We start from the raw sequence: 144,179 nt of genomic DNA on the forward strand, positions 1-144,179 counted from the left end.
GTCAGATTCACTTCGGAAATTGTTATTTTGATAGCTGTTATATCCAGAGGTGGGAAGTAGTGGAGAACAAATACTTTGTTACTGTACTTAAGTACATGTTTCTGGTATCAGTACTTTATTCCACTACTTATTTTTCTGACGACTTTGACTTCTTACATGTTGAACTCAAATACCTGTACTTTCTACTTCTTACATGTTGAACACAAATACCTGTACTTTCTACTTCTCTCATGTTGAACTCAAATACCTGTACTTTCTACTTCCTACATGTTGAACTCAAATACCTGTGTACTCTACTTCTCTCATGTTGAACTCAAATACCTGTACTTTCTACTTCTCTCATGTTGAACTCAAATACCTGTACTTTCTACTTCTCTCATGTTGAACTCAAATACCTGTACTTTCTACTTCTCTCATGTTGAACTCAAATACCTGTACTTTCTACTTCTCACATGTTGAACTCAAATACCTGTACTTTCTACTTCTACATGTTGAACTTAATACCTGTACTTTCTACTTCTTACATGTTGAACTCAAATACCTGTACTTTCTACTTCTCTCATGTTGAACTCAAATACCTGTTACTTTCTACTCCTCTCATGTTGAACTCAAATACCTGTACTTTCTACTTCTCACATGTTGAACTCAAATACCTGTACTTTCTACTTCTTACATGTTGAACTCAAATACCTGTACTTTCTACTTCTCACATGTTGAACTCAAATACCTGTACTTCTACTTCTTACATGTTGAACTCAAATACCTGTACTTTCTACTTCTCTCATGTTGAACTCAAATACCTGTACTTTCTACTTCTTACATGTTGAACACAAATACCTGTACTTTCTACTTCTCTCATGTTGAACTCAATACCTGTACTTTCTACTTCTCACATGTTGAACTCAAATACCTGTACTTTCTACTTCTTACATGTTGAACTCAAATACCTGTACTTTCTACTTCTTACATGTTGAACCCAATACCTGTACTTTCTACTTCTCACATGTTGAACTCAAATACCTGTACTTTCTACTTCTTACATGTTGAACCCAAATACCTGTACTTTCTACTTCTCACATGTTGAACTCAAATACCTGTACTTTCTACTTCTCTCATGTTGAACTCAAATACCTGTACTTTCTACTTCTCTCATTCTCCAAACAGCTGGTTCCTTTAGTCTGAATGTGTGTTGGTGCGTGGTCATTATTCTTTAGAGTCACTGCGTGCCTATTGATTGGAACACGATCCGTGTATCCATCACTTCCTGGTCTTCTCTAAAGAAGAGGGACCAATGGAAACGTTGTCATGTTGCCGTTGTTCAGCATGGAAACATTCATTAGCTAACAATGACATTATTGTTCTATTGATATAAAGGGAGGTCAGGTACTCTTTAAAACAGCTGCTAGCTATGGGTACTTTTTACTGAAGTACATTTCAAAGACTTTTACTTTTACTTGAGTAAAGAAGTTTAGTCAGTACTTCTACTTCTACTTTTAAACACGAGTAACTGTACTTCTACTTGAGGAAAGGATGTGTGTACTGCAGCCATCTCTGCATATATATATATATATATATATATATGTACGTTGTTTTATACAGTATATAAATACAGAAATATGTTTCAGTCAGAATTTGTCCTCAGCTCATTCTGTTAAAAAATATATACATAGTGAGAAAATCGTATCGTGAATCGTGAGTCGAGTGTATCGTTACATCCCTACTCTGAAGTAACTCTGTGTTTGACAATTAGACTGTGGATTAATGGAGCAATGTGCTCTCAGAGGAAAGTATAAACATTAACGTTCATTGTGCACATCTTATGAATGGCAGTTCCACACACATACTGACCTGTGAATGTGGTGGGGAACTGCGCCATGGTTCACTCGGTCTTCTTCACGACACAACACCTGAAAAACAACGTTTATCTGATCAATCAAATCGTATATCCAACTGCTTGATCGTGCAACATCATTCAGTCAAATAACATCGTCACGATATCCAGCAGGAAAGCTATCAGTAGGCATTGGGGAAAGGAAGCACCACCAACGGAAAACCAATGGGTAACAACTGTGGAAGAAATCTTTTTGATGGAAAAACTGACTTATAAACCGAGACTCAAAACGAAGACATTGGACTGGAGCAATAGCTAATAGACACAAGTAACTTCAAGAATATAATAACATCAAGACATATTGCCTTGCTTGCCTTTTGTTACATGATTGCATGTTGTTGTGTAACCAGCATGTTGTTGCCATGACGTGACAATAAAGATTTAAATTACAAATAGGGATGCTCCGATCGATACTCACTCTCTCTCGATACTCTGATCAGGAGAGCCGATCGCGTGACGTAAAATACATGACACTTTTCTCTGTGCGCGGCAAAACAAGCTCGCCTGAATGGCTTCACCGGTCCGAAAATGAAAGTAAAATAACGCTATGCAAAGTGTGTGAAGCAGAAATCCTGCAGCTCCGCCCGCTGTGACGGACCGGTGAGCGAAGCAACACACACACTGAGAGTTAGACCGAACACACTTAGCTATTTCATCTACCTCTGGAACGAGCTAAACTAGTTATACATATGTTTATTCTTCACTGTCGGGTCACTCGTTACTGGATCAGTGAGCTGCATGAGATACTGACAGGCTGTCAGGAGAGAGAGAGAGGGGGGGAGGAAAAGAGAGCGCTGCCGCTCATCTCTCCCGTGTTATGATAATTATGTTGGTTGTTGTTTGTGGAAGCGCCAGTGAATGAGCCCCATTGAGTTTTAAACATCACTTTAAATGGAAGTTCCCCATAGGCCCCGCCCACTCGATCGGTATCGGCCGATACTGATTCCGGCGATCGGAGCATCCCTTACAAACAAATACAATAACCACGTCACATTAAGAAAATTTCACAGATGTTTTTTTATCACCAAGTCTTCTTCATGACACAACACCTGAAAAGCAACGTTTATCTGGTCAATCAAATCGTATATCCAACTGCTTGATCGTGCATTAATTAGGGCTTTTTAAATCGTACTTTAATCGCGATTACGGCTTGCAACGATTACGAAATCAACGTAATCGAAATAAAACGATTTTTATTTTTCCCAGTTGAATTATACTTTAAGGTTCAGGGTAATTAACTGTTAAAAACATCCTGTTCACATTTATTTTCTCCAATAAATGGATGTTTTCAAAGTCAATGACTAATCGCATTTAATAATCGCAATTACGATTATTGACCCAAATAATCGAGATTATGATTTTTGCCATAATCGAGCAGCCCTAGCATTAATATAACCACGTCGCATTAGGAACATTTCACGGGTGGTTTTATCACCAAGGTCAGCAATCCAACGAGACGCTAAACGGCATTTTAAGTAAGGGATAATGTGCAGCGACGCGGTCATTATGGGGAGAAGAACACCGACAGGCCGATCAGGAGCCGACGCGGAGGGACCTAGATCGGCATGCAGTTTGCTTTTCGGCCCAACTGTATGAAGTTAAATCGACCGGACTTCTTTCTGAAGATGTGAGCGTCCTTAACAACGGTCAATAAGTCCTTGACAGCGGTCTGTCTGTTCGGTATTAACAACGTGTCACGTGTTCTGAATTGACCAATCAGAATCGAGTATTCAACTAAGCCATGTAATAAACCCAAATAATCACATGGTAAAAAGGTGCTGACGCAGTAAACAAACTCATTTAGAAGGGAAGTGATTTTACAGCTCAAGTCTGGAGTTCATTTCCCACTCGGCTGTCTCTTCACGCTGGAGTTGTGAATTTAAAGTAAGTCATTGTGGTGTCTGTGTTTTAGAGAGAGCGGATTTGATGCTATTACATTCATAAACACACCTCCGCTCCTCAAAGACTGCAACCGCTACTATTTAGAAATATTTGTAATGTTAAGGTTCACACAGAAGACAGATCCACACAGAAGACAGGTTCACACAGAAGACAAGTTCACACAGAAGACAGGTTCACACAGAAGACAGGTCCACACAGAAGACAGATCCACACAGAAGACAGATCCACACAGAAGACAGATTCACACAGAAGACAGATTCACACAGAAGACAGATTCACACAGAAGACAGATCCACACAGAAGACAGATTCACACAGAAGACAGGTCCACACAGAAGACAGGTCCACACAGAAGACAGGTCCACACAGAAGACAGATCCACACAGAAGACAGGTTCACACAGAAGACAGGTCCACACAGAAGACAGGTCCACACAGAAGACAGGTCCACACAGAAGACAGGTCCACACAGAAGACAGGTCCACACAGAAGGCAGATCCACACAGAAGACAGATCCACACAGAAGACGGGTTCACACAGAAGACGGGTCCACACAGAAGGCGGGTCCACACAGAAGACGGGTCCACACAGAAGACAGATTCACACAGAAGACAGATCCACACAGAAGACAGATCCACACAGAAGACAGGTTCACACAGAAGACAGGTTCACACAGAAGACAGATCCACACAGAAGACAGGTTCACACAGAAGACAGGTCCACACAGAAGACAGGTTCACACAGAAGACAGGTTCACACAGAAGACAGATCCACACAGAAGACAGATCCACACAGAAGACAGATTCACACAGAAGACAGATCCACACAGAAGACAGGTTCACACAGAAGACAGGTTCACACAGAAGACAGGTTCACACAGAAGACAGGTTCACACTAGGGATGCTCCGATCGCCAATTTCCGATACCGATCGCCGATTCGATCGAGGGGCGGGGCCTAAATGGAAGATTTAAACATCACTTTAAATCTTCCATTTAAAGTGATGTTTAAACTCAGTTAATGCTTATTCTCTGGAGCTTCCACAAACAATCAACTTAATCATTACATTCAAATGATGTACATTATTCAAGATTACATTCACTTTGGATAATAACACGGGAGAGATGATCTCTCTCTCTCTCTCTCTCTCCCTCCCTCTCTCTCCCTCTCTCTCTCTCTCTCCCTCTCTCTCTCTCTCTCTCTCTCCCCCTCTCTCTCTCTCTCTCCCCCCCCTCTCTCTCTCTCCTGACAGCCTGTCAGTATGTCATGCAGCTCACTGATCCAGTAATGAGGGACCCGACAGTGAAGAATAAATATATATTTATAACTAGTTTAGCTTGTTCCAGAGGAAATTGTATAAAAGTTACAGCAATAGAGCAGCAAACAACAACAACAACAACAACAACAACAACAACCTGGAACAGCTGAGGGATAGGATGTAAAAAAACGTTTTTGTGAACCATCGTACCGGCTAGCAAAAGCTCTGACTCGTTATAGATTGTGATAAAGGAAGCACATGTGCCAGCATTTAGATGGTGGCCTGGTTAGCCCTTGCAGACCCTTTCCATGCACACAAACCTGTAACCACTACAGGAAGGGGAAATCCCCCAAAAGCCAAACAGGGCAACTTTAAAAGCTAACACATGTGATACAGGGATTATTCCTGCATTTTATATTTAATCTCTTTAAAGATTATGAAGTAAAACTGCCCTACTCCTTCACATATATGTGTGTGTGTGTGTGTGTGTGTGTGTGTGTGTGTGTGTGTGTGTGTGTGTGTGTGTGTGTGTGTGTGTGTGTGTGTGTGTGTGTGTGTGTGTGTGTGTGTGTGTAACATACATCTGCCATAGTAGAGGTATGTTAATCACATCCAGACCCGCTGCCCTGCGCTGTGGCCAACACACAACCATAGTACTGACAGACAAGGACTTAGTGAGGATGTGTGTGTGTGTGTGTGTGTGTGTGTGTGTGTGTGTGTGTGTGTGTGTGTGTGTGTGTGTGTGTGTGTGTGTGTGTGTGTGTGTGTGTGTGTGTGTGTGTGTGTGTGTGTGTGTCTGACTTTTGTACCACAAGTGTGATTCAATGAAATAAAGATGAGATTCTAGGAAACGGTTTTCTGTAGGCGGATTGGAATTTAGCACAAACTCAATTCCTCTTTCCAGAAACAGTTACTCCGACATGCCGCGGACATTTCCACTGAGACTGTCCTTGGCCTATTGAGGAGTGCAGTGGTGTGTGTGTGTGTGTGTGTGTGTGTGTGTGTGTGTGTGTGTGTGTGTGTGTGTGTGTGTGTGTGTGTGTGTGTGTCCCACTCATCAGAGTCGGGGGACAAAGTAACCAGCTTAACTAGGTCAGACGAACAAAGCCCACCCTGCATAAACCCTCAGACACACACTTTCACTGCTGCCACTACACAAATATTGAAGCAACTGCAGTAGAGGACGTTGAACCTTCTTTAAAGTATGGATGGAAGCAATCGAACTATGTCGACTTTTATCTGTGTATTAATTGAGGGTCATTGTAATGTCATTATAAGGATGATATTCAACCATGTCTTTCGGTGCTTCCGCCAGACCAGGGCTGAGAGGGCGTCCACCCCGAGTAGGGAGACTTGAGCCGTCCCTTATAGGAGGGCGTCCACCCCGAGTAGGGAGACTTGAGCCGTCCCTTATAGGAGGGCGTCCACCCCGAGTAGGGAGACTTGAGCCGTCCCTTATAGACACTGTCTTTTTACGTTAGCGAGCCGGATCATTTGGCTGGGCTCTCTTAAAGTGCGTCTGTGTCGGCTCCCAAACGTCTCTTCATGTCCCCACAGTTTACCACGGAGCCTCAGTTTCGCTGCTACGAGGCTCCGGCGCTCGCAGCTCACGCGCGTGCTCCACTAAACCCCCCCCCCCGCTCGTCGCGTCCAAATCGTGCACGTTCCGTGTTGTCCTGTAGCAGGCACCTTCGATGTCGGGGAAACGATCTTCAATACTCCGGAAAGAATACTTTGCCCCTCCAACAGCGGGATGTCCTTTTTCCTTTCACGCGATAAAAACTCTCCATCTTCTCTCGAATTATTAATATTTTTGGACGCCCTCGGCTCGCGTTCAGGGCGTCCCGAGCTGAATGACGGCAAGACGCCCCCTGGTGGAAATGCTGATGTCTTTATTAAACCGCAGCAGAGAGGCATTGGTACAAGAATGACTTTAATTTCTCGTGCTGCAAGGCTCTACAGAAATGTCAGCTTGCCAAAACTCTGTCCAGCAAATAAGCTGATGATGAATTAAAGTGACTTTATGTCCAGGGCTGCAAGATTTGGAAAGAATGACTAGTTGGGATGATTTTGACTGATATTCCAAATGCAATATGGTTTTTGATAGATAAGGGATAGTTTTGCATCATAATCTTTCCAAACTTTGTAGGAAGGATCTACTCTACGCCACAAAACGTCATTCAAAATAGTATTTTAACACATAGCCTTTTCAAACGACCGTGCTCCATGCACTTTCAATATTACACTAGTCCATATTGCGATTTTGATATAGTTACAACTATAGGGGGGCGTCTTGCTGTCATTATTCAGCTCGGAACGCCCTGAACTCGAGCCGAGGGCGTCCACAAATAATAATAATAATTCGAGAGAAGATCGAGTTTTTATCGCTTGAAATTACGAAAAGGAAAAAGGACATCCCTCTGTTGGAGGGGCAAAGGAGTCTGGTGGGATTCTTTTCGCCGCCAGCAAAGCGTGTTCCGGTGACGGAAAGTGTACTGCCGGCGAGCCTTGACGGGGGGGGGGGGGGGGGCTAGTGGGGTGCTAGTGGGGTGCTAGTGGAGCACGCGCGTGAACTGCGAGCGCCGGAGCCTCGCAGCGGCGAAACTGAGGCTCTGTGGTAAACTGCGGGAACATGACGAGCCGTTTAGGAGCCGAAATTCCCATCACTAATACGTAAAGAGATCTATAAGGGACGGCTCAATTCAAAATTCAAGTCATGTGACGTCACACACCTCCCCCCCCCCCGCTCTCGGGGTGGACGCCCTCTCAGCCCTGGTCTGGCAGAAACACTGATAGAGCAGCTACTCTTGATTATGTGTGCCAGACTACCCTAATATCTAACACTGAAACTAGGGATGAGAATGATCACACACTTGTAGAAGCAGCCAGAATTGTTTTGTTTCGAAACTCAAAGTATCGCTGCGAACGGAGCCGGTCCTGTGTGCCATTAGAGCTCGATCAATTAATACGAATGTCTAATCATATCAGTGTTTGATCAGATAGAACAGTTGGCACGAATGCTAAAACATCTGCAAGCTTAATTCAACTTCAATAAACAGTCCACCACCCAGACAGTAGAATGTGTGTGTTGTGCATCTTTCCCTTTGTCATGAGGAGGGGCTTTCTGCCCGGTCCTCTGAGGCCATGCGTTATGTTTGTGGGATTAGCGAGTATAATTAGAGCATTGGGATGTAAGCGAAGTGTTGGTCTGTTATCAAGGCCTGTGGCAGATGCCCGTTTAAGCGACACACACACACACACACACACACACACACACACACACACACACACACACACACACACACACACACACACACACACACACACACACACACACACACACACACACACACACACACACACACACACACACACACACACACACACACACACACACACACACACACACACACACACACACACACACACACACTTCTGTTGGCACCCCCTCTTGTTTTTCTGCGGACCCCCCAGTTAAATGCTAGATCCTTATATGATTGTGCATCCAGCATAAACAGAAGGGCAACCATGGCAACCATGCTCGGGGGTCTTCTTCGTTGCTTTTGGTGTATTTTGTGGCGGAAGTACAGCGCCACTTACAGGCCCGGCATGTGTACTACAGCGCCTCCAGCGGGTCGAGCGCTCTCGTGTGAACGGACACGTTTCTCGAGCCGATACCGTGTGGACGGAAGACTTTTTTGATATCGAATTCGGTTAGTTTTCGTCTCCGTGTAGATGTAGCCTTAGATCCATTGTGAGTCTAGTTTGAAAGATTCAGCATCAATACACAACACCTCTTAGTCTGCAAATATACAATAGATACAAATAGTTGCACAATTTAAGCTGAAAGAGGACCGCCTTGTTGTATCCAAAGAGACAGAAAGTTAATATGAAAAGTAATACATTTGAGATGGATCAAAGGTTCATCCTGTAATCTATTCATATCACACTGGGTTAATACTGAAACCAATCACCTTTATCAGCAGAGAAAAGAATAATAATCCCAAAGATGTATTTTAGAGCAGAACACTAGACGGAAATTGAAATGATCTTAAATCCCCGACGCCTGATTTGTCTTAGATGTTTCAATCTCTTCATCCATCGCTTAAAGGGAAGATGATAAATATGTCTGTCTCTGCTATCGGCCACGTGGCTTTACTGCACAGAATCATGACGTCATTTTAAGAGAGTTGAGCATGATGTCTGCAGGGATAAGAAAACAAGGTTACACCAAATGTTAAAATGGGTGCAGAATTGCAGGAAACATCACTAAATAACTATGAGTGGATAGGCAGACTTTTTCGATTTAGAAAGTCAAATGTGAAGGTTTTCACCACCGAATGATAACATTTCCTTGAAGACTGTGCTAAATTCTGAAGGGTATTCCTAATTCTTCTCATGACAGGTCACGTGTTAGACACTTTTATCCAAAGCGACTGTGGGCAATCCCCACAGGAGCCATTTGGGGTGAAGTGTCTCAGGGACACAACGACATGCTGACTGCAGTGGGGTTTGAACCTGTGCCCCCCTGATCTGAGCACCAACGCACTAGTCCACTGCGCCACAGCCTCCCCTCTGTCTCATGTTGTATGACTCACACATCAATGGATTCATTGGGAAATGTATTTACATTAAAGTAAGAACTAATTTAATGAAATTGTGACTGCATTTTGTCTTCATATGTAACAATAATGACATCTATCGGCGTCGATAGATGTCGGGCCGTGGAGGAGCGTCGTGTCGCCCTACTCAGATTGGTATGGACTGCACCGTCGTGTCTTTTCGGCCGTGCAGACACCTTCCGCTGCCGATTCGACATGTTGAATCGGGAGCCAAAGAAATCACTCTGATTGGCTGTTCAGCTTAGCGAATCAGTGCATGAGAAGCGAAACGGAAGTGAGGGACCCAAACAAACGATTAAGAAGGCAAATGTGAGATTTCATTTAACTCCAGCTCTCGACTCAGACTCGGGAAAGCCCCGTGAGCTTCTCGCTGTAGAGGGAACATGGAACGCTATTTGTTGTTTGTTTATATCAGCAGTCTGTTCTTCTTCTCTCGGTTGTTGCCTCTTTTGAATGACGAATACACACTACCGCCACCTGCTGGTAAGGAGAGCTATTGCCGCTCACGCATGCGCAGTTCGTACGTGCTACTTGGCCGTCGGCTGAAGTCTTTGCGGTGTGTTCCAGTGCGACACATGGCCGAGACGCAGAGACGGCGTTCCGTCGGGACGAGTTCTTTGGTGTCAGTTTGGTTTGTAAGAAGCTTTAGGTTCCTCACAATCACACAACACATGCATTAGCTTTTAACACACACCCTCTACTTCAAGAAACACACACCCTCTTCCTCTGAAAACACACTCCCCAGCCTCCCTCTTTCTCACTCACACACTAACGGCCCGTCCACACAGCGGCGTGCGTTGACGCTTCACCATTCACTTTGAATGGGGTGACGTCACTTTTAGCCGAAATGCATTGTGGGAAGCGACGTGGAGCGTAGCTGGCGTGGCTCGCTGCAAAAGTTGAGCAATGTTCAACTTTTGACGCCTCGGCAGAAGCGTCAGCCAATCGAATCATATGCCAGTACAAGCTCTAGCCAATCAAACCGCTGCTTGTGGGTCAGGGGCGGGAGATTCATGTAATTCGTTGTTGGTCGAGTTTCAGACACGTCCGCCGGCAAGCGTCAGCGCACGCCGCTGTGTGGGCGGGCCGTAAAGGAACTCTGACTCAGAACACACCCTCTGACACCGACCATAAAGCCTGCGTCTCTCTCTCCAAACACGTTCTTATCACACCAATGTCAAGTGGCGAGGCATGAGAGGTGACACACACACACACACACACACACACCCAGCTCCTCCCAAATCAATCCATCCTCCCCTCTGCCGTTCCCATTAGTAAAGACTGATACCCTTGGGTGGTTAAGAGCTTAACTTAAGCACAGCACAGGGACTGTTTATGGTCATGATGAAGCGTTTGTTAAAATACTACAAGGAAAACGTCAATATGCTTCATGTGGCTTTTTGATTAACCCTGAAAAGGTCTGCAGAAAAACACATTATCTATTGATGAGAAGTTGTATTTCCACATGTATATATTCCACATCTATGTATCTATAAGTTAGGAGGGGAAGCAAAGTAATTACAATAATTTTTGACTGATATATTCTCACCATTAATCAAGGAACTGTTTCAAATGTATCTGAACGCTTTGCAGAGCGAAGGGCGTGTAAGCACTTCCACATTTTGCTGGACTTGGGTGTGTTTTCTCGCTGCTCATGAAAAGCAGACGTAGCATGATGCAAGTATGACAAATGACAAATAGTGGGCGTTGGAGCATAGCATAGCTGAGTATTTGAATCAACATGGAAGTAATTTAGCACCACGGATTGTTGGAGAGGGGTTATATGAGGTGGACGAGTAGCAAAACATATCTTAGCCACCAAAACAAAATCTTGCTTTGTTTAGAATAGTTTCCCTGCTTTACCCTTGCCATGAGACAGCCCTTTTCAACAGACGACTGAATCTATTATCTCCATTATGACCCTCTTCAAAGACACCATCCTCCATTGAAGAACGCCGTGGTTTTATCTTGCAGAACACCAACGATATATGAGTTTGTTTATGTTACTGTGTGACTTTGGTGAATGTGAAACAACCATTTAAAACAAGATCACACAGGAACAGCAGCCATTCCTGCTCTCAGGGTGCTTGAGTACAATACCTAAGTACTTGTTCCACCTCTGTTGTTTTGACTGGATCCTGATGGACAGCTGTGTGTGTGACTAACATCAGTTGTAATGTTAGCCCATGAAAGCTGGTATCTGTCCCAACACTGTCAGTAACTTTGTTTCATCATCTTTCTCTCAACTGGCGAGGCTATCGAAAAGTAGAAGTGTAGTTTACAGGATATATTTACTTTTAATTTCAAGATACCGTACACCATTTTTTAAAGTATATACAGTACACTATGGTTATATGTTCAGAAGATTGATATATTATTATTCTACTTTATTTGGTATATGTTATGATGTTTCCTCTCAATGTAGTTTTTATTTTACTGTTTTTTAAACTACCTACCTATCTTTCTCCCTCTCCATAACAACCACCTTGCACATCTGTCATTTAAATACTATGTCTCTGCTACTGTAGAATACATCTATATTTATGTTACTGCAGTATTTCAGTCTTTTATAGTACATTTGTATTCATCCTGAATATTTGATATTGTTTATTATGTGTGATATATGTATTTACTGCTGTATATATGTGTATATGTGCTGTTTATTCTTAATTGTACTTGCTACCACTCTTTACACATTGTAATGCCTTAACACACTGCTGCTGTAACAATAGAATTTTTACAATTTGGGATAAATAAAGTATCTATTTATCTATCATCTATCTTAACCTCAGCTCACAGTGCAGAAAGATGCAGTGATTTAACATTAGCATTCTGGCTAACTGTTAGTAGCACCTAGATGTCATCGTCTTCAAATGCCTCTCACCCTGGTGCTGTTAAAATAACCGATATAAAGCACTTCCAAGACAGGTTGATATCCCAGTTAGAGGCTGACATTATAGCACGCTAACCCGGGTTAAAAATGACCAACTAGCCGCGCTAACGTTCACATCACTGCAGCTAGCAAGCTAAAGCTAACCAGTGAGAAGCTAACGTCAGGGACATTCTTCCACACAACACACTTACCTCATAGTTCAGTTTCCATGGTAAAATACGGGATAAAGTAGCTCGTTTTCGCGTTTACGTGACCATATGATTCGGTATCTCCTCCCAAAATGTGTCGGTTTATCCACAAAAACCCTCTCCCGTATGGATCCGAAATCCCGACCGACTGAGGGACAGCTGGAAAATGGGGTAACGCTTCTGACGTATCGCGATAGTTCGTAGTAAGTGCATGGTTTAGGTGTAACATCGCGAGAGTTGTCTGAATGTCAGGGACGCTGTGGAGTAAAAAAGGATTAGTGGCGCTCTCCTGCCGGCTGCTGTTTATTAGGAATAAATCCTGGTTTTAGGTTTAATGTATGGCATAAAATGGAAAATACTCATGTAGAGTGCAAGCAGCTCAAAATGATTCTACTAAGTAGTACTTGAGTGAATCTACTCAGTTGTTTCCACCTGTGTGTGTGTGATACAAGTGGGGGAAGTCGTGTGTCCAATAGTTATCAAAATAAAGAAATATTTTCACATGTACATTTTGTATTTCATCATGTTAAATACCTTTCTGTTGTTAACTGTTGACCTTTGAGGAGTTTGAAGTGATGTACATACAGTACATGTTGTGAAGTGTTGAGTAAAAGTACATGATGTACCTCTGAACTGAAGTGGAGTAGAAGTACAAAGTAGTATAAAATGGAAATACTCAAGTTTCAGTGGGAGACATTGTGGGTCCAGTAGTACAACTTTATCAAAATAAAGAAATGTTTGCACGTGTGAGTTTTGTATTCTACTAATTCCCTTTCTGTTTTTAACTGTTACGTTTGAGGAGTTTGAAGAAATATAGGCCTACATACAGTACATGCTGTGATTGTGTTGTTTGGTGTATTACAGAGAGTGGTTACAACATCACACCATAACAAGAAGGTGTATATGTGTTGTACCAGTACTGTCAGACGTCCAGTCCACCAGTAGGATTTAAAGCTTTTTAGATATTTCTCAAGCAGGTTTCTCTTAAAGAGAAGCCCCCACATGTTGTAAAAGGAAATATCCACCATACAATAAATATGGATGAATTCAACCTGATGTAAGCCTAGTATATGTAATACTCATTTAGTAACTCTGATTCAAAATATCTGTAAGTAGTGTTTTACTGGAGGTTATTTTTATCATTCTTTCAAAGGCTGTTCAAAAGTCAACTTTAGCAAGCTTAAATAGAATACCATGACAAAGCCTTTCATTCAAAGCAGGCGTGGCAAACTCAAGGCCCGGGGGCCAAATCCGGCCCGCGACTTCATTTTCTGTGGCCCCATAAGAGCTTGCAAAGAATATAATATGTTTATTATACGATTACATGCTACTTTACAGAAGCACGTTGCCCATAAACTACATATCCCACAATGCATTTCAAAATATGCTTTTTTTCTCAGAATTAGATTTTTTTTTCAAAATGACTTTATTTTCAAAATGTTACTTTTCCCCCCAAAATGCTTCCACCTGTGTGTGTTTAATACAAGGGGGGGAAGTCGTGTGTCCAATAGTTATCAAAATAAAGAAATATCTTCACATGTAAGTTTTGTATTTCATCATGTTAAATACCTTTCTGTTGTTAACTGTTGACCTTGAGGAGTTTGAAGTGATGTACATACAGTACATGTTGTGATGTGTTGTTGTTTGTTGTGTTACAGTGAGTGGTTACAACATCACACCGTAACAGAAGGGTATAGATGTGTTGTCCAACTACCCTCAGACGTCCATGTTAACAGCAGGAATCAAAGCTTTTTAGATATTTCTCTAGCAGGTTTCTCTTAAAGAGAAGCCCCCACATGTTGTCAAAAGAAAATAACAAATCTATGTGCAAGGAATAACTTCACTACATCATTATGTAATATTAGTTTAGTAGCACTGATGCAAAATATATCTGTACTGTAAATCGTATTTACAAGTCTTTCAAAGGCTGTTAAATAGTTCACTTTAGCAAGATTAAACAGATCACAGAAGAAGACCATGCAAAATACTTTAATTTAAAGGAAAATATCACGGATAGATTAGCATTTAAAAAAAGTTGAATATGTTAACTGAACTTCTTTTTTGGATATGAAGTGCTGAAGTATTATCAGCTACATATACTAAAAGCTGAGGTGGGAGAAGTACTTATATTTTGTACTTTAGTAAAAGTAGAATTACCAAAGTGTAGGAATACTCTGTTACAGTAAAAGTCCTGCGTTAAAAATGTACTTAAAGTACCAAAACTAAAAGTAGTCGTTGTGCAGATTGGTCCATTTCAGAATAATATATATATATGTTTTATAATGATTGATCATGAAAGTGTTCTCAAAGCTGGTGAAGGTGCAGCTAGTCTGAAGTACTTTGTAGACTGCAGGGTAGCTGGTGAAGGTGCAGCTAGTCTGAAGTACTTTGTAGACTGCAGGGTAGCTGGTGAAGGTGCAGCTAGTCTGAAGTACTTTGTAGACTGCAGGGTAGCTGGTGAAGGTGCAGCTAGTCTGAAGTACTTTGTAGACTGCAGGGTAGCTGGTGAAGGTGCAGCTAGTCTGAAGTACTTTGTAGACTGCAGGGTAGCTGGTGGATTTACTCCAGGTGGAACTACAGTCTGATTCAACACTTGATTAGATTTCACATCATTCATCCACATCTGTGAAGTAACTAAAGGTGTTAAATACGTGTAGTGGAGTAAAAGTACATGGTGTACCTCTGAACTGAAGTGGAGTAGAAGTACAAAGTAGTATAAAATGGAAATACTCAAGTTTCAGTGGGAGACATTGTGGGTCCAGTAGTACAACTTTATCAAAATAAAGAAATGTTTGCACGTGTGAGTTTTGTATTCTACTAATTCCCTTTCTGTTTTTAACTGTTACGTTTGAGGAGTTTGAAGAAATATAGGCCTACATACAGTACATGCTGTGATTGTGTTGTTTGTTGTATTACAGAGAGTGGTTACAACATCACACCATAACAAGAAGGTGTATATTTGTTGTACCAGTGCTGTCAGACGTCCAGTCCACCAGTAGGATTTAAAGCTTTTTAGATATTTCTCAAGCAGGTTTCTCTTAAAGAGAAGCCCCCACATGTTGTAAAAGGAAATATCCACCATACAATAAATATGGATGAATTCAACCTGATGTAAGCCTAGTATATGTAATACTCATTTAGTAACTCTGATTCAAAATATCTGTAAGTAGTGTTTTACTGGAGGTTATTTTTATCATTCTTTCAAAGGCTGTTCAAAAGTCAACTTTAGCAAGCTTAAATAGAATACCATGACAAAGCCTTTCATTCAAAGCAGGCGTGGCAAACTCAAGGCCCGGGGGCCAAATCCGGCCCGCGACTTCATTTTCTGTGGCCCCATAAGAGCTTGCAAAGAATATAATATGTTTATTATACGATTACATGCTACTTTACAGAAGCACGTTGCCCATAAACTACATATCCCACAATGCATTTCAAAATATGCTTTTTTTCTCAGAATTAGATTTTTTTTTCAAAATGACTTTATTTTCAAAATGTTACTTTTCCCCCCAAAATGCTTCCACCTGTGTGTGTTTAATACAAGGGGGGGGAAGTCGTGTGTCCAATAGTTATCAAAATAAAGAAATATCTTCACATGTAAGTTTTGTATTTCATCATGTTAAATACCTTTCTGTTGTTAACTGTTGACCTTTGAGGAGTTTGAAGTGATGTACATACAGTACATGTTGTGATGTGTTGTTGTTTGTTGTGTTACAGTGAGTGGTTACAACATCACACCGTAACAGAAGGGTATAGATGTGTTGTCCAACTACCCTCAGACGTCCATGTTAACAGCAGGAATCAAAGCTTTTTAGATATTTCTCTAGCAGGTTTCTCTTAAAGAGAAGCCCCCACATGTTGTCAAAAGAAAATAACAAATCTATGTGCAAGGAATAACTTCACTAGATCATTATGTAATATTAGTTTAGTAGCACTGATGCAAAATATATCTGTACTGTAAATCGTATTTACAAGTCTTTCAAAGGCTGTTAAATAGTTCACTTTAGCAAGATTAAACAGATCACAGAAGAAGACCATGAAAAATACTTTCATTTAAAGGAAAATATCACGGATAGATTAGCATTTAAAAAAAGTTGAATATGTTAACTGAACTTCTTTTTTGGATATGAAGTGCTGAAGTATTATCAGCTACATATACTAAAAGCTGAGGTGGGAGAAGTACTTATATTTTGTATTTGAGTAAAAGTAGAATTACCAAAGTGTAGGAATACTCTGTTACAGTAAAAGTCCTGCATTAAAAATGTACTTAAAGTACCAAAACTAAAAGTAGTCGTTGTGCAGATTGGTCCATTTCAGAATAATATATATGATATGTTTTATAATGATTGATCAAAGTGTTCTCAAAGCTGGTGAAGGTGCAGCTAGTCTGAAGTACTTTGTAGACTGCAGGGTAGCTGGTGAAGGTGCAGCTAGTCTGAAGTACTTTGTAGACTGCAGGGTAGCTGGTGAAGGTGCAGCTAGTCTGAAGTACTTTGTAGACTGCAGGGTAGCTGGTGAAGGTGCAGCTAGTCTGAAGTACTTTGTAGACTGCAGGGTAGCTGGTGAAGGTGCAGCTAGTCTGAAGTACTTTGTAGACTGCAGGGTAGCTGGTGGATTTACTCCAGGTGGAACTACAGTCTGATTTAACACTTGGTTAGATTTCACATCATTCATCCACATCTGTGAAGTAACTAAAGGTGTTAAATACGTGTAGTGGAGGAAAAGTACATGGTGTACCTCTGAACTGAAGTGGAGTAGAAGTACAAAGTAGTATAAAATGGAAATACTCACGTTTCAGTGGGAGACATTGTGGGTCCAGTAGTACAACTTTATCAAAATAAAGAAATATTTGCACGTGTGAGTTTTGTATTCTACTAATTCCCTTTCTGTTTTTAACTGTTACGTTTGAGGAGTTTGAAGAAATATAGGCCTACATACAGTACATGCTGTGATTGTGTTGTTTGGTGTATTACAGAGAGTGGTTACAACATCACACCATAACAAGAAGGTGTATATTTGTTGTACCAGTACTGTCAGACGTCCAGTCCACCAGTAGGATTTAAAGCTTTTTAGATATTTCTCAAGCAGGTTTCTCTTAAAGAGAAGCCCCCACATGTTGTAAAAGGAAATATCCACCATACAATAAATATGGATGAATTCAACCTGATGTAACACTGATTCAAAATATCTGTAAGTAGTGTTTTACTGGAGGTTATTTTTATCATTCTTTCAAAGGCTGTTCAAAAGTCAACTTTAGCAAGCTTAAATAGAATACCATGACAAAGCCTTTCATTCAAAGCAGGCGTGGCAAACTCAAGGCCCGGGGGCCAAATCCGGCCCGCGACTTCATTTTCTGTGGCCCCATAAGAGCTTGCAAAGAATATAATATGTTTATTATACGATTACATGCTACTTTACAGAAGCACGTTGCCCATAAACTACATATCCCACAATGCATTTCAAAATATGCTTTTTTTCTCAGAATTAGATTTTTTTTCAAAATGACTTTATTTTCAAAATGTTACTTTTCCCCCCAAAATGCTTCCACCTGTGTGTGTTTAATACAAGGGGGGGAAGTCGTGTGTCCAATAGTTATCAAAATAAAGAAATATCTTCACATGTAAGTTTTGTATTTCATCATGTTAAATACCTTTCTGTTGTTAACTGTTGACCTTTGAGGAGTTTGAAGTGATGTACATACAGTACATGTTGTGATGTGTTGTTGTTTGTTGTGTTACAGTGAGTGGTTACAACATCACACCGTAACAGAAGGGTATAGATGTGTTGTCCAACTACCCTCAGACGTCCATGTTAACAGCAGGAATCAAAGCTTTTTAGATATTTCTCTAGCAGGTTTCTCTTAAAGAGAAGCCCCCACATGTTGTCAAAAGAAAATAACAAATCTATGTGCAAGGAATAACTTCACTACATCATTATGTAATATTAGTTTAGTAGCACTGATGCAAAATATATCTGTACTGTAAATCGTATTTACAAGTCTTTCAAAGGCTGTTAAATAGTCCACTTTAGCAAGATTAAACAGATCACAGAAGAATACCATGCAAAATACTTTAATTTAAAGGAAAATATCACGGATAGATTAGCATTTAAAAAAAGTTGAATATGTTAACTGAACTTCTTTTTTGGATATGAAGTGCTGAAGTATTATCAGCTACATATACTAAAAGCTGAGGTGGGAGAAGTACTTATATTTTGTACTTTAGTAAAAGTAGAATTACCAAAGTGTAGGAATACTCTGTTACAGTAAAAGTCCTGCGTTAAAAATGTACTTAAAGTACCAAAACTAAAAGTAGTCGTTGTGCAGATTGGTCCATTTCAGAATAATATATATGATATGTTTTATAATGATTGATCATGAAAGTGTTCTCAAAGCTGGTGAAGGTGCAGCTAGTCTGAAGTACTTTGTAGACTGCAGGGTAGCTGGTGAAGGTGCAGCTAGTCTGAAGTACTTTGTAGACTGCAGGGTAGCTGGTGAAGGTGCAGCTAGTCTGAAGTACTTTGTAGACTGCAGGGTAGCTGGTGAAGGTGCAGCTAGTCTGAAGTACTTTGTAGACTGCAGGGTAGCTGGTGGATTTACTCCAGGTGGAACTAAAGTCTGATTCAACACTAGATTAGATTTCACATCATTCATCCACATCTGTGAAGTAACTAAAGGTATTAAATACATGTAGTGGAGGAAAAGTACATGATGTACCTCTGAACTGAAGTGGAGTAGAAGTACAAAGTAGCATAAAATGGAAATACTCAAGTTTCAGTGGGAGACATTGTGGGTCCAGTAGTACAACTTTATCAAAATAAAGAAATATTTGCACGTGTGAGTTTTGTATTCTACTAATTCCCTTTCTGTTTTTAACTGTTACGTTTGAGGAGTTTGAAGAAATATAGGCCGACATACAGTACATGCTGTGATTGTGTTGTTTGTTGTATTACAGTGAGTGGTTACAACATCACACCATAACAAGAAGGTGTATATTTGTTGTACCAGTGCTGTCAGACGTCCAGTCCACCAGTAGGATTTAAAGCTTTTTAGATATTTCTCAAGCAGGTTTCTCTTAAAGAGAAGCCCCCACATGTTGTAAAAGGAAATATCCACCATACAAAAAATATGGATGAATTCAACCTGATGTAAGCCTAGTATATGTAATACTCATTTAGTAACTCTGATTCAAAATATCTGTAAGTAGTGTTTTACTGGAGGTTATTTTTATCATTCTTTCAAAGGCTGTTCAAAAGTCAACTTTAGCAAGCTTAAAGGTGGGGTAGGTACATTTCAGAAACCGGCTCGAGATACACTTTTTGTTATATTCCATGGAATGCTCTTAACATCCCGATAGCAATGAATATCTGAAGTGCTTTAACAAAAAATCCATAAAAAAATGTCATCTGTAGAAGCCGTGGTACTGTAAAAAGTACAACCAATCCGTTTAGCCGCGGATTGGACGGCCTACCTGCCTGTCAGCCTTCCATCGGGGCACACACTTATCTCGTGCCCTCATTGGTCATGTGCGCGTTCGTCTGTGTTGGAGGCGGGGCTCTATAAGGAAGTGGCAGATTTTCTCCGGTTGTGTATTTTCAAATTCTAGCGATCTCGAGCCGGTTTCTCAAACTTACCTACCCCACCTTTAAATAGAATACCATGACAAAGCTTTTCATTCAAAGCAGGCGTGTCAAACTCAAGGCCCGGAGGCCAAATCCACATAAAAACTTCATTTTATGTGGCCCCATAACGCCCCGTCTACACTACAGGCATCGAAAAATGCTTTCAGCTCTTCGCCCATTCATTTGAATGGGGTGACGTAGAAGATTTTTAAACTTCGCCGAACTGCATTGTGGGGAGCATGGCATGGCTTTGCAAGCATCACGAGCATCGAAAGTTGAACAATGTTCAACTTTTGAGGCTCGATGCTTGGCATCAGCCAATCAAATCCCGCGTAAGCAAATATGACAGTACAAGCGCTAGCCAATCAAACCGCGTGTATGCTGGGAGAGACTACGGAGGTCATTTCCTCATATTCCAAAAAATGGAGCGGTAGTGAATCACCCGGTGCTGTATGATCAGTCTCTGTTCATCTACCGGATACAAACCGGAGGAGCCAGGCATGGAGGGAGGTGGCAGAGACAGTGGGTGGAACTGGTAGGTTTTCGCCTGTTTGGGGAGTTTATATCCAGTTTACTTCGTTTTAACATTGCTATTGCTTTGTATGTCGGGGGCGGGCGGAAGATTCCTGATTGGTTGTTTGTCGCCTTGGGCGCGAGAAATCGCCAAGCCTCAGACACGCCCAGCTTCAAGATTTTTTGATGCCTGTAGTGTAGACGGGCCGTAAGAGATTGAAAAGAATATAATATGTTTATTATACGGTTACATGCTACTTTACAGAAGCACGTTGCCCATAAACTACATGTCCCACAATGCATCTCAAATGTGACTTTTTTCTCAGAATTTTACTTTTTTTCTTCAAAATGACTTTATTTTCAAAATGTTACTTTCCCCCCAAAATGTCACTTTTTTCAACATTTCCTCTGTGTAAAGAGACTCTGATACCGATTTGTTGGCTTGTGTAACCACTAGCCAATCAGCAACCAAGGTAACCCGCCGTCCCCCTCCCCGAAACCTTATCACCTGAATCTCCTCCTAGAGCACTAATAGGCGCTTTCACACCGGAGGTACTTTCCTGGAGAGAAAAAAGTTCCAATTTATGATTGGGCGAACTAAGTGCTGGGAACTAAGTATGGCAAAGTACTTGGTGTGAAAGCGGCTCACCAACCAAGGTCCCCCCCCCCCCCTATCACCTGAATCTCCTCCGAGAGCACCATTGTGTTCTTTCTAACCAAATAGAGGGCGTGGGGAGGGGCTCCTTATGTTCATCTAAAGTAACAGACAGAGAATCAGCACTTTGGAAACAGGGCTGAACAGAGGGGATTATGGGTAATGCTGCAATGATTTGTTTGGTGTTTCAGCCAATCAGAGACAGGTTCTGTATATATCTGAGACCTGTGATATATTGATGAAAAACAGTATAATAGGGGACCTGTAACAGCAACAACAAAAGAGTAGGAAACATATCTGCTCTTACAGATTAAGCGTTATGTTTTTTTAGAAACCTTAATAACCCAAATGCATTAAAACCTTCAATATAAATGTTTGAATTCATTATCAATTTGGTTTGGGTTCGAATCGCGAGCATGGCAGCACATTTCAGCCCCCATCAGATGGATTTGTTTCCATTTTGTTTAACTTGTGCTTATGTGCAATATAACATTTGGTTTGTATGTTGTTGTGTACAAGTATGTTTGTAATAAATATTACTTCAAATGTCGTAATCCTTAAAATCCCATAGAGGGCGATGTTGTCATTTTAACACTGCAAGAAACCACCAATGTAAACAACGAAGAAGAAGAGATCAGCTGACTCAAGCCAGTCAGTTAGCAGCAACTGGGAAGTAGCTGTGTTTCAAACGGGAAAAGACATGACAGATACATGAAAAGGGATTATTATCAAGCGGATTTTAATATTTTGTTGCATAAATTAAATTGGGTGAAATATCATGAAGGGTTTGTACTGCAGAGCCGGAGTTGCTGAGCCCAAATTCGTTATCCAGGAAATGGTGAGTGTGTGTGTTAGTGTGTGTGTGTGTGTGTGTGTGTGTGCGTGTGTGTGTGTGTGTGTGTGTTTGGGTCTGTCTGTGCAAGTGCATACTTTACTTAAGCTTGGTATTATAAGCCACATTTCACATTATTACACACTAAATCCTAAACGCAAAGGAAACTGACAGGCATGTGAGAAACTGTGGCTCCACCTGCAGACGCTGCTGGGCATTATTATTATTGACAACAACTTCAAAAACATAGTCGACAATAATTTTCTATATATTTGTTAACTATCTAATTTGCAGTCCACTGTTTAGCAGTCATGGGGCATTGTTTATTACATGGTTTAGGAAGGAAATGCATCAATAATGTTTATCAAATGCATTAGGGCTGCACGATTTGGAAGAAAAATGCGATTATTTTGAGTGATATTGCAGTTACCATATAGCAGGGATTGGTCACATAGTTGCATCACTGTTCTCAACACATTAAACATTATATTAAATTATTATGGTGTTATATAGGATCTGTTCCAAACAAATATTGTATGCCAGGATGTATCTGCAGCTTCACAATACCTCAAATAGTATTTCACATATTGTATATTCAGGCTTTAACAAGTGTGCTTCCTGCAATTTGAATATCGACCCAAACCATATCGCAATTTCAAAATAACATGGATTAAGTGCCCACAAATGCATGCTTACAGTAATGTCCATAATCTGGCAACCTGTCTATATGTACCTTTCTCTATATTAGAAACGATGTGTGTCGGTGTGTGTGTGTGTGTGTGTGTTAAATTAAATTATTGGTTTTAAAAAGGATCAAGGGACTGTGTGCGGCCATATCAATCCGCAGAAAGAAGTCCGGTCAACTGTGGACAACTAACATGAGTTTCCTCCATCAGAAGCATGGAATATACTTTTTTAATATTCATTTTTATATCTGTGGTGGAGAGCACGAAACTATGGATTCATGATGGCTAAACTGTGGCTAAACAGTAAAGAAGAGAAGGAAAGAGGTTAAAAGACAGCTGGACGTCAGAGAAATCACCAGAAGAAGACAGACAGGAAGTAAACACTAACGGGAACACAGGGCCTTTCTTATTTCTCTAATTTCCCCTCCTCCGTCCTCCGGTAGTCACCCGGAAATGGATTTCAGTGTGTGTGTGTGTGTGTGTGTGTCTCTGTCTCTCTGGGTGACGGTTTGTGTTAATCTGTTTCTCTCCAGGTTCTTCCAGATGTGTTGGGCTGCCACCTGGTCAGAGTGCAGGTTAAAGCGTGTGGACTCAGCCCTCTGGACCTCAAGGTACTGAAGTCAAACATGATGTCAAAATGAATGTGACCATGGCTTCACATTCTCAGAAAATAACCAAACGGTAGAACAGAAAGCTGCGAATCAAGACACCATAGAAACTTTATTTTGCTGCTTATATTGAGGAGTCAAAACTTTCAAATAATCCCTGATGGTTTTCCTGCAGCTGCTCAACGACGTGGGGATCCAGAGAGATTTAATTCCTGTCGGCAGAGAGGTGTCCGGCGTCGTCCTGCAAGGTAACACCGACACAGATTCTCTGCTGACGGGGCAGAAATAAACCATGTGACTAATGGCGCGTTTCCACTGCAGGCCTCGCTCGGTTTGGGTAGGCCTTATTAGGCCCGGCTCACTTTATGCTGCGCTTCCATTACAGTTTAGGAACTGGGGTAGTTGCTATAGTAACGCAGTGTAGGCGGAGCCGTGACGTCATCTTCAATGAGCGCTCCAAAAAACAACACAGCCGTTAGCTCTTAGCACTCAGAGCTCACAGCTCTTCATATCTGTTCAGAAACTAGACAGAAGTTAAACAAGTCCAAACCACAGACTGCCTGTGTCATGGTGAATACAGTCGCTGCTTTATTTATGTCTGTCGGCCGTTGTTGTGAGTGAGGACGGTCGGAGCATATATAACGTCAGCTTAGCCGATCTCCATTCAGAAAACACGCATTCTAAAAGGTGTTTCTCTGCCGTCTGTCTGCAGACTTGTCAAAGCGTTAATTCATGGTTTTTACTAACCGGTATCAGTGTGTTGTTACTTCGGCATCATTTAGAAACGTGTATTACAATTAAATCACAAATATGTTCATCTTGTTGTAGCCGCCTTGCCAGCGATTCTCTCTCTAGTTTAGCATACTCAGCCCGACTCAGCCTGGTTGTTCCTGGCTCTAGAACCACGATTTAGTCGGGCCAGAAAAAAGGTGAAAAAGTCGCCCCGGGCCAAAACTAGGCCAAGTGGAAACGCAACCAAAAACCGGCCCCGCACGGCTCGGCGCGCTTAAAGTGAGCTCCCTGCTGCCGTGGAAACGTGTGTTCACTAACCTTTGGTCAATGTTTGTCCTGCAGTGGGAGCCAAGGTGTCTTTCTTCCAGCCGCAGGATGAAGTTGTAGGTAAGACCATTTTAATTTATACATTTTAGCAGCTGCATTCTGACACATGTGAAGAGCATGACTAATGATAACTAATACAATAACAATACTGAGTGATTTTTCATGTTTATTTTCACATTTTGGATTATTTTTAAATCCAGAGATTGGGACCTCAAGCTCTTTTGTCCAAACCAATATGAAATATAATCTGCTGCAGCATTGTGAGAGATGTTCACAAAAAGCCACCTCTTGGCTCGATTACATATTTGTTTGCTTATGTTTGATATTATAATGTAGGTGTATGAATGCTGTCCCAATTGTTCTTTACTTTTATTTAATGTGTCCATTTCTAGCCAGTACAAGCAGACATAAGCAACATAGCATTAAACAGCAGAACATTGTACGGTTCGTTTGCACCAGTTAAATAAATAGGAACACGTGTAAAGAAATCTCACCCCAAGAGTGTTTTGTTTATTTGGGATCTATTATATTTTCTCTCTTCTCAGGTATTCTGCCGCTGGACTCGCCCTGCTCTGGACTCTGTGAGCTCATCGACATCGATGAACACTATTTAGGTAAAGTCCACCAACATATCATCTATCACATTAAAGAGGACCTATCATGCAAAATGCACTTTTTGATGTCTTCTCTCCATCAACATGTGTGTCGGGGAACTCACGCAGCGTCAGGAAATAAAACCCTCTCTCTTTTCCTCCGTACCCAAATCTCTAAAAACGGGGAACAACGGAGCTGATCCAGATGTGCGTCCGATATGACGTGACATCTGAAATGTGGACCCACGGGCCAATCAGAAACGTTGCTATCAGAAACAATGCCCGACTGTTTTGGACGTAATATGGTCGGTGTTCACATTAGCATGGCTAACACTCAGAGCTAACCTGTGCTGGAGAGCATGTGTGTGAAGAAGCAGGAAGTAAAAAGGAACTCACCTTGTGGTGTAACCGGCAAGAGAGAAAGCCTTTGAGCTCCAGACTGTTTCAGATCCGTGATAATCCATGATATGGCGTTTCATCACGGCAGCATTTAGTTTAGACGGTAGCTGCCGGGTCCCGCATGAGCTCAGACCCTCCTCTTTAAAGCTTTATTCCCAAATCAGCACTTTTGAAACAGGAAGTGAAACAGAGGGATATGAGGCATGGCTAGAATGATCTGTTTGGTATTTGGAGCAAAACACTTCATAGACATCTTTTTTATATTTTTGTATTTATCTGAGACCCATGCTATTGCCTAAAGATAGCTTGATAGGTGAGCTTTAAAGGAAAGCAGCATTAAATACAGCCTTGAGCCTTTCATATCATATCTAACACAACTTGCTGCACTGACACAAAACAAGCAAAGGCAGTACACACACGCTGCTGTGTTAATGAGAGGTTGTTTTAGGAGTATTTTTATTGCAATAGATCAGTGCTTCTCAAAGTGTGGGCCGCGGACCTCTGGTGGTCCGTGAGCGCCCCCTAGTGGTCCGTGAGTATATTGGTAACATTTCACATTTGAAATACATTTAAGTTTTCCGCACTCAGTTTAAAGAAAGCAGAATTGGTAAAATGACCTGAAGTGCACAACATTTTCCTTTCCTTTCCAGTTTCTTGACTTAATTTTGCAGACATTCAAATGCTGCGATTGTAGAAAACCGTTTGCTGAAGAATCATAAATCATAAAACAAAGAAACCTGTTAAACAGATGAACTAAATGTGTGTTTCCGTCTTTATTCTGCAGTCCAGAAGCCGGAGAAGTTGAGCCCGGTGTGTGTTGCCGGAGCGCTGCGTGACGGCCTCTCTGCTTACACTGCGCTACACACACACGCTCGCATGGCAGCCGGACACACACTCCTGGTCCTGGATGGAGGCAGCGTACGTAAACAAGACAAACAGTCCCCTCTTCTTCATGTCTCTTCTACATCAACATGTGTCCCCTCTTCTCCATGTCTCTTCTACATCAACATGTGTCCCCTCTTCTTCATGTCTCTTCCACATCAACATGTGTCCCCTCTGCTTCATGTCTCTTCTACATCAACATGTGTCCCCTCTTCTTCATGTCTCTTCTACATCAACATGTGTCCCCTCTTCTCCATGTCTCTTCTACATCAACATGTGTCCCCTCTTCTTCATGTCTCTTCTACATCAACATGTGTCCCCTCTTCTCCATGTCTCTTCTACATCAACATGTGTCCCCTCTTCTCCATGTCTCTTCTACATCAACATGTGTCCCCTCTTCTCCATGTCTCTTCTACATCAACATGTGTCCCCTCTTCTTCATGTCTCTTCTACATCAACATGTGTCCCCTCTTCTTCATGTCTCTTCTACATCAACATGTGTCCCCTCTTCTTCATGTCTCTTCTACATCAACATGTGTCCCCTCTTCTTCATGTCTCTTCTACATCAACATGTGTCCCCTCTTCTTCATGTCTCTTCTACATCAACATGTGTCCCCTCTTCTTCATGTCTCTTCTACATCAACATGTGTCCCCTCTTCTCCATGTCTCTTCTACATCAACATGTGTCCCCTCTTCTTCATGTCTCTTCTACATCAACATGTGTCCCCTCTTCTCCATGTCTCTTCTACATCAACATGTGTCCCCTCTTCTCCATGTCTCTTCTACATCAACATGTGTCCCCTCTTCTCCATGTCTCTTCTACATCAACATGTGTCCCCTCTTCTTCATGTCTCTTCTACATCAACATGTGTCCCCTCTTCTTCATGTCTCTTCTACATCAACATGTGTCCCCTCTTCTTCATGTCTCTTCTACATCAACATGTGTCCCCTCTTCTTCATGTCTCTTCTACATCAACATGTGTCCCCTCTTCTTCATGTCTCTTCTACATCAACATGTGTCCCCTCTTCTTCATCAACATGTGTCCCCTCTTCCTCATGTCTCTTCTACATCAACATGTGTCCCCTCTTCTTCATGTCTCTTCTACATCAACATGTGTCCCCTCTTCTTCATGTCTCTTCTACATCAACATGTGTCCCCTCTTCTTCATGTCTCTTCTACATCAACATGTGTCCCCTCTTCTTCATGTCTCTTCTACATCAACATGTGTCCCCTCTTCTTCATGTCTCTTCTACATCAACATGTGTCCCCTCTTCTCCATGTCTCTTCTACATCAACATGTGTCCCCTCTTCTCCATGTCTCTTCTACATCAACATGTGTCCCCTCTTCTTCATGTCTCTTCTACATCAACATGTGTCCCCTCTTCTTCATGTCTCTTCTACATCAACATGTGTCCCCTCTTCTTCATGTCTCTTCTACATCAACATGTGTCCCCTCTTCTTCATCAACATGTGTCCCCCTCTTCCTCATGTCTCTTCTACATCAACATGTGTCCCCTCTTCTTCATGTCTCTTCCACATCAACATGTGTCCCCTCTTCTCCATGTCTCTTCCGCATCAACATGTGTCCCCTCTTCTCCATGTCTCTTCTACATCAACATGTGTCCCCTCTTCTTCATGTCTCTTCTACATCAACATGTGTCCCCTCTTCTTCATGTCTCTTCTACATCAACATGTGTCCCCTCTTCTCCATGTCTCTTCTACATCAACATGTGTCCCCTCTTCTCCATGTCTCTTCTACATCAGCATGTGTCCCCTCTTCTTCATGTCTCTTCTACATCAACATGTGTCCCCTCTTCTTCATGTCTCTTCTACATCAACATGTGTCCCCTCTTCTTCATGTCTCTTCTACATCAACATGTGTCCCCTCTTCTTCATGTCTCTTCTACATCAACATGTGTCCCCTCTTCTTCATGTCTCTTCTACATCAACATGTGTCCCCTCTTCTTCATGTCTCTTCTACATCAACATGTGTCCCCTCTTCTTCATGTCTCTTCTACATCAACACGTGTCCCCTCTTCTTCATGTCTCTTCTACATCAACATGTGTCCCCTCTTCTTCATGTCTCTTCTACATCAACACGTGTCCCCTCTTCTTCATGTCTCTTCTACATCAACATGTGTCCCCTCTTCTTCATGTCTCTTCTACATCAACATGTGTCCCCTCTTCTTCATGTCTCTTCTACATCATCATGTGTCCCCTCTTCTTCATGTCTCTTCTACATCATGTGTCCCCTCTTCTTCATGTCTCTTCCACATCAACATGTGTCCCCTCTTCTCCACGTCTCTTCTACATCAACATGTGTCCCCTCTTCTTCATGTCTCTTCTACATCAACACGTGTCCCCTCTTCTTCATGTCTCTTCTACATCAACATGTGTCCCCTCTTCTTCATATCTCTTCTACATCAACATGTGTCCCCTCTTCCTCATGTCTCTTCTACATCAACATGTGTCCCCTCTTCTTCATGTCTCTTCTACATCAACATGTGTCCCCTCTTCTTCATATCTCTTCTACATCAACATGTGTCCCCTCTTCCTCATGTCTCTTCTACATCAACATGTGTCCCCTCTTCTTCATGTCTCTTCTACATCAACATGTGTCCCCTCTTCTCCATGTCTCTTCTACATCAACATGTGTCCCCTCTTCTTCACGTCTCTTCTACATCAACATGTGTCCTCTCTTCTTCATGTCTCTTCTACATCACCATGTGTCTCCTCTTCTTCATGTCTCTTCTACATCAACATGTGTCCCCTCTTCTTCATGTCTCTTCTACATCAACATGTGTCCCCTCTTCTTCATGTCTCTTCTACATCAACATGTGTCCCCTCTTCTTCATGTCTCTTCTACATCAACATGTGTCCCCTCTGTGGAAAGAGACTCTGAAAATTTCAGGAACAAAGATTTTCTCTCTTTTTGATCCATTTCTATAAAAACCTGTCTGAAAATGAGCTGATCAGATTTTGGCCACTTTATGATGTCATAACGATGTGTTGTCTTGTGTAGCCATTAGCCAATCAGCAACCAAGGTAACCCCCCCCCCCCCCTTATCACCTGAATCTCCTCTAGAGCGCCATTGAGTTCTTTGTAACCAGACCTCTCTCAGAGGGGCGTGGGGAGGGGCTCCTTATGTTCATCTAAAGTATCAGACTGAGAATCAGCACTTTGGAAACAGGGCTGAAACAGAGGGGATTATGGGTAATGCTGCAATGATCCGTTTGGTGTTTCAGCCAATCAGAGACAGGCTGTGGATATATCTGAGACCTGTGATATATTGATGAAAAATAGTGTAATAGAAGACCTTTAAACAAAGTAAAACATATGAATACGTTTATTCCCCTTGTCCCGCTCCCTCCTCAGTCTTTTGGCCTCATGTGCATCCAGTTGGCGTGTTACCACGGAGTGAAGGTCTTTACAACCTCACACACAGCAGAAGAACACACATTCCTGGAGCAGCTTCGACCCAGCGTGGGTACGTACAGGCCAACATCGTGATGACTGCCGTTCACTTACTAAACACTTCTTTAAATCCCTAACGGAAATGAAAACCCAATCACAATAATGAATTATCCACAAATCAGACCTGAGCGCTTTGCTTTTATGATCAGGCTCTTTCCCTCTTGATATAAAAATATTTCCATCTTTTTTCCGTCTTCTTCTGATCGTTTCCTCGCCGCTCCGCCTTTCCTCAGGTGTTCAGGACCCGTTAGTAGGTGAGATCTTTTCCTTCTGTCTCTCTTCCTGAACTACAGGCTTGTTTGCTTCGCTAATCTCCTCCTTCCTGCACTAAAAGGCAGCTCAATACGATCTTATTTTCTAAATCCCCAATGATTCCTGTGCGCTGTAAATCACCAGTTTATCAGATGTATTGTTTTTGTAATAATATTTTACAATTTTTTAAAAAAGATTTAACGATAATTTGACGTTTGTCACCCAAAGACCTTCCGATTTGAGTAAATGTTGTAAAAGGGAGAATTAAAAAAATGTCGCCACCACGTGGAGAACATTGGAATTGCAGCCACTGCAACTTAAACGAGCTTCCATGAGATGTTCTGCTGATAGGATCTGAATGGCAGGTTTTTGTTTCATTGCGTTATGATCCGTGTGTGTGTGTGTGTGTGTGTGTGTGTGTGTGTCTGTGTGTGTGTGTGTGAAGCAAAGGTGATCCCCGTGTATAAAGACCAATCGGAGCTGCTGTCCGTGGTCATGGAGGAGACGGGAGGACTGGGAGTGGACATCGTCATCGACTCTGGAGGTAAACGCATGATGAGCACCTGGAAGGTTTAACATCCTGCTGATCATGATCTTTAAAGAAAATGGTTTGATTGCCTTTGTTGTATTTTTATTATTTAATATTTTCTTAACATTTGAGAAAGGATAATGGTGTCTCTGTGTGTGTGTCTCTGTCTCTCTCTGTGTGTGTGTGTGTGTGTGTGTGTGTGTGTGTGTGTCTCTGTCTCTCTCTGTGTGTGTGTCTCTGTCTCTCTCTGTGTGTGTGTGTGTGTGTGGTCTCTCTCTGTGTGTGTGTGTCTCTCTCGGTGTCTCTCTCTGTGTGTGTGTGTGTGTGTGTCTCTCTCGGTGTCTCTCTCTGTGTGTGTGTGTGTGTCTCTCTCGGTGTCTCTCTCTGTGTGTGTGTCTCTCTCTGTGTGTGTGTGTGTGTGCGTGTGTCTCTCTCTGTGTGTGTGTGTGTGTGTGTGTGTGTGTGTGTGTGTGTGTGTGTGTGTGTGTCTGACTGTCTCTGTGTGTGTGTCTGTGTCTCTCTCTCTATGTGTGTGCGTGTGTCTCTCTCGGTGTGTGTGTGTGTGTGTGTCTCTCTGTCTGTGTCTCTCTGTGTGTGTGTGTGTGTGTGTGTGTGTGTGTGTGTGTGTGTCTCTCTCTCTCTGTGTGTGTGTGTCTCTCTCTCTGTGTGTCTCTGTGTGTGTGTCTCTCTCTCTCTCTCTGTGTGTGTGTCTCTCTCTCTGTGTGTCTCTGTCTGTGTGTGTGTGTGTGTGTGTGTGTGTGTCTCTCTCTCTCTCTGTGTATGTGTGTGTGTGTCTCTCTCTCTGTGTGTGTGTGTGTGTGTCTCTCGGTGTCTCTCTCTGTGTGTGTCTCTGTCTGTGTGTGTCTCTGTCTCTCTCGGTGTCTCTCTCTGTGTGTGTGTCTCTCTCTCTGTGTGTGTCTCTGTCTCTCTCTGTGTGTGTGTCTCTGTCTCTCTCTGTGTGTGTCTCTCTCTGTGTGTGTGTCTCTGTCTCTCTCTCTCTCTCTGTCTGTGTTCACAGTGCGTCTTCAAGAGAAAGAGTCCGATGAGACGAAGCTCCTCCCACACAAACATGACCTCATCAGTGTGCTGGGAGTGGGGGGGCACTGGGTCACTTCCCACACAGAGCTGCAGGTGAGTCCCAGTAGACATCAGCCATCACACCGTCCCTCTCGGCTCTGCCCTGATCACGTGGTGCAGGAACGAGTCAGCGTGTTTCCACATCCGGCCCTTCTCCGAGGGGTCTGGTTAGATGCCTTAATGTGGTGCGTGGCTCACACAAATACATGTTAACATTATCTTCCACCTATGTTTCTATAAAGGGAAGATTAGTTGACCTGCTTTGATACATGCTCTGATGGAACGACTGTATGCTGTTAACAAACCCAATAAAAACATAACACTGCAATAGATAACGCACTCGTGACTAGTTTCTAAAACAAAGTGTCGAAAGACAACAGAGGTTTCAGGGGACATTAAATGTTAATACGTCGAGCGTGCATGATGACATTAAAAGCAGGGATATCATATGAGTATATGGGTACAAGTATTACTGTTACTATTCTTTATTCCCTTATCTATACATTTTCTTTTAATATTATCTTCTATATTACTTTACTTTTACCTATACAGGTATCTATCTTATTTAGTTAGTTATTTATTTATTTTACTAGCTAGGACCGGGAGGGAGGGAAAGGGGGAAAATAAATAAAAATATTGACTGTATAAATGTAAACTCATTGTGCCTGACTCAAGAAAAAAAAGTTTAAAAAAAAAAAGCAGGGATATCACCAACAAACCTGCAGAGCTGAACATTTGAGAGGAAACGTTTTATTGCACTGATCTTGTATTTGGAAAGCTACAATTGGTCTTGAATTGTCTCGTGTCTCGCTGCTCTGGGTGTTCTCACAGTTGGACCCTCCAGATTGCCGACTGCTGCATTTGAAATCGGCCTCTCTGACGTTCCTCAACCACGAGGTGTGGACGGCTTCGTCCGCCCAGCAGGGACGATACCTGCGTATCCTCTGACACTGTGTGAAGTCACTCATAACGTGCACATCCTCAGGTTCATGAAGTCCCTCCTTAACAGACCTGGGTCAGATATCCTGAAGGACATCGTGGAGAAGATGTCCACTGGAGTCCTCAGGTAAATAACTCAGTTTATCCACGGCTAGATACTGGAGTCAGACACGTGTGAGCTTTTAAGACGATGTTTAAATACAAGGACGTTCAAACGTACCATAAGAACATATGAATTTCAGTTCAGTATTGTCGGGTAATGCTGCCACACAAAGCAGGTATCTTTCCCGTCTCTTGTGACAGGTGTTAATTATCCTCCTTATTATTTTCCTCTAAAGCAGGGGTTCTCAAAGTGCGGCCCGCGGGCCAATGGCGGCCCTCGGAAATGTTTCTGGCGGCCCGCGATAGTTAACGTGACACGCTGAAATGCATGCGTTATATTTTAATCCTCCATGGTCGTATCTAGTAAGAATTAGAATGGAATTTAAGAATGGTAAAACTGCGCCCCCTGGGTTGTCATTCTTAAATTATGAATGACAGCTTGTGGAAAGTGAGACTACTGGTTGCATGGCAACTAGGCATCTCGCGAGTTGCGGTAATTGGTTAAATAAAGAAAGGATTTGTTTTGGAATTATTTTAGGATTTTCTTGGGCGGCCCTCAATCCAATATTGGGAACCTACATTGGCCCTCACTCATCAAAACTTTGAGAACCCCTGCTCTAAAGTAACAGACAGAGAATCAGCACTTTGGAAACAGGGCTGAAACAGAGGGGATTATGGGTAATGCTGCAATGATCTGTTTGGTGTTTCAGCCAATCAGAGACAGGCTCTGGATATATCTGAGACCTGTGATGCATTGATGAGAAACAGTATATTAGGAGACCTTTAAATCTAAAGGTGTTTGTCTCCGCAGACCTCGGCCTGAGGAGGCCGTCCCTCTCTACGAAGCCACGGTTACCATGGAGACCGTGCAGCGCCACCAGAAGAAAAAGGCCGTTGTTCAACTCTGACCAAATTCATGTAAAATGTACATGCGCTAAAACTCACAGGAATCACTTCACATCCGCAGTTTCATCAGCTGTTTGTAATGTACAACTTTCATACTAAATAAACCAACGACAAGTCTCACAATACTGCTTTTAAAAGTGTTTCTATCATTAATAATGATCTTATTGTGTTTTCGAAGAGAAAATAGTCCGTTCCTCTGCGTACAAACAGCTGGAAGTGCAGCTACAGCAACGTAACTTAAACAACGGCAGCTTTGATCGAGGTTTTCTGTAAATAGTCTTTTCATAGTTTATTTTCTATTAACCAGAATGTAAACACTGCGGAGCCCACACTGTGGCCTTTCTCATTTCTCTAACTCCCCTCCTCGAGACTTAGTCTTAGGGGAGCCGAGGAGAGAGGAGGGGAAGCAGCAGGCGCCGTTAGAGAAATGAGAACTCTTCTCCTCTGAGCGGTCATTTTAAAGAGGCGTCCATTAATGATGACAGGAGGCACAGCCTCTGTCTGACGGACAGATGTGTTCATGACCACTTATATACTTTTAATTCATTGTTATTTTTTAAAAGTTTCATTTACAAGTATTAAAAGTAAGCATGGGACACCAAACCAACTGAGACCTGTCTGTCCACCGCACACACACACACACACCACACACACACACACACACACACACACACACACACACACACACACACACACACACACACACACACACACCACACACACACCACACACACCACACACACACACACACACACACACACACACACACACCACACACACACACACACACACACACACACACACACACTATTATAGCTCCTCCAGAGAGCCTCCTCGACGCTCAATCGTCGATGTGCATTTAGAGAAATAAGATGTCCTTCAACATGGCGCGCTGAAATCCATTTCTGGGTCACTACCGGAGGACCGAGGAGTCGAGGAGGGGAAGGCCCTGTGTTTCCGTTAGTGTTTACTTCCTGTCTGTCTTCTTCTGGTGATTTCTCTGACGTCCAGCTGTCTTTTAACCTCTTTCCTTCTCTTCTTTACTGTTTAGCCACAGTTTAGCCATTATGAATCCATAGTTTCGTGCTCTCCACAGATATAAAAATGAATATTAAAAAAGTATATCCCATGCTTCTGATGGAGGAAACTCATGTTAGTTGTCCACAGTTGACCGGACTTCTTTCTGCGGATTGATATGGCCGCACACAGTCCCTTGATCCTTTTTAAAACAAATCATTGAACTTCACTCTTTGTCTTTGGCTGTTCTCTAACTCAGTAGATTGTGGTGAACAGAACAATACTGGAATAAACAGCATCTCCACTTCAGCCAATCACATTGCTTCTAGTAGTGACTGGCAGAAATAAGCACCAATCAGCTCACAGCGTCTTCGTTGTCATCAGCATCATCCGGTTGCCGTGACAACAGTTCGTCTGGTGTGTGTTGTTCCGCTGAGCATTCCATTGCCTTAAGACAATTTCCCAGGATGCACCTCTCCTCCTGTCGCAGAGCCTCGACCACACGAAGCTGCTCCGTGAGAGACGGACACACACACTGCAGGAGGAGGGAGATCTACACACACACACACACACACACACACACACACACACACACACACACACACACACACACACACACACACCACACACACACCACACACACACACCACACACACCCACACACACACACACACACACACACACACACACACACACACACACAATTAGCTAATACAACATATAAATAAACATTGATGTATAATTATAGATTGTAATATACAGCAGCATCATATAAAGGCATTCAAATTAGCTTCAGACTAATCAACCAATCAATCATCAGTGTTTACTGTTTAACGTTCATTTCAGATATTAGTTTTAACTTTACTAACTTTCAGCAGGACTTTTAATTGTATTTAATCTGTTTTTCAGATAGTATTGCTACTTTTACTCAAGTACAATATCTTATTCCACCACTGTGTGTGTGTGTGTGTGTGTGTGTGTGTGTGTGTGTGTGTGTGTGTGTGTGTACCTTCTCCAGAGCGGTGTGTGTGTGTGTGTGTACCTTCTCCAGAGCTGTGTGTGTGTCTGCCTTCTCCAGAGCTGTGTGTGTGTGTGTGTGTGTGTGTGTGTGTGTGTACCTTCTCCAGAGCTGTGTGTGTGTCTGCCTTCTCCAGAGCAGTGTGTGTGTGTGTGTGTACCTTCTCCAGAGCGGTGTGTGTGTGTGTGTACCTTCTCCAGAGCTGTGTGTGTGTCTGCCTTCTCCAGAGCAGTGTGTGTGTGTGTGTACCTTCTCCAGAGCTGTGTGTGTGTCTGCCTTCTCCAGAGCAGTGTGTGTGTGTGTGTACCTTCTCCAGAGCGGTGTGTGTCAGGGTTTCCACTAGGATTTTTTCTCGCCGGTCAAATGTCCGGGCAGAATTTATTTTACCGGACAAATTTGAAACTTACCGGTCATATTTCATATAATCAATAATAATAATAATTCAATAATGATAATTGTTGTGTAGCAGAGTTTCCGTTAGCAGGTAATCACCGGACTATGAGCAGATATGCTTCAGTTTAAAACTCAGTTCACGGGCTCATTTTTATATTGCTTCAGTTTATAATCGTAACAGATCGAAAAAAATTCAGATTAATTTTTCAATAAATGATTCCACAAACAACAAACAACATAATTATTACATTCAAACAAACTACTTGTAGTAGATAACGTACATTATTCAGAAGTTTACATCAACTTTGAATAATAACACGGGAGAAACGGATCCTCTCTCTCTCTCTCTCTCTCTCTCTCTCTCTCTCTCCTCTCTCTCTCTCTCTCTCTCTCTCTCTCTCTCTCTCTCTCTCTCTCTCTCTCTCTCTCTCTCTCTCTCCTCTCTCTCTCTCCTCTCTCTCTCGACAGGCCCGTCAGTTTCTCATGCAGCTCCTGCAGCTCGCTAAACAGAGGGCGGGGCTTCAGGTGATCATGCAGAGCTGCGTGTCTCGGTCAGACTCAGCAGCTGATCTGATCTCTCTCTCGCTCCGGTTACACTTCACTCGCGTTTATGTCCATATGGATCAGATCCAGCTCTCCTGATCGGCCTTTATAGAGAGCACCGATCAAACTATTAAGAGTGAGGTATCGGCCGATAATGACCGGCGGCCGATCGATCGGAGCCTCCCTAATTATTACCAGACATTTTGACCGTCAGGTTTTGAATTTACCGGTTTTTAATAAATTTTACCAGCTAAAAACCGGTAATTACCGGCTAACGGAAACCCTGGTGTGTGTGTGTGGGTGTGTGTGTGTACCTTCTACAGAGCAGTATGTGGTGGTGTGTACCTATGGTGTGTACCTTCTCCAGAGCAGTGTGTGTGTATTCACCTTCTCCAGAGCGGTGTGTGTGTGTGTGTGTGCCTTCTCCAGAGCAGTGTGTGTGTGTGTATGTGTGTGTGTGTACCTCCTCCAGAGCGGTGTGTGTGTGTATGTACCTTCTCCAGAGTGGTGTGTATGTCTGTCTGTGTGTGTGTGTATGTCTGTGTGTGTGTACCTCCTCCAGAGCGGTGTGTGTGTGTGTATGTACCTTCTCCAGAGTGGTGTGTGTGTGTACCTTCTCTAGAGCGGTGTGTGTGTGTGTGTGTGTGTGTGTGTACCTCCTCCAGAGCGGTGTGTGTGTGTATGTACCTTCTCCAGAGTGGTGTGTATGTCTGTGTGTGTGTACCTCCTCCAGAGCGGTGTGTGTGTGTATGTACCTTCTCCAGAGTGGTGTGTGTGTACCTTCTCTAGAGCGGTGTCTGTGTGTGTATGTCTGTGTGTGTGTACCTCCTCCAGAGCGGTGTGTGTGTGTATGTACCATTCTCTAGAGCGGTGTGTGGTGTGTGGTGTGTGTGCGCGCGTGCTAAAGTTACTTTATAGATTCCGATTAATAGCTAATACAAAATATAAAATTAGTAGTAAACATGAAGCAGCTGTGATCATCAGAGCTTTAAGGGTCATATTGTGGTGCTTGTGACGGAGTGAGGATGGCTGCAGGGACCTAAGAGACGTGACAGAGTTTGTACTATTTAGTATTTTGGGCTTTTACTCAAGTCAAATATCTTAAGGGTGTTTGTGCAGACACACACACCTTCTCCAGAGCGGTGTGTGTGCGTGTGTGTGCCTTCTCCAGAGCGGTGTGTGTATGTCTGTGTGTGTGTGTACCTTCTCCAGAGCGGTGTGTGTGTGTGTGTATGTCTGTGTGTGTACCTTCTCCAGAGCTGTGTGTGTGTCTGCCTTCTCCAGAGCTGTGTGTGTGTGTGTGTGTGTGTGTGTGTGTGTGTGTACCTTCTCCAGAGCTGTGTGTGTGTCTGCCTTCTCCAGAGCAGTGTGTGTGTGTGTGTACCTTCTCCAGAGCGGTGTGTGTGTGTGTGTGTGTACCTTCTCCAGAGCTGTGTGTGTGTCTGCCTTCTCCAGAGCAGTGTGTGTGTGTGTACCTTCTCCAGAGCTGTGTGTGTGTCTGCCTTCTCCAGAGCAGTGTGTGTGTGTGTGTACCTTCTCCAGAGCAGTGTGTGTGTACCTTCTCCAGAGCAGTGTGTGTGTACCTTCTACAGAGCAGTGTGTGTGTGTGTGTGTGTGTGTGTTGTGGTGTGTGTGTGTGTTACCTTCTCCAGAGCTGTGTCTGTGTGTGTGTTGTCTGCCTTCTCCAGAGCAGTGTGTGTGTGTGTGTGTGTGTGTGTGTGTGTGTGTGTGTGTGTGTGTGTGTACTTTCTCCAGAGCAGTGTGTGTGTGTGTGCCTTCTCCAGAGCAGTGTGTGTGTGTGTGTGTGTGTGTGTGTGTGTGCCTTCTCCAGAGCAGTGTGTGTGTACTTTCTCCAGAGCAGTGTGTATGTCTGTGTATGTGTGTGTGTACCTTCTCTAGAGCGGTGTGTGTATGTCTGTGTGTGTGTGTGTGTGTGTGTGTACCTTCTCCAGAGCGGTGTGTGTATGTCTGTGTGTGTGTGTGTGTGTGGTGTGTGTGTGTGGTGTGTGTACCTTCTCCAGAGCAGTGTATGTGTGTGTACCTTCTCTAGAGCGGTGTGTGTGTGTGTGTGTGTGTGTGTGTGTGTGTGTGTACCTCTGAGTTTCTCCAGCTGTGTGTGTGTGTGTGTGTGTGTGTGTGTGTGTGTGTGTGTGTGTGTACCTTCTCCAGAGCGGGTGTGTGTGTGTGTGTGTGTGTGTGTGTGTGTGGTACCTTCTCCAGAGCGGGTATGTCTGTGTGTGTGTGTGTGTGTGTGTGTGTGTGTGTGTGTGTGTGTGTGTGTACCTTCTCCAGAGCGGTGTGTGTGTCCTGCAGTATCCTCTCACAGAGCTTCTTCACGTCGCCTGGCGCTCCTCTCCTCTCTCTCCTCACACACCCGCTGACCGAGCAAACACCGCCTTCCACTGGGCACTGGAACTAAGAAAACACCCATCGTATGAACGATACATTAACCCTTTGTTATTCTGATCCATCCAAACAATGCAACCACGTTTTGAATGGTCTTACTACAGAGCCTGCGGCAGAGCCATCAGTCTAGAGCCGTCAGCAGCCTCCAGCCCCGGCCCCTCGCTGGACACTGTGAGGTTACTGAGAGCGAGGAGGAAACACTTTAGATTATTCTAATTGTAATACATGTGTGTGTGCAATTTGCAGTGGGATATGTAGGACGGAAAAAGGCATACATTTAAATGATTAAATTGAATACAGAAATAACTGAATACATTCGGAAATAAATACACAAAAATACAGGATTGAGTGAAATGCCTCGTAAAACATTAAACTAACAAAACTATTTCCTAATTTGGGATCAATAAAGAACGTATTCTCTATTCTATTCATTATAATAATAATCGTATCTCGTAGTACGATAACAGCAGCTTACATTAAAACAATGTGATCAACATGAAATCAACAATGACAAATAAAAAATCTTACTTATGAAATTATTTTCTCTGAGAAACTTCATCTTCTGATCCAAAACCCCGGTCAGCTTTTAAAACGTCACAGAGGAGATCTGAGGAAACACAGACACACAGTCACTTTTTTAAAGTGCATCTATCATGCTATTTTAAGGCACATATTATGGGATATAAAATAGTTCATACTGGGTAGTTTATTTAGTTTAAAAAAAATTATCCGCTGATTTACAGACGTCTCTTTCCCAATGTTAGTCAATGGGAAGAAGTTGTTTTGGGCCCAGCGACGTCACGGCCTGATACGGAAGTTGCAGTACCGCCGTTTGGACACAACGAATGTTGGGCACAGAGTCCACAGATGCGGCTTTCACACCAGCGCTTTTCAGTTTCTCGCTCCGAGCGGGAGCTTTTCTGGTTCAGCTCCAGTTTCCCTTTTCAGCTCTGTGCACACCGCCCACTGGCGCCCCAGAGCTGCGTCATGACGTCACCGTTTACATCGCTGATTTGCTCCCCAACGGCAGCTCACAACAACAACTGCGTCGGGTCGATGATCGTGTTGCTTTTAATCACACGAAGCCAGAATAAATTGAATAACGACTTCTCCAACCTTTACTTTTCTCCAGAGTGGCCGTGGTTCATTGTTTATTAATGTGTTTCTGCGGCATCTAACCCACATCAAGGATTATTTCTGAAACAGTATGGCGCTCAAATGCTTTTTCTCTTGCGGGTTTATCACAAGGTGAGTTCTTTCTTTATCTAAAACACATGTGCTCTCCAGTACAGGTTAGCTCTGAGTGTTAGCGATGCTAATGTAAACAAAGATGAGATTACGTCCAGAACACGTCAGGCATTGTTTCTGATAGCAACTCTTTGCGGGGTCCACCGCCGATTTGACGTCATATCGGCGGCAAATCTGTATCCGCTCGTTGTTCAGACAAAAGATTTGGGTACGGAGGAAAAGAGAAAGGGTTTTATTTATTTTACCGCGGACACATGTTGATGTAGAGAAGACATCAAAAAGTGCATTTTGAATGATAGATCCTTTTTAATTATCTTGAACTCTAACAACAAAAGCTTATTATGTTGAAAAATACGCTTTTAAATTGTTTCAAATATAAACAGTGGTTGTTTCAGCAAATATACATTTCCCCCCCAATATAATACGTTTTTCTTACGTTACAACATTTTAAATATTTGTTTACATCTGTGATGCATTCAAGGAAACATGGAGTTGCTTCAGGGTCAAAGATTAGGTGTATTTTTTTATTTGTTCTCCTATACTTCACCTGTATCCACGTACACCACGCTGTTGGGGTTACTGGAAGCCACGAAGCCGTACTCCATCATCAGCCGCTGAGAATCATGGGAGTCGTAGTTTATGAAGGCCTGTTCGTACCGAAGCGTCCCCGAAACACTCCTGATTTCATAACACCGCGACACCTCATTGAAACTGGCTTTTACCTGAAAAGGAAGGAAAAACATACAATATATATATTTATAATGACATTTGTGGAACATGTTATCGGCTTCCTGACTGTCCAATCAGGTGAAACTCAATAATGTGGAAAAACAACTCCAATATTGACATTTATTTAACTTTTTCCCATGATGCAAAAACATGGATATCGGGCTACAAGTCTCGATTTTAGTTTTCAGGTGAAATTAATCGTACTATTATAATGGTATTGTTATATGTGCTGGTATTAATAGTTTATAGATCTGTTCTTTTACGCGTTTAATTATATGTTAGTGTGATAGAGTCTTTGTTTAATCGTAATGTGTGTACCTTAAATAAAGACACACAGCTTATAGTAGCTGTAGTTTACCTGCACGTCAGGACGGTGGTTGAGCAGGTCCAGAAACGGAGCTAAAGCGTAAACATCCTGTCCGAACAGGAAGTCGCTGGACGGGTGGGACATGAAGACGGAGCGGGTGTTCACACTGCACCACGCCCACCTGGAGGACGAGGAAACATCTTGATATCCTTTATAACAGAAAAACAGTCCAGCTAATTTAAAATGTTTATGCCATAAGAAGGTTCTTAAAGCTTAAAGGTCACCTATCATTAGCCACGCCTCATATCCCTCTGTTTCACTTCCTGTTTCTAAAGTAATGATTTGGGGATAAAGCTTTAAAGAGGAGGGGTCTGAGCTCATGCGGGACCCGGCAGCTACCGTCTAAACTAGATGCTGCCGTGATGAAACGCCATATCATGGATTATCAAGGATCTGAAACAGTCTGGAGCTCAAAGGCTTTCTCTCTTGCTGGTTATACCACAAGGTGAGTTCCTTTCTACTTCCTGCTTCTTCACACACATGCTCTCCAGTACAGGTTAGCTCTGAGTGTTAGCGATGCTAATGCTAACACCGACCACATTACGTCCAAAGCAGCCGGGCGTTGTTCTGATAGCAACGTTTCTGATTGGGCCGTGGGTCCACATTTCAGATGTTCATGCCCCCCACTTTGAGAACCACTGGCTTAAGGCAACATTTATAATTAATATGGACGTTTTAATTCCACCCGTAATCAAAATCCAGCTTTAAAATAACCAACATTTTGGAATAAATAACCCAAAACATTATAATTGTTGTTTTATTGAGCAATTTTCTTGAGAGTTTAAATTCCAATGTCAGAAAAAAAAAAAAAAAAACATGTCTTCACAGTTTTAGAAGATTCGAAAGTTTAAATTACATTAAATACATTTTAAAAAAGATTTTTCAGACTTATTAAGGATGGGCTGGGGAAACCCTGCGTCTATTGAGTGAATTTACCATTTATAAAGAAACACATAGTAAAAAACGTTGAGCACCTGTCAAGATTATGGAAAGACTTACATTTAACTTCTACATGTTGTGTAGTGTGTGTGTGTGTGTGTGTGTGTGTGTGTGTGTGTGTGCATGCATGCCTGTTTACACAGTCACGTGTGGGGACTCGCCTCCCTTATGGGGACACATGGGGACATAAGGCAGTCCCCATGAGGGGAATCATTCATTTTAGGTGAAGACTTGGTCAGGTTTAAGGTTAGGATAAGTCTCCAGGAAATGCATGTAAGTCAATGTAATGTCCCCTGAAGTGGGTTAGGGTTACATGGTGGGTGTGTGTGTGTGTGTGTGTGTGTGTGTGTGGTGTGTGTGTGTGTGTGTGTGTGTACCTTAATGCTTCATATGTCAGCACCTCCTCCACAGGCTGACTCAGGATTGGCTGCAGGGAATCTGGATCAATAATTACATTACACAACACACCCTTTTATCCAAAGCAACCTACAATACATGCAACCAACCATGAACAGTACCTCAAGAATCCCTTTCTAAACTAAATCTGTACCTTTTCTACCTTTGCCTGGACATTTAGTAACTTTGCAAATGTATTTTAACAAGTGCCTTCTATTTTAGTAATCTTCTCTTTGCTGCTTTGCTGCTTTGATTTAAACTGCAGAGTAGAGAAACCTAAAAAAACGTTCTTGTCCGTGAGTGTAATGAAAATAAGGATCTTGTGAGAGTACTTTCATCTTAATGCAAACAAGTCTCAAACATCTTCCTTTCTGAAACTAAAGTTATGCAACTGTTTCAAATAACCCCACAGTGTTTTGAGCAACCCGTGAGGCTCACCTGAACAGGCTCAGGTGAGAGGAGTGGACTCCCCTCACCTCCTCCCTCTGATCCAGAGCTTTTCTCTGCACGCTGGTTGGCAGAACGGCCATGACATCATCGCTGAAGTAGGCGGGACATGTGTAGGTTTTAGGCAGCACGTCGATGTAGGGGAACCAATCAGACGCCTCGCCTCGGTGCCGCTCACACACCAGGAACACACAGAGCGCCAGGAGAGGGGAGATACGAGGCCTCCAGCTGAGAAGAGAAACGTAAGGACGGTTTAGTCTAGGCATGTTTTTAAATGTCCTCGATGCACCCGTATACGTTGCTTACTACATATGTCCTCCACCTTTTTACACATAGAAGCTAATGTCACGCATTTCCAGGCTCTTCAAGCACCGTATAATTGGCTTAATAAACATATTTATACGAATTGAAGCATTTTTGTTCCCCTTTATCTCAAAGGCTAAGTATTTAGTCCTGGTAGTGATTATAATCAATGTAATACAATTAGAATTTAAACCCAATTTCAAACAATAAACACAAAATCCGAGCGCTTTTCAAACCGTGAACATTTTTTTTCCACTAAGCTAGTGTTCTTAAGGATTTGAAGTACCCAGTTACTCTGTTTACATTCCTCTTTAGGTACGGTACATTCAGTATGAAATACAAACTAAAAAAACTTTCACTTTTTAAAAACGATATAGTTGATCCAAACCTCTATAAGGGTTACGGTCAGGGCAGAGCCATTTAATAGAAGAGTTACGACATCTCCGTTCACTGCACAGCAATGGCGGATCAATCGTTCCCCCGGAAGTTAGCGCCAAGGCTATCAGACGCTGTGGAGTTGCAGCATAATACACCGTTCGTGACGGACTTTAAAGGTAAGAAGAAGTTTAAAGATGTATATTGCGGATAATATCAGTACATCTGATTCAAATGAAACATGTGGTATTAAAGGATGTCAGTGGATTATCCCTAAATTAGTAAGATTTAGGGAACGTTTACAAGATAACAGATCAAGCTAGCATACCGAAGCAAGTTAGCAACACACGTTGAACAGCCTTTTAATTGTAAATTCCGTTCTCTCTATGTCATTTCGTCCAACATGTTGATTAGAGAAGAGGGGCTTCTAAACGGATTGTATGCGGGGGTGGAGGGAGTTAAATATAGATAAATATAACTTTGGTGCGTGTAAGAGTGAGTGTTTTTAGCAGAGCCATATTGTGTCCTTGTGATTCTGTTGATTATTACCTGTCTGTATAATGTTGCAGCCCAGCTGATTCTGGATTGATGGCAAAGGGAGAGGGACTTAAGTGAGAGTGAAAACACAAGGTAAGTTTAATACTACTGTTTTATATAAGTAAACACGTTATCTCCCCAAGGCAATAGGTGTGCTATATAGGTGTGTATAACCCTTTCTCCTGTCTGTTGCTCCCTCTCTCAGCACAAGAACCAGAGGGGGGTTCAATGGAGCCTGAATACCTGCACTGAGACCCTCACCTGCACCCTGAGTCTCAACTCTGTGTTTTTCAAGCCTTTCCCTGTTTTTTTTGTATTAAACAAAACATTAAGCTTTCCCAATGGTGTGGTTTTCGTTTGGTGAAAAAGTGCAAATGCAGTGTTTGTATATAAATCACATATTTTGTTGCTGTTGGTCGTGAAATTGCTCCTGCTGACTTGAGCCAGCCATTTTTTCCTCCGCTCTGTGTCAGCGGGGAAGCCGTACATTCGTACTCCTTTCTCTGAGAGATTTGAGCATCCCCAGGCAGCACAGCAAACCATGGTGGCGACTAGGAGGCAGCACAGCAAACCAGGACAACACGGAGGAAAAGGCACCGACAAACTGCATGATATGCTATTCAATGTTTATTGAATTCCATGTATTTGCAATGGATGTTCCTAAAACAACACATTTAACATCATCATCATATCCTGTCGGTCTCCTGTCCTTTCTGAAAGCCATAAAGACGACATTAGTCATTTAGATAACTTGTGTCCTCAGTTACCAGGGGATTACTGAAACTACCATGAATTTAAGAAAATGGTAGAAATGAATCCAATCTGAATTTGAAAGCATTACTTTAGATCCCCTCCCTCTAAATGTATCAATAAACATTAGAAAGTGATGCTCCTGACTACCATACAAGTTTAAGAAGATAATATTGATTTGAAAGAATTCAAAGCTATAAATAAACAGCAACAGGCACTGTTAGTAACATGTAAACTAGTTGTTCACACTAATCCTAATATTATCACTTAATATTAGCAAATTCGATTTTATTTTTGAAAGCATATTGATGTAAATACATACACATATCGATTTGATGTATAAATATTGCGAATCAAAACCTTTATTCACTAATAATTACCAAAAATCGTAGTTCTATCTCCTGTTATCAATGCATTCACATTGCCCGCCAAGAACTTCCGGGGAACGATCCCTCGTCTACATGAACCACGTGACAATAACCGTTTTTGGACTTCCGGTGTCGTAACTCTTCTATTCAATAGCTCTGGGTCAGGGGCGCCGTGAGGGGGTGAAAAGTTAGGACGATTCTAAGGGCCCGTGACTGACAGGGGCCCCAAAATGTTTAGAACATTAAGAAAAAAAATGTAAGTAACCTTTCATCAATCCTCAATAATTAACATTAATATAACGTCATATTGATGATGTACTCACTAAACTTACGATTCATTTAACTTATTTTCTTCCAAAAGTTAATTATCCAAAGCATCGAACACCCCCCTCTATTTACATGTAATGGTTTGGTCCTGCCTCCAAACGCTGTGGGACACCGCACTTTCTAACAGAGTGAGAGCAATATCATGTGAGGAGGGATGCTAGTACTTACGTGTGTACGAAGTCTCAACGACTAACAAAGTCAGGCTTTCAAGAAAGAAAAGAAAGGAGAGAAAGACAAGAGAGAGGGACTAAAGGGCGACAGTATGTCACCCCAGTTTTTCAAAAGAAAAGGTGGGTGTGGTCCATGAGTGGTGGAAATTAGTCTGTTAGCTAAGCGTAGTCCATTGTAAATAATAATTGTAATGTTTTGCTGACATTAAGTACTGTTAATATCTTCACAGAAAATGCTGAGGTTTTTCATTTCACTCCTCTTTTAGCTGACATTTAATAAATGGCGGTACATTTTTAGCAGCTATTCATACTAAACCAGTTGTCCCTCCCCCTGGTGCCAGGACCAACAGATCCATCTTTAGGCTCCGCAGCCCTGACCCCCACATTAGTCTCGTAGTACCCCTCACTGCAGTGCGCAGTACCTCAAGCCCCCCCTTCTCAACCTTTGAGGCACGTGACTAACGGCCCCTGCTTCTCAACCTTTGAGGCACGTGACTAACGGCCCCTGCTTCTCAACCTTTGAGGCACGTGACTAACGGCCCCTGCTTCTCAACCTTTGAGGCACGTGACTAACGGCCCCTGCTTCTCAACCTTTGAGGCACGTGACTAACGGCCCCTGCTTCTCAACCTTTGAGGCACGTAAAATAAAATTAAAGTTAAAAAACAAATGAAGGCCCTTTCTTGAAGTCATAACTGAAATAATTGATGCAATTAATATGCAAATAGACATTAAAATATGCTTTGAAGGCTGTTAATGTGTTTAATTTGAGTTTTACATTTTTAAATGCCGTTGCCATGGCGACAGATCACTCGCCATCATCATTGGTATCATTATATATATATATATTACAGGGTTGCCAACTCTCACGCATCTGGCGTGTGACACACGCTTTCACTCTCAATCTCACGCTCTCACGCTGCCCAAACTATTCTCACGCCAAAAACAAGAATATCGAAGACTAGAAACGGTTTTGAAAACTTGCGCACTGCGCACTGCAGTGAGGGGCTTCTCTTAGGCTTTGCAGTCTTGCCATGCTGTCCATTGAAAGCCAGTTGGCTAGAAAGCTGGACTTCAAGGACTTGATCAGTGCCTTTGCCGGTAAGAAGGCTAGGCGTTGGGCTCTTGGTGAGTAGGCTGAGCCAGGGCTCGTGATAACTGATAAAGGGCGAGGCTATGGTAACGGTATTGGATCACTACACACCAGATGCATGATGAGAAAAAGACTGAGAACAGGTAATAGGCTCTGATTTAGCACCACCATCAGGCCCTTTCACTTCCATTTCCGCTTTGTTGTCCATTTACACTTTAATACCTGCTTATTTTGTAGTTGGTATATTTAATTAAGAAATCTGCTGCATACGTTATTTTTTTTGTTATAGCATTTTATAAATGTTAATATTGGTGTTAATGTTCACTTTATTTTAATTTAAGAGGTCATACAGTATTTAAGTTATATTTATTTTGATTTATGAATGTTCCATTCAAAACTGTTATTAAAAAGGCACCATAAGAGATGACTATTGAGGTCTATTGTCAGGAATGTTAGCGTTATATCAAATAGTGAATTCTACTGCAGCAGAATGTTGCAGTCTGCACAGTGTTATGTGTTCACCGCTCAGTGTCAGTAAATACAGTGCAGTTAGGATTGGACTACACGATAGAGCAAGCCTGTGCAGGTAGAGTTATTTAAAGCATGAATGAGTGGGTTGGGTTCTGGAGGTGTGGCTACAGCTTTGTGCTTGGTTTGCGTGGCCTGGGCCTGGTGGTGGGGCACAATGTGATATACTTTCATGGGGCCCAAAATCCCTGGCGGCGCCCCTGGTTACGGTTTACGGTTTGTCATTTCGTCCACTGTTGGACATATTCTGATGTTTATAAAGTTTTAAATATGTGTTGATTACTGTTGGGAATATAACATGACAGGATGGGTGATGACCTGGAAGAGCATCAGGACTGTTTGAGGTGATAGCTATGTGGTTAACATGATGACTCAGCCTCTATGGAGAGAGACATCAAGCATGCTCATTTCTGACGTGGAGCTAATCTGAAGTAAACATTGAAGACTGCTTTCTGTTCCTCCATCTTGTGACTGTGTGACTCCCTCTCTTGGGTATCAGCATGTGAAGGACTCTGCTCAGGAACTAGTCTCTGTATGTGATGACTACTTCCATTCTGGAGAGGATCACAGACACATGGATCCTGAGGCTGAAGCTCAAGCCGGGGACCAGGGAGATTTAACATTTTTGAGATTTTGAGAAAAAAAAGTCAGGATTTTGAGAAAGTCATTTTTTTTAAGAAAAAGTCAGAATTTTGAGTAAAAGTCAGATTTTTTTCAGATTTTGAGTAAGTCAGGATTTTGAAAAAAGTCATAAAAAAAGTCAGAAGTTAAAAAAAAAAAGTCAAAATCTTTGGAAAAAAATCAGAAATGTTTGGAGAAAAAAATCTCTTGATATCAGCGTGAAGGACACTGCTCAGGAACTAGTTGATGCTCTGTATGTGATGACTCCTTCCATTCTGGAGAGGATCACAGATACATGGATCCTGAGGCTGAAGCTCAAGCCGGGGACCAGGGAGATTTAACATTTTTGAGATTTTGAGAAAAAAAAGTCAGGATTTTGAGAAAGTCATTTTTTTTAAGAAAAAGTCAGAATTTTGAGTAAAAGTCAGATTTTTTTCAGATTTTGAGTAAGTCAGGATTTTGAAAAAAGTCATAAAAAAAAGTCAGAAGTTTAAAAAAAAAAGTCAAAATCTTTGGAAAAAAATCAGAAATGTTTGGAGAAAAAAATCTCTTGGATATCAGCATGTGAAGGACACTGCTCAGGAACTAGTTGATGCTCTGTATGTGATGACTCCTTCCATTCTGGAGAGGATCACAGATACATGGATCCTGAGATTGAAGATCAAGCCGGGGACCAGGGAGATTTAACATTTTTGAGATTTTGAGAAAACGTCAGGATTTTTATTAAAAGTCAGATTTTGAGAAAAAGTCAGGATTTTTGAGAAAAAGTCAGAATTTAAAGATTTTGAGAAAAATTCAGATTTTTTGGTAAAAGTCAGAATTCCCTCTCTCGGATATCAGCATGTGAAGGACACTGTTCAGGAACTAGAGGAGGCGTGTGGCGCAGCGGCTAGAGCCTTGGTGTTGGGATCAGGGGGTCACAGGTTCAAACCCCACTGCAGTCAGCGTCCCTGAGACACTTCACCCCAAATTGCTCCGGTGGGGATCGCCCACAGTCTTGAGTATGGAAGTCTCTTTGGATAAAAGCGTCTAACAAGTAACATGTGATGACTGCTTCCATTCTGGAGAGGATCACAGACACAAGGATCCTGAGGCTGAAGCTCAAGCCGGGGACCAGGGAGATGTCTCCTAACAATTACCTCTTTATATAGGGACCCAGGTAGCTGTTCAGAACAGTTGAAGTTGTGAGGAGACAGGACTCCGGCAGGGAGATGATCAGCTCTCCAGACTGACGGAAGAACAGAGAATATGATGTTTTAAATAAGCATACATCTTTGCACACACGAAGAATATATGTAGATGACGCCAGCATCCTTTTAAAGCAGAACAAGAATTAATGTGTGACGAAGGTAACTTTGTCACTGTGGACTAACGGCTTCGGGCCTTGTATATTGCACATGTCTTTTATTTTGAAAAGTGTTCCCCCTCCCGTTCTTTCTGTTACTCCTGATAATGTTCACCTGGTGCCCTGTGTTGGCTCCCCCCCCCCTGTGTCTAATTGCTGATTAGTGGGCGTGTATTTAGGCTGCTTCTCAGGTCGATTAAATGAAATCCTTGCTTCCTTCACTTACGTCGTTTCCCTGCGTCTAGTCCCTCCCTCCAGGGAAGCAAGGAGAGACGCAAGGAAACCACGAGACGCAGGGAAATTAGTTTTAAGAGCAACGGGACGTCCTTTCCTCCGGAGCGTCACGTGAAGCGACGACCGTTTGTGATGATGCCGCACAGCTGTTCGTCTGGCAGCAGCTCTGTCCCCGTTATTTCCACACCCCCCCCCCGCCTCTATTAGTACACATTTACTGACATAAACATTAGTATCATCTGTTGTAGATCCAAATACAGGAAATAAAATAAGAAGTAATTCTCCAAAAAGATAAACGCCATTCTTAAAATGTATTTAAACGATCAATAGGAATACAATTATTCAGAGAACAAAAACAGATATGTTATCTATCAAAACCCAGTTAGATTAACATCCATGGACTGCACACTTTGTTTGTGTGTGTGGAGCAAATTAACATTTTAAATAGGACTTAATGACTGCGTGAGGTTCATGTGTTTTCTTCACTCCGCTGGGAAACTGCTCTCATGTCAAGAAGCATCAGATCAGTGCATGCACTGCCTCGTCCAATCAGTGAGCGATACACAGTAAGGGGGCGGGGCGAGTATCTGAGGATTTCATCGGAGGATGGTCTGGTGGTTCCTCGGTTATCGCTCCTCGGTCCTCCGGCAGAAATAAGAGCCATGGGACGGTACTCAAGATGGCGCAGGCAAATCAACTTCCGGTGAGACCGAGGACAGAGGAGCGAGGACAGAGGAAATGAAAATAGTCGACCTGAGAAGCAGCCTCAGGCTCTGTGTCTCCTGTTTGGTTGAGGCTGGTAGTGGGGGTGAGATCCTTGTGGCTGGTGACCGTGTTCACCTGGGCAGCGACATTGAGGCTGTGTCTCCTGAACCACAGCGATGAATAAATGCCCACACCGGGTTATATTTGAATTCTCTGCCTCCTTGCTTGCTTCACACACGCAGGTTTTCTTTAGCAGACATTGAAGTGTTAGTATTACCTTATGAACGGTATTATTACTGTGTTGTAGTTTATTTAATCAGATGCAGTTTTACCTTGATGGTCTTGAGAGCTTGAAGTCCTCTGCCTGTGTCTGAAATTAGAGCAGACAGATTATTATACACAGGTTTATCTGAACGTTTCTACATGGCAGCTCATATGCTCTCAAGCAGTGGAATCTGGAGAAGCGGATTGGCTGATTCACCTGTCAATCATTTGCTGTTAAGACTATTTCTTCTCACATCTGAAGAAACTGCTTTATCTAAACGTTGCATTTCAAACCAGACATATCCACGCAGAATCCAGGTCTTCGTGCAGACGTTGTGCAGACCCTCTGCTTAACGATATTAATAATGGTGTGTTTTGCATTTTTGCTTTAATTTCATGTATCGGGTCTTTATTTGTCCCGTAGGTAGATTTAGTTTGCAGATAAAAAGACAAGGGATCCATCCTGACACACTCTAAAACAAACAGACACATCTCCAATAAAAGTACACCTGCTCCGTAGGCAGCATGACATTCAAGCCAAAGTCCTCGTACGTGTCAACCCACCTGGCAATAAACCTGCTTCTGATACGACTGAGCTTCAGACTGTGAACAATTACATCCGTCCACACGACAGCTTCAAACAAAGCTTGGAGCTGGGCGTGTCTGAAGCTCGACCAACAACCAATCACATGGATCTCCCGCCCCTGACACACAAGCAGCGGTTTGATTGGCTAGAGCTTGTACTGGCATATGATTGGATTGGCTGACGCTTCCACCGAAAGCTTCAAAAGTTGAACGTGGCTCAACTTTTGAAGCCTGGAAAGCCAGGAAAGCTCCGCTCTGCTTCCCACAATGCAGTTCGGCGAAAAGTCACCCCATTCAAAATGAACGGGCAGACGCGTTGGAAACCGTTTTTGAAGCTGTCGAAGCTGTAGTGTGGACGGGCCGTTACAGTACAGTGGACAATCACCACGACATGCTGACTGCAGTGGGACTCGAACTTGCTACCCCCTGATTCCAAGTCCATCACACTACCTACTGAGCCACAGCCTTCCTCTCAATCACTGTTTTCACAGCGAGTCGTACCGGTGAAGCGAGCCGGCTGCAGCAGCGCTGATGTGAAGCCTCTCTGGTGGAGAAACGTCTTCAGCCTCACGTACTGCTGCTGGTGGCTCAGAGAGACTGGAGAGAGAGGAGGAACAGAGGGTGGTGGGAGAGAACAGAAGAGAGACGTGTCCGACGTGATGGAACAGGAAACATAAGAAAGCACCGCATTATCTTGGTGCATACCTGACTGGGTGATGCTCTCTTGCTTCTTCCTCCTCTTCCTCGCAGCTCGTCCGGATCGATGGCCTGGCATCACGATGCAACCTGGACAACCTTTGGGTCGACACACACACACATTGACGCAAGTCTCTCTCTTAAATGTGAACTCCATTTGTGAAACACAGTATTCACAACCTCTCTCCAACCGTTTTCTGAGGTCGTGGAGCGACAATTCATTCCCCCACTTGATGAGGAGAAAACTAATCAACACTACAATCACTCAGAGCTGGAGGAAGTATTCAGATCCCTTACTTAAGTAAAAATACTATTTACTAATACAATACCAACAGCTCTCTTACCAGTAAAAGTCCCGGCTGCTTGTACTATGTTATTACATGCTGACTGCAGTGGGGTTTGAACCTGAGCCCGCCTGATCCGAACACCAACGTGCAACCCACTACGCCACTATATAAGTAAAAGTAAGTAAATATAATCTGCTAAATGTACCCAAAGGTATTTAATGTAAAAGTACTCAATGCATCTAAATGTGTACGAAGGCAAATTAGCTTAATCTCGGTTAATTGTTCAGCTGTTACTATAAACTGTTGAATATAATAATGTCTAAAACAAAACATCAGCTTAGTGAAAGTCTGCGTTCTCAGGCAGAAATCTTAATTAATAGACTAGTAGTAACTAAAGCTGTAAGACAAATGTACAGTCAAAAGTACAATACTTCCCTTTGCATTGTAGTAGGGTAGATGTATTTAAGGGCATGAACAGAAAGTACTCAAGTAAAGTACAAGTACTTCCAATTTGGAGTAAAGTACAATACAGTAGTACTTATTTACTGCCCATCACTGCTATCACTGAAGCAAAGATCGCCTTACATGTATTCACTTATAAATCATATGAACAATTGATGCCTTATAATAAGTACACCTCTTTATCAAATGCATTAAAACACACATTAAATACATAAACAGTCAATACAATACCTATATAATTGTCTCATCTGCACTAAATCTCGATCCTGCACGGCGGCTGCTGTTAGACCACGTGGTTCACTTGTTTTTCCGCGTATGCGCACTGACACTGCGCAGTAGACCTCCAGCTTCTTCCCATTTTCTCCATATGAGTTTCAGCTTCACTGCGCAGCTGTTCTTCACTTTCCCTGCAGCTTCCACACCTCAGGTCCTCTCTACCAAAGACTACAGGTAAGAATCCTCCCTTCCACCTGCTATTTAAACAGTTAGCACATTGCTAACACTCAGGAAAGTGTATTTTAATGTGTGCATTTGTCTGAAAATGGGCTGCTTTACTATGCTAACTGGAATAAGCGAGTCAGTGTTATGTAACGCAGAAAAAAGGATCTGAAAGCAGGCAAAAGGTCCTCTCTGAAAAGCTGCAATTAACCCTTCATATTATTATAATTAATGTCTTGATTTGCGAGTTATATAAGGCTAGTTTTAGTTTCACAACGCAGTCTTCTAACACATGTTAGAAGTGTGTGTGTTAAGCTCATAGACTGCTGGCAGGACCGTGCACTTTTTTATTGATTGATTAATTTTTGATGTAATAGTCATTTCTAAGCTGAAACCACTGGCCTTAAAGGTGGGGTAGGTAAGTTTCAGAAACCGGCTCGAGATACACTTTTTGTTATATTCCATGGAATGCTCTTAACATCCCGATAGCAATGAATATCTGAAGTGCTTTGACAAAAAAGCCATAAAAAAATGTCATCTGTAGAAGCCGTGGTACTGTAAAAAGCACAACCAATCCGTTTAGCCGGCCTACCTGCCTGTCAGCCTTCCATCGGGGCACACACTTATCTCGTGCCCTCATTGGTCATGTGCGCGTTCGTGTGTGTTGGGGGAGGGGCTCTGTGAGGAAGTGGCAGATTTTCTCCGGTTGTGTATTTTCAAATTCTAGCGATCTCGAGCCGGTTTCTCAAACTTACCTACCCCACCTTTAAGGTGTCGAAATAGTACAACGAGTACAACGAATGTGCCGTGGTGCTGTGTGCAAAGCAATGCACATGTTAAGAGAAAAATCAAATAAAAACAAGTATTGCAATCGCCAAGAAATATCAATATAGACTAAAAAAACAACTATAAAACATATGAAACGTACCTGGAAAAAAGATACATCTGTGAAATGGCTGTACGTTTTTATGCAGGAATGTGCAACCAGCGAATGTGCAACAGTTTACAGTATAAATGCCTCCTTTTAATGTCTTTTATGAGAGTCAAAAGTGCCTCTTTTTACTATCAATAAGAGTCCACCAATCACAGGTTTCCTAATTGAAGTTATAATGATTATAGACAACGTTAAGGACCAATTCTCACAGTTTTGTCTGAAGTCGTCACCATGACTCAGCTAATTTGATCCCCTTTTTAATCTCCTCCCAAAGCTGATAACATTGTTGAACATTGTTTGTGGAAAGAGCCCGCCCTCGCTTTGTGTGTTTAGTGAGTTTTGTACATTATATAGTCACATTTTTAATGTTTTTATTAGAGTAATATGTGTCTGTTTTTATGTCCAATACCAGTTCACCAATTACAGGTTTCATAAATCCACTTATAATAGATTATAGACAATTTGAAGAACACTACTTATCATGACTCTGCACATGTTATCTTGTTTATTCAGTCAATTGTGTGTGTGTGTGTGTGTGTGTGTGTGTGTGTGTGTGTGTGTGTGTGTGTGTGTGTGTGTGTGTGTGTGTGTGTGTGTGTGTGTGTGTGTGTGTGTGTGTGTGTGTGTGTGTGTGTGTGTGTGTGTGTGTGTGTGTGTGTGTGTGTGTGTGTGTGTGTGTGGTGTGTGTGTGTGTGTGTGTGTGTGTGTGTGTGTGTGTGTGTGTGTGTGTGTGTGTGTGTGTGTGTGTGTGTGTGTGTGTGTGTGTGTGTGTGTGTGTGTGTGTGTGTGTGTGTGTGTGTGTGTGTGTGGAGAGACAGTTATGTCTACCAAGGTCGCCGTGGTAACAGGCAGTAATAAGGGCATCGGGCTGGCCATTGTCCGAGCGCTCTGCCAGCAGCATTACCATGGAGACGTTTACCTGACTGCCAGAGACAGGTACGTACACACACACACACACACACACACACACACACACACACACCCCTGAGTACACCTGAACACACCTGGCAGCAACACGCTCTGTTTGATTTGTCTCTATGTATGTATTCATGATGCTGAACCCCAAACTACTCCCAGATAATGCATGAAGAGAATCTCTCCAGGAGATTTAGTAAAGCAAACACAACGCCCCGTAAGCCAGCAGATGTGTTTCCATCAGAGTAAAGTCAAATAAAAGTGATCGTTCCTGTGTTCCTGCAGCGGTCGTGGAGATGAGGCGGTGAAATCTCTGGCCGCTGACGGACTCACGGCTAAGTTTCATCAGCTGGACATCAACGATGAGAAAAGCATCGTCAGCGCCGCCGCCTTCTTCAAGAAGACGTACGGAGGAGTGGACGTCCTCATCAACAATGCTGGCATCGCTTTCAAAGGTAGCGTAAAGGTGCACCACCTATCCATCTACCTACCTACCTACCTACCTACCTACCTACCTACCTACCTACCTACCTACCCACCTACCTACCTACCTACCTACCTACCTACCTACCTACCTACCTACCTACCTACCTACCCACCTACCCACCCACCCACCTACCTACCTACCTACCTACCTACCTACCTACCTACCTACCTACCTACCTACCCACCTACCTACCTACCTACCTACCTACCTACCTACCTACCTACCTACCTACCTACCTACCTACCTACCTACCGCTCTCTGCACACGTTTTTATTAGATAGTTTTTTAATTATTGATTTGAAGTAAATCGATTATTTGCACAATGAAGCACTTTATTTGAAGTATATGTACAATTGTTAAATATGTAAATAAAGTCTCTCTCTCTCTCTCTCTCTCTCTCTCTCTCCAGACGCAGACCCCGCTCCCTTCCCAGTCCAGGCCGAAGTGACCCTGAAGACAAACTACTTCGCCACCAGAGACATGCTGACTCACTTCCTGCCGCTCATCAAATCTGGAGGTGAGCCCATGGGCGTAGGAAGCATTCTGAATGTGGGGGGGACATTTATAAAGGGGGGGGGTGTGGCTCCTCCCCCACGAAAAAAAAATGGATTTCCAGTATTCTGGTGGTTTGATACTTTTATGTGGCTATACTAGCATGAGGGAAATGATGGGTACATTTTGTCATTTCATCCAGTTGTAAAGAAAGGAAACATATTTGATTATTAATTCAGAGCCGTCTTTAATAAAAAAAACGTTATTTATTTAAACTCGAGCATCTCTTGCCTACAGTTGCAATTTCTGTTAAATGCATTTATCTAATGTTATCAAATGATCAATCGGATTGGACCAGAGGTTTCCAAATTCTTTCAGCCCGAGACCCAAAAGAGACATTTGGTGTTTCCCCAGGTGGGTCCTTACAAAAATACATCACGAATTGCCATCACATCAACATTTAAAAACTACGGATAAAGAACACAACAAAACATGAATTTTAAATGTTTATGAAATGTATTTAATTGTAAAAAGAACATTACAAAACTCTGCCAGTTGGCGACCTCATACAAACAGGTACGCGACCCATTTTGACCCTAACTCTGGGAACGACTGCTCTGACTAAATGAAGGCCCCAAAAACATGCCGTCTTGTATCATTTGCAGAGAGAACGAGCTGGCAAATCTCTTCTCTGTCAACTTGATCAAGTTTGTCTTGGTGGATGTGGCAGACACCCACATTGTTCAGACGACGTTGACTCATGGAGGAGCGGAGCCATGTCTCAAGCCTTCTTAAGGCACTAAAACGTGGTTCTGCTTCGGCTGAGGAGCATGGCACTACAACAGGGGGGCCTGAACTGAGAGCTACTTTTAAAGTTGCCAGTCTGCCGAGATCTACCAGTCCGAATAGAGGCGTAGCCATTACTGCCAGGTGAATACACACTTCTACTTGTATAAAACTGACCTTTGTACGATTAATACCAAATACTGCAGATCCTTTATCTTACCTCTTTCTAATCTACACAAGTATTTAACTGAAGTTACACAACAGTGCTGTTGATACGGAGTTGGAGTTTATGCACACGTCACTACAGTGGGTAATGTCTTCAAGAAACATTGAACAGTGCTGCCACATATGACACAGAGAAAAAGAAAAGACTCTGAACCCTTTCTTTGCCATTATATAAAAAAAGTGTTGCTTCAAAAGTATAAATGAGGCTTACTAATAAGACAACTCAGATCTGAAGCTGCTCAGGAATCTGCTGCCAACGTGCAATAAAAGACTAAATTAATATAATCAAACCCTTTTTTGTTGCATTTTATTAGAGTATAAAAAGAAATGCCTTTAAAATAGGATGCAAGCAACACTAGTTTCTTAACATGAACTGATAATAGACTATAATCAATTTAAGTTTGCATTCTTATACCATTTTGTACAATAATTATAATGTTCAAACAAACTAAAACTTACAGCTGATTAATAACGGTATGTAACTTGAGTTTTTATTATATCAAAAACCTGTTGAAATGCTTCTGTTATTTTTATTACGCGTCGGCAGCCTCCAGGAAAGCTTCTTTCACAACTTCGCCGTCTTTGAAAGACTTCATGTGTTTCTCAAGAACGTGACGGACACGATGAGATGCTCTGGAGCAGCCTTGCTCTTGTTATTGGGCCTGGTGGAAATGGACTGCTGTGCATTTGGCTGTCCTTTCAGGCCCCTCCCCTTTAGCTGTCCTTTCAGGCCCCTCCCCTTTAGCTGTCCTTTCAGGCCCCTCCCCTTTAGCTGTCCTCTCAGGCCCCTCCCCTTTAGCTGTCCTTTCAGGCCCCTCCCCTTTAGCTGTCCTCTCAGGCCCCTCCCCTTTAGCTGTCCTCTCAGGCCCCTCCCCTTTTGGGAGCGTAGGGCAGAATCAGGAGGGAATTCCGTCTCGTAGCGTTTGTGCACTGTTTTGAAATGCCGCTCCTAAATTACCCTTCTTCGATAAAGCCACGCTCGCATTGCAGACGAGAGACAGATGGACTTTGAATTGGAATAGATACAAAAATAATCATCCTCCCACTCGGAGTGACAATGATATATTTTGGGCTTTTTTGCTTCTGCCATAATTGTGGTCTTGTGTGTGTGCGGACTGTCACTCCTGTTGCCACGGACAACATCAGCGAACTAGTGCCCACTGCCCACCGGCCACGCCCCGTCACATGGGGTGACGCCGGCCAATCACAAAGCTTTGATGCGTTCAAGTGCATTATTCTGGCACAGGAAGATTATGTTATAGGACAGTAACGATAAATTAATGGAGATGCATTGCAAGTCAATGTAATGTCCCCTGAGGTGATGTATACATGGTGTGTGACTGTGTGTTTCAGGTCGTGTGGTGAACGTCTCCAGCTTCGTCGGCGCTCGCACGTTGAACAAGTGCAGCGCCGACCTGCAGCAGCGTTTCCGTAGCGATGACATCTCAGAGGAGGAGCTGACCGGACTGATGGAGCAGTTTGTGGATCTGGCCAAAAAGGGCGAGCACGAGAAGGGAGGCTGGGCCAACACGGCGTACGGGACGTCCAAAACGGGACTCACGGTGCGACCAATCATCAGTCTACCTATCTATAAGCAATCCTTTGTAATATAAGATGCACCCTCTGGTAACACATGTAGGTTAACATGACTTCAACACAAGTTAATTATTTACACTGTTCCATTTATTTAGCATTGTTTACGCACTCATTGATTGCGTCTCTGTGTTGCCACCGATACTAGTCATGTTTAAACAATTTGAGAAACACTTTTATTCATCATTTATTTATTTCAAATGTGAACATTTACCAGTTTACTCACGGACCACACTTTGAGAACAGGACAGGTAGGAGTTCACACAAAAAACACATTGTATTTCATATTACTCTTATCGGCTAAACTCAGGCATCAGATTTTTGAGGAATGCTTCTCTAATGCTATATGTAAGCAATAGCTCACGACAGGCCGTGGGACATGGTCATTATATCACAGCTAAGGGGCGTGGTTCGGCCCGACGCAAAGCAAATTATTGCCGTTACATTCATGTGTATGCTGCCGTTTATTGTGCAGCCACTGAAAACCTGTCCCGCATCAGTAGCATGGTTTCCGTGGTTACTTGTTGAGGTTGTTCTAGGGGCTGTTGCTTGGCGTGGTGAGAATATTGCTCCACTTTCTCCGGTCCCCGAGATTGGGCTTCCAGCAGCTCTGGAGAGAGCTTTCGTACCTGTGGCCACTAACGGTCATCATGTCTCTGCTTTGTTTCAAGACCCGCATCAGAACGCTTTTGATGGTACTTTTCCAGTTGGTCTGCCTGCTCTTCACGTAGCTCTGCATGTCGTCCTTTAGGCGCTTTCTGGAGATAGGCACTGCTCAATCCACTCCTCCATAGTAAGACCACCCCGGAGGTCGAAGTTAACTTTAAATGTTTCCATCTTAAAGGGGACCTATCATGCAAAATACACTTTTGTATGTCTTTTATATTTGAACATGTGTCCCCGGTGTTCCAGGGAACTCACCAAGTGTCAGAAAACCCAACCCTCTCTTTTCCTCCGTACCCAAATCTCTGAAAACGGGGCTGCGACGGATCTGATACAGACTGGTCCAGATTTGAATTATTTTCTACGTCACAGAAGTGGTGCTCCGCTTAGTGGTCAACATGTCCGTTGAAGTTTAAATCTCCCGGACACAATTGGAAAAGTGGCGGTCAAAGGTCTTCTTTGTTATTTATTGAGCTTTAAAACAAATTAATAACGACTCTATATAATCATATAAGAATAAAACACGGAGGACGGAGATCTCTTTTCCTCCCCCTCTTCTCCCCGCTGCACCCCGTACGTAATATAACGGTTGTAGCTTTTCTCAGACGCGGAGGGATACTGACTTGTGAAAAGTAACTACAATTCTACCTGTGATATACGCTCATTAAATCACGGCTAAGAACCAATCAGATTGCTTGATTTGACTTGTCCGTTTTATCATTTCTGGATTTAAGACATTCAGGATTTAAGAATATGTTGTAACGCGGGCTTGCACAAGTAGAAGTCATTAAAACTATACGTGGAGAATTTGACAAGTCGGAGCAGGTCAGTCGTGCATTCCTGAAGTGAAGTTTGGTAATTTCAGCAGGAGATATTCAGACAAACAAAATCAATGTGGTTATCTTTAACAATACAAAAAACATCTGTGTTCAGGTCCTGTCCATGATCCACGCTCGTCGCCTGACGAAGGAGAGACCTCATGACGGGGTAATCTCAGAAATACAACTTGTATATATTTTAATCAAACAAGAAGACGAGTGTCTTTGCATCTCAAAAACTTTGATCTGTTGCCGGGGACTGCCTCTGATCTAATCTTTGTTGCTATGATTATAATTTTTCCTCACATCTTGGTGAACGCTTAGGACTTTTCTGTTTTTGGTTTAATTTGAGGGAAATGAATTTGCTATGGCTGCACTGCAACGTCAGTTTACTCTTATTAAACCTCTTTAATAATACAATAATATTTCCTTGTGTCAATGCCTCCTTTAAAGCCTTTTGAATTCTCCTTTCTCCTCAGATCCTGGTGAACGCCTGCTGCCCCGGCTGGGTCCGCACCGACATGGCGGGCCCCACAGCCCCCAAATCCCCCGAGGAGGGGGCCGTGACCCCGGTGTTCCTCGCCCTGCTGCCGGCCGGGGCCACGGACCCCCACGGGAGGTTCGTCTCCGATAAGGAGGTCCAGCCGTGGTGAAGAGCTGAAGGGAGTGTGTGTGTGTGTGTCAGTGTTTTCATTAATAGGAAACTAAATCCAGGATTTATTTGGCCCGTCTACTATTTGAGGACAGAAAAAGCAGATTTTCAACCAGATTTGTATCATCACGGTTTGTTTACTAATGCAGGAGGAGCCTTTGACCCAAGTTAACTTAAAACAACCACTCCAAGTCACAAGGCTATTCTCATGTAGGTTTGGAAAAAGGGAAAGCTTCCATAGATAATAGATTTATTTTCGGAAAAAATACTTGACCACTATTTGAAAGATATGACTCAAGCGTCACGAAATCTGGAAAACACACTCTTAATGTGAAAGAAATCCACAGAATTGATCAGTTAAGACAAAAACCAAATGTGCTTGGCTTACACAACAATAATAAGGCCTCTATCTGCAAGTGCTGCTGTCATCACTTTGCCTTCAGTATACTTCAACATTTTTATACTTTGTACATGGAAAGAGGAACGCTTGCCTTAACTGGATAAACCTTAAATGTTGTGTAACAAATAAAAAGCTTTTCTGACATGCTTGTTGTATGTTTTTATTATTTTATCAGAATAATGCTGAGAAGAAAAAACCAGTCAGAATTTGGGGAATTTAGTGACATCTGGTGGTCAATAGGGATATTGTACTATCATAATATACTCTATTCGACTCATTTGATGTTAATATATACAGACAATGGACAAGAAAACCAAGTTAGTTAAAGCAGGAGGGCAGAAAGCACAATTTATATACAAAAAAACCTTCTGTACTTAACGGTAGCATTTCGGTCTAAGACTCTGAATAATTTGGCAAAAAAAACTCAAAACGTTATGATTTAAAAAAGAAAAGAAATGAAAGGCTAAAAGTAAGAATTCAATGAAGTCATTTACAGGACTAAAATAACACATTTCTGGCACTCTTTGTATTATTTAAATATGAATAATGCTGAAAAAAAACATTAAGATACGATTTTGGATATTTAGCGACATCTGGTGGTCAAAGGTGGTAATGTTATATGAAAGATACATGATATTAAAATAAGATATCCTTTTATTGACTCCCAATTTGGCAAATGTTTTAGTCCCAGCTCATGTACATATAAACAGTGAAGGATATATATCTAATTGAGCATCTTGAATAGTATCGTGAATATACAATATAAATATACAGAATGGAAGTCAGTGTACTTTATGACAGCCTGCTACTTACAAAATGTAAACAAAGGATACTATTTCTCAAGTAATAACAGTTTTACAATATATATAAATCAGTGAATTTGGTCTGTTGAGAAGGGAAAAGACAGAGTGTAATCTGGTTAAGAAAAGTCTATAAAACAATACATTACATTTATAAAGCGCTTTTCCTGGTGCTCAAAGCGCTTACAAGCAACAAAATAACAAAAGTAGAGCTAGGAGGAATAAGGGCGAGGGGTTAGTGGATTAGAGTTGAAGGCAAGAGTGAAAATGTGAGTTTTGAGGGATTGTTTGAATGATGTGAGAGTGTTGGCGGATCTGACGTGGCTGGGGAGGGGGTTCCAGAGTGAGGGGGGGGGGGCTGCGAAGGCCCTGTCACCCCAGGTCCGGAGCTTTGTCCTGATGGGCTGCAGTAGGTTAGCTTCAGCAGACCTGAGGCGATGGGGGTGTGTCGTTGGATGAGGTCACAGAGGTAGGGGGGGGGGGCAAGGTTGTTGAGGGCTTTGAAAGTGAAAAGTAATTTCTTTAGGTCAATGCGGTGTTTGATGGGGAGCCAGTGGAGGTCATGGAGGAGAGGGGTGATGTGGTCGGAGCGTCGGGTGGCGGTGAGCAAGCGGGCAGCTGAGTTTTGGACATGTTGAAGTTTTTTTAGTGTGAATGCAGGTGATCCAAAAAGTTGCAGTAATCCGGTCGGATGTTATGAAGGCATGGATCAGAGTTTCAGCAGCGGTCGATGAGAGGGAGGGTCTGATGCGGGCGATGTTCTTTAAATGGAAGAAAGCGTTTTTTGTGACCTGGTTGACGTGAGGGAGGAAAGTGAGGGTGGGGTCGAGGATGATGCCAAGGTTACGGATGTGAGTGGAGGCGTTGACGATGGAGCCATCGATGGTCAGAGAAACATCTTGGGTTGAGCGGGTAAGTGAGTTTGGGCCAATGATTATAAGTTCCGATTTGTCAGTTACGTTTTAGAAAATTGTTTTGCATCCAAATTTGTATGTCAGTGAGGCTGAGCTGGGAGTGTGTGGTTGGAGAAGTATATTTGTTGAGAGGTAGAGCTGTGTGTCATCAGCATAACAGTTGAACTGGAGTTGGTGTTGACGGAGGATTGTCCAATTGGGAGGATGTAGATGATGAACAGAAGGGGACCAAGTACAGAACCCTGAGGGACGCCATGATTGACGGGGGATTTGGAGTTGTTAATGGAGATGAATTGATGTCTGCCAGAGAGATGGGATTTAAACCAGGAGAGGGCAGTACCGGTAATGCCAATGGAAGACTGGAGGCGGTTGATGAGGATGGAATGGTTGATCGTGTCAAATGTTAGGTCAAGGAGAATGAGAATTGAGAGGGAACCAGTCAGCAGAGGAGAATGTGGTTGGTCACCTTTGTGAGGGAATATTTCTGTCTTTACTTCTAGATATTTAACCTTTATGTCTTTATGTCTGTTATTAGGATCCCCATTAGCAACTAGCATGAGCATTGGCTATTGGCTATTCTACAAAAGTAAATACAAATACGTGTACATAATAATATATGCATACATAGCCACAGGCACAGTTTCAAATTTACTTTGTAATACTTAAATAATTTTTAGCAACCTTTTGAAATGTACTTGAGAATTTTCCTGAATGATGTGAACCGGTGCAGAGTTCCAGCTGATCATGACTCTGTACTGTTTTCTGTCCCATATTTGATTTAGATTTGGGTAATACAACCTTCCTTCTATTGTCGTCGTGTTGATAGTTATGTTGTGCATATTGCGCTATAAATCTTTGTGATAATATATCTGGTGAGTGAGTCACTGTAATATTTCTGACAAAATTCAATAAAATATAAGTTGACCTCTGTCTGACAGTTAACCATTTCAGTGTCTCCAGCATTTCAGTGACTCTGGTTCTGTAGGAGCACTGCAGTGCACATCGTGCTGCCTTATTTTGTGCTACTTGTAGTTTGTTTAAATCTTTTTCAGCAGCACTAGACCATATAACCAAACAATAATCAAGCTGCGACAGAACCAAGCATCCAAAAACTTGTCTACTGACATCCATAGGCAAATATTTTACAATTCTTTTACAAGTGACACACCCCTTCCCATTTTACATACAACATTATCAATTTGTTTAGACCAAGATAATTATGATCCAGGGTTATACCTAGCAATTGTGTCTCCTTGATCTGTTCAATTTCAATATGGTTTAAATGTAGTTGCAATTTTGGTTCACCTTTTAATGATGATTTGATCCTATTAATAACGATTTTGTTTTTCCCGCATTAAGTACCAACTTATTATTTATGACCCACTCTGATATCAGTAGTAGATCTTTATTCATAACATTTGTTAACTCTCTTGTAGTTGATGCTGCATAATATATTGTTGAGTCATCTGCATACATTACAATTTTAGCTTTTTCTAACACTAATGGTAGGTCATTTGTAAAAATAGAAAATAAAGTGGTCCCAAACAACTACCCTGAGGTACTCCACAGGTGACTTTTTTCATCTTTGAGAGACTTCCATTAAAAAAAAACAGTTTGACTTCGATTTGTCAGGTAACTTTCTAACCACTTCAGCGTTTCCAAATGAAAACCATATTGTTCCAGCTTGTGTACCAACAAAGAATGGTCAATGACATCAAAAGCAGAACTAAAATCGAGTAGTACTGCACCCACTAACTTCCTATTATCTAGTTCGCCCTTCCCTATCTGTCATTTGTGTTAAAGCGGTGCATGTGGAATGGCCAGGTCTATAAGCATGTTGATACACAGTATTAAGTTTGTTACCTTCAAAGTATTTTTGTATTTGATTGAAAATTATTCTCTCCATTATCTTTGCTAATGCTGGTAATAAACTTGTAATTAACCTGTCTGCCTGTTGACGTTTATCACCAACCCTGACGTCTGTTATCTCCTTTAAGGAATGTGCTGCTGCACTTAGTCTCAGTTTTATGACCGGTCAGCTCTCGGTCAGCCTGAGAGTATCTCCAGTGTTCCCAGGTGTGTACGCACCATCCCCCATTATGTGGATTAACTCTCTGTGAACTAGTTAAAAGGTCTACGGAGAGAGGCTGGTCAGATTTGACATGGCAGCCCACCAGGGCAGTCAGAATCTCTGGCTGTGTAACTTGTGATGTGAATTCTCCGGCCGATACTTGTAATAACCACCAGTGTTTGACATCAGAGCTCCAGCTCTCCTCGTGTCTCTCTGAGTCCTGACTCTCCATTGCTGCAGAAGTTTCCCTTACAACCTTGAGTAGGGCTGACTCTGTGCTGTGGCGAGTACGGAAACCAGATTGAAAAGGTTCATGAAGGTTATTGCAGTCCAGATGGGATTTTAGTTGGAGGCAACAGTTCGCTCCAGGACTTTTTCACAGGAATGGGAGGTTTAGAGATGGGCCGGTAGTTATTGAGGGAATCAGGTTTGAGACCAGGTTTTTGTGAGGTATGGGAGTGAGTGACAGCAGTGAGCTTCAGATCAGGGGGGACGAGTCCCGTGGACAGAGAGGAGTTAATGACTGTGGTGATGAGATGAGTGAGTTGGGGGAGGCAGGCCTTGACAAGGGTGGAGGGCGTGGGGTCCAGGATGGAAGCTGAGGTATTCATGCCGGTGACTTGGGCAACTATGTCCAGTCAGGTGATTTGTCTGAAGGCTGTAAAAGGGTGCCTGGAAGGAGGAGGGTAGGCAGGTTCCGGAAAGGATGGGTGGTGGACGAGACGGAGGAGTTGGCTATGTTTGCTGTGTATTATTTCAATTTTGCTTTGGAGGAATGAGAGGAAGACTCACACTTTGAGGTGGTGAAGGAGTTGGATATATTATCCATGGGGTTGAGGAGCTTGTTAATAGTTGAAAAAAGGGACTTTGGGTTATTGCTGCCAGATTGTATTACAGAGGAGTAGTGGAAGGAGCGTGCACTGTTGAGGGCATCTTTGTACTGCTGTTGGTTGCAGTCTATAATGTCTTTGTGCAGAGTGAGACCAGTTCGTTTAGCATGTCTTTCGAGCCGGCGACCTTTCGTTTTGACGCAACGGAGATGATCGGTGTACCAGGGGGCCGAGTGAGTGAAAGAGACAGGAGGAGAGCATTGTTGTAGGTGTTGACCAGGTCAGTAGGGGAAACATTCTGGGTGACGGTGGAGTCAGGGCAAATGCGGGGTGACCGCAAAAAAGGTGTGGTATTTTTTCAAACGCTTTTTTCCGGGGTTCGGTTCTGGGTAAAACAAAGATGGGTCGGGTCGCGGGTATTGCCTAATAAAATAATTAAAATAATAATAATTTAGTTTAATGTTTAAATCCTCAGACCTCTCCCCCGCGGGACCGCGCATAATCAAAACCTCTTGACTGCAGCGCATCAATCTGCTGCTGAGCGCCACATTCAAAATGGCTGAGGTGAAGCTCTCTATGGAGGATACAGCATTTTCAATTACACTTCCTCACGAGCGAAACCCAACGTCTGGGAGGCTTTTGGTGTCATCAGACCGAGATGGAGGAAAGAACCAACATCCCACGCTTTTTGAGACAAATATGCAACTGCATGTGTTAATAATTGCACGTTTTCACTGCTCATATACAGGCTATGCGGGTTCGGGTCGGGTTGCGGAACTAATTGGCGATATGTGCGGGTAGCGGGTTCGGTATTGCACCTCGCGGGAGCGGGTCTTGAACATCAGACCCGTGCAGGACTCTGAGTCAGGGATGGTGTCAGCCAGGAGGGAGGAGGGTTGTGTGGACTTGATATTCCGGAATTGTATGGTGCGCTTCTGCTTGATGAGCGGGGTTGGGGTTAGGATGTCCATGATGATGGTGAGGTCATAGGCGGTCAGGTTGCTGATGGCGATGCCAGTGGTGCAGATCAGGTCCAGTGTGTGACCTTTTTTATGGGTGGGAAAATCAACATGTTGTGTGAATTGAAACAGCTGAGTATGTCCAGGAGTTCTGTAGCGGTATTGGAGTCGTTTGAGTCGACATGAATATTGATATCACCAAGTATAACACAGATGGAGATCCGAGGGGAGCAGGGTTTGGTTTGGGGGGGACGGTAAATGACTGCTGGAACCAGGGGTTTGGACCAGACAGTTAACTGCAAGGTGTTCAAATGAGGAGGGGCAAGGGATGTTATTGCAATGTTTTTATATTATTTCTTAGAATTGTGGCAATTCCATCTCCACGCCACCATGTGTTCTTAGGCGGGGCAGAGTAGCTGACGTAAAAGTCGGGACGCCTTCGGTACGTGTTATTTGGTCTCAGGTTGGTGTGCAGCGGCCTTTAGCTGGAGTAGTTCCGCGATGGAGCATGACGGTCATGTCGGCCGGGAAGGATGCAGCTCACAACAAACCTCTGGAGAGGATTAATGTCAGACAGCAGGAAAGCACACATCATGGCAGGTGATCGGGGTGAGTGGCGAAGTTTCTGTTGACAATCAGTGATTTTGCGGGAGTCAGTGGAATGAAGGCTAACGCACCTGACACACCAACCCAATTTTGGGAGTCAGAGGCCGTCAGAGGAAGTCGGGCATTCGCGGCGCCCTACTCAGGTTGGTGTGTCCCGCACCGTCGTCTCTTTATGGCACATTTTCACACCTCCCGCGGCCGATTCAACATGACAGTCGGCCAAAGAAATCTCTCTGATTGGCTGTTCAGCTTAGCGAATCAGCGCATGAGAAGCGAAGCGGAAGTGAGGGACCAAAACAAACGATTAAGAAGGCACACAGACAGAGCTACTGCCTACTGTTCATTGACCTATTGTGAGCATCACATGGAAATGTACATTGTGCAAGAAGTGGCCGTTATTCAGATGGGGGTTTCCGTCTCCCTCTATTCTTTCTCCCATTATCCTCCACAATCTGCCTAGAAGTATTTTAACGTTGTAGCTGTTCAAGATGGTCATTTTAAAATGTGTTAAAAATATACTGTCAGTAGTTAAACCAATAATTTCAATTCAAAACCTTTATTGATCCAGGTAAAGTCCCATTGAGATCAATGATCTTTCTTCAGGGGAGACCTGCAGCAGTCGGTTCCACAAGAAGACGTAAACACATAAAAACAGAACAACAAAAGAACATCATACAGCAAAATGTACAGGGATTACAATTTACATATCTAACCACATGAACAGGTACCAACAGCATCTGAGTGAGCAGCATCCAACCGAGCTTTAAAAACACGTAGTGGTACCAGCTTGGTAATGTTCCATTCTTTGTGCAGACTGTTCCAAGTTAGAGGAGCGGCACATCTAAAAGCTTTCTTCCCTGAGACAGTCCTAGCACGTGGCACATTTAATAAAACCACAGCATGCGATTTCAGGCAATACGTACTTTCAATTCGCCGAGAGATCAGGGAGCAGATATAAGATGGTAGTTTATCCAACATGGCTTTGTAAATGAAAAAGTACCAGTGACTGAGCCTCCGTGCAGTGAGTGATGGCAGACCGCCTTGGCATACAGGGTACAGTGATGTGAGTGCTTTACAATTTGTCAAAAATCTCAGAGCGCTGTGATACGCAGCATCTAACTTGCTCAGGTAATCGGCAGGTGCATTCATAGATAAAAAATCACCAGAGTCCAGCACAGGTCAAAGGTCACAGAGCCTCTTCCTGGCCTCAAGCGAGAAACAGGACTTATTTCTGTAAAAGAACCCTAGCCTAACCCTCAGCTTTTTTAGCAGGTTATTTACATGAAATTTAAAAGAGAGATAATCATCAAGCCAGATACCCAGGTATTTGTAACAGGCAACAACTTCAAGTTGTGTTCCTTGCGTAGTTCCAATATCCAAAGCAGTCTCCGGTGTAATTTTAGCTTTAGAAAAGAGCATTACCTTGGTTTTATCCACATTTAAAAGAAGCTTTAATTCAGAGAGCTGAGTCTGAATAATGTTAAAAACAGCCTGTAATTTAACAACAGCCTCGTTAATTGGAGGGACCTGCACAATACATCACGGTATCATCCGCATACAAATGTAAGGTTGCTCCTTCGACATTTTCACCTAAACTATTAATATAGATAGAGAATAAAAGTGGTCCTAAAACAGAACCTTGTGGTACACCATTAGTGATGTTTAACCACTCAGAAGACAGCCCATCAAAGTGAACACATTGGGACCTTTCAGAGAGGTAGTTCACAAACCACCCACTGCATGGCTGGATATGCCAATACTGAGTAGCCTCTGCTTTAAAATGCGATGATCAACGGTGTCAAACGCTTTGGAAAGGTCAATAAACAGAGCTGCACAACTCTGCTTATTATCTAAAATACTCGTAATATCATTCACCACTTTCATCGTGGCAGTGATGGTGCTGTGCTGCTTTCTGAAGCCTGACTGATGTTTAGACAGGATGTCATTTGTACATAAAAACTCCTTTACTTGTTCACTCACTAGGTGTTCAAGAACCTTAGCCAGAACTGACAATTTAGAGATGGGTCTATAATTGTTTAATAAGGTGGCCTCCCCTCCTTTTAGTAGTGGCAGGACATGAGCTGACTTCCATACTTTTAAGGCTCCATCTTGGGGCCTCTTCTCTTTAACGTCTACATGCTACCACTGGCTCAGATAATGAAGAACAACAAAATAAGTTACCATAGCTATGCAGATGACACACAAATCTACGTAACAATTTCACCAGGAGACTATGCTCCAATTCAAACACTGAGTAAGTGCATTGAACAAATCAATGACTGGATGTGTCAGAACTTTCTCCGATTAAACAAAGATAAAACTGAGGTAATGGTTTTTTGGAGCCAAGGCAGAACGTATAAAAGTTAGCGCTGAGCTTCAGTCTGCAATGTTCAAACCAACAGATAAAGCCAGATCTAGGTGTAGTCATGGACTCTGACCTGAGTTCAACAGTCACATTAAAACAGTTACTAAATCAGCCTACTATCACCTAAAGAATATATCTAGGATTAAAAGACTAATGTCACAGCAGGATTGGAAAAACTTGTCCATGCCTTTATCTTCAGTAGACTCGACTACTGCAATGGTGTCTTCACAGGTCTCACTAACACATCTATTAGGAAGCTGCAGCTGATTCAGAACGCCGCTGCTCGAGTCCTCACTAACACTAAGAAAGTGGACCACATCACTCCTGCTCTGAAGTCTTTACACTGGCTTCCTGTGTGTCAAAGAATAGATTTCTAAATACTGCTGCTGGTTTATAAAGCACTGAATGGTTTAGGCCCAAAATACATGTCTGACCTCCTGCTAAACTATGAACCATCCCGATCTCTCAGGTCTTCAGGGACTGGTCAGCTTTCTGTCCCCAGAGTCAGAACTAAACACGGAGAAGCAGCGTTCAGTTATTATGCTCCAAATATCTGGAACAAACTCCCAGAAACCTGCAGGTCCGCTGCAACTCTTACTACTTTTAAATCCAGCAAGAAGACTTTTCTTTTTGTCGCTGCTTTTAATTGAACTTTTCATATCTTAAACTGCACTGTAAATTTATCCATGTACTTTTTCTTTTAATGTTTATTTTAATAGCTTTTCTTTTTAATGACTGATTTTAAATGCCATTTTCTGAATGTCTTTCATTTTTTGTAAAGCACTTTGAATTGCCTTGTGTTGAAAGGCGCTATATAAATAAACTTGCCTTGCCTTGCCTTACTTCTCAGGCCTGCTGGGTAATCTGTGACGTTTCACTCTCTCAAAAGTTGGACCATGTTGTCATCCATGCGCCAATGAGCAACTCTCATAGGAATGAATGAGGCCCCGCCCCACGCTGTATCCAGTCCTTATTATACATCCATGGGGGTGAATCGTATCGCATCGCCTGGTGTTTCAAATGTATCGTTAATGTATCGTATCGTTGGCAACGTATCGAGATGCGCATCCCATCGGCCTCAGTGATGGAAATGCACATCCCTAATGTAAACGGATCCCATCATACACACAGTCAGTATGTAAAGATCGTTAGAGGTAGATCAGTTATTCCCTGAATGGCAGATTCCACCCACACTGACGGAGGGTCACCATATTTCAAACTTCTTGTCTTTCACAAAGGATGTCATCTCCACAATTTTGTTTCTGCAAAGTCTAGAAAAATCCAAAAGCAGAGCACAGACATCAGTCAGAACAATACGTTGAATAGCAGTTTTATAATGATGAATGATTCCTCTGTTAGCCTACGAGTACAAATGGTGCAGTATTTATGGTGTTCTCACTGCACAGTGCGAATGGAGGGGTTGCTGGAGACCAGTTGGAGTAAGAGGTCAGTCGAAGCATCCGTGATGTTGTTGTGGCTCAGACTGTAACACAAACAGAGGAACTTTTAGTCATGTAATACATCGGCTGGGCAGTATAGGTACAGTCCAAACTAACATTATGTTCACTTGTCTCCATTAGTTATGTCACTTTTCTGACACCGCCGTATGACTGCCTGAGTTCTGATCACAGCGTATCTTCAGACTGAACAGGTGTCAGTCAACAAAGCCCTGAATCAAATGATCAGACGGAGAGATTCACACCCCAAACTAATGAGTACCTCCACTAAAACCTATTTTCCACATGAACACCTTTGCCACTCACTCGAGGACTTGTACTTTGTGCAGCTGTGCGCTGAGTGTGAGCAGCAGCTGGTCAGTGAGCTGACAGTGACTGAGGTCCAGCTCTGTCAGCTCTTCAGAGGAGTCCAGCATCAGGGCCAAGGCTGCACAGGCCCTCTGATCCAGTGAGCTGTGACTGAGGTCCAGCTCTCCCTCCAGGGCTTTGCAGAGGGTTAGGGCCCGTCCCACTGTGTCCCTCTCAGGAACCAGGGACACCAGCTGCAGGAGGACAGCTTTACTGGCTCTGAACAGGAGACACAGAGCAAAGAGCAAACTGATGTGATGCAGAAAGACGTATAACAATAAACTCGAGCATCTCTTGCCTACAGTTGCAATTTCTGTTAAATGCATTTATCTAATGTTATCAAATGATCAATCGGATTGGACCAGAGGTTTCCAAATTCTTTCAGCCCGAGACCCAAAAGAGACATTTGGTGTTTCCCCAGGTGGGTCCTTAAAAAATACATCACGAATTGCCATCACATCAACATTTAAAAACTACGGATAAAGAACACAACAAAACATGAATTTTAAATGTTTATGAAATGTATTTAATTGTAAAAAGAACATTACAAAACTCTGCCAGTTGGCGACCTCATACAAACAGGTACGCGACCCATTTTGACCCTAACTCTGGGAACGACTGCTCTGACTAAATGAAGGCCCCAAAAACATGCCGTCTTGTATCATTTGCAGAGAGAACGAGCTGGCAAATCTCTTCTCTGTCAACTTGATCAAGTTTGTCTTGGTGGATGTGGCAGACACCCACATTGTTCAGACGACGTTGACTCATGGAGGAGCGGAGCCATGTCTCAAGCCTTCTTAAGGCACTAAAACGTGGTTCTGCTTCGGCTGAGGAGCATGGCACTACAACAGGGGGGCCTGAACTGAGAGCTACTTTTAAAGTTGCCAGTCTGCCGAGATCTACCAGTCCGAATAGAGGCGTAGCAATTACTGCCAGGTGAATACACACTTCTACTTGTATAAAACTGACCTTTGTACGATTAATACCAAATACTGCAGATCCTTTATCTTACCTCTTTCTAATCTACACAAGTATTTAACTGAAGTTACACAACAGTGCTGTGTGATACGGAGTTGGAGTTTATGCACACGTCACTACAGTGGGTAATGTCTTCAAGAAACATTGAACAGTGCTGCCACATATGACACAGAGAAAAAGAAAAGACTCTGAACCCTTTCTTTGCCATTATAAAAAATAGTGTTGCTCAAAAGTATAAATGAGGCTTACTAATAAGACAACTCAGATCTGAAGCTGCTCAGGAATCTGCTGCCAACGTGCAATAAAAGACAAATTAATAAATCAAACCCTTTTTTGTTGCATTTTATTAGAGTATAAAAAGAAATGCCTTTAAAATAGGATGCAAGCAACACTAGTTTCTTAACCTGAATTGATAATAGACTATAATCAATTTAAGTTTGCATTCTTATACCATTTTGTACAATAAATAATGTTCAAACAAACTAAAACTACAGCTGATTAATAACGGTATAACTTGAGTTTTTATTATATCAAAAACCTGTTGAAATGCTTCTGTTATTTTTATTACGCGTCGGCAGCCTCCAGGAAAGCTTCTTTCACAACTTCGCCGTCTTTGAAAGACTTCATGTGTTTCTCAAGAACGTGACTGACACGATGAGATGCTCTGGAGCAGCCTTGCTCTTGTTGTTGGGCCTGGTGGAAATGGACTGCTGTGCATTTAGCTGTCCTTCAGGCCCCTCCCCTTTAGCTGTCCTCTCAGGCCCCTCCCCTTTAGCTGTCCTCTCAGGCCCCTCCCCTTTAGCTGTCCTCTCAGGCCCCTCCCCTTTAGCTGTCCTTCAGGCCCCTCCCCTTTAGCTGTCCTCTCAGGCCCCTCCCCTTTAGCTGTCCTCTCAGGCCCCTCCCCTTTTGGGAGCGTAGGGCAGAATAGGAGGGAATTCCGTCTCGTAGCGTTTGTGCACTGTTTTGAAATGCCGCTCCTAAATTACCCTTCTTCGATAAAGCCACGCTCGCATTGCAGACGAGACAGATGGACTTTGAATTGGAATAGATACAAAATAATCATCCTCCCACTCGGAGTGAAATGATATTTTGGGCTTTTTTGCTTCTGCCATAATTGTGGTCTTGTGTGTGTGCGGACTGTCACTCCTGTTGCCACGGACAACATCAGCGAACTAGTGCCCACTGCCCACCGGCCACGCCCCGTCACATGGGGTGACGCCGGCCAATCACAAAGCTTTGATGCGTTCAAGTGCATTATTCTGGCACAGGAAGATTATGTTATAGGACAGTAACGATAAATTAATGGAGATGCATTGCAAGTCAATGTAATGTCCCCTGAGGTGATGTATACATGGTGTGTGACTGTGTGTTTCAGGTCGTGTGGTGAACGTCTCCAGCTTCGTCGGCGCTCGCACGTTGAACAAGTGCAGCGCCGACCTGCAGCAGCGTTTCCGTAGCGATGACATCTCAGAGGAGGAGCTGACCGGACTGATGGAGCAGTTTGTGGATCTGGCCAAAAAGGGCGAGCACGAGAAGGGAGGCTGGGCCAACACGGCGTACGGGACGTCCAAAACGGGACTCACGGTGCGACCAATCATCAGTCTACCTATCTATAAGCAATCCTTTGTAATATAAGATGCACCCTCTGGTAACACATGTAGGTTAACATGACTTCAACACAAGTTAATTATTTACACTGTTCCATTTATTTAGCATTGTTTACGCACTCATTGATTGCGTCTCTGTGTTGCCACCGATACTAGTCATGTTTAAACAATTTGAGAAACACTTTTATTCATCATTTATTTATTTCAAATGTGAACATTTACCAGTTTACTCACGGACCACACTTTGAGAACAGGACAGGTAGGAGTTCACACAAAAAACACATTGTATTTCATATTACTCTTATCGGCTAAACTCAGGCATCAGATTTTTGAGGAATGCTTCTCTAATGCTATATGTAAGCAATAGCTCACGACAGGCCGTGGGACATGGTCATTATATCACAGCTAAGGGGCGTGGTTCGGCCCGACGCAAAGCAAATTATTGCCGTTACATTCATGTGTATGCTGCCGTTTATTGTGCAGCCACTGAAAACCTGTCCCGCATCAGTAGCATGGTTTCCGTGGTTACTTGTTGAGGTTGTTCTAGGGGCTGTTGCTTGGCGTGGTGAGAATATTGCTCCACTTTCTCCGGTCCCCGAGATTGGGCTTCCAGCAGCTCTGGAGAGAGCTTTCGTACCTGTGGCCACTAACGGTCATCATGTCTCTGCTTTGTTTCAAGACCCGCATCAGAACGCTTTTGATGGTACTTTTCCAGTTGGTCTGCCTGCTCTTCACGTAGCTCTGCATGTCGTCCTTTAGGCGCTTTCTGGAGATAGGCACTGCTCAATCCACTCCTCCATAGTAAGACCACCCCGGAGGTCGAAGTTAACTTTAAATGTTTCCATCTTAAAGGGGACCTATCATGCAAAATACACTTTTGTATGTCTTTTATATTTGAACATGTGTCCCCGGTGTTCCAGGGAACTCACCAAGTGTCAGAAAACCCAACCCTCTCTTTTCCTCCGTACCCAAATCTCTGAAAACGGGGCTGCGACGGATCTGATACAGACTGGTCCAGATTTGAATTATTTTCTACGTCACAGAAGTGGTGCTCCGCTTAGTGGTCAACATGTCCGTTGAAGTTTAAATCTCCCGGACACAATTGGAAAAGTGGCGGTCAAAGGTCTTCTTTGTTATTTATTGAGCTTTAAAACAAATTAATAACGACTCTATATAATCATATAAGAATAAAACAGGAGGACGGAGATCTCTTTTCCTCCCCCTCTTCTCCCCGCTGCACCCCGTACGTAATATAACGGTTGTAGCTTTTCTCAGACGCGGAGGGATACTGACTTGTGAAAAGTAACTACAATTCTACCTGTGATATACGCTCATTAAATCACGGCTAAGAACCAATCAGATTGCTTGATTTGACTTGTCCGTTTTATCATTTCTGGATTTAAGACATTCAGGATTTAAGAATATGTTGTAACGCGGGCTTGCACAAGTAGAAGTCATTAAAACTATACGTGGAGAATTTGACAAGTCGGAGCAGGTCAGTCGTGTCCTGAAGTGAAGTTTGGTAATTTCAGCAGGAGATATTCAGACAAACAAAATCAATGTGGTTATCTTTAACAATACAAAAAACATCTGTGTTCAGGTCCTGTCCATGATCCACGCTCGTCGCCTGACGAAGGAGAGACCTCATGACGGGGTAATCTCAGAAATACAACTTGTATATATTTAATCAAACAAGAAGACGAGTGTCTTTGCATCTCAAAAACTTTGATCTGTTGCCGGGGACTGCCTCTGATCTAATCTTTGTTGCTATGATTATAATTTTTCCTCACATCTTGGTGAACGCTTAGGACTTTTCTGTTTTGGTTTAATTTGAGGGAAATGAATTTGCTATGGCTGCACTGCAACGTCAGTTTACTCTTATTAAACCTCTTTAATAATACAATATATTTCCTTGTGTCAATGCCTCCTTTAAAGCCTTTTGAATTCTCCTTTCTCCTCAGATCCTGGTGAACGCCTGCTGCCCCGGCTGGGTCCGCACCGACATGGCGGGCCCCACAGCCCCCAAATCCCCCGAGGAGGGGGCCGTGACCCCGGTGTTCCTCGCCCTGCTGCCGGCCGGGGCCACGGACCCCCACGGGAGGTTCGTCTCCGATAAGGAGGTCCAGCCGTGGTGAAGAGCTGAAGGGAGTGTGTGTGTGTGTCAGTGTTTTCATTAATAGGAAACTAAATCCAGGATTTATTTGGCCCGTCTACTATTTGAGGACAGAAAAAGCAGATTTTCAACCAGATTTGTATCATCACGGTTTGTTTACTAATGCAGGAGGAGCCTTTGACCCAAGTTAACTTAAAACAACCACTCCAAGTCATAAGGCTATTCTCATGTAGGTTTGGAAAAAGGGAAAGCTTCCATAGATAATAGATTTATTTTCGGAAAAAATACTTGACCACTATTTGAAAGATATGACTCAAGCGTCACGAAATCTGGAAAACACACTCTTAATGTGAAAGAAATCCACAGAATTGATCAGTTAAGACAAAAACCAAATGTGCTTGGCTTACACAACAATAATAAGGCCTCTATCTGCAAGTGCTGCTGTCATCACTTTGCCTTCAGTATACTTCAACATTTTTATACTTGTACATGGAAAGAGGAACGCTTGCCTTAACTGGATAAACCTTAAATGTTGTGTAACAAATAAAAAGCTTTTCTGACATGCTTGTTGTATGTTTTTATTATTTTATCAGAATAATGCTGAGAAGAAAAAACCAGTCAGAATTTGGGGAATTTAGTGACATCTGGTGGTCAATAGGGATATTGTACTATCATATACTCTATTCGACTCATTTGATGTTAATATATACAGACAATGGACAAGAAAACCAAGTTAGTTAAAGCAGGAGGGCAGAAAGCACAATTTATATACAAAAAAACCTTCTGTACTTAACGGTAGCATTTCGGTCTAAGACTCTGAATAATTTGGCAAAAAAACCTCAAAACGTTATGATTTAAAAAAGAAAAGAAATGAAAGGCTAAAAGTAAGAATTCAATGAAGTCATTTACAGGACTAAAATAACACATTTCTGGCACTCTTTGTATTATTTAAATATGAATAATGCTGAAAAAAAACATTAAGATACGATTTTGGATATTTAGCGACATCTGGTGGTCAAAGGTGGTAATGTTATATGAAAGATACATGATATTAAAATAAGATATCCTTTATTGACTCCCAATTTGGCAAATGTTTTAGTCCCAGCTCATGTACATATAAACAGTGAAGGATATATATCTAATTGAGCATCTTGAATAGTATCGTGAATATACAATATAAATATACAGAATGGAAGTCAGTGTACTTTATGACAGCCTGCTACTTACAAAATGTAAACAAAGGATACTATTTCTCAAGTAATAACAGTTTTACAAATATATAAATCAGTGAATTTGGTCTGTTGAGAAGGGAAAAGACAGAGTGTAATCTGGTTAAGAAAAGTCTATAAAACAATACATTACATTTATAAAGCGCTTTTCCTGGTGCTCAAAGCGCTTACAAGCAACAAAATAACAAAAGTAGAGCTAGGAGGAATAAGGGCGAGGGGTTAGTGGATTAGAGTTGAAGGCAAGAGTGAAAATGTGAGTTTTGAGGGATTGTTTGAATGAGGTGAGAGTGTTGGCGGATCTGACGTGGCTGGGGAGGGGGTTCCAGAGTGTGGGGGGGGGGGCTGCGAAGGCCCTGTCACCCCAGGTCCGGAGCTTTGTCCTGATGGGCTGCAGTAGGTTAGCTTCAGCAGACCTGAGGCGATGGGGGTGTGTGTCGTTGGATGAGGGTCACAGAGGTAGGGGGGGGGGCAAGGTTGTTGAGGGCTTTTGAAAGTGAAAAGTAATTCTTTAGGTCAATGCGGGTGTTTGATGGGGAGCCAGTGGAGGTCATGGAGGAGAGGGGTGATGTGGTCGGAGCGTCGGGTGGCGGTGAGCAAGCGGGCAGCTGAGTTTTGGACATGTTGAAGTTTTTTTAGTGTGAATGCAGGTGATCCAAAAGTTGCAGTAATCCGGTCGGATGTTATGAAGGCATGGATCAGTTTCAGCAGCGGTCGATGAGAGGGAGGGTCTGATGCGGGCGATGTTCTTTAAATGGAAGAAAGCGTTTTTTTGTGACCTGGTTGACGTGAGGGAGGAAAGTGAGGGTGGGGTCGAGGATGATGCCAAGGTTACGGATGTGAGTGGAGGCGTTGACGATGGAGCCATCGATGGTCAGAGAAACATCTTGGGTTGAGCGGGTAAGTGAGTTTGGGCCAATGATTATAAGTTCCGATTTGTCAGTTACGTTTTAGAAAATTGTTTTGCATCCAAATTTGTATGTCAGTGAGGCTGAGCTGGGAGTGTGTGGTTGGAGAAGTATATTTGTTGAGAGGTAGAGCTGTGTGTCATCAGCATAACAGTTGAACTGGAGTTGGTGTTGACGGAGGATTTGTCCAATTGGGAGGATGTAGATGATGAACAGAAGGGGACCAAGTACAGAACCCTGAGGGACGCCATGATTGACGGGGGATTTGGAGTTGTTAATGGAGATGAATTGATGTCTGCCAGAGAGATGGGATTTAAACCAGGAGAGGGCAGTACCGGTAATGCCAATGGAAGACTGGAGGCGGTTGATGAGGATGGAATGGTTGATCGTGTCAAATGTTAGGTCAAGGAGAATGAGAATTGAGAGGGAACCAGTCAGCAGAGGAGAATGTGGTTGGTCACCTTTGTGAGGGAATATTTCTGTCTTTACTTCTAGATATTTAACCTTTATGTCTTTATGTCTTTATTAGGATCCCCATTAGCACTAGCATGAGCATTGGCTATTGGCTATTCTACAAAAGTAAATACAAATACGTGTACATAATAATATATGCATACATAGCCACAGGCACAGTTCAAATTTACTTTGTAATACTTAAATAATTTTTTAGCAACCTTTTGAAATGTACTTGAGAATTTTCCTGAATGATGTGAACCGGTGCAGAGTTCCAGCTGATCATGACTCTGTACTGTTTTCTGTCCCATATTTGATTTAGATTTGGGTAATACAAACCTTCCTTCTATTGTCGTCGTGTTTGATAGTTATGTTGTGCATATTGCGCTATAAATCTTTGTGATAATATATCTGGTGAGTGAGTCACTGTAATATTTCTGACAAATTCAATAAAATATAAGTTGACCTCTGTCTGACAGTTAACCATTTCAGTGTCTCCAGCATTTCAGTGACTCTGGTTCTGTAGGAGCACTGCAGTGCACATCGTGCTGCCTTATTTTGTGCTACTTGTAGTTTGTTTAAATCTTTTTCAGCAGCACTAGACCATATAACCAAACAATAATCAAGCTGCGACAGAACCAAAGCATCCAAAACTTGTCTACTGACATCCATAGGCAAATATTTTACAATTCTTTTTACAAGTGACACACCCCTTCCCATTTTACATACAACATTATCAATTTGTTTAGACCAAGATAATTTATGATCCAGGGTTATACCTAGCAATTGTGTCTCCTTGATCTGTTCAATTTCAATATGGTTTAAATGTAGTTGCAATTTTGGTTCACCTTTTAATGATGATTTGATCCTATTAATAACGATTTTGTTTTTCCCGCATTAAGTACCAACTTATTATTTATGACCCACTCTGATATCAGTAGTAGATCTTTATTCATAACATTTGTTAACTCTCTTGTAGTTGATGCTGCATAATATATTGTTGAGTCATCTGCATACATTACAATTTTAGCTTTTTCTAACACTAATGGTAGGTCATTTGTAAAAATAGAAAATAAAAGTGGTCCCAAACAACTACCCCTGAGGTACTCCACAGGTGACTTTTTTTCATCTTGAGAGACTTCCATTAAAAAAACAGTTTGACTTCGATTTGTCAGGTAACTTTCTAACCACTTCAGCGTTTCCAAATGAAACCATATTGTTCCAGCTTGTGTACCAACAAAGAATGGTCAATGACATTCAAAAGCAGAACTAAAATCGAGTAGTACTGCACCCACTAACTTCCTATTATCTAGTTTCGCCCTTCCCTATCTGTCATTTGTGTTTAAAGCGGTGCATGTGGAATGGCCAGGTCTATAAGCATGTTGATACACAGTATTAAGTTTGTTACCTTCAAAGTATTTTTGTATTTGATTGAAAATTATTCTCTCCATTATCTTTGCTAATGCTGGTAATAAACTTGTAATTAACCTGTCTGCCTGTTGACGTTTATCACCAACCCTGACGTCTGTTATCTCCTTTAAGGAATGTGCTGCTGCACTTAGTCTCAGTTTTATGACCGGTCAGCTCTCGGTCAGCCTGAGAGTATCTCCAGTGTTCCCAGGTGTGTACGCACCATCCCCCATTATGTGGATTAACTCTCTGTGAACTAGTTAAAAGGTCTATCGGAGAGAGGCTGGTCAGATTTGACATGGCAGCCCACCAGGGCAGTCAGAATCTCTGGCTGTGTAACTTGTGATGTGAATTTCTCCGGCTGATACTTGTAATTAAACACCAGTGTTTGACATCAAAGCTCCAGCTCTCCTCGTGTCTCTCTGAGTCCTGACTCTCCATTGCTGCAGAAGTTTCCCTTACAACCTTGAGTAGGGCTGACTCTGTGCTGTGGCGAGTACGGAAACCAGATTGAAAAGGTTCATGAAGGTTATTGCAGTCCAGATGGGATTTTAGTTGGAGGCAACAGTTCGCTCCAGACTTTTTCACAGGAATGGGAGGTTAGAGATGGGCCGGTAGTTATTGAGGGAATCAGGTTTGAGACCAGGTTTTGTGAGTATGGGAGTGACAGCAGTGAGCTTCAGATCAGGGGGGACGAGTCCAGTGGACAGAGAGGAGTTAATGACTGTGGTGATAAGATGAGTGAGTTGGGGGAGGCAGGCCTTGACAAGGGTGGAGGGCATGGGGTCCAGGATGGAAGCTGAGGTATTCATGCCGGTGACGTGGGCAACTATGTCCAGTGAGGTCATTTGTCTGAAGGCTGTAAAAGGGTGCCTGGAAGGAGGAGGGTAGGCAGGTTCCGGAAAAGGATGGGTGGTGGACGAGACGGAGGAGTTGGCTATGTTGCTGTGTATTATTTCAATTTTGCTTTGGAGGAATGAGAGGAAGGACTCACACTTTGAGGTGGTGAAGGAGTTGGATATATTATCCATGGGGTTGAGGAGCTTGTTAATAGTTGAAAAAAGGGACTTTGGGTTATTGCTGCCAGATTGTATTACAGAGGAGTAGTGGAAGGAGCGTGCACTGTTGAGGGCATCTTTGTACTGCTGTTGGTGCAGTCTATAAATGTCTTTGTGCAGAGTGAGACCAGTTCGTTTAGCATGTCTTTCGAGCCGGCGACCTTTCGTTTTGACGCAACGGAGATGATCGGTGTACCAGGGGGCCGAGTGAGTGAAAGAGACAGGAGGAGAGCATTGTTGTAGGTGTTGACCAGGTCAGTAGGGGAAACATTCTGGGTGACGGTGGAGTCAGGGCAGAATGCGGGGTGACCCGCAAAAAAGGTGGTATTTTTTCAAACGCTTTTTTCCGGGTTCGGTTCTGGGTAAAACAAAGATGGGTCGGGTCGCGGGTATTGCATAATAAATATATTAAAATAATAATAATTTAGTTTAATGTTTAAATCCTCAGACCTCTCTCCCGCGGGACCGCGCATAATCAAAACCTCTTGACTGTAGCGCATCAATCTGCTGCTGAGCGCCACATTCAAAATGGCTGAGGTGAAGCTCTCTATGGAGGATACAGCATTTTCAATTACACTTCCTCACGAGCGAAACCCAACGTCTGGGAGGCTTTTGGTGTCATCAGACCGAGATGGAGGAAAGAACCAACATCCCACGCTTTTTGAGACAAATATGCAACTGCATGTGTTAATAATTGCACGTTTTCACTGCTCATATATAGGCTATGCGGGTTCGGGTCGGGTTGCGGAACTAATTGGCAATATGTGCGGGTAGCGGGGCGGGTTCGGTATTGCACGTCGCGGGTGCGGGTCTTGAAAATCAGACCCGTGCAGGACTCTGAGTCAGGGATGGTGTCAGCCAGGAGGGAGGAGGGGTGTGTGGACTTGATATTCCGGAATTGTATGGTGCGCTTCTGCTTGATGAGCGGGGTTGGGGTTAGGATGTCCATGATGATGGTGAGGTCATAGGCGGTCAGGTTGCTGATGGCGATGCCAGTGGTGCAGATCAGGTCCAGTGTGTGACCTTTTTTATGGGTGGGAAAATCAACATGTTGTGTGATATTGAAACAGCTGAGTATGTCCAGGAGTTCTGTAGCGGTATTGGAGTCGTTTGAGTCGACATGAATATTGATATCACCAAGTAATAACACAGATGGAGATCCGAGGGGAGCAGGGTTTGGTTTGGGGGGACGGTAAATGACTGCTGGAACCAGGGGGTTTGGACCAGACAGTTTAACTGCAAGGTGTTCAAATGAGGAGGGGCAAGGGATGTTTATTGCAATTGTTTTTATATTATTTCTTAGAATTGTGGCAATTCCATCTCCACGCCACCATGTGTTCTTAGGCGGGCAGAGTAGCTGACGTAAAAGTCGGGACGCCTTCGGTACGTGTTATTTGGTCTCAGGTTGGTGTGCAGCGGCCTTTAGCTGGAGTAGTTCCGCGATGGAGCATGACGGTCATGTCGGCCGGGAAGGATGCAGCTCACAACAAACCTCTGGAGAGGATTAATGTCAGACAGCAGGAAAGCACACATCATGGCAGGTGATCGGGGTGAGTGGCGAAGTTTCTGTTGACAATCAGTGATTTTGCGGGAGTCAGTGGAATGAAGGCTAACGCACCTGACACACCAACCCAATTTTGGGAGTCAGAGGCCGTCAGAGGAAGTCGGGCATTCGCGGCGCCCTACTCAGGTTGGTGTGTCCCGCACCGTCGTCTCTTTATGGCACATTTTCACACCTCCCGCGGCCGATTCAACATGACAGTCGGCCAAAGAAATCTCTCTGATTGGCTGTTCAGCTTAGCGAATCAGCGCATGAGAAGCGAAGCGGAAGTGAGGGACCAAAACAAACGATTAAGAAGGCACACAGACAGAGCTACTGCCTACTGTTCATTGACCTATTGTGAGCATCACATGGAAATGTACATTGTGCAAGAAGTGGCCGTTATTCAGATGGGGGTTTCCGTCTGCCCCTCTATTCTTTCTCCCATTATCCTCCACAATCTGCCTAGAAGTATTTTAACGTTGTAGCTGTTCAAGATGGTCATTTTAAAATGTGTTAAAAATATACTGTCAGTAGTTAAACCAATAATTTCAATTCAAAACCTTTATTGATCCAGGTAAAGTCCCATTGAGATCAATGATCTCTTCTTCAGGGGAGACCTGCAGCAGTCGGTTCCACAAGAAGACGTAAACACATAAACAACAGAACAACAAAAGAACATCATACAGCAAAATGTACAGGGATTACAATTTACATATCTAACCACATGAACAGGTACCAACAGCATCTGAGTGAGCAGCATCCAACCGAGCTTTAAAAACACGTAGTGGTACCAGCTTGGTAATGTTCCATTCTTTGTGCAGACTGTTCCAAGTTAGAGGAGCGGCACATCTAAAAGCTTTCTTCCCTGAGACAGTCCTAGCACGTGGCACATTTAATAAAACCACAGCATGCGATTTCAGGCAATACGTACTTTCAATTCGCCGAGAGATCAGGGAGCAGATATAAGATGGTAGTTTATCCAACATGGCTTTGTAAATGAAAAAGTACCAGTGACTGAGCCTCCGTGCAGTGAGTGATGGCAGACCGCCTTGGCATACAGGGTACAGTGATGAGTGAGTGCTTTACAATTTGTCAAAAATCTCAGAGCGCTGTGATACGCAGCATCTAACTTGCTCAGGTAATCGGCAGGTGCATTCATAGATAAAAAATCACCAGAGTCCAGCACAGGTCAAAGGTCACAGAGCCTCTTCCTGGCCTCAAGCGAGAAACAGGACTTATTTCTGTAAAAGAACCCTAGCCTAACCCTCAGCTTTTTTAGCAGGTTATTTACATGAAATTTAAAAGAGAGATAATCATCAAGCCAGATACCCAGGTATTTGTAACAGGCAACAACTTCAAGTTGTGTTCCTTGCGTAGTTCCAATATCCAAAGCAGTCTCCGGTGTAATTTTAGCTTTAGAAAAGAGCATTACCTTGGTTTTATCCACATTTAAAAGAAGCTTTAATTCAGAGAGCTGAGTCTGAATAATGTTAAAAACAGCCTGTAATTTAACAACAGCCTCGTTAATGGAGGGACCTGCACAATACATCACGGTATCATCCGCATACAAATGTAAGGTTGCTCCTTCGACATTTTCACCTAAACTATTAATATAGATAGAGAATAAAAGTGGTCCTAAAACAGAACCTTGTGGTACACCATTAGTGATGTTTAACCACTCAGAAGACAGCCCATCAAAGTGAACACATTGGGACCTTTCAGAGAGGTAGTTCACAAACCACCCACTGCATGGCTGGATATGCCAATACTGAGTAGCCTCTGCTTTAAAATGCGATGATCAACGGTGTCAAACGCTTTGGAAAGGTCAATAAACAGAGCTGCACAACTCTGCTTATTATCTAAAATACTCGTAATATCATTCACCACTTTCATCGTGGCAGTGATGGTGCTGTGCTGCTTTCTGAAGCCTGACTGATGTTTAGACAGGATGTCATTTGTACATAAAAACTCCTTTACTTGTTCACTCACTAGGTGTTCAAGAACCTTAGCCAGAACTGACAATTTAGAGATGGGTCTATAATTGTTTAATAAGGTGGCCTCCCCTCCTTTTAGTAGTGGCAGGACATGAGCTGACTTCCATACTTTTAAGGCTCCATCTTGGGGCCTCTTCTCTTTAACGTCTACATGCTACCACTGGCTCAGATAATGAAGAACAACAAAATAAGTTACCATAGCTATGCAGATGACACACAAATCTACGTAACAATTTCACCAGGAGACTATGCTCCAATTCAAACACTGAGTAAGTGCATTGAACAAATCAATGACTGGATGTGTCAGAACTTTCTCCGATTAAACAAAGATAAAACTGAGGTAATGGTTTTTGGAGCCAAGGCAGAACGTATAAAAGTTAGCGCTGAGCTTCAGTCTGCAATGTTCAAACCAACAGATAAAGCCAGAGATCTAGGTGTAGTCATGGACTCTGACCTGAGTTTCAACAGTCACATTAAAACAGTTACTAAATCAGCCTACTATCACCTAAAGAATATATCTAGGATTAAAAGACTAATGTCACAGCAGGATTTGGAAAAACTTGTCCATGCCTTTATCTTCAGTAGACTCGACTACTGCAATGGTGTCTTCACAGGTCTCACTAAAACATCTATTAGGAAGCTGCAGCTGATTCAGAACGCCGCTGCTCGAGTCCTCACTAACACTAAGAAAGTGGACCACATCACTCCTGCTCTGAAGTCTTTACACTGGCTTCCTGTGTGTCAAAGAATAGATTTCAAAATACTGCTGCTGGTTTATAAAGCACTGAATGGTTTAGGCCCAAAATACATGTCTGACCTCCTGCTAAACTATGAACCATCCCGATCTCTCAGGTCTTCAGGGACTGGTCAGCTTTCTGTCCCCAGAGTCAGAACTAAACACGGAGAAGCAGCGTTCAGTTATTATGCTCCAAATATCTGGAACAAACTCCCAGAAACCTGCAGGTCCGCTGCAACTCTTACTACTTTTAAATCCAGCAAGAAGACTTTTCTTTTTGTCGCTGCTTTTAATTGAACTTTTCATATCTTAAACTGCACTGTAACTTTTATCCATGTACTTTTTCTTTTAATGTTTATTTTATTAGCTTTTCTTTTTAATGACTGATTTTAAATGCCATTTTCTGAATGTCTTTCATTTTTTGTAAAGCACTTTGAATTGCCTTGTGTTGAAAAGTGCTATATAAATAAACTTGCCTTGCCTTGCCTTACTTCTCAGGCCTGCTGGGTAATCTGTGACGTTTCACTCTCTCAAAAGTTGGACCATGTTGTCATCCATGCGCCAATGAGCAACTCTCATAGGAATGAATGAGGCCCCGCCTCCCACGCTGTATCCAGTCCTTATTATACATCCATGGGGGTGAATCGTATCGCATCGCCTGGTGTTTCAAATGTATCGTTAATGTATCGTATCGTTGGCAACGTATCGAGATGCGCATCCCATCGGCCTCAGTGATGGAAATGCACATCCCTAATGTAAACGGATCCCATCATACACACAGTCAGTATGTAAAGATCGTTAGAGGTAGATCAGTTATTCCCTGAATGGCAGATTCCACCCACACTGACGGAGGGTCACCATATTTCAAACTTCTTGTCTTTCTCAAAGGATGTCATCTCCACAATTTTGTTTCTGCAAAGTCTAGAAAAATCCAAAAGCAGAGCACAGACATCAGTCAGAACAATACGTTGAATAGCAGTTTTATAATGATGAATGATTCCTCTGTTAGCCTACGAGTACAAATGGTGCAGTGATTATGGTTTTCTCACTGCACAGTGTTGGTGGAGACCAGTTGGAGTAGGAGGTCAGTCGAAGCATCAGTGATGTTGTTGTGGCTCAGACTGTAACACAAACACAGGAACTTTTAGTAATGTAATACATCGGCTGGGCAGTATAGGTACAGTCCAAACAAACATTATGTTCACTTGTCTCCATTAGTTATGTCACTTTTTCTGACACCGCCTGAGTTCTGATCACAGCGTATCGTCAGACTGATTCTGTACAACAGGCTTCAGCCAACAAAGCCCTGAATCAGATGGTCAGACACAGAGATTCACACCCCAACCTAAAGATTACCTCCACTAAAACCTATTTTCCACATGAACACCTTTGCCACTCACTTGAGGACTTGCACTTTGTGCAGCTGCGCGCTGAGTGTGAGCAGCAGCTGGTCAGTGAGCTGACAGTGACTGAGGTCCAGCTCTGTCAGCTCTTCAGAGGAGTCCAGCATCAGGGCCAAGGCTGCACAGGCCCTCTGATCCAGAGTGCTGTGACTGAGGTTCAGCTCTCCCTTCAGGGCTTTGCAGAGGGACACTGCCCGTCCCACTGTGTCCCTCTCACTGTTCACAGGAACCAGGGACACCAGCTGGAGGAGGACAGCTTTACTGGCTCTGAACAGGAGAAACGGAGCAAACTGATGTGATGCAGAAACTTGTATACAAACAGCTTCTTCTCTCGTTTAGTGGTCTTCGTACCTGAGTTGTACTTTGTGTAGGACAGGAAACAGCAGGTCTAATGCGCTGTCCTGAACCTCACAGTCCTGCAGGATGAGCAGTGTTGCCCGTCGGCTGCGTCTCAGGATGCTGGAGACGGCCCTGCAGTCTTCAGCCGTCAGACGGAGAGTGTCACTCTGATCTTCCTCTGGCAGCTCCACACAGGAGGAGCAGGACAGATCCAGCCTGTGCTGCACAGTCCTGAGCAGAGACTCTGCGGCCCCCTGCTGGGCATCAGAGGCAGCGCAGCCGTGGACCAACCTCAGCAGCAGGTCCCTGTCAACACTGGGAGAACATTTATTAACAATTAAACAAACAGCTTATCCATAAAGCTTCATTGACTGAGAAAATGTTTTTTAATTATAATTATGTTTCTCATCAACTTGGGTCTTATTGAAGTCTTGTTCTTAATTTCTCTCAGTAATTAAGAACATAGAGCATATCACGTTAATAATAGATCAGAAAGGTCGGATACAAGTGTCCAGTTAAGAAGAGAACATGTATGCATGTGCCTCTTTGACATCGAAAGATAAGTGGCTGAAAGTGTTTCCATTCACTAATATTGGTGTTTGACGGATAGTAAAGCACAGCTGGGCCGAGATAAATACACGTTTAGAACTTTATTTGTCCGACCTGAGCTGAGAAACTTTGTCCAGGTTCAAGAGGATGGACTCTATTTTCCGTGCTGGTATGGAGGTCCACAGGAGGTTCAGTTTGACTCCATCACTGTGTGCGAGGCTGTAGAGCAGAGCATCACAGTCCATTGGTGACATCTCTCTGCAGGTCAGGTTGATCACATGACCCAAGGACCTCAGTAAACTGGGTATAATGGGACTGGCTCGAGCTTTGTAAATCTCCCTGATAGCAGTCAACACAAAGCTGGGACAGGGCCTGAAAGAGTTTGAATGAACACACTTTAGGAAAAGAAGTAACAAAATATATTTAAATGAGAAAACAGGATAAACGACTCTATGACCTTTCAAACACAATCCTGTCCAGGTAGGGAAGCAGACGTGTGACGTTCTCCTGTAAGAAGAGGTTCTTCCTCATGTTCACAGTGAGGGTCTGAGCTGATGGATGCTGCAGTAGAAGATGGAGAAGCTCCCAGTTCAGAGAGAAGGAGGTCAGGTCTCCTCCTAACTTACTCAAGAAGGACCAGGTCAAGTCCTGGTCCTGGAGTTCATGGAGCAGGGAGAGTAGCTGCTGGACATTCTTCTCACTCAGTCTGCAGGAAACAGTGTATGAATATATGTGAACACTAATATCATCTGCATTAATCATTGTGAGAGTATGAGGCTCCGGAGAGACTTGTACTTGATTCTGAGAGGGCCATCGTGGAGCAGCAGTGGTGTGAGACCCAGAGCAGGAACACAGACCTCAGTCAGGTCCAACTGTCTCACTGCCCAGTATCTCAGCAGGGAAGCCAAGCTACTGACAACCTTCAACAACACTCTGTGTGATGGTTGGGCGGTCTGAGGGGAGAGAGAAAGCTCTTCAACAGTCACCTGACAGACCACTCCCCATCTCCTCACCCAGCCACCCAGCAGCAAGGCCATGTCCTTAGAAAGCCTGGAAACAACGAAAGAGAATTGCACCATTATTTACCTTTATCCCCTAACTGAAGATTCAAACTGGACACGATGGCAAGGCAAGTTTATTTATATAGCACTTTTCAACACAAGGACATTCAAAGTGCTTTACAAAAAATGAATGACATATCATGGCATGATAACAATGAAAGAGTAACTGTTTAAATGCGCACTTGAGACTGTGTAGTTGTGTTGTTCGTCTAAAGAGAGCAAAGGCTCCCTTGACAGACATCTTTCTGGGTTTGAGGATGAGATCCACATTAGAGCCACACAGCTGGAGAACTCTCCCCACAGACAGGCAGGTTTTCCTGGGTAACTCTCCTGATAGCAGCAGGGTGAACCCTGAGAGCTGCAGCAGAGAGGCCAACCTCTCAGCCTCCTCTCTGGATCTGACAGAGAGGAGCGTACACACTCCCTGGAAGAACTCTGGACCACAGCTGAAACACAACAATATGGAAGAACAGTGAGAAGGCAAAGCTCAAGTACAGTACATGCTGCACTGCAAACCATCTTATCTGCAAGGTCTTTAATCAAGAATGACATTCAAAGGAAATACAATAGGAAGAAATAGTGTAAGTGCATGTGTTTTATTCAATGTGATAAAGCATTGCTCTGTCTGTCCTGCTAATTAATTACTAAACAGAAAAATCAGATTTATCTACAGAATATCCGTTTATACATTTCAGCGAATCAACTGCTTCCAATAAGCTGTTGATTTTTTACTGGATATTTTTAATGAACCTTTCTGAGGAATACATTTAATATTATGAATATAGAGTCTGACGGACCTGAGCTGTGAGATGTGAGGCAGACACTGCAGCAAAGTCCTCACTGCACTCTCTTCCTCTGAGCGGCCTCTCAGCCTCACTTGTTTCTTCTCTGGTTGGAGTCTCAGCACTTCCAGCAGGATGGAGGTCTTTCTCTGTGAGAGGTCTATGGTCCAGACTGCAGGAGCTGACTGGAGGACAGACTGTAATGATGGAAGGACACTCAGGCCTGTTGCAGTCTCATAGTCCTTCAGGTGGGAGTACAGATCCAGCAGGAAATCACCCTGATAATATCCTACAGCATCAGGATCAGATTCGTGAGGAAGAGGGAATGTTGGGTATGTGCACACTGATGATAACAGCTCCAGTGTCTTCTCTCCTGTCTGCTGCTCTCTCTCTGCTGCTGCACAGAACAGAGGCCCAAAGAACTGGCCTCCACTTGAGAGCCCAAACCAGGAACTGGAAGGAGAATTGAACAGTTAGTTATCAGATGATGCCAACAGCAGAGAGACTCTGGTAGGAGAGCGTTTCTGCTAAATGTCTACAAATACCTGCAATCAAGCAGAACACAGTGAAGCCAATGAACCTCATATTGAAGTAACTTTGCCGTTAAAAGGATCATATTTGGATTTTGGAAAGCTTTCAGTAAATGAACCTTTTCACCAAAGGTGTCATCACTTAGCTTTCTGCTGACTCACGACACAGACACTCGTCCTGCTCCTCAAATCACTTCTTATTTGCTTCCCAGTGATTCTGTTCACCTGAGGTGATTTCACTTTGTGAATACGTTTTGTGTGTAAAAAGATACTCCCAGTATAATGATGTAAAAGTGGAACAGCAACATCCAGAGTCACTATACGATACGATAATACTTTATTTGTCAGATCAAGTCTGAAATGTGACTTGCGTCACAGCAGCTCCATGTCCAACATCAAGACAAGAATCCAGACACACGACATGAAACACAAACATTTAACACAACAGCACAATCTGTGAGAGAACACATGCTCAAAGAGCCTTCAGCGTGCATCTGATCTGGGGTCAGCTCTGTGTTCTGAGAGGTCAGACTGATGCACAAAGGATGCTCCAGTCTGACCTTATTGAATGGTGGGACCCTGTATCTCCGATCAGATGGTAGCAGTTCATATTCACTGTTCAGAACATGGTGTGGGTCAGAGATGATGTTGTTGGACAGCCTCACTAGGTTGTTATGATAGGCTGAGTCATAGAGTCTCTGACGGGGTGGACCAACAATCTTTGAGCATCTACTATCACGTAGAAGAGAACTTCACATCATGAAACTGCTCTCTTTGCTCCTGAGAGAATACACATGTGAATCAGAGTTTAGCAACACCTCCTCTGTCTCTCATGACTTTAAGTTGTGATCGTTCATGTGTCTGAAGTCTGTATTCAAAGCTCACTCTACAGTCTTTAGAAGTGTCATGAGTGTCAGTCACGTTGAATCTAGTATCTGTGAAAGAGGTAGATACATGGAGTCTTACTTGTTGTGCCTTTATACTTTTTATTGCTCTTTGATTAAATTAAAAGAGATGCAACCTCTTCTATCTGTGCAATAACATTTGTTTTTCTTACAACTGATTTTTGATAAGCTGCAGAGATATGTTAAAAAGCTGAGAGCAGTTTTATCAGCAAGTTTATTTGTGTTTGTGTGTGTCTTTATTTCTGAATGAGGCATGAGCGTGATGGTGCTGCTGTCGCAGAGCTTAGGTTCTCTCATTATGATTCACATCATTTCATTATTCTCTAACTGGTAGAAGACTGTGGTTTCAAATCATGACTGAACTGGGAAATGTTATTCATCTACATCATTTTCAGAAGTGAAGGACTATTGTCTTTCAGAAACACTGCCCACAATCACAGGTCAATTATATTTGTATTTCTTAAGAAATCCACATGATATCATCAAATATACATGATCTGTCTGACTGACCTGAGCTGTGAGATGTGAGGCAGACACTGCAGCAAAGTCCTCACTGCACTCTCTCCCTCTGAGAGGCCTCTCAGCCTCACTTGTTTCTTCTCTGGTTGGAGTCTCAGCACTTCCAGCAGGATGGAGCTCCTTCTCTGTGAGAGGTCTATGGTCCAGACTGCAGGAGCTGACTGGAGGACAGGCTGTAATGATGGAAGGACACTCAGGCCTGTTTCAGTCTCATAGTCCTTCAGGTGGGAGTACAGATCCAGCAGGAAATCACCCTGATAATCTTCTACAGCATCAGGATCAGATTCGTGAGGAAGAGGGAATGTTGGGTATGTGCACACTGATGATAACAGCTCCAGTGTCTTCTCTCCTGTCTGCTGCTCTCTCTCTGCTGCTGCACAGAACAGAGGCCCAAAGAACTGGCCTCCACCTGAGAGCCCAAAGCAGGAACTGGAAGGAGAATTGAACAGTTAGTTATCAGATGATGCCAACAGCAGAGAGACTCTGGTAGGGAGCGTTTCTGCTAAATGTCTACAAATACCTGCAATCAAGCAGAACACAGTGAAGCCAATGAACCTCATATTGAAGTGACTTTGCCGTTAAAAGGATCATATTTGGATTTTGGAAAGCTTTCAGTAAATGAACCTTTTCACCAAAGGTGTCATCACTTAGCTTTCTGCTGACTCACGACACAGACACTAGTCCTGCTCCTCAAATCACTTCTTATTTGCTTCCCAGTGATTCTGTTCACCTGAGGTGATTTCACTTTGTGAATACGTTTTGTGTGTAAAATGATACTCCCAATATAATGATGTAAAAAGTGGAACAGCAACATCTAGAGTCACTATACGATACGATAATACTTTATTTGTCAGATCAAGTCTGAAATGTGACTTGCGTCACAGCAGCCCCATGTCCAACATCAAGACAAGAATCCAGACACACTACATCCGGGGTCTTCAACTAAAATTCAACGAGGTCCAGTTAGAGAAAATGTCCCCATGCAAAGGTCCGGAACATCAAAATGTCTAACTTGCTTCCTGAATTAGTGTGATATATATTGAAGTGACCTGTAGCTTTATCAACGGCTGCATGTAATCAACAACTGACTGCCAATCAAATAAAGAAAGTACAATTCAAAAACAACAATATTTATTGTCAATTAACATTGAACTATACAGTAAATACTGTGGATATGTGTAATGTTCCTCTCGGGCTGCATTTACAAATAAAATAGAGAAAATAAATAAAATAGCTTTTGAAAATATGTGCATCTTAAAAGTGCTTAATTTTTAGATAAATAAAATAAAGTGTAGCAGCAGCTTGAGTCCCTTTTTCTTTTTCTTTTCTTAACCGTTTCACATCATGACTTAACAGTTTCAGACAATTATAGAACAATATCAGTCTTTACACATCATAGCAATTGAACAGTTTTAAAGTTTCTCTTTCTTTCCCTCTTATATTGCAGTCCCTCACTCACTTTGTTTAAATTCAGTGTGAGAATTGAGCTGGAGCTTGTCCTGCCAGGAGTTTGTAAATCTGGGCTGAAATGGTGTCAGGGCCATTCTCACACACATGCAGGTGCTCATTGGTTACAGTGATGCAAACACAGGTATGGTGAAAAAAGAGAGAACTATTCGAAGCAGAAAAAAAAACAGCGTAATATACCATCTGACAAAGGCCTGTGCTATAATGCTTCAATTAACTGGCTATTCTTTATAATATACTCAGATCAATAGGAGACAGAGATGTTAAGTTATAAATCAAGGGGTTTTATTATTATTTACAGCAGGGGTGGGGAACCTTTTTCCTTTCAATTTTTACAACATCCTCCGAGGGCCGTACAAATGATTGAACTCAACATCTGCTTAAAAAAACTAAAATCACAGCCCATTCATTTCGCCTTTCTTTCATGCTGTGCAAAGAAAAAGCAACCAATCCAGATATCTCCCCATGACTCACGCATGCATGCACGTGCACGGTGTGGCATGACCACCCAAACAGAAAGATATGGACACAAGATGTGTGCAAATGTATTTAGTATCCTATCCATGTGAACATGATTTAAGTGGGGGGGGACCTAACCTCCTCTAGGAGGGTCCGGGGGCATGCTCCCCCGGGAAGATTTTTTTTAAAATATTGAAGTTAAAAGCATCAATCTGGTGCACTTTGAGAGCAACATTAAGAGATCTATGGATACATCTCTCAACACCCATATGAAACAGAACTGTAGCATATTTTTCTTTTTGGATATTTTACAAATCACTCCCATTTTAAACTCTATTCTTGTTATTTTTAACAACTTTTTTGTTGCTGTCATATAGTATTTTATACCTGTTTTTCATTTAGTCTCATTAATAACTCTATTGATCATATCAAGGTGTGCCTTAACCTCACTGAGCTGAGGTTATTTGAGCCTCTCAGGAGAGAGCTCTCTTCCACCTGGTTGAAGAAAAGCTCTTTAAATCCGTTAGCATAGCTAGCTAACCAGATGCTAATAACAACAGATCGCCACTGTGCTTACAACTAAAGACACAGCCACGCAAACACTGCGGCATGTGTACGGCTCCTTATGGGTATTGCAATATGTTCAGGGCCGGAGCGGCGTTCCGGTGCTCTCTGTCAGCACTCCTTTCAGACGAGACATATACCACGTGAAGACACGTTACGCTCGTGTTGTGTTCAAGGAACCTATCCTTGGCCAGGAAAAACAGGTACTCGCTTGTTTAATTATTTTTGCGGTCTAGATTTCTTCTTCTTTTTTGAAGTGAGAAGTTGTCCGTCAGTCAGACTGACGGACGGTCTCCCCCCCCCCACCCCCAAAACGAAAACTCTTCGGTTCTCCACGAATTACACAAGTCACCCAAATCAGCGTTAAAAAAGCGGGAGGAGCCGAAAAATCCCCTATTAATGTATTGATTATAGCTCCGGGTCCGTATAGGTCGGCGTCTGGGTCCGGATCCGGACCGCGGTCCGCCTGTTGCCGACCCCTGCACTACATGAAACACAAACATTTAACATAACAGCACAATCTGTGAGAGAAAACATGCTCAAAGAGCCTTCAGCGTGCATCTGATCTGGGGTCAGCTCTGTGTTCTGAGAGGTCAGACTGATGCACAAAGGATGCTCCAGTCTGACCTTATTGAATGGTGGGACCCTGTATCTCCGATCAGATGGTAGCAGTTCATATTCACTGTCCAGAACATGGTGTGGGTCAGAGATGATGTTGTTGGACAGTCTCACTAGGTTGTTATGATAGGCTGAGTCATAGAGTCTCTGACGGGGTGGACCAACAATCTTTGAGCATCTACTATCACGTAGAAGAGAACTTCACATCATGAAACTGCTCTCTTTGCTCCTGAGAGAATACACATGTGAATCAGAGTTTAGCAACACCTCCTCTGTCTCTCATGACTTTAAGTTGTGATCGTTCATGTGTCTGAAGTCTGTATTCAAAGCTCACTCTACAGTCTTTAGAAGTGTCATGAGTGTCAGTCAAGTTGAATCTAGTATCTGTGAAAGAGGTAGATACATGGAGTCTTAGGCTGCAGCCACACGAGGACAAAAACGTCCGTTTGCGTTACTGTTTAGTGTCATATAGACCGTTCGGCCACACGAGGACGACCGAATACGGCACTAAACGACTGAGGAAACGATAACGGGTCCTAAGGTGGATAGAACGGCATACGCAACTCTCTGGGGGGTCCAACGGCTCCGTGTGTGCGCCCTATACGATCATTTTAAGATCACTGATAGTGATTGCGCAATAGCCCCGCCTCTCCCCACCTCTTCTGCTCACCTCCGCTTACCCCGCGCCATTGCTGAAGTGTTTCGCCGCGTCAAAGTAAACTGCACCCTGAATTCAGATTATGTATCTTTCTCTCGATGTGGACCGAAACGCGAGTGAAGTCTAATCTGACAGGACGGAGACACGCAGCTCTGCTCACCTGCAGCTCCTCCCGCTGCAGCAAAACACACACTTCAAGTCAGACCATCGCCCTTAGCTATTTCAATTACCTCTCAAACTACCTAAACTAGCCGGGTCACTCATTACTGGATGAGCTGCTGCACGAGACAGACACTGATGCTGTCCGAAGCGAGTGAGGGAAAAGAGAGGCTCCGTGTATTTTATTCTTATATTATATAGAGTCGTTATTCATTTGTTTTAAAGCTCAATAAATAACAAAGAAGACCTTTGACCGGCACTTTTATAATTTTGTCCGGAAGATTTAAACTTTAAAACACGTTGACTGGCGAAAGACTCTGCCCGGTTCCCTCGGCCCCCACCGCGGAGAATAAACAGAAGGGCAACCATGACAACCCTGCTTCTTCGCTGCTTATGTGGAGGAAGTTACAGCGCCACTACAGGCTCCTGCATGTACTGCAGCTTCTCCAGCGGTTGGAGCTAAACGGAGCGGTCTCGTGTGGACAGACACTATCCGGATAACTATTGCGTGTGGACGGAAGCTTGTTTGCGATTGCGTTGATCCTATGCGTTTAGCCGTTTTCGTCCTCGTGGGGCCGCAGCCTTACTTGTTGTGCCTTTATACTTTTTATTGCTCTTTGATTAAATTAAAAGAGATGCAACCTCTCCTATCTGTGCAATAACATTTGTTTTTCTTACAACTGATTTTTGATAAGCTGCAGAGATATGTTAAAAAGCTGAGAGCAGTTTTATCAGCAAGTTTATTTGTGTTTGTATGTGTCTTTATTTCTGAATGAATCATGAGCAAGGACTATTGTCTTTCAGAAACACTGCCCACAATCACAGGTCAATTATATTTGTATTTCTTAAGAAATCCACATTATATCATCAAATATACATGATCTGTCTGACGGACCTGAGCTGTGAGATGTGAGGCAGACACTGCAGCAAAGTCCTCACTTCACTCTCTTCCTCCGAGCGGCCTTTCAGCTCCACTTGTTTCTTCTCTGGTTGGAGTCTCAGCACTTCCAGCAGGATGGAGCTCTTTCTCTCTGAGAGGTCTATGGTCCAGACTGCAGGAGCTGACTGGAGAACAGGCTGTAATGATGGAAGGACACTCAGGCCTGTTTCAGTCTCATAGTCCTTCAGGCGGGAGTACAGATCCAGCAGGAAACCACACTGAGGGTTCCTCTTAAAATAATAAGAAACTATGTCGGTTAAAGCTGTCGTTTGATAGGTGCACACTGATAACAGCAGCTGCAGTAGCTTCTCTCCTGTCTGCTGCTCTCTCTCTGCTGCTGCACAGAACAGAGGCCCAAAGAACTGGAGTTCACCTGAAGGTTCTGATAACTGAGGCACAAAACTGAAAACACAAGGAATCAAGAGATTGTGATGTTAGGTTTCTATCAAATACAAACTTTTCTCCATCAGCTGTGGTTTAAATTATGTTAAATTGAATCTGCAGATTAGCATTTACCTGAGCTGTGAGATATGAGGCAGACACTGCAGCAAAGTCCTCACTTCACTCTCTTCCTCTGAGCAGCCTCTCAGCTCCACTTGTTTCTTCTCTGGTTGGAGTCTCAGCACTTCCAGCAGGATGGAGCTCTTTCTCTGTGAGAGGTCTATGGTCCAGACTGCAGGAGCTGACTGGAAAAATGGCTTCAGTTGAATGATAGCTGAATTCTCTTGAGTTTTGACATGTAGATACAAATCCAGAAGGATGTTATGCACATCAGTGTTAAAGGAAAACAGAGAGATGAGGTTGTTCACTTCATTGTGAACGCTTTCTCCTTGGATGAGAGTAGCTGCTTTCAGGCATAAATCCAGAAACAGCTGCTTTTCTTGTCTCTTCAGTGTCTCATAGCATCGCTCCTGGTCCTGTAATCCTGGACCTCTGTGGGTCCTCCTGAAGCTGCATGATAACAGACACATGGGTCATTGCATTTACTAGAACTTTAAACAATGTAATGTAAAACTAAGTTACAGCTGTTAATACTGTCCTAATGTTGAGTTTGAAATGGCAATATCTAATTCTAAATTGCTGAAAGACGAAATACGTCCCATAATTACTTTCAAAGTAAATGTATTCACGTTCAACATAAGAACGATGATTGAACATAACAGCACACAGATCTGTGTAAGCCAAAAACCAGAAGAAAAAAACTGCCTAACTGTGAAAGTCTGTCTCTGTGTGTGTGTGTGTGTGTGTGTGGTGTGTGTGTGTGTGTGTGTGTGTGTGTGTGTGTGTGTGTGTCTCTGTGTTTGTATGTATGACAAGAGCCATCTTCTGAGCTCTGCTCCCTTGGCTACAATCTTTCATTGTTGCTGTTGTATGATTGGTGTTTAGCTACGGTATTTAGCGTCCACAGCACCTCCGCTTTTAGGGTTGATGTAGACCCAAATGTCGCCCGGAGGGAGTGGTCGCGTTAACCGAATATTTTTTTATGCATGCCCGCCAACAAGGAAATGATATCGTTTCCAAACCGTACTTTGCCGTACAAATCATTGAAATGTCTGGGAGCTTTTGCTTTACGCTGCGCGCACTCCCGCGAGGTGCATGTATATCTCGGCGGGCATGCATAACACCGGCGCAACGGTTCACGAGCGTGCTCTCGCTAGCTGAAGCTTGGTTGCTAGGTTACTAGCTGGGTGTTCTCAGATAAGGATCCGGGAGATGCAAAGTTAGTTTTTTTTTTCAATAAAAATTGTTGGGGCTATTACCGTATTGGTTACTTTGCAGCCCGGATATTGCCCCCAAAACACATTTCGACGTGATCGCAACACAGAAGCACCTTTCAAATCCGATCATTTTTAAGACCTTTCTAATTTCTTTGATCATATTTAAGACTTTTTAAGGCCTTAAATTCTGATTATCAAATGTAAGACTTTTTTAAGATCCTGCGGGAACCCTGATTACATCTGACTTTTTTCTCCTATTTTCTGCTGTGATTAGGATGAGTTTCACCTTAATGCTGATCCACATTTCAGAATGCAATGAAGACTTTCCCACCAAAAAACAAAGATTTAAAGGATAAAACTTAAGGCAGTGGTTCTTAAAGTGTGTGTGTGTGGTGTGTGTGTATGTGTGTGTGTGTGTGTGTGTGGGGGGGAGTTAAAGGTGTATTTTTGCAAAGAAAATGTTCAGGTTCCCTTTTTGTCTCTCAGGGAGCTGGTTTAGTGAGCTGATCGCTGATCGCTGCACATCAGCATCTCTTTCTCTCTCGGTACACACACTGCTGCTCGTTAAACGCCGGTCAACTTTATCGTAATGGAAAACTATTAAAAGTTTTAGATCCTATGTTGTTTGACCACCATTTCCGCTATTTTACTAAAGGTTCATAAAACAATTTGTTAAATTGGCATGTGACTTGTTTTTACCCTCAAAGAAATAAAATCTGAACCGGAATCTCTAAAATCCAAACGATCCCCAACCCTAAGTATTACACAGTTAGACTTAATAATTCAACTGTGAAGGTGATTCGTCACTTTATTATGCATTTAGTTTTGTTAAATAAGAAGTTGCAGTTTCATAAAATTATAATGTTTAAATTAGTGCTGTCAAAATTATTGCGTTAACGGCGGTAATTAATTTTTTGAATTAGTGGCATTAAAATATTTAACGCATTTAACGCATGTGCAGAATGGCCCGCCCCATACGTGCCACCAGTGGCAGCGCCAGGGTATGGCTGGGGTAGGCTACACCCATACCAAGAAATGGCTTAGCCCCACCATGAAAAATGATGTTAAAGTAAGCAAAATAAAGTCCGCCAACTCGCGCCGAGAATTGCACAGACAGCAGTTAGTGAGACTGATTTCAGTCACTTGTCTGGAAATACCGAAGACCAGAAATGGTTTTGAAAACTTTTGTCACGTAGTGATCATCTTCTCAATAGAACATCTTTGATAATGTCTTCTGGCCAATCAGAATCAAGATAACGGCGTGGTGTTGTTGCAGGAAGTCCCGACGGAGAATACTCTTGCTGTAGTACAGGGCAGAGCCATATAATAGTAATAATATGGCTCTGGTACAGGGGTGCACATAACTGGTACGCAGGTTATGTGCGTAATCTGAAATGCGTACCGTCACTTGTGTCACAAAGCGCATTTGCGTACCGACGTACTTGTGAAGCTTTTCCAGAAGGCGGTTAGATCCCCGGACGACAGAGTCGGTCTCCGTGTGCACAGACAGGCTGCTGTTAATGTCGGTCTGAACAACGGAACTGTGCCAAAACTACGCCAACCGGCTGCGGAGGGAGACTCCCCCCCCTCACTGGAGAACTGCGCTGAAACAGCTGATCACAACGTTCACACTCTGTGGTCACGAAGTACTCCACTAGCCCCCCCCCCCCCTCTGTCGACTTTCCTGAAGTACTCCACTAGCCCCCCCCCCCCTCTGTCGACTTTCCTGAAGTACTCCACTAGCCCCCCCCCCCCCCTCTGTCGACTTTCCTGAAGTACTCCCCGTTGATAGAAATCAACACGTAATGAATTAAGACCCCACGGTTTGATGATTGATAGGTGTGTGGGCTGTCTTTCATTTTGACACACAGAATTTTTTTACAATAAACATGTTAAATGGATATATCCGCCTTCTTTCATTTATCTTTCCATTCCCAACAATATACATAAAGAAATTACATATTTTGGACATAGTTCGAATGGTGATTAATCATGATTAATTAATTTTTAAGCTCTGATTAATCTGATTAAAAATTGTAATCGTTTGACAGCCCTAGTTTAAATAAATTCCAGTGAAGTTTGGAAGCTAAAGATGTGTACGTGGTTCGTGGGGGGGGGGCCTTGAATCCCACCACACAGAAACATAAGCTTCATACCTGAGTGAGCTGACGTATGGCAGAGCCTCCAGCAGAGTCTCACCCAGACTGTGGCAGTCAGGGTTCTCCCTTTCCCAGTGGAGGCAGATTTTAACCTTCTTACTTATCTTCTGCAGGACTGTCACTGCTCTTTCAAACAGCTTTCTGTCCCCCTCCACTGGAAGGTGCAACTGATTTCCATCAAGGCCAAGTAAGGTGATGTAGTCCATCTCCCCTTCGCTGAGAAGGAAGATCTCCCACAGCTGCCGTGGCAGAGAATCACACCTACAATATGAAGAATAATCAGAGATCTTTTTCTCATTATTTCTGTATATATATATATATATATATATATATATATATATATTAAAGGTTAAGACTTTGAACAATTAAATTCTACCTAATTAGATGTGTTGTAATCTTAGCGGTAATAATAACTGTTGATCCATACCATTGGACATGTTGAAGGCATCCTAATAGTGGTCTCATTCCTTGTTGTGACATCGTGACGTCCTCAAGGTTCAGCGATATTTTCCTCTCCTTAGACTGAGTGATCACATAGGCCACAGCACAGCAGGGGTAAGGATCGAGACTCTCTTCACTGAGATCAAGATGGAAGTCCAGTTTTTCCAGAAGGTCGATGCATGCTTCAGGACACTGGGACTCATACAAGCACTGGCATAGGAACAGTATGCGCCCACTGTCCTCAGTATCAGGCTCATCGTTTCCACACAGACTAGGAAGGAATGTGGTTATCACTTTCTTGAAGAACCAGTTTGATGTATTCTTGAGCTCCTCAGCAGGAATCAGATACTCCATCAAACTAGGGCTCTTCTTAGTCAACAATCTACACATGTAAGGGATCAGATGTTTCATGTGTTTCTTCCCCTCAGTGACGCATTGCTGAAAAACATTAGTGATTAAATCTGGATTCTTCAAGAGCCACAGTGCTGCAAAAAACTCCTGCATTGTGTAATGGAGAAATGCATAAGTGGTTATTCTCTCAGTAGGGGCGACTTTGATAGCAAGTGGTTTGAGCAAGGAGAGGACACAGCTGTCTCGAAAGGGACGTAGTGTCAAGTTCACCGTTTTTTCTTCAGTTGCACGAAAAGCAACCTCAGCCAAAGACAGTATCTCCTTACTCTTGCTTTCGATGAAGGCCTCTATGTATTCTGTGTTGCTGTTTCTTTCAAGGTAAAAACGGAAAATGTTGATGTAGATATCCGTTATACAGCAAGGCTTTTGAAAGTCCTCTGATGTCTCGAATGTAAAGCATGCAGCCACCATCAGTGCATACATCGGTACATGGCAAAGCGTTAACAACTCCAAGTTGCTCAAAACCCTCTCCTTTCTTTCACGTAGCATAGCAGATATGTATGTTTTTATGGTCTGCTCACTAAAGCCTTTCACTTCCACTCGGAGTAAGTCCTCAGAAGGAAGGTCTTCTTCAAGGCGGTGTTCATCAGCTGGTCTGCAAGTCAAAATGACCTTGGAGTCCTGTAGCAAATCTTTTTTTACAAGATTCCGCACTACTGGTAAAGACAGGTCTGTGATTCCATCAAAAATGAGTGTAACTTTGTCAGAGTTATTCTTTATGTCCAGTAAGACCTCGTCGTTGCCTTCATCTGGCTCACTGAACTCATTGAAAAGAAGGTCCTCCAGGCTCTTGATGTTGGATATTTTTCTCATGTCAAAGTAAAACATGTAGTTTAGCTCCTTGTCATCTTTTTCTATCCAGAGTTTTAACATTTCATGAGTGAGTGCTGTCTTTCCAATCCCAGACTTACCAACCAAGAGTATGTTTTTATCTGTTTTAAGCAGGTCACTGGGAGAAATGTCTGCTTTGTCCTTAGGGATGTAGGTCCCTAGCTTTTTACAACGGGTCATCCTGCTTTTCTTGCTCTTAAACTTCTTTATTTTAGAGGGAGAAACACTTCCTTGTGTGTCCAATACAAGTGACATGTACGACAGATCAGGCTTGTTGTTTTCTTCAAACAGATATTTCTTTGCCGTCCAAAACTCTTTTGATATTTTTTGTGCTTTTGACTCCAACTTTGCCTGGTAACGGTGGCACGGTGTTGGGGCTAAAATAAAAACAACAGTGAGTAAGTAAATAAATATTGTAAATTGCATGCTGTACCCTCATACTAAACAGTGGATGCACATTTCCAGATGACACAGACCATCAAACATCAGCAATGAAGACGTGACACACTTTCTATATTAGTTATATAACTAAATTACATACCTTGTAGGTAGTTTTTGCCCATTTGTGTGTCTTCCTTGAAAGGGAAGCAGCTGATCCAGTGGGGCAGGTCAAACGTCTCGCTCTCAGCAGAAGCTACAGTCTGTTTCTCAGGGAGAAGGGATGTCCTCCCATGGTTCCTCTTCCTCATCATGTAAATAATTTCGAGGAATATATAGCTGGCTGCTTCCCCCTTTTTTACAACAGAGTCTAGAAGTGTTCTGTTTTTATTGTAGTCGTTCCCTTCTGCTTGTATTATGCTGACCTCTTCATCGCCTAACACTCCTTGCTGATTCAAGTTCTCTAGAATCACTGACAGATTCTTTAATTTTTTCACAAGATGGCGTCTGGCCCTCCTGACGTACTCTACAGCTGACTGTGTTGTAGAAGCCATGTTTCATTACTTCGGTGTCTTCTGCTTCAATTTCAATGATCTAGAGAACAAAAGAATGGTTGAAAGAAATGTAATATGAACTCTTATGTTTAACATCCAAAACATTAGACCTAAAAGGAATAAAATAAATTCAGGGCAGATAAGAACAGCAGGGGAGGAGGATTTGGCATCAATGATAACGTTTTTCTCATTACCGCTTTCACACCAAGTACTTTGCCGTACTTAGTTCCAAGTACTTAGTCCCGCCGAACTATTTAGTCCCGGGACTGTTCTAGTAAATCCCGTTCACACCGGAATAAGTCCCTGAGGCAGGATTAGGCGAAAGAAGCCGCCAACGACACTTCTTCTTCTTCTGCTTTGGGTTTACCGGCAGGCCGCAAATAACTTCACGGCGTATACTGCCACCCGAAGTCCCGGAGTCCCCCCGGAGTTCAAGCCTTCTGAGTAAATCGACACCTCCTCATTACTCCACCGCTCCCATGTTTTCTTTTGACCGTTGGTGTGCTGGGCCAATGCTAATAATGCTAATGCGAGCAAATAAAATGGCGGCTTCACAAAACCTTTTGGAGTTCTACGGGGCGTGGTTTGCAATTCGCTCAGCCAATCAGAAATTGGAACCTTTTTTCCCCAGGAAAGTACCTGCTCTCTAGCAGGGACTGAAAAGGGGTGAAAAGGTTCGCAAAAACAAGGTTCTAATTCCAGATCTTTTTGGTGTGAACGCAAAATCCCAAGAACTATCGGAACTATTCCTGGGAAAAGTACTCCGGTGTGAAAGCGCCTATTGGCTCACTTCTTTAAACAGTCTTGACCTTCTCTTAAAGAGCCTGTGACACCATCTCAACAACTGTTGTGCAATGAAATATTGGGCTACTAGTCATCTCGAACCGTCAGTTTAAAAAAGAAGTTGCGATACCGTTCCGATAAATATCAATAATTTCGAACATCGCGGGGAAATTCCTTCGACTCATTTTGAAGTTTTGGGGGAAGCCGGAAGTGACGTCAATGCGGGAACGCTTCACTGTGCGGCGAGAGAGCCAAACACGGACAAAGTGTGTTGTCATGCGTAGAAATGGTGAATTGCTGAGTTTAGGCACGTTAATAACGTTTTAATGAAGTTGACTACAGTATATTCATATTTGTCAGTGCTTTCATGTCAATTCGGCGACATAAAAATAAATGATCGTGGTGAAGATGATGATTACATTAGGATTACAAATCTGGAGTGAGAGCTGCTGAATTTCCTCCCGTCGGATGTGACATAAAAACAAATCGATTAGTGGATGAAACTACATTTATTAGTGCTTTCATGTCAATGCGGCGAACATATGATACATTAAATGATCGTGAGGATGATGATTAAAAATCGTTTTTTTGTAGTTGTAGTACACCAACAACATGGATTAAACGTGTGGTTTTTTTACCACAATGTTGGGGAAATTAATGGATAAAATGCACGGATTATTATTATTATTATTCCCACTCCGATCGGGACACGAGGTCCACCGTTTCCCCGCAGCGAGGCTCCCCCCGTTGACAGTTTACGTGGGCTGGGTGCAGTGGCGGACTGGCCATCGGGACGAATCCCGATGGGCCGGTACCGAAGTGGGCCGGTCGGATAAGTCACTAGCACATCCCCCATAGGCGGCGCGTGAGGCTCAGGTTTGAGAAGGCTAAATAACTTCTTTTACCTGACGCTGCCCGCCTCCGGCGTCTATAGAAAAGAGATCCACTCAGTGTGCGGAGTTTAAATCTCTCAAGTCATATTACAGGATAAAGGAAATACAGTTTAAACTGCCGTATGCAGAGAAGACGCCGACGTGTCGCACTTATCATTCATATTACATCATCAATCAGATCATCGATCAGATAATATCATATATTTCCTTATCTGAGTCAGCTTCTCCAGCCTCATCTGGCCGTGCAACACTCACAGTGTCACAGACTGGATGCAGAAGTATTATTTTAAGCAACACATCAAGTTGACGAAATACTCGAGTCAAATGTAATTAAAGTCAGATCCACTCGTGTCTTAGACGGGGCAGTGATATCATAAAACTATACGCTTTCAAACACTCGGAAGGCCTAGTTATGTTGTAACCAGTTGTTCTGTATTCTCCTTGCAGCAGCTCTGTGGCTTGTATCCTGGATTATATGTTTAAGTCATGGATGTTTAAAGTTCATATTTGTCTAATATTAGTTTACTTTCATTAATGAAGTATGACGCTGCGCTGTCAGTACACTTGTCCCTGTTTGTGATTGGTCAAATGTAGCTAACCCCGCTCCTTTCACGTGAACGCGCTCTCAGCTGGAGAGAAACCCTGGCTTGATTTACCGAGTTGATAACCAGCGTCGTAGGACCGCTTAGCGAGATCTCGTTTGTTAGTTTGTTTGTTACTCAAACATATCCAGGGTATGTTGAACTGGCTTCGTAGTACAGGGCACAGGTAGCTAGCAGCGCTAATGTCAAAGACACAGACATTATATTTGTATTTTACCAGGATGCAGTGACACAAATATTTGGGAAGGCTTAGCCTTCCCTAGCCTACAGCACCCGCCGCCCCTGACATCCCCCACTCCCCCCGTTGACAATTTACTAGCGGTACCGAAGTGGGCCGGTCGAGAGTCCCGGGATGATTTTTAGTCCCAGTTCACCACTGGCTACATGACCGTATGATCGCCCATATTGACGCACCTAATTCCTAAACTTCTAACAGATACAACATAAACCGATCCTTCAGCCTCATATGAGCTCTCAGACACGTTCAACATTAACCTGTCATCGCTGTCTGAGCTTGCTGCTGTGTGCGCCATCGTGCGTTTCCATGCAGATGCTGGGATCCTGAACGGTGCAGCTGGAGCGCTGTGCCCGCAATGACGTCACACATCATTTGGCGGGACTTGAAGAATCCGCGAGAAGATCCAGAAAATTGTCAACATTGAAGGCAGACTAATGGTTATCAAAGTACAAATATCCAAAATCAGTTCAGTAACGGTTTTCAAGGGGACAATATTTACTCAAATTGATGGGTTTGGATGATGGGGAAAACTCGTGTCACAGGCTCTTTAATTAACTCTGTGTGCAATGGTTTCATCACAACTCTTTTGCATGTATGAAAATGAATTAACTCACACAAAACAACATGCAAGCTGTATATTAGAGACACTTACACTGAGGCCTTTAGGTCCACACTGATGAAAGGCTTCATCAGATGTTGAGAGCCTTTAATACATGATTTTTCCTGTTGACAAAAACAACAACAAAATAATCAGTAAAATATAATCAAGTCAAAGCAGCCTGAGAAAAAGACTAAAAAGTACTTTTACCTCTTGTGCATGTTTTTCAGATAACAACAAAACCCTATGTCATTTGAAGTGAATATTATTTCATAAATGTACAGTAACAAACCATAAGCTCTGTCCTGGGGAGACCTCTGGACACTGTGGAGGTGGTAGGAGACAGGAGAATGGCAGCCAAGCTGTCCTACCTGCTGGACAATGTGTTTCCTCTGTAGGACGAATAAAGGAATTCAGAAGACAGTCCAGGTCAATGCTGTTTTTAGTAAATAAGCAAATATACAACATTATTTTGACATGGGTCTGTTAATGAAACTAGACACGATTTTAATTACGATGAGGACATTACTACTATATATTTACCTGGCATTTGTGTTTTTATACAAAAATACTTGTGGATACTTATATTTGTACCTGTTTATAATGAGTTATTTGGTGTTAGAACCTCAACCTTGTGTAATTATGAAACAATTATTATTAAAAAATGCTTGCCAATCAAAAGCTATGTTGCTCAGCTAAATTGCACTGAGGGTTTTAACTGGTAAGGTAAACCGTTAGCTGTCTGTTACAAGTAAAAACTAGTATAGTTAATATTTACCTACACGTTTATTATCCTTAAACCTAAAATAAAAAGGAACACATTTACGACTACGAGTTAATAGCCATTTCATTTTTAAATAAATAGCCGTTAGCTGTCTGTTACAAGTACAAACTAGTATATTTACTTTAACGTGTATTACCCTTAAACCTAAAATACAAGGTACACATTTACAGATATGAGTTAATAAGTAGTATAATTTCTTCTTTAAATAAATAGGTAACTCAGGGCTGCCAACACTCACGCATTGAGCGTGAGTCACGCAATTAACCCATATCTCACACACTCACGCCACACTTGCCTTTCCTCACGCTAAGTTTTCGTCCAAAATAAATGTATATAAATATAAAAATAAAGTGATTGTGAAGGAACAGCAAACCGAGCGGTCTACAAAATGAGACGGTCTTCTGGCTTAGTTCAGTAAAGCTGGAACGATATTGGGAGATTCTGATTTCACGGATCAATAACTCATGAACAAAACGTTATTCAGACACAAATGACGCAAATCCACATTTATTTTGATTTCGATAGAGCGGGTCACATATGGCAAATGTGTGGTTGTGGGGAACCAGGTCAATTAAAGTACTTATTTAACTATTAAATACATTGAGTTTGAGTAAAATATTTGGTTACTGATTAATTTAGGTTATAATATATTAAATTGCAAAGCAAAACTGCTGTAATTGATTTATTTTGTCTTTTGGTATTTTTTTTAAAGGTTTTCAACCTGAACGAATCCTAATGTGTCCTTGAAAAGTTGAAATAAAGAAAAGGAACAAGGATTCCAGTTGAGTTGCCCCTCAAGCCTCTCAAATGTGGGCAAACACTCAAATAAATGCCAAAAACCCAGAGAACTTGACAATACTTATCAGAATAAAAGTATGTTAAATAACACTGCTACCTAGTTAATAACTCTACTTTACTCAGTGGAGGCTCGTCCATTGAGGAAAGGGAGGACCATCCTCCCTAAAATTTCAGAGAAAAATAAACTTTGAAGAGAACAATAAATAGGCTACACCTCAATTTAAAAGATAAGTCTGTTAAAATACAGATAATAGCCCTGTTTTTGGGACTGAAATGGGGCTAGAGAGGACGAGCCTCCCTTTGGGCGGGTCTAGCCAGAGGCTCTGGATTGGGCACCGATATCATCAGTGAACCAATCAGCAGATCTGACTGCGCATCAGAGTGTTGATGGGGAGGGTTATCAGCGATATTAGAGTTTTTTCTGAACCGGGGAACAGGGGCGCTGCGCCCTCTTACCAAAATCAATTCCTTGAATTAGGCTTTGATTATGTTCTGGCCCGCCATCTTGCGGCTCAGCAAAAAATTGGCCCAAGGCCAAACTTACTTGCCTATCCCTGCCCTAGTTTGTACATGTTCGATACATTTGTAACACTGTACATATGAACGTTTCTTTTTTCGGTTCACCAAAAAAAAAATCTCACTCTAAACTGAACTCAAATGTTGGCAGCCCTGGGTAACTGTTTTAGCTTTGCAGTTTGTAAATCCAGGAGTGACAACCGTTAACTTTATGCTATATTGCTTAAAGCTACACAGTTAGCTAACTTATTAAATAAAAAACACAAACGTATACTGAAAATACTTACGTTACATATTATATTTTTGTTGTCATATATTTAATTAGCCTACATTTATTAGCTTTTATGGTTCATTTTTATGCTAACATTTAAATTGGGTGTAGATGCTTGCTAACGAAAAAGCTATGTTTCTAAGCTAAATTGCGCGAGCATCAAGAGGGTTTTAACCGTTAAGGAAACCCGTTAGCTGTCTGTTACAAGTACAAACTAGTATATTTACTTTAACGTTGTTATCCGTAAACCTCAAATACAAGGTACAAATGAACAAATATGAGTTAATAAGTAGTACAATTTCCTTTTTAAATAAATAGGTAACTGTAAACTTGGCAGTTTGTAAATCCATCAGTGACGTCATTAGAACCGTTAACTTTATGCTATATGCCGAAAGCTACAGTTAGCTAACTTATCACAACAAAAATTTACTTACAAATTAATGAGTGACGTACACCTTATTTGGTTGTTTTTCGACGCAGGTAAAACAATAAGACATAATTAACCCCCCATTAAACTGAATAATTTAACACAGGAGTTCCGTCCGTTAAGGTTTTGGTTAATGTTTCCGTTACTGTCACATCCGGCTGTTCCTTTCAAAATAAAACCGGCCTCAACCAAAAGCCATTAAACAAAAAAGCCAATTTATCACATTTTCACAAATCAAACGTTATGGGCCATTTTCACAAGTTTGGCCTGGTTTAATGCTCTGTTCTGATACCTGAGATATATAATATCTATGTGTCTTTGAGCACAGTTGGGATATAAGTTGACTAAAACACCCTGAGATCTTAAAACAGGGTGAAGAGCTGTAACTAAAGTAATACAAGTTGAAAACATAATTATCATCCACAGGTTTTGTCTTTAAATTAATGATTCCTTGTGCGATGAACTCGGGAACACAAGAGTAGGCCTGTATGCTCTGTTCATATGAATGATAGCTAAAACGCTGTTAGTCCTGTTTTTCTTTATTAAACGTACCTGTGTGGCACAGTGAGAGCTTCAGTGATTTCTCTCTGAGGTAAGATGTCGACGTTTTTCATGAATCCAGCGGTACAGCCTCGTGCTCAAATGTCAGAATCCTCCCTGGTTTGTATTACTTTCACTTTTGATGCATAACCACATCCTGTATGCACATTAACTCTGAATACTTGTAAAGTCCTCTAATATCCACAAGATGCCACTATTGGACTTAGTAAAAGTAGAAGTACTCAGATCTTGTACTTAGTAAAAGCAGAAGTACTCAGATCTTGTACAGTACTTGAGTTAAAGTAGAAGTACTCTGGTCCCAGAGTGTAGGAAATACTCTGTTACAGTAAAAGTCCTGCATTAGAAATGTTACTCAAGTACAAGTAGAAAAGTATTCTCATCAAAATATAGTGAAAGTAGTCGTTGTGCAGATTGGTCCATTTCAGAATAATATATATATATGTTTTATAATGATTGATCATGAAAGTGTTCTCAAAGCTGGTGAAGGTGCAGCTAGTCTGAAGTACTTTGTAGACTGCAGGGTAGCTGGTGAAGGTGCAGCTAGTCTGAAGTACTTTGTAGACTGCAGGGTAGCTGGTGGATTTACTCCAGGTGGAACTAAAGTCTGATTTAACACTTGATTATATTTCACATCATCCATCCACATCTGAGAAGTAACTAAAGGTATTAAGTTATTTAGTCCAGGGTGTGTCTCTGGCCTCTGATTGGTCAGTGAAAGGCCTGCTGAAGGAGCACCAAGAGGTCACGATGGACGTCCAACCAGCCGTCCATCCAATAACTTCACAGATTTTGTTAATTCAACTGATCAGATTTTTACTGTACAGCGATGGATTATTTCACAACAATGGAGCCATGCACACAATATGAATATCTCATTCATTAAAATAATCATTCATTAAACAATTTACAACAATATATTATTAAAACACTGCAAGTATCAAATGTAAAAAAGAAAGAAAGAAAATAAAGACTATCGATTTTAAGTAAATTGATTATTTGCACAATGAAACACTTTATTTGAAGTATATGTGCAATGGTTAATGTAAATAAAGTAATTGTGCACCTCTCTCTCTCGCGATGGATTATTTCACAACAATGGAGCCATGCACACAATATGAATATCTCTCTCTCTCTCTCTCTCTCTCTCTCTCTCTCTCTCTCTCTCTCTCTCTCATATTGCCAATGCGTCAAGGATACAACAATTGAATTGTGTACCCTTGAATAGTGAAATGATCAGAAAAAATTCATTAGGTAAACTAAAGTAGATAAATCTATGTAAAAAATAAATCCTAGGATTACAATCGCTCTGACTTTGTCGAGCACAGGCCCTAAAAAAGAAAATGGTAGAAAACAATAAGCTGTGTGTGTGTGTGTGTGTGTGTGTGTGTGTGTGTGTGTGTGTGTGTGTGTGTGTGTGTCTCTGCCTGCCTGCGTGTCTGCGTGTCTGTGCTTGGCTTACACAACAATAATAAGGCCTATATCTGCAAGTGTACTGTCATCACTTTGCCTTCGGTATACTTCAACATTTTTATACTTTGTACATGGAAAGAGGAACGCTTGCCTTAACTGGATAAACCTTAAATGTTGTGTAACAAATACAAAACTTTACTGACATGCTTGTTGTATGTTTTTATTATTTTATCAGAATAATGCTGAGAAAACCCCCCCATAAAGTCAGAATTTGGGGAATTTAGTGACATCAGGTGGTCAATAGGGATATTGTACTATCATAATATACACAATGTTAATATATACAGACAATGGACAAGAAAGTCAAGTTAGTTGAAGCAGGAGGACAGAAATCACAACTTATATACAAAAGAAACCTTCTGTGAAGTACTTAATAATAGCGTTTAGGTCTAAGACCCCAAATAATTTGGCAAAAAAACTCCAAACGTTATGATAAATAATGTGAAAAAATAATTTAAAGCCAAGGCTAAAAGTAAGAATTAAATGAAGTCATTTACAGGACTAAAATAACACATTTCTGGCACTCTTTGTATTATTTAAATATGAATAATGCAGAAAAATCCCTTAAGGATACATTTCTGGATATTTAGCGACATCTGGTGGTCAACGGTGGTAATGTTATATGAAAGATACATGATATTAAAATAAGATATCCTTTTATTGTCTCCCAATTTGGCAAATGTTTTAGTCCCAGCTCATGTACATATAAACAGTGAAGGATATATATCTAATTGAGCATCTTGAATAGTATCGTGAATATACAATATAAATATACAGAATGGAAGTCAGTGTACTTTATGACAGCCTGCTACTTACAAAATGTAAACAAAGGATACTATTGCTCAAGTAATAACAGTTTTACAATATATATAAATCAGTGAATTTGGTCTGTTGAGAAGGGAAAAACAGAGTGTAATCTGGTTTAATTGAACTATTCATATTTTAGACTGCACTGTAACTTTTATCCATGTACTTTTTCTTGTAATGTTTAATTGAACTATTCATATTTTAGACTGCACTGTAACTTTTATCCATGTATTTTTCCTTAATGTTTATTTGATTAGCTTTTCTTTTTTAATGCTTAATGTCTTTCATTTTTTTTTTGTAAAGCACAAATTGTCTTGCGTTGAAAAGTGCTATATAAATAAACTTGCCTTAAGAAAAGCCTATAAAACAATTGGAACTATGAAATAAAAGCATGTGATATTTGCACTGGGAGTGATCAGCTGTGCTCAATGTCCACAACTAGAATACAGATTCAAAGGTAAATAAAATGTGAGTTGCCTCTGATTTGCAGTTGAACGTACCCAGCATGCACCTATCATTTATATTTATAGACACGTTTATGGAGCGCTGTAACGACACCCACGCACGTCCAACAATAAATGACAGTCTCCCTGGAGAAACATTAATAGAGCTGGCATATGACACAAATACAGCTTTATTTATGAGCTGTGTGTGTGTGTGTGTGTGTGTGTGTGTGTGTTTAGTGAGGCAAATATAACACACAGCATTGAACATGTTGCTTTTCTTCTCCTCCGTAACAATAATGCGTGATTTATTTCAGGGTTGTCTCTGTCGATCTGATATTTTTTGTGAGTATTTATACTTTCCACTGCATCGATTCTCAGAGACCGCCTTTGTATGTAAGAGGAAATAATGCAGTTATCTCTCAACATTAAAGGTCACCTATCATGCTATCTTTAGGCAATAGCATAGGTCTCACATATATACAAATATATAAAAAACATGTATTTGAAGTGTTTTGCTCAAAATACCAAACAGATCACCCATTCTAGCCATGCCTCATATCCCTCTGTTTCACTTCCTGTTTCTAAAGTGCTGATTTGGGGTATAAAGCTAATTGATACAAAATAAAAGAGGAGGGGTCTGAGCTCATGCGGGACCCGGCAGCTACCGTCTAAACTAAATGCTGCGGTGATGAAACGCCATATCATGGATTATCAAGGCTCTGAAACAGTCTGGAGCTCAAAGGCTTTCTCTCTTGCCGGTTACACCACAAGGTGAGTTCCTTTCTACTTCCTGCTTCTTCACACACATGCTCTCCAGCACAGGTTAGCTCTGAGTGTTAGCGATGCTAATGTAAACACCGACCGTATTACGTCCAAAACAGTCGGGCATTGTTTCTGATAGCAGCTTTCTGATTGGCCCGTGGGTCCTCATTTCAGATATTACGTCATATCGGACACAAATCTGGATCAGCTCCGTTGTTCCCCGTTTTTAGAGATTTGGGTACGGAGGAAAAGAGAGAGGGTTTTATTTCCTGACGCTGCGTGAGTTCCCCGACGCACCGGGGACACATGGTGATGAATAAAAGACATAAAAAAGTGCATTTTGCATGATAGGTCCCCTTTAATGGTAATATCAATAATAATAATAATAATAGGTATTAATGACAATAACAACAACAATAATCATAAAACAACTATACCTTTTACGAAATATGATACTGAGATAAATGAAATCACGTCAAAGTCTGCAAAAGTAATTATCTGTTCAACTATATACACATTTTTGAGAAATTATAGTATAAATGCTTTTTCATTTATATATATTTTTTTCTAAAATGATCCGTTCTTGTGTGATGTGTGTAATATGACTTCTAAAATGTTATAAATAATATATTAATAAATATCATATTTTACATTTACCATAGCCTATAAGAATACATATTGCCATTGAAATGACCTTGGTGTCCTTTGTGCCCCGGCTCTGTTTACATTATTTTTATTTCTTTGCAAGCTTGTGCTGAAACCTGATGTTTTTGATGCTAATTTGAATACATTACCCATAAAGCCCATGACCTATAGTGGCTATTTCCGTCTGTGAAATTGACAAATCCACATCTTCTTACGTCACACAAAACATCCATTATGTCCCTTATCTACTTCCTGCTTAGTGTCAGGTGAATAATGATCAGTAACGGTCACCGTGCGTATCGGATCACTTGTTGTGGGTTTTGCTCTGAAGGATTCCCCACCGCAGGATCAATAAAGTGATTATGATGCTGATGTAGCAATTACAGCCAGTGATGATGATGATGATTATCAGAGCGCGTGTGTAAGGGGTTTCCCTGTGAAGATAGCAGGGATTACAGGATTATCATCTGTGTCTCTGTGCTGCGTGGATTAGTTTTATCTACAAAGTAATCGGGGTTTTACTCTCGTCTGACAGGACTACAACTCCCACGGTCACACAGCACACACACACACACACACACACACACACACACACACACACACACACACACACACACACACACACACACACACACACACACACACACACACACACACACACACACACACACACACACACACACACACACACACACACACACACACACACACACTCCACTGACTGTGTATTGAGTCAAAGACTTAAAAGGAAACGGAGAGGGAAGCACAAGCCGAAATCTGGATTTACGCCGGAGACACTACATACTGATATACACCTGAACATCAGCAGGAGAGGACTCTTTAAAGTAGAGACACTACATACTGATATACACCTGAACATCAGCAGGAGAGGACTCTTTAAAGTAGAGACACTACATACTGATATACACCTGAACATCAGCAGGAGAGGACTCTTTAAAGTAGAGACACTACATACTGATATACACCTGAACATTAACAGGAGAGGACTCTTTAAAGTAGAGACACTACATACTGATATACACCTGAACATTAACAGGAGAGGACTCTTTAAAGTAGAGACACTAAATATAGACATGAACCTGTATAGTATGCCCCTTCACTGGATTTCTTTCAGCTAATAAAAAAAGATCCACATGCACAATGGAGATTTACACAACTCCATTTTTGTGTTTACAAATTATAATCCATGTGCTCGCAGTCAATCAGTAACTAAGACACTCCATGTACTCCATACTTATATGTTGCATTCATTAATAAAGGGTAATGCATGCCTCAAATGAATTATGTCTGTAAACACTATCAAAGTGTTATGTAATGTTACTTGTACATATCCACCCAATAACTGCACTGACGTTAATCATTTCCCATCATGCATCTGTCCTCATCTGATCAGTTCTTCTGCCAGCGTGTGAGGACAGCCTTGCCGAGTAATCCCCGAAAATCTTGTTGCAAATATTAAGATTTAAGCTCCTTAACATTTTCTACATTTTTCTTTTCAATGATATGTTTCTCACAGCCATGGATTTAGTAAACCACCTAAAGTCTGCTTCAGGGAATCGAGTTGTATAGCCTTATGAACTGTCGCATATTAATCATAAACATCCCAGTATGTTGCATCAAACTGATGAATGTTGTACGGATTAGGCTCTCGAAAAAGGCAGTAAAGTCAAATGATTGTTGAATTTAAAATCGGATTGTTTTTCCCGGCTGCACTTTTCATTTCCAGTAGCTAACTGTAATCTTTTCTGGTTATTTATTACGCTGAAAACATTGTATAACTGGCAGTAAAAAAGGAGATGCTTTTGTCCAATTCAGATTGTGATCAATGGAGAATATTATAAAGTTTGTTTATTCCTCATTTCTCCATCGGATCATTTGACTGCCCGAAGGTAAAAGTCTTTCTCACGTTGTAATTGAAAGTGTTTTGTTCTTGTACTTTCATTTGAGTTGCACTCCTTGCTTTTGCAGAAGCATTGATTTTGTTTCCGAAAAATGAAGTAGGACTGGCATTATGAGATTTCAGAGGGGCAATAAGTCAGATTTTCATTCACTCCGAGTCTGCGGAAAGCGTGGGTTATGCGTCTGATCAATACCAATAACTGGAGCGCAGTAACACATTGATCACGGCAACTCTTAATAACAACAAAAAAGCAAAGGATTGTAATTGAAATAGAAAAGCTGGGAGGGAAATGTGCTCTTTTTCCATGTTTCATTAGCAACTGCACCATCAGAGGGCATTCAACATTACCATAACTGTGACGTTTAGATACTACGTGGACCCCAAAGCAGAGACTGACAAACATAAAGTTTAAATGTGTTAAACAAAGGTAGTCCAAGGCAGGTACTGACGACAGGGAGCTTGGCTGGCCGTTAGTAAATCCAAAAATAAAGCTGCGGGAAAACGTTCCCGACAAAAACTCATAAAGAACTCCAACAACAACAACAACTCCAGGCTCCAGGCTCCAGGCTCCAGGCTCCAGGCTCCAGGCTCCAGGCTCCAGGCTCCAGGCTCCAGGCTCCAGGCTCCAGGCTCCAGGCTCCAGGCTCCAGGCTCCAGGCTCCAGGCTCCAGGCTCCAGGCTCCAGGCTCCAGGCTCCAGAAAGGCACTCCGGACCGCGGGACAGCATGAAATACTCTGGCAGAGAAGTGAGGTGAGGGCCAGGCTCTTAAAGAGCAGGTTAATGATGTGAGGGGGGACAGGTGTGCCTCATCTGCGGCCAGGGGAACCAGCCACGCCCCCCTGTCACACACCAGCCCTGCAGAGACGCAAGGACAGAGTAGTGAGGGGTAAAAGGAGCACACAACAAGTAAAACACAACAACAACAACAACAAAACCATGCAAAACATGACCACAAAAAGGGGCAAAACAACCATATATAATTTACAAAAGACCAAACCGATTACAAAGAAGGTTTCTCATTTCTCTAATTTCCCCTCCTCGACTCCTCCGCTCGCATCTCCTGTGGGCGGGACTAAGACACGAGGATAGGAGTCGAGGAGGAGAATTAGAGAAATGAGAAACCTTCAAAGTGTCCAAAAAATGACAACAAAGTCACAACGACAAAAAGACACAAACTGACTAGGATCAAAAGAAAGCTGCAAAAGACCAACCCTATTAAAAATGTTGCAAAAAACCTACACTCCCAATAACCCAAACTGACATCAAACGGACACAATATAATCACAAAAAGGGAACCTAAACCAACCGAGAGATAGGTGCAATTACACAAAACCAATTATAACATGACACAAATCATAGTGACACTTAATGACTAAAACCACAGAAATCATAAAACAAAGAACGGAATAGAATTTATTGTCATCATACAAAGTACAACGACATGTCTTTGGCAACTGTCACTGCAGTAAAAAATAGAAAAAAAAAATTAAAAAAAGCAGAGGTAGTAGCGATGATAACATTCAATGTCAATGTGTATACACGTACAGTCTAAACACGTTAAAAGGATGCAGGCAAAATAGCCATACATATTTCTAAATAGTAGTGGTTGCAGTCTTTGAGTCTCTGTTCTGGCAGGAGAAACATTATTGTGATTATTAAAATATACCTCATATCAGCGGTGAAACAGTGTTTGTGTCATGGTTTAATAATCTGCTGTATATTCACACTTTGTACTGGTCTCCTCTAGATGTCAGTAAAGCAGAACGTGACTTTAAACCTCTTCACAGAAGCTGCACATCTTCCTGCTCACAGCATTTTAAAACGTCTACAGCCATGGGCGCGGGAAGGGGGGTGCTGAGGGGGCTGCAGCACCCCCTAGCGAATTATTATTTGACGGTTATCGCTGGTCCCGCTGTGCATCATCTGTGTAATATGTAGCCAATACATTCCACATTGTTGGTAAAATAATATTTTGGCCTGCCCCGAATGTTTTTTCTGTAGCCCCGGACAATTCTACCTCAATAATATAATACATTAACCGTGTTTTACGTGAACCTCATCAAGACACAAGAGAGGACGGTAGGACTGTAATTTCCCGTGTTCAGTGAACGCAACAGAGGCCACCAGACCAATCAGAGAGTTGCATGGAAATAAAAGTGTGCTTGTGTCATTCAAACTCGGCTCTGTGTGTGTGTGTGTGTGTGTGTGTGTGTGTGTGTGTGTGTGTGTGTGTGTGTGTGTGTGTGTGTGTGTGTGTGTGTGTGTGTGTGTGTAAATAGCGCATTTAGTGTGTGTGAGAGAGGGAGAGATGGAGAGAGAGGGACCGGTGCCAGCAGCAAGGACCGTGTTGTTAGCATCTGGTTAGCTAGCTGCACTCACGGACATACGGAGCTGTTGGTTCCACAACAAGCTGGAGGAGAGCTCTCCTCTCAGACTGAGAGGCTCAGCTGAGCTAAAGGACTCTTGAGTGTTTAGATAGTTAACTTTAGTCTACGTTATCTCAGTGGGTCTCAAACGGTTTGGTCACAAATTATTCAAAAGATTATTTCTGCGGCACACCTTCATATGATCATTATAGTTATAAAAGAAATAAGAGAATAAAGGAAAAACAGTTATGAAATACTATATGGCAGTAAAACAAGAATACAGTTTGAAAGGGGAGTGATTTGTAAAATATCCATAAAGAAAAAGAACATCTGCTTCCAGATGTGTTTCATCTGGTGTTGAGAGATGTATCCATAGATCTCTTAATGTTGCTCTCAAAGTGCACCAGATTGATGCTTTCAACTTCAATATTTAAAAAGAATCTTCCCGGGGGAGCATGCCCCCAGACCCCCTAGAGCAGTGTTTCTCAAACTTTTTCATACCAAGGACCACTTAACCAATAAAAAAACACTTGCGGACCACCTAACTCCACAAATATCCAAAAACACAGTTTTTTATAAATCGCCTGAAAATGGTACAAACAAGTGGCAACATGTGTGATGAAGGTGTTTATCTGGGCTATATCATGCAATATAAAGTGAAACTTAAGCTCGCTCCATTGCGGAGATATTCCCGGGAGAGTGCGGAAAAAAAAAATTAATTAATTTCAAATGTGAAATTGTACCAATATACTCACGGACCACTAGGGGGCGCTCACGGACCGCCAGTGGTCCGCGGACCACACTTTGAGAAGCACTGCCCTAGAGGAGGTGAGGTCCCCTCCCCACTCGTAAAAAATATCACTTTACCCCTGCCTATATGCCTGAGCTGATGATCGAGCCTTCATTGTAACAGTCGCGGGTGTACTGTGTGTTTGCGTGTGGGGAGTGCTTTTGTGCGTGCTCTATAGTGCCCGTAATAGTGTTCACTGGAGTCCAGCACCTCAGCACCCCCACTCAAAATACCTTCCCGCGCCTCTGTCTACAGCTGGCGTCTCCATCTTCTCTTCCTGCTTCCCTTTCACACTCAGTTAAAAAACTAAATAAACATACATTATTCAGCCGTGACTGTGAGCTAGATCTGATCTGATGTGTGTCCTCGGAAAACCTCCATGGGAATGGGATGTCCTCACAAAACGTAAGAATTAGGAGTCATTTTGAGGTCCGTCGGCATTTATAGCTTCTAAGGTTGCTGGCTCTTGTTTGAATTTGACACGCATTGAGACTAAGGGTTAGTGATTAAATGTCGGATGAAATGTCACGCGTATGTCAGGGAAGGAATTCAAGCCCATAAAATGCAATACAACAAAAAGAAAATCTTGCATTTGTGCCACTTTGTTCCTGCTTCTCTGCAACACACGGGCACACAGATACTTTTCTTGCAGGGACATGAACATAACATCAGTGTCAATAAATGATCCGACATGAAGTCTGGGAGTTTGACGCAGAGTCCTCACAGCAGCTCCTTATCCCCCTGATATCTAATGGGAAGGACACTTTGCTGACTTCATACGCGGCCAAGCATCTTTCTTATCCCTGAGATGTGGAAACAAAAGTCACAACATCAGCAGGAGAGCCACTTCAGAGTAAAGCACACAGCGGGGGGGGGGGCTGTTTGAACACGAGTCATTGTGGAGGAAATACTACCAGCTAGTGGACAAAGGAAGAAAGACACATAATTGATTGTGTTTTTCAAAAGGTCCCTGTTATGCTTTTTAGGGTTTTCCTTTTACTGTAGTGAGTTATGGTTTTAGTGCATGTAAATGGTAAATGTGTCTCTACTTTAAAGAGTCCTCTCCTGCTGATGTTCAGGTGTATATCAGTATGTAGTGTCTCTACTTTAAAGAGTCCTCTCCTGCTGATGTTCAGGTGTATATCAGTATGTAGTGTCTCTACTTTAAAGAGTCCTCTCCTGCTGATGTTCAGGTGTATATCAGTATGTAGTGTCTCTACTTTAAAGAGTCCTCTCCTGCTGATGTTCAGGTGTATATCAGTATGTAGTGTCTCTACTTTAAAGAGTCCTCTCCTGCTGATGTTCAGGTGTATATCAGTATGTAGTGTCTCTACTTTAAAGAGTCCTCTCCTGCTGATGTTCAGGTGTATATCAGTATGTAGTGTCTCTACTTTAAAGAGTCCTCTCCTGCTGATGTTCAGGTGTATATCAGTATGTAGTGTCTCTACTTTAAAGAGTCCTCTCCTGCTGATGTTCAGGTGTATATCAGTATGGAGTGTCTCTACTTTAAAGAGTCCTCTCCTGATGATGTTCAGGTGTATGTCAGTATGTAGTGTCTCTACTTTAAAGAGTCCTCTCCTGATGATGTTCAGGTGTATGTCAGTATGTAGTGTCTCTACTTTAAAGAGTCCTCTCCTGCTGATGTTCAGGTGTATATCAGTATGTAGTGTCTCCACTTTAAAGAGTCCTCTCCTGCTGATGTTCAGGTGTATATCAGTATGTAGTGTCTCTACTTTAAAGAGTCCTCTCCAGCTGATGTTCAGGTGTATATCAGTACGTAGTGTCTCTACTTTAAAGAGTCCTCTCCTGCTGATGTTCAGGTGTATATCAGTATGTAGTGTCTCTACTTTAAAGAGTCCTCTCCTGCTGATGTTCAGGTGTATATCAGTATGTAGTGTCTCTACTTTAAAGAGTCCTCTCCTGCTGATGTTCAGGTGTATATCAGTATGTAGTGTCTCTACTTTAAAGAGTCCTCTCCTGCTGATGTTCAGGTGTATATCAGTATGTAGTGTCTCTACTTTAAAGAGTCCTCTCCTGCTGATGTTCAGGTGTATATCAGTATGGAGTGTCTCTACTTTAAAGAGTCCTCTCCTGATGATGTTCAGGTGTATGTCAGTATGTAGTGTCTCTACTTTAAAGAGTCCTCTCCTGCTGATGTTCAGGTGTATATCAGTATGTAGTGTCTCTACTTTAAAGAGTCCTCTCCTGCTGATGTTCAGGTGTATATCAGTATGTAGTGTCTCTACTTTAAAGAGTCCTCTCCAGCTGATGTTCAGGTGTATATCAGTACGTAGTGTCTCTACTTTAAAGAGTCCTCTCCTGCTGATGTTCAGGTGTATATCAGTACGTAGTGTCTCTACTTTAAAGAGTCCTCTCCTGCTGATGTTCAGGTGTATATCAGTATGTAGTGTCTCTACTTTAAAGAGTCCTCTCCTGCTGATGTTCAGGTGTATATCAGTATGTAGTGTCTCTACTTTAAAGAGTCCTCTCCTGCTGATGTTCAGGTGTATATCAGTATGTAGTGTCTCTACTTTAAAGAGTCCTCTCCTGCTGATGTTCAGGTGTATATCAGTATGTAGTGTCTCTACTTTAAAGAGTCCTCTCCTGCTGATGTTCAGGTGTATATCAGTATGTAGTGTCTCTACTTTAAAGAGTCCTCTCCTGCTGATGTTCAGGTGTATATCAGTATGTAGTGTCTCTACTTTAAAGAGTCCTCTCCTGCTGATGTTCAGGTGTATATCAGTATGTAGTGTCTCTACTTTAAAGAGTCCTCTCCTGCTGATGTTCAGGTGTATATCAGTATGTAGTGTCTCTACTTTAAAGAGTCCTCTCCTGCTGATGTTCAGGTGTATATCAGTATGTAGTGTCTCTACTTTAAAGAGTACTCTCCTGCTGATGTTCAGGTGTATATCAGTATGTAGTGTCTCTACTTTAAAGAGTCCTCTCCTGCTGATGTTCAGGTGTATATCAGTATGGAGTGTCTCTACTTTAAAGAGTCCTCTCCTGATGATGTTCAGGTGTATGTCAGTATGTAGTGTCTCTACTTTAAAGAGTCCTCTCCTGATGATGTTCAGGTGTATGTCAGTATGTAGTGTCTCTACTTTAAAGAGTCCTCTACTGCTGATGTTCAGGTGTGTATCAGTATGTAGTGTCTCTACTTTAAAGAGTCCTCTCCTGCTGATGTTCAGGTGTATATCAGTATGTAGTGTCTCTACTTTAAAGAGTCCTCTCCTGCTGATGTTCAGGTGTATATCAGTATGTAGTGTCTCTACTTTAAAGAGTCCTCTCCTGCTGATGTTCAGGTGTATATCAGTATGTAGTGTCTCTACTTTAAAGAGTCCTCTCCTGCTGATGTTCAGGTGTATATCAGTATGTAGTGTCTCTACTTTAAAGAGTCCTCTCCTGCTGATGTTCAGGTGTATATCAGTATGTAGTGTCTCTACTTTAAAGAGTCCTCTCCTGCTGATGTTCAGGTGTATATCAGTATGTAGTGTCTCTACTTTAAAGAGTCCTCTCCTGTTGATGTTCAGGTGTATATCAGTATGTAGTGTCTCTACTTTAAAGAGTCCTCTCCTGCTGATGTTCAGGTGTATATCAGTATGTAGTGTCTCTACTTTAAAGAGTACTCTCCTGCTGATGTTCAGGTGTATATCAGTATGTAGTGTCTCTACTTTAAAGAGTCCTCTCCTGCTGATGTTCAGGTGTATATCAGTATGTAGTGTCTCTACTTTAAAGAGTCCTCTCCAGCTGATGTTCAGGTGTATATCAGTACGTAGTGTCTCTACTTTAAAGAGTCCTCTCCTGCTGATGTTCAGGTGTATATCAGTATGTAGTGTCTCTACTTTAAAGAGTCCTCTCCTGCTGATGTTCAGGTGTATATCAGTATGTAGTGTCTCTACTTTAAAGAGTCCTCTCCTGCTGATGTTCAGGTGTATATCAGTATGTAGTGTCTCTACTTTAAAGAGTCCTCTCCTGCTGATGTTCAGGTGTATATCAGTATGTAGTGTCTCTACTTTAAAGAGTCCTCTCCTGCTGATGTTCAGGTGTATATCAGTATGTAGTGTCTCTACTTTAAAGAGTCCTCTCCTGCTGATGTTCAGGTGTATATCAGTATGTAGTGTCTCTACTTTAAAGAGTCCTCTCCTGCTGATGTTCAGGTGTATATCAGTATGTAGTGTCTCTACTTTAAAGAGTCCTCTCCTGCTGATGTTCAGGTGTATATCAGTATGTAGTGTCTCTACTTTAAAGAGTCCTCTCCTGTTGATGTTCAGGTGTATATCAGTATGTAGTGTCTCTACTTTAAAGAGTCCTCTCCTGCTGATGTTCAGGTGTATATCAGTATGTAGTGTCTCTACTTTAAAGAGTCCTCTCCTGCTGATGTTCAGGTGTATATCAGTATGTAGTGTCTCTACTTTAAAGAGTACTCTCCTGCTGATGTTCAGGTGTATATCAGTATGTAGTGTCTCTACTTTAAAGAGTCCTCTCCTGCTGATGTTCAGGTGTATATCAGTATGTAGTGTCTCTACTTTAAAGAGTCCTCTCCTGCTGATGTTCAGGTGTATATCAGTATGTAGTGTCTCTACTTTAAAGAGTACTCTCCTGCTGATGTTCAGGTGTATATCAGTATGTAGTGTCTCTACTTTAAAGAGTCCTCTCCTGCTGATGTTCAGGTGTATATCAGTATGTAGTGTCTCTACTTTAAAGAGTCCTCTCCTGCTGATGTTCAGGTGTATATCAGTATGTAGTGTCTCTACTTTAAAGAGTCCTCTCCTGCTGATGTTCAGGTGTATATCAGTATGTAGTGTCTCTACTTTAAAGAGTCCTCTCCTGCTGATGTTCAGGTGTATATCAGTATGTAGTGTCTCTACATGTCTCCATGCTTTAATGTTCAAAAAGCTCTTTATGTTTCTCATACTGTCTGTGCTGCAGCACCTCTTTTCACCCTCTGTCTGAAACCAGAGCCCAGTCTGCTCTGATTGGTTAGCTGGCCGGCTCTGTTATCACGGAGAGATGGTGAATTTAATGCGCCCACACAGTTTTAAAGGTGACAGTTTCCCTCCGGCCATGATCCTTTGCAAAAGTTACAGATACAAAAGGGAATTCATCTTTCACAGAACAACAACACAACTCTTGATGACAAAGGTATATTTATCTTTCTCAGTGCAGGTTATCCCTCTCAACAGAGTAGGGGGTGGGAATAACAAAAGGCGTTCACAACTAATGACGTTACGTATTGCGCCGAGGCTTCGGAGCGTGTGTCGAGTAATCCCCGAAGCTTTTTGTGAAGCATGTTTCGAGGCTTGTATCGTTTTGGCCAGTGACGTCATCGATGACAAACGAAGCCTCGCTGCCTGTCGATACCACGTGACTGCTTCACGAAGCGATTCAGATCCGTTGAGCCGCAACGCTCATAATACCCATGGATGTATACTAAGAACGATGTTACCCCTCCTGCACCCGGGGACACGATGGATATAAGAGAGCTCAGACCCTCACTCATATAGAGGTCGGAACATGTCATAAGTATAAATAGATACAAGCATAAATAAATGTAGGAATAAAAACATGAATAAATAAATGAATAAATATGCTGCAGTGTTTTCAGTGAGATTCAGTGTGTGTGCTGTGGCTCAGCTGGAAAGCAGTTGACTCATGATGCAGGGTCCCTGGTTCAACGACTGAACAATACGTCTTTTTTGTTGTTTATAAAAGCTACAGCTAAATGAGATAATGTAGTTAATAAATGTATTCTTTGATATGGTTTAGCCTTTCTCCGGCTACAACATGGTTAAGTTTATTAAGGAATGCAAATCCCTCTTTGCAATGTTTAGCAGCCTCCTTAGGCTTTTCAATCACAATCATTCAACTGGAATAGAAACAATATTGTTGACATGAAAATATGATTTAATGTCTAAGGCTTTACTCATTGGGAACTCGGTATGAGAGAGAGCACACTGTTGAGATGTCCAATCTGCCTGTTGTACACACTTTGACCAGCAGGGGGTTTGTGTTCAGATGAAGCCCATGATGAAGCCTCGTGAGATGAAGCCTTTAGCGAACCAATTGGCTGGAAAGCTTCAAAGCTTCATAAGGCTTCATCTCGCCATCACTAGAAATAACTAGCATAACAAAAAGAGGATTTAATAAAAACTTAAGCCAACAAAAAATAAACAAAATAACAAAACCTGACATGAGAGAAAAGCGATACTTTCTTTGCTGAGGCTTGGCACGAGCATTCAGGGAAACAAACAAGACGAACTGACACAGGACAGGGGAGAGACAGGACTATGCAAACATGAGGTGAACAGGTAGAAACAATCAGGGGCGGGCAGACGCTGATGATGGCGGGAAAACACACATGGGGAGGATGAAAACAGGGCCGGAAATGAAAGACGAGAGGTAAGAAATAAAACAGGAAATGACAGACAAAATACAAAACTAACATTTAGATACTACAAGAGCAGAATCAACACTCTTTTAACACATTAAACCTGTAAGGAAGTAGTTGTTTTCATATTTTGAAAGCGTGATAGGGCCTCTTTAAAGTGTGTTATATTTCACACTCTCCGCCCTCTACGGGACTCTATGGGTACTACTCTCTATCATGCTGTGCGTGCTTTCACCTACTGAGTTTCCGTAAACGCAGCCGGCCAATCGGGGCGAGCCTACCTGAAGGCCCACAGTATATAAAGGCGGCTACCCCCGCCGCCCACTATCCTTTTTCTCTTCAGACGAGCTGACAACCGAAGAGTTAAACGGACGAAGATTAGAAGATTAGAAGGAAAAATGGACTCACCATTACTGGAAGTAGTGATGGCAAAATGAAGCTTTGATGAAGCGTCGAACCACTTGGACAATTGTGTCGGAAATAGGTTCATTTCTCGAAGCTTCAGTTACAGCGACCTCTCCTGGCGAAGTGCAAGGCTGCAGTGGGTTTAACGTATCTTTGCCTTGAAAGATATTCGATGCACTCACACACTGAGACTGAATATCATGTTCTATTTGCAATTAAAGATTGATAATTGTGTGTATTGGGTTATTGAGAAGAGACTAGAGCAGGGGTGTCAAACTCAATTTCATCGCGGGCCACATCAGCATTATGGTTGCACTCAAAGGGCCGGTTGTGACTTTAAGACTTTATAAATATACATATATATATATATATATTTAATATATATAAAATAATGTATTATAATACATAACTTCCTCTGCATTGGATTATTACCGGATAGGGTAATAACTTCATAATTAACTACGTCTGAAAGCAGAAGTCCAGGGCAAATAATTGCAAGTCTCTTCAGTGCGCATTTCACAAAACAAGATGCATTGTGGGACATGTAGTTTATGGGCAACGTGCTCCTGTAAAGTGGCCTGTAACCGTATAATAAACTTATTATATTCTTTATGCTCTTGCGGGCCACATTGAATTAAGTCGCGGGCCGGATTTGGCCCCCGGGCCTTGAGTTTGACACCCCTGGACTAGAGTGTTGGACATTTCTTTGGGCGGAGACGGCCTTTTATCAGTCATTAAAGTATTAAAGTTGAAAAGTAATGATTAAAGTTCATCCATTCCGGGCATTGAACCAGCTGCGCGGACGACACGCCGCATTCGGGCCGCCGGCTCGACCCACTGGGCTATCTCTTCCTTAAACTATTGAACTGTTTTTATATTACTGATAATTGTCTTTTTGTTCACAGCTTCTCCACATGTCGAAGTGTTTCCCGAGCCAGAACGACCTCTCTTTCTTCCTGGCTTGCTCGATAATGATACTACAATTCAAATGCAATGCCAACAACAACTCAACAGCAACAACGCAAACTACGACAACAACCCACACATTGCGCATTGTTTAGAGCGGTCATAAAGTGTTGAAGCGCTCAAATTCGAAACTGTTTCAACCTGTCACCTGTCAGAATCGAGACGAGGCAGTGCATTGAATCTGATTGGACCGCGAACCAGTCGAGTGATTCATTCAGGAAATGAAGCAGTTGCTGCTTCGGACGTCACATGTCACGTGATTTGAAGCAAGCTTCGAAGCACTGCTTCTATGGAAGAGGAAGTCCAGGGTTGAAGCTCCGGTCGAAGCTTCAGTGTCAAACTGCCATCACTAACTGGAAGCTCGGCCATGCACCTGCCCTGGTTTGATCGCGGGCGCCGGTCTCCACCACCTCTGCTTAGAGTGTTAAAGTGTGTTTCATTGTATTATCAATCTCTGTAATGAAAGTTGTTTGGAAAAATAACATAAATTGAATTCATCTTTTAGCAATGTCGCTGCTTTTCCCATTTGAGATCAATGTCAGTCTGCAGTGCCTCTTGATGTTCAATTCAGGTTCAAGGTTCTTTATTGTCAAACTAACATAGCTACAGGGTAATCATGTCGTTGAAAATCTTAGGTCATAGGCTTCTCCAACAATGCAACACAATAATACAGATAAGCAGACAATATTAACGCCATATTAAAGTATATTATATTAAAAGTAATAATAAAAAAAAAAGTGGAATAGTGTAATACGAGTCTCTGTACAAGTTATTGGAATGCTATATTAGATAATGACTAAGTAGCAGTTGTTTGACAGTCTGCGGGATGAAGCCGTGTAACTGGAGATTAGATGTCCGTGTGCATCCTCTGACCTCCAGGAGCAATCAGCTGACTCATCACAACTGTGAGAGAAAGGAACAATCCTCATTGGTCCATTTCAAACGTGCTCGTCAAATCATAGCTGTATGAAAGAAAACTATTTAAGCATTTATGCACATATCAGGGTTTTTCTAGAAAGTTATATGAGGTGATATTGTGGCGTTGATCTTGTGTATACGATATATCAATTCTCGTAAACATAAACAACAACAAGACATCGGAGCTCCGTCAAAACAAAGCGGTCTGCAGACTGACGCTCGATTTGACACGATGTTCATATTTTTGGAGTATACAGTTTTTGACGAACAGAAATATTGTTTTCTGGATTCGCTTTAATATTTTACGGGGGAAATCTGCATTTTGGCGAAGCGCCACCGTTACCCGGTTTAATAATAATAATAATAATAATAACTGAGATTTCTATAGCGCCTTTCAAGGGACCCAAGGTCACTTTACAGGAATAGGGCAAGCACAAACAAAATAAAATGTGCATGTGGGTGAAGGATGTCCGATAGGTTCTGGGGGGCGAGGGCATGGAGGGACTTGTAGGTCAGGAGGAGGACTTTATAAGTTATGCGGAACTTGACCGGCAACCAGTGGAGGTGGATGAGGGTGGGAGTGATGTGCTGCCACGGCTTTGTGTGTGTGAGGACCCGAGCTGCACAGTTTTAGACCAAACCCTGCATATATTCATAAACAGTATATAACATATTCATTTAATAAGCTTTAAATCAATGTTCGTGTGTGTGAGGCTCGCAGGCGGGGAATGGAGGGGGATTACTTTAATCGTTGTTATTGCTTTTTTATTTATTATTTTCATTTTTAATATATTTTTCTGTTCTTTCTCTTCATACAATCAGTGTAAACTCTTGTCTCATTTGAATAAGCGTTGTTCTCCATTGCTTAATCTTAGCATGTTGTCCTTTAAAGGGATAGTGGAAATCCGCGAATTTTGGGTTTAACTTATGTATTTTTATTAAAAATAAGCATAATAAACCATTTTTTTTTATTTCATGCGCCTAGTTTCATTTTATTTTCAATTTACTGCTCCCGACCACGCCCTCTCAATGAAACGAAATACTTCGGGAATCTTCGGGTGATGACGAAAACAAAGGAAGACGGGCACAAACATTGGACGAGGCACGAGTATTTTATTATGTTTTCTGGCTGATTTAATGCATCATTAGCCCGTACCATTGTGTACAACGCCATGTAGTGCCTGTCGATTAGGCGACCGGAGGCCTCGTCATCCGATAATCCGGTACACAGTGTCGAATGTGTACACTACAGTCATCATATAGACATGATAGACTAACAGTACTGTGAGTACAGCCTACACTTGACAGGCAGCCTGGCTAGCCTAGGATTAGGACCATACTACGTCAAAGACCGATTGGCTCTAGCTGTATATCATGCTAGTATACAATTCATTTCAATGTATCATGTAATTAATGCCCATAAGGCTGTTACATATACAATAATAAATGTGACAAGATAATGTATGTGAACCTGACCCTGGTATGTTGTGAAATGTACCCTACATGCAGTCATCCTCGGGCATAGCCATAGGCCTACAGTACATGCATGCCAACTTTTGCAATATATAATATAGCGCCTAGCGTGAGCTATGCTTAGGGACCTACCAGTCAAGATTATGTGTGCGTAGGGGTGCATCATCTGGCGCCTGGTCCTGGTCATCCTCGCCATTGCCCATGCCGTGAACTAACTCCATCTCCTCGGGCTCGAACAAATAAGGACGTAATGGTCCATCGTCTGGCTCAATATTCTCACCATCGTCGCTTACTGAACCGGATTCAGATTCAGTTCCTAAAGCTACATTTTCGCAGGAAAGCCGAGAGGATGTTTCTGACTCGCTATCATCACTGGATACCGCGTACAATCCTTCTTCTTTGTCTGGTATATTTGCCCTTCCACGTTCATTCTGCAGAGACGCCATGGTTTGTTATCGTTTCGTCTTCCTGAGTTTTCCTCACTTCCGGTTTGGCTGAATCGATCATTTCGTTTCTAAAAAAGGTCGGGGAAGCTGCAATAAAGTGCTTCTAACATGCGTAAGGCAATTGTTATATTTTTTTAATCAGGTGTGATTGTTTAGGTACGTAATTATGCTTGTATATAAGTTAAAACGAAACTATGTGGGGTTCAATTTCCACTATCCCTTTAAGTCTGTGACGCACCACCTTGGTTATGCACTGCAGAAACTTACTATCAGATCATAAAAGAAAAGTAAAGAACTACCTTTTCCTTCACAAATCCTCTTGCATTATACATTGTGTTCATCACGTGTCCTTGACATTATCCTCCTCTCTGTGTCCCTTCCTCTGCCATGTCCCCCCTTTGTTCCCTTGCTGTTTTAAGTTGTATTTATTTCTCCTGCCCTCACTGAGGGGCAGATCCCAGCGGGACGACAGCACTTTGAGATGTTCTGAAACATATTACCATGCACCACAAGCTGTTGTTTTCCATTAGGGCATGGTGGCTTCCTGACAGTATGAGATGTCATGTCATGGCGCTCAGACTCAGCACAATCCTCCTCAAACCGCAGGACTTCAGCGGGCTGCCACACTGATTCCTACGCTGCAAAATCATCCGTGTTCAGTGAAGCGAGAGGGCCTGAGTTTATAAGTTCACCCCATTAGAGTTAAAGTAGCACATCAGCTGTTTGAGGGAACAAACAAGCGTCTAATCAGCACTTGTCAACAGCAAATAATCCGTGGCTGCAGAATCAAAACGAGAATTTGCGGTGTAGATTTTGACATGATGACCGCAGCCTTTGCTAAACACACTTTCCTTAAAAGGGTAATTCCACACCGGTGCATTTCTTCAGCTCAAAGCAAAACATGTTTTAATCGTCCCGATACAGCTGCAAGCATCAAGGGTGCCCTGACATCGCAAAGCGTGTCCACACAACTTTGTAATGGAGATTGTTTAGGAGGCAATTTGAGATAAAAAAGGGTCATTACCAAGTTCTTTTTCACATCCTCAAAGCGTTCTCATAAATCCGCCTCAGGCGTTTGAGGAGGGCTGAGAGATCTCTGAGCAGATAATGTAAAGCAGAGCTGCGAACAGGAAGCCCTGGATGTGGGGGACACTTCTGTGCAGCGGTTACGTCCCCACTAAGGTCTATAGCAGGGGTCTTCAACTAAAATTCAACGAGGTCCAGTTAGAGAAAATGTCCCCATGCAAGGGTCCGGAACATCAAAATGTCTAACTTGCTTTATGAATTAGTGTGATATATATTGAAGTGACCTGTAGCTTTATCAACGTCTGCATGTAATCAACAGCTGACTGCCAATCAAATAAAGAAAGTACAATTCAAAAACAACAATATTTATTGTCAATTAACATTACTTAAATACTGTGGATATGTGTAATGTTTAAATATTGAAGTTAAAAGCATCAATGTGGTGCACTTTGAGAGCAACATCAAGAGATCTATGGATACATCTCTCAACACCCATATGAAACAGAACTGTAGCATATTTTCCTTTTTGGATATTTTACAAATCACTCGCCTTTTAACCTCTATTCTTGTTGTTTTTAACAACTTTTTTGTTACTGTCATATAGTATTTTATACCTGTTTTTCATTTAGTCTCATTAATAACTCTATTGATCATATCAAGGTGTGCCTTAACCTCACTGAGCTGAGGTTATTTGAGCCTCTCAGGAGAGAGCTCTCTTCCACCTGGTTGTAGAAAAGCTCTTTAAATCCGTTAGCATAGCTAGCTAACCAGATGCTAATAACAACAGATCGCCACTGTGCTTACAACTAAAGACACAGCCACGCAAACACTGCGACATGTGTACGGCTCCTTATCAGGGCCGTATCTAGGATATCCTAAATACCGAGGTCCAAACATGTTCGGGGGGTTCGGGGGATACCCCCCTAATTTTTGGGGATTTTCATGATCTAGTTAGGTGCTTTTTAAGTCCTGTGGGGGGTCACAAATTGGATAATATATTGATTTCAAACCATGTCAGTAGGCTGACAATGTCAGCATAAATTATTTTTGAAAGTGTAATGCATAAGAATCAGTTGTTTGTTACTATTAATGATCTGGACATGCAGAAGAGGCTACAATGATCACAAAACATTGTCAACATTCATTTCCCATGTCTCTCTCCTTTCCATAACCTGCAGCCTCTCTTCCATCTTCTTTACTCTCTCTCTCCTCTTCCTGTTCTTTACTCTCTCTCTCCTCTACTCTTTCTCTTTGTTCAACCTCTCCCTCGTTGTTCACTTTTTGCTTCTTCTCACTTGTCGCTCCTGCCAGTGAATTCAAAGCAATTCAGCAATTTAGTTAATTTCACTTGTTTGTTTGCATTATTCTTTTATTTAAATCTGTTTTATTTGATTCTCAAAACAGAACAAAGATGTAATCAAATGGTGTTTTATACAATTGTATGTTATTATGACATCATAACTGCAATAGATATATGTTGTTTTAAAATTATGCCTATTGTCTATATTGTAAATGAAGAATAAGTTATAGAGAGATATAGAGATAGATGGATAGATAGAGATAGATGGATGGATGGATAGATAGATGGGGTTATTAAGCCTACATTATTTTGTGTGACTGTACCTGCAGTTCCTTCCTGACTTCCATCACTTTCTCTCTCTCTCTTTCTCTCTCTCTGTCCTGTCTCTTCCTTACCAAAGCTGAGCCTCGACTGATGTAGTCTTTTCATTATATCGGAGTCAGTGTAAAAAGAAAACAATACAATGTTATATCTTCAATGTTTTACTCAAATTGAAATGAAAGAAAAGCATTACAACGTTTGTTAAAAGGTAATCCTTCTGACATGGGATGAATGTTATTAACTTATTATTAGCTCTCTAGCTAGTTTATTCATGCAATTTAAATCAAAGTATAGCCTATAGCTGCAATATAACTTAGTGTGCATGTTGTCGGACGTCCACTGACTAACGTAGAGCGTCCACACAGGATCTGCTGCTCATATGATGTCCTGATGAACAGAAACAAAAGCAGCCCGCTGGACTCAGATCTCTAGATACCTCATCACTCCTCCGCTGCTCCGGTTCAAGTCCGGGCTGCAGTGGTTTGTTGATACATATCGTCTTCTTCTTTGCTTTAATCGAGGCTATGTAGTTATGCAGCGCCCCCATCGTCAGTAAATGGAAGTACTACAAAGAACCCCGTTTAGTGCAATTATTTCACAAGTTTTGTTATATATACACAGCTCGAAACATATTACCGAGGTCCGGACCTCGGTGACCTCAATGGTGGATACGGCCATGCTCCTTATGGGTATTGCAATATTTTAAGGGCTGGAGCGGCGTTCCGGTGCTCTCTGTCAGCACTCCTTTCAGACGAGACATATACCACGCGAAGACACGTTAACGCTCGTGTTGTGTTCACGAACCTGTCCTTGGCCAGGAAAAACAGGTACTCGCTTGTTTAATTATTTTTGCGGTCTAGATTTCTTCTTTTTTGAAGTGAGAAGTTGTCTGTCTGTCGGACTGACTCCCTCCCCCCCACCCCCAAAACGAAAACTCTTCGGTTCTCCACGAATTACACAAGTCATCCAAATCAGCGTTAAAAAAGCGGGAGGCGCCGAAAAATCCCCTATTAATGTATTGATTATAGCTCCGGGTCCGTATAGGTCGGCGTCTGGGTCCGGATCCGGACCGCGGTCCGCCTGTTGCCGACCCCTGGTCTAGGGGATCTGGAGACAATAACGTACAACCAATAATTATGAGAGAGTCAGAGTAAAGGTTGACAAAAGGTTTATTCCTTGTAACCTATCATAACATAATTAAACAGAAACACTCTGTTGGTGAGGAGGAGGAGGAGGAGGAGGAGGAGTCAAAGGATTGTGCCAAACAAAAGAAACAAGCATAACAAACCCAGGCCTATCTCTACAACTATCCTTTGAAACCAAACTCAAACTCAAACCCTCACTAACTAACTCAAAGAATTTGACAAAACAATTTACAGGGGTGGCAACAATCCGCTTCCCTAGTGTGTCTAAACAATAGTTAGCTCGGTGGTGAGAAATGTACAGGGTACCCCAGACTCACCCAACTCCTCCACCTCTCAACACACACACATTAACAGAAGACGGGGAGAAGAGAGAAACACAGGAGGGAAAGAAAACCACACATGTCCAGCCTGCCTGGCACGTGACAGCAGCAATGCAGCGGGAGTCACCGACTCAGGAAGGAGACGAGCTGGAGCTTTGATGTCAAACACTGACGGTTTATTAGGAGCTTCGGCCGGAGGATTCAGATCACAAGTCAGGAGTCAGAGGCTCTGACTGCACGGGAGAGTTGCCACGGCAATTCTGCAGCGCCTCTCTCTCGCTAGACCTTTTAACTCAGGGGTGTCAAACTCAAGGCCCGGGGGCCAAATCCGGCCCGCGACTTCATTTCATGTGGCCCCATAAGAGCTTGCAAAGAATATAATATGTTTATTATACGGTTACATGCTACTTTACAGAAGCACGTTGCCCATAAACTACATGTCCCACAATGCATCTCAAATTTGCCTTTTTTCTCAATTTGCCTTTTTTTCTTCAAAATATGCTTTTTTTCTTAGAATTGGGCTTTTTCTCAAAATGTTACTTTTTTCTCAAAATGTCACTTCTTTTCTTTTGTTTTTCCAGAATTTGGCTTTTCTTTTTAAATAATTTTGTGACATGCACACTGAAGAGACTTGCAATTATTTGCCCAAGACTTCTTCTTTCAGACGTATCTGAAAATAATCCAATGCAGAGGCAATCATGTAATATAATAAATTATATATATTAAATATTTATATATGTATTTTTATATTGTCTTAAAGTTACAACCGGCCCTTTGAGTGAAACCATAACGCTGATGTGGCCCTTGATGAAATTGAGTTTGACACCCCTAGTTCACAGAGAGCAATCAACATATTGGGGGAGATAATCTAAACATCTGGGGACAGTGAATCACTTGCCTGCCCCTCATGGCCTCGAAGATTACACCGTGGAGTCCACACACACCGAGAAGGAAGTGTTCCAGCGTTCTCACAACCATAGACCATTTGTGACCGAGAGTTGCCCGGTCATAATATCAACATGTAGCTGCAGCAGCACGTTCCTTAAGGGAGATAACAGAGTCAGGGTCAAAGGTTAAATATCCTAGGAGTAAAGGAGAATTATTCTCTACCACTGGAAACATTGTTGTAGTCTTAAATAAAAAATGTGTTAAGATCGTGAGTTTAGCAGAGAAAAGCAACTCTTAACTTCTACATGTATTCTTTCAGTTCTAAAACCTATTATTGCATTTCTTTGTCTTTTTCTTTTGGTGTTATCGACTCATTTAATGCTTATACGTGTTCACTTTTAGAATAATGCACTTCTTATCTTTTATCATGGATACGTTCTAGTTTGTTTATTTGCAATCGCCGACGGTCTACTCTTTTACTTTTGCCTTTTATCTGCTCTGTATCTTTGAAGTCACATTTCCCTGCTGTGGGGCTAAAAAGCATTTCCGATTATTCCGAATTTTCTAATTCACTGAAACTCTCCTCGAACACTTTGAAAACCTCCTCTCTGAGACATTACCTCCCGTACATGGTATAATACACTCATCTAAGTCATCTTATTAGCTGATGCACAGCACTCTGCATGTGTGTGTCTGATTTCCTGTCCGTTAGTCAGGCGGCGTCTTATCTGCAGAAAATGACCCATTATCCACTATTTAGTTGGCTTCTATTTCCCCTCTGAAGAGCCCCTCGATGGACGGGGAGGAAGATGAGCGTCTGTCATGAAGATAGGGGAGGTGTGCAGAGCTTCTTTTATGGGAAGCTCTTATTACTCTGCAATCCTGACACACAGGCGCCATCGGGGACGGGTGGCGCAGTGGTCTGTGCATCTGATCATCAAGGGTGGTGCTGGGGAACTCCAGTTCGAAACCCGCTCCTGCCGCCACTGGGTCAGGCCGTTGTGTCCTTGGGCAAGACACTTCACCTGAACTTGCTCGTGTGGGTATTGTCCACAGTGACCATTGCATGTATATAAAATATGTGTAATGTGTATCTGTAAAGCGCTTTGAGCATCTGGAAAAGCGCTATAATAAATGCAAGGAATTATTATTATTATTATCTTACCTCAAACTGGAAGCTCTGAGTTTAAAAGAGAGTTTATTTCCTTTCTTCTACAAGTTTTTATTTAGCTTGAAAACTTTCTGACAGTTCTTAGCATTAGAAATAGACCACAAATATATGATGTTTGACTCCATGATTGCATTTGTGCAATGATATGTTTATTTATTTATTTATGTATTTATTTGTTTATTCCACACATGGCAGTTATTTTAAACCAAAACATGTAGACTTATACTGGTCGTTTTTGTTTGTATAGCGCATGGTGGAAAGGAGCAGGGAGAAGAACATCTCACTTGACCCCTTCTTACCAACAAAATGAAATAACCATAAACAAGTCAAATAAAAGCAATATTCTTTCAGTCACAGTTGCTTAGAAATACTGAAACATAAAACCAGAACGCAATCAAAAGTCAACTTCATACTGTCTAATTAGGCTTATACATTTTCTATATCAGGGGTGTCCAAACTACGACCCGGGGGCCAAATGCGGCCCGCGGATCATTTTGAATCGGCCCTCGGCAAATGGAATATGACCCACAAATGAAAACTGTGCTTGACTTATATTGTACTTCTTAAATATAAATGTAAACATATATTACACAGTAGTATTCATGTGTTAATAAGACCACTTTTCAAATACATTCAGTCAATTAGAGTTGGAAACATTTTCTAACATATCTAATGGTGCTTTTCCACTACAGGACCTCGCTCGGCTTAGTACGGTATGGCTCGGCCTCGGTAGGCCAGGCTCACTTTATGCTGCGTTTCCATTACAGTTTAGTAGATGGGGCAGTAACTATAGTAACGCATTGTAGGCGGAGCCGTGACGTCATCTTCAATAAGAAACACAAAACCAACATCAGCCGTTAACTGTTAGCCCTCAGAGCTCACAGCTCCTCATATCTGTTCAGAAACTAGACACAAGTTAAACAAGTACAAACCACAGACTGCCTGTGTCATGGACACTACATACTGATATACCCCTGAACATCAGCAGGAGAGGACTCTTTAAAGTAGAGACACTACATACTGATATACACCTGAACATCAGCAGGAGAGGACTCTTTAAAGTAGAAACACTACATACTAATATACACCTGAACATCAGCAGGAGAGGACTCTTTAAAGTAGAGACACTATATACTGATATACACCTGAACATCAGCAGGAGAGGACTCTTTAAAGTAGAGACACTACACACTGATATACACCTGAACATCAGCAGGAGAGGACTCTTTAAAGTAGAGACACTACATACTGATATACACCTGAACATCAGCAGGAGAGGACTCTTTAAAGTAGACACACTACATACTGATATACACCTGAACATCAGCAGGAGAGGACTCTTTAAAGTAGAGACACTACATACTGATATACACCTGAACATCAGCAGGAGAGGACTCTTTAAAGAAGAGACACTACATACTGATATACACCTGAACATCAGCAGGAGAGGACTCTTTAAAGTAGAGACACTACATACTGATATACACCTGAACATCAGCAGGAGAGGACTCTTTAAAGTAGAGACACTACATACTGATATACACCTGGACATCAGCAGGAGAGGACTCTTTAAAGTAGAGACACTACATACTGATATACACCTGAACACCAGCAGGAGAGGACTCTTTAAAGTAGAGACACTACATACTGATATACACCTGAACATCAGCAGGAGAGGACTCTTTAAAGTAGAGACACTACATACTGATATACACCTGAACATCAGCAGGAGAGGACTCTTTAAAGTAGAGACACTACACACTGATATACACCTGAACATCAGCAGGAGAGGACTCTTTAAAGTAGAGACACTACATACTGATATACACCTGAACATCAGCAGGAGAGGACTCTTTAAAGTAGAGACACTACATACTGATATACACCTGAACATCAGCAGGAGAGGACTCTTTAAAGTAGAGACACTACATACTGATATACACCTGAACATCAGCAGGAGAGGACTCTTTAAAGTAGAGACACTACATACTGATATACACCTGAACATCAGCAGGAGAGGACTCTTTAAAGTAGAGACACTACATACTGATATACACCTGAACATCAGCAGGAGAGGACTCTTTAAAGTAGAGACACTACATACTGATATACACCTGGACATCAGCAGGAGAGGACTCTTTAAAGTAGAGACACTACATGCTGATATACACCTGAACATCAGCAGGAGAGGACTCTTTAAAGTAGAGACACTACACACTGATATACACCTGAACATCAGCAGGAGAGGACTCTTTAAAGTAGAGACACTACATACTGATATACACCTGAACATCAGCAGGAGAGGACTCTTTAAAGTAGAGACACTACACACTGATATACACCTGAACATCAGCAGGAGAGGACTCTTTAAAGTAGAGACACTACATACTGATATACACCTGAACATCAGCAGGAGAGGACTCTTTAAAGTAGAGACACTACACACTGATATACACCTGAACATCAGCAGGAGAGGACTCTTTAAAGTAGAGACACTACATACTGATATACACCTGAACATCAGCAGGAGAGGACTCTTTAAAGTAGAGACACTACATACTGATATACACCTGAACATCAGCAGGAGAGGACTCTTTAAAGTAGAGACACTACATACTGATATACACCTGAACATCAGCAGGAGAGGACTCTTTAAAGTAGAGACACTACATACTGATATACACCTGAACATCAGCAGGAGAGGACTCTTTAAAGTAGAGACACTACATACTGACATACACCTGAACATCAGCAGGAGAGGACTCTTTAAAGTAGAGACACTACATACTGATATACACCTGAACATCAGCAGGAGAGGACTCTTTAAAGTAGAGACACTACATACTGATATACACCTGCACATCAGCAGGAGAGGACTCTTTAAAGTAGAGACACTACATATATTATGTTATTAAGCACTTTGAATTGCATTGTGTTGAAAAGTGCTCTATAAATAAACTTGCCTTCCACGAAACACACATGACTCATGCTTTTTGAATGAAACTCAAGCTGATAAACTATCATGATGAAGCTCCACCTATCACCTGACTCGCATGTGACTAACCAGGACACAGGTTATTCTGCCTCGCTGAGACGACACACACACAGTCACACACACGGACTATAAGATTCAACTTCACACCACACACAACTCTTCCACAGAGAGGACGTCCACAGGAGGGAATACTGGAACACCTTCCACGTCAAGCAGCTGCCGAATCCACACGCTGAGAGTTTCACCAGAACAAAGACTCAACGTGAGAGGACGTCTCAGGGAACAGGGAGCGGCTGCTGCTGAGTTCACTGCTTCACTCACAGACAACATGGCTTCCAGATTAGAGGAAGATCTCTGCTGTACCGTCTGCCATGACATCTTTAAAGATCCTGTGGTCCTGTCCTGCAGCCACAGCTTCTGTAGAGCCTGTCTGCAGAGCTGGTGGACGGAGAAAGTCATCAAAGAGTGTCCCCTTTGTAAGAGACCTTCAGTTTATGACCCTCCCTGTAACCTGGTGTTGAAGAACCTGTGTGAGAGTTTCCTGCAGCAGAGAGGTCAGAGACCTCCAGAGGCTCTCTGCAGTCTGCACTCTGAGAAACTCAAGCTCTTCTGTCTGGACCATCAGCAGCCAGTGTGTGTCGTCTGCAGAGATTCAGAGAAACACAGCGACCACAGATTCAGACCCATCGATGAAGCTGCACGATAACACAAGAAGAAGCTTCAGGAAGCTCTGCAGCCCTCAAAGGAGAAGTTAGAGACGTTTTGAAGAAGTCAAAGTGAAGTTTGATCAAACGACAGGACACCTGAAGGTCCAGGCCCGACGCACAGAGACGCAGATTAAGAAGCAGTTTAAGAAGCTTCACCAGTTTCTAGAAGAGGAAGAGGAGGCCAGGCTGGCTGCACTGAGGGAGGAAGAGGAGCAGAAGAGGAGGGTGATGGAGGAGAAGATGGAGGCTGTGAGCAGAGAGATAGCAGCTCTTTCACACACAGTCAGAGAAGAAGAAGATGGATCCAGGTGGATGTCGTGGATCCTGCGGGGGCCACAGGGGGGGTTTCTCTTCTTCATGAGACATTTTGCACAGCAGCACTTTTAAACATTAAACCAGGTTACCCTCTTTGGGTGTTGAGGAATGAAGGAGGTGCTGTGGTGTTTTAGTTTATTCTTTGTCACAAAATATACTTTACAATCATTCTGAATATTAATACAAGGATGTGACAACATTTGAGACATTAAAGATACACTGCATTCAGAATGATGGCACCATTACATTTATTAATATTACATTCATAAATATTCATATTGTCATCGCAGTCTTAAAGTGTCAGTAGCATTTATTACATTTAAAGGCTTTTTACAGTGACCAAGTGTCGTGGTGATTAACTTTATAAACTCTTTTTTAAATCATTTATTCCTGAAGCTTCCATAGGAGAGAAAAGATCCTCCAAATCTACAATTATATAAATACAATGAAGGACCTCTGGTTGTGAAATCATACATGTAGACCAGGGATGGGCAACTTGGATGGTGGTGGGGGCCACGCAATGTATGTACTGGCCACCAGGGGGCAGCAGATTCACTTGGAACACACACACACACACACACACACACACACACACACACACACACACACACACACACACACACACACACACACACACACACACACACACACACACACACACACACACACACACACACACACACACACACACACACACACACACACACACACACACACACACACACACAAACAACTAAGTAGGTAAAGAAAAGTCCAAGGCTGAAGAAAATACAAGTTATTATCTTCATAGCATGAAGAACGACCAGTTGTGTGTGTGTATGTTTACTGTATATGAAAGTCCCATGTTTACTTGACCAACCCAACTTGTTTTCTTTTCAGGCCTTTCATTAGAAATGTGTTCATCATTATATTAATAAAACAACATAATCTGGGTGTAAATTAGTTTCCCTTTATACATAATTAGGAGACAATTAAATCAGCAAAGCAAATATCCAACAGATGTACTGCTTGGTCTGTTTTCTCATCAACTGGAAGAACCCTCTGGAAAGCTAAACAAACATTAGACCTTGAAGGGACATTTATTATTTCTCATAAGCAGAAAGGAATGTTTTTCGTCCATAGATGCAATACATGTTGACTTGGTCGGCATGTATTGCTTTTAAAATGATTCTGCCTCCGGGGGAATATTTAATAACCTGCAGTTAGTTTACAAACAGGAGTTGTTCTACGTCTCGAGAAAGCTCACATCAGCAGTTTCTAACTTGTTTTTCAGCGAGGCTAAAAGACGACTGACCCGACTGGCTGGGAGATTTGAACTGGATACACTTTCTCCTCCGGCAGCGGATGAATCACATCGCATTGAAAGACTTTCCCTGAACTTCCCTGCACAGCATTATCTGACCCTGAAGTACCCTCCCAACGTGGAGGAGTGAGAGCCTTTCAAGAGACACGATTTAAAAGCAGATCTCGCTCTGTTTGATATGCAGAGATGGCTGCAGTACGCACATCCGTTACTCAAGTAGAAGTACAGATACTTGTGTTTAAAAATACTCTGGTGAAAGTAGAAGTACTGACTAAACTTCTTTACTCAAGTAAAAGTCTTTGAAGTGTACTTCAGTGAAGGAAAGTACCCATAACTAGCAGCTGCTTTAAAGAGTACCTGACCTCCCTTTATATCAATAGAACAATAGAGAACCGCAGTGACGCGTCCTAAAACCCGGAAGTAAGTTAGCATTTTTAGCACTTCCGGTTCCTTCGTCAAAAAAGCAATGTATTTTCTCCATAGGGTTTTGGAAAATAGCTCGAAATAAGGTCTGTGGTTGACACAAATTTAAGAGATAAATCACGTTTTGTTCTACGACAGTAGATACATCAACAGTGACCCCACTGGTGATTTGTGAAGAGTTTACGTGTCTGAAAAACGATGGTTGTTACCGAGTGGCTGAATAGGACTACAGAAATGGTCGAGTCCGTTGTACGTCATTACGCCTACACACGTAAACACTCCCGCTAAGTTTGTTTTCCCCTGTGTTCTGCTTGAAAGCAAGTACCTGCCTATCTTTAGTAGCCTATCTGTAGTCTCTTTAGTATCTGTATATCTATATCTTACCATTAGAATCTCTATTTTTGAAATGGTCATTTTTAACACCGTAGTTTTATAAATTATAGAACAATTAATTGCCAGTGTTTTCCAATTTTACTCGGCAGTTCGTTTCATTGGCTAACGTTAGCTAAAGCTAGCGCTACTAGTTAGCTACGCAATGGTTTGTTGCTTTGCTCCGGGTTGCAGCCACAGGTCTTCGCATGAAACGTGCTCGTTCTATCGTTTCCCGGCCAATGTTTTCCAAAGGAGAGTCTGGATTCGTGCCATGAGGTAAGCTGACGTTACATTGTTGTCCATGTCACGGTGAAATGTAAATGATGGGTAGTGTATCGCCGTTTTAGAGATGGCACTGCTGAAAAGACCGCAAAATAAGTAAAGATAATGAATACATCCTATTAAAACCTGTGTGGCTTATATGATAAGTCTAATTAGTACAAGCAGCATAACGTTTCACCATGTAACTAAAGATTGTAGTCAGGGAAATCAGTTTGACATATTGAACTAATAACAAATCACCTCTGGCTGGCAGAGAACTCTCTGCTCCATAGCTTCTCTTGGACGTAACATCACATGTACATTTTACATTTATATTCAATTTAATATTCCATCCCTAACATACTTTTGTATATATAATAACTTATATTTTGTTTTTCTTGTTATGCTGCTGCAACACAAACATTTCCCCAATTGGGATCAATACAGTAATATCTTAATTAATTAAGAAATATAACTATTATAATTAGTGTAGCAGCTGACACCTATTTTCAATATGGATTAATCTACCTTTATTTCTTTAGTTCAATTTTGATCTATAAAAATGTCAAAATAGTGAAAATGTTCACGAGACAAAGTGCAAGGTTATATCTTTAGATGTTATGTTTTAGCCTATGTACTGTATGTCTTAATGCTCTTATTTGTGACGATGTGACTTCCATGAAACTAATATTTCATATCTTCCCAACAGACGAGCTGACAGGAAGCCTAACCCCCTAAACGCACCAGGAGCGTCTGCGCTGCGCCGCGTTACGGCTGCGCCGCGGCGGTCGTAAGGATCGCGGCCACTAGTCAATGGGTGCTATTCCACCACACGCGCCGCGTTACGTCTCAGACGCGTCCCAGAAGCGGCTCGGCGCAGCGCTTCTCTACAAGTAGGATGAATCCTATTTTTGCCGCGGCGCAGCCGTAAGGTCGGACAGGCAGCCCCCCCCCTCGCAGGAAGTGGAAAGGTGAGCATCCGGGCCAGGCCCATCCCGCGTATATACTAATTAGCAGACCCCCCTCCTTCATCACAACACCTCCACTACGATACGCACAATGGACGACGAGGAGTTCATAATGGAAGTGGAGAAACACACCATTGTATACGATGTAACCAATGCTTACTCCAAGGACAACATCAGAAAGGACAAGGCCTGGTTTTTAGTCGCTGCAGTTTGTGGAGTGGAAGGTAACAACTACATATTAATGTTTTAAAGTTAATTAAGAACTGCGAGGCTTCACACACGACGCTCCGCTTCCGCAACGTTTTGAAACGCGCCTGGTGTGTTAGGTCGCAGGAGGAGGTCGCAGCGTGGCGCAGCCGCAACGTAACGCGGCGCAGACGCTCCTGGTGCGTTTAGGGGGTAACACTCTAACAACCACAACATTGCAAAGGCGAGTAAATGTAAATTAAAAACGATTCACAATTTCTTCTTCTTTCTTGCAGTGAGGTGAAGCTGACCTTGCACTTGGTGCCAGTAAGGATGCTCCTCACGCAGGCTGAATGTTTCTCCTCCTTACTGACACAGAAGCCCTTGACTTGCAATGCTTCACTAATTGTCATTTCCTGGCTCCGTAGGGACACTTTACCTCCAGCACAGCGGGAGACCCTTCCAGACCATCTGGAGATGCCCCCAACACTCCTGATTGGGAGAGCCACAAACCTGACTCATGGACCTGCATCTGGGATGCAGTGGTGAATGCCCTGACGCCCTCACATTCATTCATAGTCCCCCACTGTACAGACAAAACACCACCAAGGGCCTGTTGTTGCCCTAGCACCCTGGCAATAAGGGAAGCAGCCACACGCTTTGACCTCAGGACAGCTCCAACGCTGCTGGCAGTCAACCTTCCTTTCCTGAACAAATGCCAGTTTGGGTTGGTTCGCTGACCAGTGTAGCCACCTGAATTGCCCTCTGTTGCTCCTCAGACAATGCCATGCTTGCCACAGTTGCCTCAGGTCCCTGATGCCCAACAGGTTTGAGAATTTTAGGAACAGTAAGTGTTTCCAAGCTGTAGTGTTCCTCTTCTGGCTCGGGGGAGAGAAGCCAAGACATTCCTGAGAACCTGCCCCCGAGTCTGTCCCTCAGCCAGTCACGGTCTT

At 42.3% G+C, this 144,179-nt stretch overlaps 5 protein-coding genes and 7 non-coding genes across 14 annotated transcripts; 10 read left to right on the forward strand and 2 right to left on the reverse strand.

Annotated features, from left to right (window-relative positions):
* The first annotated feature begins 13,693 nt into the window (after positions 1-13,693).
* Positions 13,694-13,750, forward strand: LOC117443316 (U7 small nuclear RNA). The gene has a single exon (XR_004551660.1). It is a non-coding gene; the product is annotated as a U7 small nuclear RNA (small nuclear RNA).
* Positions 13,751-14,487: 737 nt separating this feature from the next.
* Positions 14,488-14,544, forward strand: LOC117443311 (U7 small nuclear RNA). The gene has a single exon (XR_004551655.1). It is a non-coding gene; the product is annotated as a U7 small nuclear RNA (small nuclear RNA).
* Positions 14,545-15,747: 1,203 nt separating this feature from the next.
* Positions 15,748-15,804, forward strand: LOC117443317 (U7 small nuclear RNA). The gene has a single exon (XR_004551661.1). It is a non-coding gene; the product is annotated as a U7 small nuclear RNA (small nuclear RNA).
* Positions 15,805-16,543: 739 nt separating this feature from the next.
* Positions 16,544-16,600, forward strand: LOC117443314 (U7 small nuclear RNA). The gene has a single exon (XR_004551658.1). It is a non-coding gene; the product is annotated as a U7 small nuclear RNA (small nuclear RNA).
* A 1,201-nt stretch (positions 16,601-17,801) lies between these two features.
* Positions 17,802-17,858, forward strand: LOC117443312 (U7 small nuclear RNA). The gene has a single exon (XR_004551656.1). It is a non-coding gene; the product is annotated as a U7 small nuclear RNA (small nuclear RNA).
* Positions 17,859-18,566: 708 nt separating this feature from the next.
* LOC117443315 (U7 small nuclear RNA) lies at positions 18,567-18,623 on the forward strand. Its single transcript, XR_004551659.1, has one exon. It is a non-coding gene; the product is annotated as a U7 small nuclear RNA (small nuclear RNA).
* Positions 18,624-19,779: 1,156 nt separating this feature from the next.
* Positions 19,780-19,836, forward strand: LOC117443313 (U7 small nuclear RNA). The gene has a single exon (XR_004551657.1). It is a non-coding gene; the product is annotated as a U7 small nuclear RNA (small nuclear RNA).
* A 2,328-nt stretch (positions 19,837-22,164) lies between these two features.
* On the forward strand, positions 22,165-34,000 carry cryzl1 (crystallin, zeta (quinone reductase)-like 1). 2 transcript variants are annotated; one of them, XM_034079281.2, is made up of 13 exons: positions 22,165-22,373; positions 23,587-23,664; positions 23,837-23,909; positions 24,736-24,780; positions 25,266-25,334; positions 26,497-26,630; positions 29,972-30,083; positions 30,304-30,324; positions 30,768-30,866; positions 31,870-31,982; positions 32,760-32,865; positions 32,949-32,994; positions 33,781-34,000. In XM_034079281.2, exons 1-13 carry the CDS (start codon positions 22,314-22,316, stop codon positions 33,875-33,877), a joined length of 1,053 nt encoding a protein of 350 aa, XP_033935172.1. In that variant the 5' UTR covers positions 22,165-22,313; the 3' UTR covers positions 33,878-34,000. The 2 variants fall into 2 exon arrangements, with proteins under 2 accessions (XP_033935172.1, XP_033935173.1); XM_034079282.2 differs by lacking the exon at positions 30,304-30,324.
* Positions 34,001-34,652: 652 nt separating this feature from the next.
* setd4 (SET domain containing 4) lies at positions 34,653-52,434 on the reverse strand. The gene is given in 15 exon segments (XM_034079284.2): positions 34,653-35,445; positions 39,130-39,186; positions 39,188-39,235; positions 39,237-39,255; positions 39,352-39,432; positions 39,765-39,823; positions 39,825-39,859; positions 41,048-41,222; positions 41,588-41,717; positions 42,913-42,971; positions 43,369-43,606; positions 49,588-49,676; positions 51,065-51,102; positions 52,083-52,178; positions 52,287-52,434. Coding segments are annotated over 15 exon segments (1,470 nt in total). The 3' UTR covers positions 34,653-35,247.
* Positions 52,435-53,365: 931 nt separating this feature from the next.
* cbr1 (carbonyl reductase 1) lies at positions 53,366-61,575 on the forward strand. The gene is made up of 7 exons (XM_034079283.2): positions 53,366-53,476; positions 55,217-55,334; positions 55,599-55,768; positions 56,210-56,317; positions 58,657-58,865; positions 60,493-60,546; positions 60,857-61,575. The coding sequence occupies exons 2-7, from the start codon at positions 55,219-55,221 to the stop codon at positions 61,028-61,030; spliced, it is 831 nt and encodes a 276-aa protein (XP_033935174.1). The 5' UTR covers positions 53,366-53,476; positions 55,217-55,218; the 3' UTR covers positions 61,031-61,575.
* Positions 61,576-70,243: 8,668 nt separating this feature from the next.
* On the reverse strand, positions 70,244-109,819 carry LOC117443307 (uncharacterized). Of its 2 annotated transcripts, XM_034079277.2 has the most exons (18): positions 109,713-109,819; positions 106,657-106,756; positions 106,419-106,489; positions 102,860-103,290; positions 101,063-102,695; positions 100,633-100,896; positions 97,275-97,709; positions 96,714-97,160; positions 91,885-92,322; positions 89,955-90,392; positions 89,340-89,603; positions 88,892-89,146; positions 88,554-88,802; positions 88,211-88,468; positions 87,560-87,862; positions 71,738-71,998; positions 71,374-71,457; positions 70,244-71,245 (listed from the first exon to the last, which is right to left on the reverse strand). In XM_034079277.2, the coding sequence occupies exons 4-18, from the start codon at positions 103,248-103,250 to the stop codon at positions 71,179-71,181; spliced, it is 5,787 nt and encodes a 1,928-aa protein (XP_033935168.1). In that variant the 5' UTR covers positions 103,251-103,290; positions 106,419-106,489; positions 106,657-106,756; positions 109,713-109,819; the 3' UTR covers positions 70,244-71,178. The 2 variants fall into 2 exon arrangements, with proteins under 2 accessions (XP_033935168.1, XP_033935170.1); XM_034079279.2 differs by lacking the exons at positions 70,244-71,245; positions 71,374-71,457; positions 71,738-71,998 and adding exons at positions 86,791-86,926; positions 87,206-87,475.
* LOC139433528 (carbonyl reductase [NADPH] 1-like) lies at positions 72,428-77,107 on the forward strand. The gene is made up of 4 exons (XM_071202574.1): positions 72,428-72,563; positions 74,133-74,341; positions 75,965-76,018; positions 76,326-77,107. Exons 1-4 carry the CDS (start codon positions 72,428-72,430, stop codon positions 76,497-76,499), a joined length of 573 nt encoding a protein of 190 aa, XP_071058675.1. The 3' UTR covers positions 76,500-77,107.
* Positions 109,820-144,179: the final 34,360 nt, after the last annotated feature.

Source organism: Pseudochaenichthys georgianus, unplaced genomic scaffold (assembly GCF_902827115.2).
Source record: "Pseudochaenichthys georgianus unplaced genomic scaffold, fPseGeo1.2 scaffold_581_arrow_ctg1, whole genome shotgun sequence".
NCBI lineage: Eukaryota > Metazoa > Chordata > Actinopteri > Perciformes > Channichthyidae > Pseudochaenichthys > Pseudochaenichthys georgianus.

Coding starts and splice junctions, on each gene's coding strand:
- LOC139433528 (XM_071202574.1), top strand. CDS start 72,428: ATGCCGTCTTGTATCATTTGCAGAGAGAACGAGCTGGCAAATCTCTTC. Junction 72,564..74,132: donor TCATGGAGGAGCGGAGCCAT/GTCTCAAGCCTT, acceptor TGTGTGTTTCAG/GTCGTGTGGTGAACGTCTCC. Junction 74,342..75,964: donor CGTCCAAAACGGGACTCACG/GTGCGACCAATC, acceptor ATCTGTGTTCAG/GTCCTGTCCATGATCCACGC.
- LOC117443307 (XM_034079277.2), bottom strand. CDS start 103,250: ATGGCTTCTACAACACAGTCAGCTGTAGAGTACGTCAGGAGGGCCAGA. Junction 97,161..97,274: donor CCTCATATCTCACAGCTCAG/GTAAATGCTAAT, acceptor TTGTGTTTTCAG/TTTTGTGCCTCAGTTATCAG. Junction 90,393..91,884: donor CCTCACATCTCACAGCTCAG/GTCAGTCAGACA, acceptor TTCTCCTTCCAG/TTCCTGGTTTGGGCTCTCAA.
- cbr1 (XM_034079283.2), top strand. CDS start 55,219: ATGTCTACCAAGGTCGCCGTGGTAACAGGCAGTAATAAGGGCATCGGG. Junction 55,769..56,209: donor TGCTGGCATCGCTTTCAAAG/GTAGCGTAAAGG, acceptor CTCTCTCTCCAG/ACGCAGACCCCGCTCCCTTC. Junction 58,866..60,492: donor CGTCCAAAACGGGACTCACG/GTGCGACCAATC, acceptor ATCTGTGTTCAG/GTCCTGTCCATGATCCACGC.
- cryzl1 (XM_034079281.2), top strand. CDS start 22,314: ATGAAGGGTTTGTACTGCAGAGCCGGAGTTGCTGAGCCCAAATTCGTT. Junction 23,665..23,836: donor TCAGCCCTCTGGACCTCAAG/GTACTGAAGTCA, acceptor GTTTTCCTGCAG/CTGCTCAACGACGTGGGGAT. Junction 32,866..32,948: donor CCAGCAGGGACGATACCTGC/GTATCCTCTGAC, acceptor GACCTGGGTCAG/ATATCCTGAAGGACATCGTG.